General features: G+C 47.9%; 6 protein-coding genes, 3 long non-coding RNA genes and 1 pseudogene across 32 annotated transcripts in view; 2 read left to right on the plus strand and 8 right to left on the minus strand.

Annotated features, from left to right (window-relative positions):
* LOC133231118 (killer cell immunoglobulin-like receptor 2DL1) overlaps positions 1-6,026 on the minus strand; it is a 10,439-nt gene extending 4,413 nt beyond the window's left edge. Inside the window, 2 exon segments of the mRNA XM_061389369.1 lie at positions 398-448; positions 5,065-6,026. Of these exon segments, the coding sequence (XP_061245353.1) occupies positions 398-448; positions 5,065-5,815 (802 nt within the window). The 5' untranslated portion in view covers positions 5,816-6,026.
* Positions 6,027-21,697: 15,671 nt separating this feature from the next.
* Positions 21,698-34,433, minus strand: LOC133229491 (putative killer cell immunoglobulin-like receptor like protein KIR3DP1; annotated as a pseudogene).
* Positions 34,434-38,269: 3,836 nt separating this feature from the next.
* On the minus strand, positions 38,270-56,006 carry KIR2DL4 (killer cell immunoglobulin like receptor, two Ig domains and long cytoplasmic tail 4). Of its 16 annotated transcripts, none has more exons than XR_009731046.1 (8): positions 55,597-56,006; positions 53,836-54,130; positions 52,810-52,860; positions 47,809-52,075; positions 46,238-46,504; positions 45,046-45,343; positions 42,413-42,463; positions 38,270-41,680 (listed from the first exon to the last, which is right to left on the minus strand). XR_009731046.1 is itself a non-coding variant. In XM_061389381.1 (6 exons), the coding sequence occupies exons 3-6, from the start codon at positions 45,200-45,202 to the stop codon at positions 38,902-38,904; spliced, it is 330 nt and encodes a 109-aa protein (XP_061245365.1). In that variant the 5' UTR covers positions 45,203-45,343; positions 46,238-46,504; positions 47,809-48,729; the 3' UTR covers positions 38,270-38,901. The 16 variants fall into 16 exon arrangements, 3 of the variants coding, with proteins under 3 accessions (XP_061245365.1, XP_061245363.1, XP_061245364.1); XR_009731041.1 differs by having other exon boundaries at positions 54,805-56,006; XR_009731050.1 differs by having other exon boundaries at positions 47,809-51,726; positions 51,958-52,026; positions 53,836-56,006.
* A 190-nt stretch (positions 56,007-56,196) lies between these two features.
* LOC133231123 (uncharacterized) lies at positions 56,197-57,856 on the minus strand. Its single transcript, XR_009731052.1, has 3 exons — positions 57,750-57,856; positions 57,491-57,663; positions 56,197-56,259 (listed from the first exon to the last, which is right to left on the minus strand). It is a non-coding gene; the product is annotated as an uncharacterized LOC133231123 (long non-coding RNA).
* Positions 57,857-61,850: 3,994 nt separating this feature from the next.
* On the minus strand, positions 61,851-74,255 carry LOC133231121 (putative killer cell immunoglobulin-like receptor like protein KIR3DP1). 3 transcript variants are annotated; one of them, XM_061389376.1, is made up of 10 exons: positions 73,478-74,255; positions 73,204-73,297; positions 68,774-72,451; positions 67,363-67,629; positions 66,168-66,467; positions 64,843-65,142; positions 63,824-63,874; positions 63,212-63,334; positions 62,437-62,489; positions 61,851-62,325 (listed from the first exon to the last, which is right to left on the minus strand). In XM_061389376.1, the coding sequence occupies exons 3-10, from the start codon at positions 68,871-68,873 to the stop codon at positions 62,170-62,172; spliced, it is 1,350 nt and encodes a 449-aa protein (XP_061245360.1). In that variant the 5' UTR covers positions 68,874-72,451; positions 73,204-73,297; positions 73,478-74,255; the 3' UTR covers positions 61,851-62,169. The 3 variants fall into 3 exon arrangements, with proteins under 3 accessions (XP_061245360.1, XP_061245361.1, XP_061245362.1); XM_061389377.1 differs by having other exon boundaries at positions 68,774-72,200; positions 72,269-73,297; XM_061389378.1 differs by having other exon boundaries at positions 68,774-68,809; positions 68,952-73,297.
* A 926-nt stretch (positions 74,256-75,181) lies between these two features.
* On the plus strand, positions 75,182-82,530 carry LOC133231124 (uncharacterized). The gene is made up of 2 exons (XR_009731053.1): positions 75,182-75,500; positions 82,488-82,530. It is a non-coding gene; the product is annotated as an uncharacterized LOC133231124 (long non-coding RNA).
* Positions 82,531-100,634: 18,104 nt separating this feature from the next.
* LOC133231120 (leukocyte immunoglobulin-like receptor subfamily A member 2) lies at positions 100,635-104,658 on the minus strand. Of its 2 annotated transcripts, XM_061389374.1 has the most exons (8): positions 104,570-104,658; positions 104,317-104,352; positions 103,874-104,158; positions 103,415-103,720; positions 102,929-103,207; positions 102,349-102,648; positions 101,510-101,560; positions 100,635-101,380 (listed from the first exon to the last, which is right to left on the minus strand). In XM_061389374.1, the coding sequence occupies exons 1-8, from the start codon at positions 104,616-104,618 to the stop codon at positions 101,259-101,261; spliced, it is 1,428 nt and encodes a 475-aa protein (XP_061245358.1). In that variant the 5' UTR covers positions 104,619-104,658; the 3' UTR covers positions 100,635-101,258. The 2 variants fall into 2 exon arrangements, with proteins under 2 accessions (XP_061245358.1, XP_061245359.1); XM_061389375.1 differs by lacking the exon at positions 104,317-104,352 and having other exon boundaries at positions 104,570-104,650.
* Positions 104,659-109,639: 4,981 nt separating this feature from the next.
* Positions 109,640-116,235, minus strand: LOC133231119 (leukocyte immunoglobulin-like receptor subfamily A member 6). Of its 3 annotated transcripts, XR_009731038.1 has the most exons (8): positions 114,037-116,235; positions 113,493-113,627; positions 112,841-113,338; positions 112,393-112,695; positions 111,864-112,175; positions 111,350-111,652; positions 110,177-110,380; positions 109,640-109,757 (listed from the first exon to the last, which is right to left on the minus strand). XR_009731038.1 is itself a non-coding variant. In XM_061389373.1 (7 exons), the coding sequence occupies exons 1-7, from the start codon at positions 114,041-114,043 to the stop codon at positions 110,259-110,261; spliced, it is 1,665 nt and encodes a 554-aa protein (XP_061245357.1). In that variant the 5' UTR covers positions 114,044-116,235; the 3' UTR covers positions 109,640-110,258. The 3 variants fall into 3 exon arrangements, 2 of the variants coding, with proteins under 2 accessions (XP_061245357.1, XP_061245354.1); XM_061389373.1 differs by having other exon boundaries at positions 109,640-110,380; positions 111,879-112,175; XM_061389370.1 differs by having other exon boundaries at positions 109,640-110,380.
* An 8,978-nt stretch (positions 116,236-125,213) lies between these two features.
* On the minus strand, positions 125,214-135,174 carry LAIR1 (leukocyte associated immunoglobulin like receptor 1). Of its 4 annotated transcripts, XM_061389385.1 has the most exons (8): positions 134,895-135,174; positions 134,445-134,480; positions 130,352-130,669; positions 128,516-128,635; positions 128,378-128,420; positions 128,256-128,293; positions 127,996-128,048; positions 125,214-127,591 (listed from the first exon to the last, which is right to left on the minus strand). In XM_061389385.1, exons 1-8 carry the CDS (start codon positions 134,926-134,928, stop codon positions 127,445-127,447), a joined length of 789 nt encoding a protein of 262 aa, XP_061245369.1. In that variant the 5' UTR covers positions 134,929-135,174; the 3' UTR covers positions 125,214-127,444. The 4 variants fall into 4 exon arrangements, with proteins under 4 accessions (XP_061245369.1, XP_061245370.1, XP_061245368.1 ...); XM_061389386.1 differs by lacking the exon at positions 130,352-130,669 and having other exon boundaries at positions 134,895-135,173; XM_061389384.1 differs by lacking the exons at positions 134,445-134,480; positions 134,895-135,174 and having other exon boundaries at positions 128,008-128,048; positions 130,352-130,953.
* The window catches only part of LOC133231127 (uncharacterized), an 11,112-nt gene continuing 3,127 nt past the window's right edge, over positions 132,003-139,987 (plus strand). Inside the window, exons 1-2 of the long non-coding RNA XR_009731054.1 lie at positions 132,003-133,893; positions 135,939-139,987. The exon at positions 135,939-139,987 is cut by the window's right edge and continues 3,127 nt beyond it. This is a non-coding gene — a long non-coding RNA (uncharacterized LOC133231127). The remainder of the gene's footprint in view (positions 133,894-135,938) is intronic.

A 139,987-nucleotide genomic window follows, 5' to 3' on the forward strand; every position in this document is an offset into this window, starting at 1 on the left:
AAGAAGACATGACACTTACATATCTGAACTGTGGAATGTTTAGTTCATAAAACACTAATGGAGAAATAACACATATTTAAGGTCCTCCCTAAAATTCTCCCCTTGTCCTCCCACATCCATCCCCAAAGATCCTGGTGGAGGGAAGGTAAGCATCTCCCTTAAGCATAGGATCAGGTCACTCTGATCCACTTTGTCCAGTTTAGAAATTCTCAGTCCCTGAGCATGAGAAGCTCAATGCCCGCTGTGGGTCTCCTGCAGACCATGTTCTCAAGTGCTAACTTAACAGGGACGTTGAGGAGCCCAAAGTCACAGAGCTGGGAGGTGGCAGAGCCAACACTCACACAGGAACCCTCTGTCTTCTCAGAAATTTGCTGAGATAGGAGACCGTCTTGCTTACCTTCTGTGGTGTGTGGATACATGGTTGATGGGCAAGTACTTGTAGTGGATCCTAGGAGAAAAAAGACAGAGGTGAACAAGTAACCTTCCTCATACTGACTGAATGAGGACTATTCTTTCTGGAAGGTTGACCTCCTGCCTGTCCTTGACTCTGTCATCTCTCAGAGCACTGATGGGGGAGGGGAGAGCTTCTGGTTCCTCCCTGTAAATGCGTTGAGTAGACCCTCCATCCTGGAGATGTGACAGTGAAAGGATGTGGGAAGGATATGCCCGATGGTGAAAGACAGATGTAAACTAGAGACATTCTCTTTGCTCTGGGAATGAGTGTTTATGCTCCTTAACTGGGAAATCACCTGTATGTCAGAGGTGCTTCTGGGAAAAGACTAAGAGCAAGAAGCCAATGCAATCTCTGATTTTCCCAAATCAGCCCAGCCTCTCCTCCCTCTGGGTCTACCCTGACTTTTTTCTTTATTGCCTGGATAGACAGGATTCTGATGTGGAGCATCCATACTGGAGGTGGAAGAGGGTTGAGATGCCATCTACCATCTCTCTTCCTCTCTGGTTCTCATTGCCTCCATTTCTCCAGAAGCCCTAAGTTTCCCCTGACACCAGCACGGAGCCCTTGAGATAGAGCTCAGTGTTAGAGTAAGATATTATGGAAAAACCCAAATGGACTTCTTGGCCTACGCAATGTGATTTAGTGCATTGTGAAGCATGGGAATCTTCTTAGGGTTCTGGAAACAAGAATATTGGAGTGGGTTGCCATTTCCTCCTCTAGGGGACTATGTGTGTCCAAACTCTTCACTATGACCCATCAGTCTTGGTGGCCCTGCATGACATGGCTGATAGCTCCATTGAGTTACACAAGCCCCTTCACCAGGACAAGGCTGTGATACATGAAGCGGAGATAGTGATGGACAGAGGAGTCTCTCATGCTGCAGTCCAGGGGATCGCTAAGAATTGGACACAGCTTAGCGACAGCAAGCTGGAACAGCAACAAGAAAGCATGGGCCAGGAAGAGGTTCCTCACCTGTGACAGACAGGAACAGTGGGTCACTGGAATCTGACCACGAGTAGGGAGAGCAAGTGAAGGAGCCGTAGAACCTGTAGACAGTGCTGTGGGCTGGGGTCCCAGGACCCAGAGGGAACTCTGCCTGGAGTACTCCATGGGGGCCCCGCCCTCCAGCGAGTGGGCACCCAAGGTTGTCCCCCTCCCTGAGCAAATGGAACTGGTCAAAGGCGCTCTTGGAGCTGCAGACCAAGGTCACGTTCTCTCCTGACCTCACCACGGGCCCCCCCTGGGCTGAGAGAGAGGGGGTTTTTTGGACAGACCTGGAAGAGGGAGACCTTGATCTTAGAGCACAAAGTAACTCTAGTCTTAAGTATAGGACTAACCGGAAGTATGCAATAAGAGAAGCACTGCAATGCAAAGGCCTCCCACCACTAGGAGAGAAAGACCCACGGTAATGGACACCCAGCACAGGGAAAAATTCAAAAATAACTTTAAATATGGGGTGTCATTTAAAATCCTTTTTAAAAAAAATTAATACTTTTTAAAATGGAGTGTCATTTAGTGTCCTTTTTTTTTATATGTCTCCAGAACTGAGATTTTTGTTTTATTTTTTAAATATAAAGTCATTTATTTTAATTGGAGGCTAATTACTTTACAATACTATATTTGTTTTGCTATACATCAACATGAATCCGCCATGGGTGTACATGTGTTCCCCATCCTGAACCCCTCCTCCCACCTCCCTCCCCATACCATCCCTCTGGGTCATCCCAGTGCACCAGCCCTGAGCATCCTGTATCATGCATCAAACCTGGACTGGCGATTCGTTTCACATATGATATCATACATGTTTCAATGCCATTCTCCCAAATCATCCCACCCTCGCCCTGTCCCACAGAGTCCAAAAGACTGTTCTATACATCTGTGTTTCTTTTGCTGTCTCACATACAGGGTTATCATTACCATCTTTCTAAATTCCATACATATGCGTTAGTATACTGTATTGGTGTTTTTCTTTCTGGCTTACTTCACTCTGTATAATAGGCTCCAGTTTCATCCACCTCATTAGAACTCATTCAAATGTATTCTTTTTAATGGCTGAGTAATACTCCATTGTGCATATGTACCACAGCTTTCTTATCCATTCATCTGCTGATGGACATGTAGGTTGCTTCCATGTCCTGGCTATTATAAACAGTGCTGCAATGAACATTGGGGTACACGTGTCTCTTTCCCTTCTGGTTTACTCAGTGTGTATGCCCAGGAGTGGGATTCCTGGGTCGTATGGCAAGTTCTATTTCTAGTTTTTTTAAAGGAATCCCTACACTGTTCTCCCTAAAGTCAGGAACAAGACAAGGGTGCCCACTTTCAACAGTACTATTCAACATAGTTTTGGAAGTTTTGGCCATAGCAATCAGAGCAGAAAAAGAAATAAAAGAATCCAAATTGGAAAAGAAGAAATAAAACTCTCACTGTTTGCAGATGACATGATCCTCTACATAGAAAACCCTAAAGACTCCACCAGAAAATGACTAGAGCCAATCAAGGAATATAGTAAAGTTGCAGGATATAAAATTAACACACAGAAATCCCTTGCATTCCTATACACTAATAATGAGAAAATAGAAAGAGAAGTTAAGGAAACAGTTCCATTCACCATTGCAATGAAAAGAATAAAATACTTAGGAATATATCTACATAAAGAAACAAAAGGCCTATATATAGAAAACTATAAAACACTGGTGAAAGAAACCAAAGAGGACACAAATAGATGGAAAAATATACTGTGGTCATGGATTGGAAGAATCAATATAGTGAAAATGAGTATACTACCCAAAACAATCTATAGATTCAATGCAATTCCTATCAAGCTATCAAGGGCATTTTTCACAGAGCTAGAACAAATAATTTCACAATTTATATGGAAATACAAAAAACCTCAAATAGCCAAAGCAATCATGAGAAAGAAGAATGGAATTGGAAGAATCACCCTGCCTGACTTCAGGCTCTACTACAAAGCCACAGTCATCAAGACAGTATGGTACTGGCACAAAGACAGAAATATAGCTCAATGGAACAAAATAGAAAGCCCAGAGATAAATCCACACACTTATGCACACCTTATCTTTGACAAAGGAGGCAAGAATATACAACGCAGAAAAGACAATCTCTTTAACAAATGGTGCTGGGAAAACTGGTCAACCACTTGTAAAAGAATGAAACTAGAACACTTTCTAACACCATACACAAAAATAAACTCAAAATGGATTAAAGATCTAAACATAAGACCAGAAACTATAAAACTCTTAGAGGAGAACATGGGCAAAACACTCTCCGACATACATCACAGCAGGATCCTCTATGACCCACCTCCCAGAATATTGGAAATAAAAGCAAAAATAAACAAATGGGACCAAATTAAACTTAAAAGCTTCTGCACAACAAACAAAACTATAAGCAAGGTGAAAAGACAGCCTTCAGAATGGGAGAAAATAATAGCAAATGCAGCAACTGACAAAGAATTAATCTCAAAAATAGACAAGCAACTCCTGCAGCTCAATTCCAGAAAAATAAACGACCCAATCAAAAAATGGACCAAAGAACTAAGCAGACATTTCTCCAAAGAAGACATACAGATGGCTAACAAACACATGAAAAGATGCTCAACATCACTCATTATCAGAGAAATGCAAACCAAAACCACAATCAGGAACCATTTCATGCAGTCAGAATGGCTGCGATCTAAAAGTCTACAAGCAATAAATGCTGGAGAGAGTATGGAGAAAAGGGAACCCTCTTACACTTTTGGTGGGAATGGCAAATTAGTAATATCCTTAAAAAAAAAAAGAATATATGTATATGAAGAGCTGAATCATTCTGTTGTACAACAGAAATTAACAACATCTTAAATCAACTAAACTTCAACAAAAATAAATACGAAAAAATAGATTTAAAAGATCAACCAGATTGGGCTGCTCTTGAAAAACGTAACCTACTAACTACTGCTGGGACCATCAGAAAACATGGTATTGACCCAGAAGCAGACATTATGGAGTGGAAATTGCCAGAATCTCACAGGATCTTTGACCACCTCAATCTTGAGGTAGTGTTCAATGCTGCCCTGCACGACCCCAGGGCCTGGACGTGACTCCTTAGTGGGAGGGTTGGAGGGACCACTTCCCCCTCTTTGTGCAGAAGGATGCGTTAAACCACAAAGCTGAGCAACTTCAGGGTGTCAACCTCCATCTCGATCACCTAGGGGCCAGACTGCAAGGGCGTCTGGTATCAAGTGTGCTGCTGACAGAGCAAGGGAGCTCTGATATGAAAGTGGAAAACCAACCCCTTACCAACCATCGTTGGCTGCCTGAGCAGGGAATTGTCTGGGTCCCTGCTCTGGTACATTTTTCTCCATTAGTCGTTCTTTCACATTCTTGCTCCTTCACTCAATCACCAGCTGTGTCTTCTCCTTAGCACATGGCAGGGACTCTGTTCTCTTTTCCCTTCCGCTTTCACACCGCCTCTCTCTCTGGTTTGTTCCCTCTCCCGAGTGTGAGTGTCTCTGCATGCCTGTCATTCTCTCCCAGGACTGATGCTGGACTAGACACCAGACCGTCTGTGACACAGAGAGCAGAACAGACTGGTTTGGCCACACTCACCTTTGATGACAATGTCCACAGGATCGCTGGGAGCTGACCACACATAGGGGGAACGTCTGAGAGAGCCGTAGCATCTGTAGGTGCCCGCACTCGCCAAAGTCATGGGGCCAATGACGAAGTCAGCTGGGGCATGCCCACGAGTGAGCATCTCTCCATGTCTCTGGAAATGTCCTGTGCTGTTTTCTTGGTGAAGGATAAATTTGTCCAACAGCTGTGAATGACAGCATAGGGTCACATTCTCTCCCACATGCATGAGGGGGCCAGGGTGGGCTGAGATGGAGGGTTTTGTGAACACACCTAGGAGCAAAGAGGTTGTGAGCTTCAGTGAGTCACCCCACCTCAGTGCTTCCCCTGACATCTGAAAGTGTGAAAAATGTCCCCGTGAACCATCAAAGTCAATTACCCTTCCTGTGTGTTTTGTTGCATTTTCTTTAGCCTTGTTCTCAGGTTGTGGCTCATGCTTTTCTGTTTCTCTTTGCTCAAGACCTCCAGCCTCTTCTGTGTTTATTCTAAACTGTTTAGCTGTTGGATCTGCTCTCAGCTTCATGCATGCATACTCAGACTCTTCAGTCCTGTCAAACTCTCTACAACCCCATGAACCATAGCCTGCTAGGCTCCTCTGTCCATAGGATTCTCCAGGCGAGAATTCTGGAGTGGGTGGCCATGCTCTCAGCTTTGTCCTGTCCCTAATACGTGTGGTGGGGAGCTGGGTGATTCTGACGATGCATTCCCTGTCTCTGTTCACACTCATCTAGAATGTGGGTGATGACTGGCAGGAGATTGGAAAGGAGGTGGAGAAAAAAGGGAACATTTCCCCATCTGTGACTCCACCTCATGCCTCTGGAGACATTCCTGGGACTCCTCCCTGGGGCTCCAGCTCCTTCATATGGGATTACAGCTCCCTACTGGGTGGCAGGTGCTGGATCAGGGTCATGCCCCATCCTCCCTGGTGGCAGGCAGTGGCAGCATCCTGTCTAACTAATGCCTTAGGGAGGCTCCTCCTTCCTTTGCCGGAGCACCCCATCTATTCAACACCCTGGATTTAAACTCTTAGAGTGGGTCTCTTTCCTGGTTCGTTCCTGGCTGGAAATCCTGAGTAAATCTTGGACCACATAAGGAACTTGGACCTAGGAGGGGATGGCCTGCATAGATGGCTGTCCCGGGCTGGGCTGGACACCCCCTACCTGTGACCACAATCTGCAGGGGGTCACTGCTTCTGGAAAACACAGTGAGAGACCTGGAGAATCCAGAACATGTGTAGGACCCGGCATGTTCTCTGGTCACCGGGCCAAGCGTGAAGGTGTTGAAATGATTTCCGTGGAGCTCGGGCAAACTTGTCCCATCTGTTTTGAACAGTCTGAATCTCTTAAGTGGAGAACGGAAGTGACACTGAAGAGTCACAGTCTGTCCTAAGGGAACCATGGGGCTTGGCCAGGCTGACAAAGAGGGCTTGTCATATTCACCTAGGAGAGAAGGAGGCACAGGGTATGAAAGGAAAATAAGAATGGTCCCCTCTCCCCACTGGTCTTGTTGGAGTGCTTCCCCTTCAATTCTTCCAAGGCACCAACCCTAAAGTGCATCACCCTGATACTCAAGGGCACCTGGGGCTTGAGGACAGGCAGAGACACAGTCAACCCAGGACAGACATCACAGAGATTCTAAGAATATGATTCTCAGCAGTGATTCTTATCAGGACAAGAAGAACTCCTTGGGTTGACAAAATGTTGAAAACTCTCTCAGAACACAAAACACTGGGGATTCCTGGGTGGTCCGGTCATTAGGACTCAGCACTTTCTCTGCCAAGGGCCCGGGTTGAATCCCTAATCATGGAACTGAGATCCTGCACGCTGTGCGATGCAGGCAAAAGAAAACATCACACACACACAAAAAAAAACTGATGAATTGAAAAGAAGGGAGAGGGCTTCCCTGTTGGATTTGCTGTAGCTCAAATGGTAAAGAAACTTCTGGCAATGCAGGAAATCAGAGTTCAGTCCCCAGGTAGAGAAGATCCCCTGGAGAAGGAAATGGCAACCCCATCCAGTATTCTTGCCTGGAGAATCCCATGGACAGAGGAGCCTGCTGAGCTACAGTCTGTGGGGTCACAAAAAGTTGGACATGACTGAGCGACTAACAGTAACACAGGTAACAAGTGAAAGAACCACTTGACTGAAAAGAAGGAAATAAAGCTTGAACGTGGCTCCTTTGTTAGCTAACCTACATCTAATGTGTGACAAGGTCCAGGTAGCCCTGCCTGATAACCAGACCTTTCCCTGGGGTCAGGTCCAGCGGGCATCCTGCAGATCCTGTTGTTAAGGGCCGGTTGGAGATGCCATGAGCCACCTTGTAGGGGATGATCTGTGAGGTGCAGCTTCTTGCATCCCTCTCATGATAGAAATGGCATTCAGTGGGCCTAGCTCCCAGCTCCCAGACTTCACACTGTGCCTTCAGGTCCAGAGTTCAGAGCTGGGCTACCCTCTGGGGAGAGTGAAGATGACTATCAAGGCCAATAGGAGGACCTGGGATCCACAGGGCATGCGGCTCTCACTGTACTGACAGGGGACTCACTCCGACCCACAGTGTCACCTATATCAGCCCCAACTGCTCTGCTCAACAGAGAAATAAGGGATGGGGAGGACTCACCCACAGCTGCCCAGATCCTCAGACTCACACAGAATCCTAGAAGAAAAGCCATGTCAGAGATGGCTTGTCCCCATGGACCCCATGCTCCTTGCATCCTCATCCAGGGAACCTGGTCAGCGGTGTGAAGACCTCCCAATTTCTACCATAATCCTCTCCGACTGTGTCTTTCTGGACTCACCGAGACTCAGGAGGCTGAGGAGTGTGGGGCACATGGCTCTGCTTCTGTGAGACAGGAGGCAGAACTGAGCAAAGCTGACAGAGTCACAGGATGCGGAAGCGGGAGGTTTTATTGGTTCAGTCAGCTTGGGTCATGTCACATGGAAAGATGGCCAGTCTCTTCTCATGCCAGGCATGGAAGTCTGACCTGAGCCACATCACGGAGCACACCTCATGACCCGATTGTCATTTTTTGTTTCCCTAAACACTGTAAACCTAAGAGGATTCAGACAGATCTTGCTGCATTTAGGAAGTAGAAATGGTGATTCAGTGTATACCATGCAGGATACTTTTCCCAAGCTCATGATAAATCTCATTAACCCTAACTCTTCAAAGAAGAGAAATCACATGTTCCTACATCATATGTCAGGCTCAGTGCAGGTTGCCAATTAAAGACTCATTAATAGAGACTTCTATTCTACACTCTTATGAGAGGACCAGACATGCATATTATGGCTCTTTGAAAATATTAAAAATTTCTACATTGTAATATATGTGATTAAAAAACTAACTGTTTAGTTTCAGGTGTACAACAAAGTGATTCATTTATATATATACATGCATCTATTACTTTTCAAATTCTTTTCCCACTTAGGTAGTTACAGTATATTAAGTAGAATTCTCTGTTTTATAGAGTAGGTCCTGGTGGTCATGCATTTTTAATATAGCCGTGTGTATATGTAAGTCCCAAACTTCCAATCTAACCTCCCCCTGACACAATCCCCCCTGGTAACCATAAGTTCATTCTCTGTGAGTCTGTTTTGTAAATAAGTTCATTTTTTTAGATGTCACAAATAAATGATATCATGTGATATTTGTCTTTTTCTGACTGTTCTTCATCTGAAATTATTTCGTGACTGTGAGTGGAAACTTTCCACACACAACACTCTCTATCTCTCTGTCTTCCTCCCTTTCCAATTTAAGGACCACACATGTACACAAAGATAATGTGTGTAAAGATGACTGTGGTGTTTTTTTGGAGAGGGGGATTTGTTCTGCCTGAAATGGTGGACAACCTTACTTCCTAGATACTCAAATGTACACAAAATATGTCAAGCCGAGACTTCCAAGCTTCAGAATGCTTGAGTGAGGGATGTGTCCACAACAATCAACTCCGAACTGGGGCAAAATGGCCCAGCTGTTTCAGGACTCCAAGGGCAGACATAGACCCAGTTCAGCTGTTGTTCATAGGGGAAAGAACCTCAGTAAGGGCAGCAATTTCAACCATTTTGCTGGCGGTGGGGGTCATTAAGATTAGTGATGCTTCCTAAGTAATAAATCTGGTCTCCTCTTGATCATTATGTATGTAATGGTGTAATAGTACAGTCACCCTTCTTAAAATTTCCTTTTATTTACTTAATATCATGTTTCAGAATTGATCTGCATTATTTGTCTTTCAGTTTGTGCATTTTTACTGCCATGTGATGTTTCATTGCAGATATAGAAACCACAAATTTTTAAAAATTAAAAAAATTATTGAAGTATAGTTCATTTCTGCTGTACAGCAAATTGATTCAGCTCGACGTATATATTCTTTTCCATTATGATTTAAGCCAAGATACTGAATAAAATTTCCTGTGCCATACTGTAGGACCTCATTCTTTATCCATTCTATGTATAAATAGATTTCATCTGCTAATCCCGAGCTCCCAGTCCTTCCCTCCTTGGCAACCACAAGCCTGTTCTCTATGTCTGCGAGTCTGTTCTTATTTCATTGATATGTTCTTTTTAGATTCCACACATGGGTGATATCACAGAAAATTGTCTTTCTCTTTCTGTCAACTTCACTTAATATGTTAATCTCCAGGTTCATCCATGCTGCTGCAAATGGCATGATTTCATTTTTTTAATGTCTGAGTGGTATTCCATTCTCTGTCTGTATAAGCATATACATCTTCTTTATCCATTCATCTGTTGATAGTCAATTAGGCTGTTTCCATGTCTTGGCTATTGTAAGTTTTGCTGCTATGAACATAGAGGTGCATGAATCTTTTCAAGGTATAGTTTTTTCCAGATATATGCTCATGACTGGCATTGTTGGATCATATGGAAACTCTGCTTTTACTTTTTTTGAGGAACTTCCATACTGTTTTCTACAGTGGCTGCACCAGTTTCCACTCCCCCCAACAGTAGAAGAGGGTTTCCCTCTTCTCCACACCCTCCAGCATCTATTATTCATCAACTGTCTAATGATGTCCATTCTGATCGGTATGAGGTGGTACCTCCTTGTAGTATCGATTTGCCTTTCCCTACTAATGAGCAATGCTGAGCATCTTTTCATATGCCTGTTGGCCATCTGCGTATCTTCTTTTAAACTACAGATATCAATTGTGAGAGTAATGTCTATGGACTTTGTCTAAAATGAACGACACCTCTGCTAATGTCTCATGAATGTGTTCTGAGTCCAACCTCACGTTGTTTGTCAAGGGACAGAGTGATGAGGTCTTCAGGAAACGAATAGTGACTTTATTTGGAAAGCCAGCAGACCAATGAGATCGTGAACTTGTGCCCCAAAGAATCATCTTACCTGGGTTAGATGGGCTTTTTGGGGAGTGAGAGGGATGGTCAAACATTGTTTACTGAATGTAAAATAACCCTAGCCCATGGGGAAGAAAATTCCAAGGAGAAAAGAGAACAATACAGATGAAATACCTACGTGTGAACTCACACTTTCACACTTACACACACACACACTAAAAGAGGAGGAGGTGTGGCTGGTTGTTGCGGTGTTTTAATTAACTAATTAATGGCTGTGCTGGGTCATCAATCTGTGCACAGGCTTTCTCTATTTGCAGGAAGTGGGGGCTGCTCTTTGCAGTGTGCAGGGTCTCTCATCACCATGGCTTCTCTTGTTGTGGAGCACCCGCTCTAGGCACATGGGCTTGTGCCCCAGGGGCTGAACTGCCCCGAGGCATGTGGAATCTTCCCATTCTCGGGATCAGGCCCATGTCCCTCACATAGGTAGGCAGATTCCAAACCAGTGGACCACCAGGGAAATCCTGTTGCAAGCTCTGTTTTTTTGTTTGTTTGTTTGCAAGCCTTAATTAATTAATTTAAATTTATTTATTTTAATTAGAGGCTAATTACTTTACGATATTTTATTGGGTTTGCCATACATCAACATGAATCCGCCACGGGTGTACACATGTTCCCAATCCTGAACCCCCCTCCCACCTCCCTCCCCATACCATCCCTCTGGGTCATCCCAGTGCACCTGCCCCAATCATCCTGTATCTTGCATCAAACCTGGACTGGTGATTTGTTTCTTATATGATATTATACATGTTTCAATGCCATTCTCCCAAATCGTCCCACCCTTGCCCTCTCCCACAGAGTCCAAAAGACCGTTCTATACATCTTTATCTCTTTTGCTGTCTCACATACAGGGTTATTGTTACCATCTTTCTAAATTCCATACATATGCGTTAGTATACTGTATTGGTGTTTTTCTTTCTGGCTTACTTCACTCTGTATAATTGGCTCCAGGACAATTGCAATACTGTGATGGCTTCTGCCATACATCAACATGGATCAGCCATAGCTATACTTATGTCCCCTCCACTGTGGAAATTTTTTAATTCTGGATTCCTTTGTTCTTGAAGCTGTCCATGCAGGTCTGGTCATAAAGTCCCTTTAAGCCCCTGACAAGACAAAGTTCTGTCTGTTCTGCCACTTCTTATCTCTATACAAATGGGAAATTGTTATACCTTTCAAGTTCAGAGCCTTGAGAATAGTTTAGTCTCTCAGTCGTGTCTGACTCTTTGTGATCCCATGGGCTGCAACCTGCCAGGCTCCTCTGTCCATGGGGGTTCTCCAGGCAAGAATGCTGGGGTGGGTTGCCATTTGCTTCTCTGGGAGATCTTCCCAACTGAGGGATTGACTCAGGTCTCCTGCGTTGCAGGCAGATTCCTTATCCTCTGAGTCACCAGGAATGCCCAAAGTAACATAATGTGATTCAGTATTTCCTCCCTCAATTAACATTGCCATTGTTTTCCATTTACTTTAATGTGAACATGGTGGGATTTTGGCATCATGCTTTCACTATAAGTGTAGCGTAACACTGATGTGGAATACACCATGAATTTAAAAATAGAAGTATGAGTCTGCCACGGGTGTACATGTGTTCCCAATCCTGAACCCCTGGATTCATGTTGATGTATGGCAAAACCAATACATTATTGTAAAGTAATTAGTCTCTAGTTGAAATAAATAAATTTAATATAAAAAGTAGAAGTATGAATACAATGCTAGATTTCTAATTAAAAAAAAAAGATATGCAACAAGCAGCAAAGATTTACTGTATAGCATGGGGAAAATATCTTGTAATAACCTAAAATGGAAAATAATCTGAAAAATAATGTGTGTGTATTTGTATAATTGAAAATCACCTTGCTGTGAACCTGAAATATTGTAAGTCAACTACATTTCAATAAAATATGTATATGATGAGATTAAAAATAGAACCAGTAAAATAAATTTTAAAATAAAATGAAAGGAAATGAGGTCACTCAGTCGTGTCTGACTCTTTGTAACCTTATGGACTGTAGGCTGGCAGGCTCCAATGTTCATGGTATTTTCCATGAAAATACTGGAATGCATTGCCATTTCCTTTTCCAAATAGTGCAAGCCAACTGCAGCATACTCCCTGATGGTCTGTGTACTCACTCTCACATTCTAACTCTGCATACGGTGTATTCACATGGGCACCCTGAGCTGCCCAAAAGAGTCTCAGCCCAGATGGTGAGTTTGTGAAAGGTCCCTGGAAGGAAGTCAGAGGCTGAGTCCCAGGACTTCCCCACCCCTCACTCCCCAGCTCAGCTCAGGAGCCCTTCCAGGTTTCACCAGCATCATTCTAGAATCCCAGTGCCCCCACCTCCTCCCCCACCGATTTCCTGGGACTCAAGTGAGATATGGGTCTCAGGAGACCTGGGAGAACACACCTGCATGGTTCAGGGTCCCTTGGCCCAGACTCAGCCCTGGAAGTGAGAGATTTGCCACCAAAAGCTTGGGCTGATTCTCTTCCATAAGGATCCCTGGCCCCTCCAGCTGCCTGTGCCCTGTGGTTCCCATGAACTGGGGGCAGGGTGGACGTCTCGTGCCCTCCTGCAGTCCCCTCCCTGCCCTGCACATCTGGCCGAGGAGGAGAAGCTCAGAGAGGATGGAAGGCATGTCTGCTGCTCTGAGCGCCCAGCCGCCCCTGCCCCCGCCCTGTACAGATGAGGAGACCACGGGGCCCTAGAGGACAAACAGAATGTGGTCCCTGGGGGGCTGCCGCCACCCCTTGGGGTTCCCACAGCCGTGGACCCGCAGCAGGGGACAGCCCCTCCTTGGACCCAGGGCCAATGTCTCCAGGCTGGGCTCAGGAGACATCTCAGCCCAGACCTGAGGTCTCAGCTCTTTCTCTTTCTGCCCAGTCTGACTGCCTGCTCTAGAGGGTGGGACCCAGGTTCTCATCCTGAGTCAGTGTGGACAGTCTGGCTCCAACTAGGACTCATGAGTTTATTTTCCCAGTCCCTTCCAGAAATACAATTTACTTCTCTTCTGTCAGTTGTTAAATTATTAGTTGGTTTTTTTTTTTTTTTTGGAAATTTTGTTTTATTGTTTTTTTTCCATTTACTTAGATTTTATTTGATTTTTTCCCATACTGTTTCATTGTCTTCTGGACAAAGATATGTGCATATCATGTTAGATTTATAATTAGGTATTTCATTTTTTGTTGCTATTGTAAATGGTATTTTTTAAAATTTCAGTTCTAAATACATGGAACCAACATAATATTTTTTTTTCAACTTTACAATATTGTATTGGTTTTGCCATACATTAACATGAATCCATCATGGGTGTACACATGTTCCCCATCCTGAACCCCCCTCTCACACCTGCCTCCCCATACCATCCCTCTGGGTCATCCCAGTGCACCAGCCCTGAGCATCCTGTATCATGCATCAAACCTGGACTGGCAATTCATTTCTTATATGATATTATACATGTTTCAATGCCATTCTCCCAAATCGTCCCACCCTCGCCCTCTCCAACAGAGTCCAAAAGACCATTCTATACATTTGTGTCTCTTTTGCTGTCTCACATACAGGGTTATTGTTACCATCTTTCTAAATTCCATAGATATGCATTAGTATACTGTATTGGTGTTTTTCTTTCTGGCTTACTTCACTCTGTATAATAGGCTCCAGTTTCATCCACCTCATTAGAACTGATTCAAATGTATTCTTTTTAATAGCTGAGTAATACTGCATTGTGTATACATACCACAGCTTTCTTATCCATTCATCTGCTGATGGACATCTAGATTGCTTCCACGTCCTGGCTATTATAAACAGTGCTGCGATGAACATTGGGCTACACGTGTCTCTTTCAATTCTGGTTTCCTCAGTGTGTATGCCCAGCAGTGGGATTGCTGGGTCATAGGCAGTTCTATTTCCAGAGTTTTAAGGAATCTCCACACTGTTCTCCATAGTGGCTGTACTAGTTTGCATTCCCACCAACAGTGTAAGAGGGTTCCCTTTTCTCCCTGGGGCAATGCACCCTCTCCAGCATTTATTGCTTGTAGACTTTTGGATCGCAGCCATTCTGACTGGTGTGAAATGGTACCTCATAGTGGTTTTGATTTGCATTTCTCTGATAATGAGTGATGTTGAGCATCTTTTCATGTGTTTGTTAGCCATCTGTATGTCTTCTTCGGAGAAATGTCTATTTAGTTCTTTGGCCCATTTTTTGATTGGGTCCTTTATTTTTCTGGAATTGAGCTGTAGGAGTTGCTTGTGTATTTTTGAGATTAGTTGTTTCTCTGTTGCTTCATTTGCTATTATTTTCTCCCATTCTGAAGGCTGTCTTTTCACCTTGCTTATAGTTTCCTTTGTTATGCAGAAGATTTTAAGTTTAATTAGGTCCCATTTGTTTATTTTTGCTTTTATTTCCAATATTTTTGGAGGTGGGTCATAGAGGATCCTGCTGTGATGTATGTCGGAGAGTGTTTTGCCTATGTTCTCCTCTAGGAGTTTTATAGTTTCTGGTCTTATGATGAGATCTTTAATCCATTTTGAGTTTATTTTTGTGTATGGTGTAGAAAGTGCTCTAGTTTCATTCTTCTACAAGTGGTTGACCAGTTTTCACAGCACCACTTCTTAAAGAGATTGTCTTTAATCCATTGTATATTCTTGCCTCCTTTGTCAAAGATAAGGTGTCCATATGTGTGTGGATTTATCTCTGGGCTTTCTATTTTGTTCCATTGAGCTATATTTCTGTCTTTGTGCCAGTACCATACTGTCTTGATGACTGTGGCATAATAGTAGAGCCTGAAGTCAGGCAGGGTGATTCCTCCAGTTCCATTCTTTTTTCTCAAGATAGCTTTGACTATTCAAGGTTTTTTGTATTTCCATATAAATTATTTCTTCTAGCTCTGTGAAGAATACCATTGGTAGCTTGATAGGGATTGCATTGAATCTATAAATTGCTTTGGGTAGTATAGTCATTTTCACTATATTGATTCTTCCAATCCATGAACATGGTATATTTCTCCATCTATTAGTGTCCTCTTTGATTTCTTTCACCAGTGTTTTATAGTTTTCTATATATAGGTCTTTAGTTTCTTTAGGTAGATATATTCCTTAGTATTTTTTTCTTTTCGTTGCAATGATGAATGGAATTGTTTCCTTAATTTCTCTATTTTCTCATTATTAGTGTATAGGAATGCAAGGGATTTCTGTGTGTTGATTTTATATCCTGCAACTTTACTATATTCCTTGATTGGCTCTAGTCATTTTCTGGTGGAGTCTTTAGGGTTTTCTATGTAGAGGATCATGTCATCTGCAAACAGTGAGAGTTTTACTTCTTCTTTTCCAATTTGGATTCCTTTTATTTCTTTTTCTGCTCTGATTGTTGTGGCCAAAACTTCCAAAACTATGTTGAATAGTAATGGTGAAAGTGGGCACCCTTGTCTTGTTCTTGACTTTAGAGGAAATGCTTTCAATTTTTCACCATTGAGGATAAAGTTTGCTATGGGTTTGTCATATATAGCTTTTATTATTTTGAGGTATGTTCCTTCTATTCCTGCTTTCTGGAGAGTTTTTTTTTTTTTATCATAAATGGATGTTGAATTTTGTCAACGGCTTTCTCTGCATCTATTGAGATAATCATATGGTTTTTATTTTTCAATTTGTTAATGTGGTGTATTACATTGATTGATTTGTGGATATTGAAGAATCCTTGTATCCCTGGGATAAAGCCCACTTGGTCATGGTGTATGATCTTTTTAATGTGTTGTTGGATTCTGATTGCTAGAATTTTGTTAAGGATTTTTGCATCTATGTTCATCAGTGATATTGGCCTGTAGTTTTCTTTTTTTGTGTGGCATCTTTGTCAGGTTTTGGTATTAGGGTGATGGTGGCCTCATAGAATGAGTTTGGAAGTTTACCTTCCTCTGCAATTTTCTGGAAGAGTTTGAGTAGGATAGGTGTTAGCTCTTCTCTAAATTTTTGGTAGAATTCAGCTGTGAAGCTGTCCGGACCTGGGCTTTTGTTTGCTGGAAGATTTCTGATTACAGTTTAAATTTCCGTGCTTGTGATGGGTCTGTTAAGATTTTCTATTTCTTCCTGGTTCAGTTTTGGAAAGTTGTACTTTTCTAAGAATTTGTCCATTTCTTCCACGTTGTCCATTTTATTGCCATATAATTGCTGATAGTAGTCTCTTATGATCCTTTGTATTTCTGTGTTGTCTGTTGTGATCTCTCCATTTTCATTTCTAATTTTATTGATTTGATTTTTCTCCGTTTGTTTCTTGATGAGTCTGGCTAATGGTTTGTCAATGTTATTTATCCTTTCAAAGAACCAGCTTTTGGCTTTGTTGATTTTTGCTATGGTCTCTTTTGTTTCTTTTGCATTTATTTCTGCCCTAATTTTTAAGATTTCTTTCCTTCTACTAACCCTGGGGTTCTTCATTTCTTCCTTTTCTAGTTGCTTTAGGTGTAGATTTAGATTATTTATTTGACTTTTTTCTTGTTTCTTTAGATATGCCTGTATTGCTATGCACTTTCCCCTTAGGACTGCTTTTACCGTGTCCCACAGGTTTTGGGTTGTTGTGTTTTCATTTTCATTCGTTTCTATGCAAATTTTGGTTTCTATTTTGATCTCTTCTGTGATTTGTTGGTTATTCAGCAGCGTGTTGTTCAGGATCCATATGTTGGAATTTTTAATAGTTTGTCTCCTGTAATTGAGATCTAATCTTACTGCACTGTGGTCAGAAAACATGCTTGGAATGATTTCAATTTTTCTGAATTTACCAAGGCTAGATTTATGGCCCAGGATGTGATCTATCCTGGAGAAGGTTCCGTGTGCACTTGAGAAAAAGGTGAAATTCATTGTTTTGGGATGAAATGTCCTATAGATATCAATTAGGTCCAACTGGTCTATTGTTATCATTTAAAGTTTGTGTTTCCTTGTTAATTTTCTGTTTAGTTGATCTATCCATAGGTGTGAGTGGGGTATTAAAGTCTCCCACTATTATTGTGTTAGTGTTAATTTCTCCTTTCATACTTGTTAGTATTTGTCTTACATGTTGGGTGCATATATATTTATAATTGTTATAACTTCTTCTTGGATTGATCCTTTGATCATTATGTAGTGACCTTCTTTGTCTCTTTTCACAGCCTTTGTTTTAAAGTCTATTTTATCTGATATGAGTATTGCTACTTCTGCTTTCTTTTGGTCCCTATTTGCATGGAAAATCTTTTTCAAGCCCTTCACTTTCAGTCTGTATGTGTCCCCTGTTTTGAGGTGGGTCTTTTGTAGACAACATATGTAGGGGTCTTGTTTGTGTATCCATTCAGCCAGTCGTTGTCTTTTGGTTGGGGCATTCAACCCATTTTCGTTTAAGGTAATTATTGATAAGTATGATCCCATTGCCATTTACTTTATTGTTTTGGGTTCGAATTTATACACCCTTTTTGTGTTTCCTGTCTAGAGAATATCCTTTAGTATTTGTTGGAGAGCTGGTTTGGTGGTGCTGAATTCTTTCAGCTTTTGCTTGTCTGAAAAGCTTTTGATTTCTCCTTCATATTTGAATGAGATCCTTGCTGGGTACAATAATCTGGGCTGTAGGTTATTTTCTTTCATCACTTTAAGTATGTCTTGCCATTCCCTCCTGGCTTGAAGAGTTTCTATTGAAAGATCAGCTGTTATCCTTATGGGAATTCCCTTGCGTGTTATTTGTTGTTTTTCCCTTGCTGCTTTTAATATTTGTTCTTTGTGTTTGATCTTTGTTAATTTGATTGATATGTGTCTTGGGGTGTTTCGCCTTGGGTTTATCCTGTTTGGGACTCTCTGGATTTCTTGGACTTGAGTGATTATTTCCTTCCCCATTTTAGGGAAGTTTTCAACTATTATCTCCTCAAGTATTTTCTCATGGTCTTTCTTTTTGTCTTCTTCTTCTGGAACCCCTATGATTCGAATGTTGTAGCCTTTAATACTGTCCTGGAGGTCCCTGAGATTGTCCTCATTTCTTTTAATTCGTTTTTCTTTCTTCCTCTATGATTCATTTATTTCTACCATTCTATCTTCTAATTCACTAATCCTATCTTCTGCCTCTGTTATTCTACTATTTGTTGCCTCCAGAGTGTTTTTAATTTCATTTATTGCATTATTCATTATATATTGACTCTTTTTTATTTCTTCTAGGTCCTTGTTAAACCTTTCTTGCTTCTTCTCAATCCTTGTCTCCAGGCTATTTATCTGTGATTCCATTTTGATTTCAAGATTTTGGATCAATTTCACTATCATTATTCAGAATTCTTTATCAGGTAGATTCCCTATATCTCCCTCTTTTGTTTGGTTTGGTGGGCATTTATCCTGTTCCTTTACCTGCTTGGTATTCCTCTGTCTATTCATCTTGTTTAAATTGCTGAGTTTGGGGTGTCCTTTCTGTATTCTGGCAGCTTGTGGAGTTCTCTTTATTGTGGCATTTCCTCACTGTGTGTGGGTTTGTACACGTGGCTTGTCAAGGTTTCTTGCTTAGGGAAGCTTGTGTCGGTGTTCTGGTGGGTGAAGCTGTATTTCTTCTCTCTGGAGTGCAGTGAAGTGTCCAGTAATGAGTTATGAGATGTTTATGGTTTTGGGGTGACTTTGGGCAGCCTGTATATTGGATCTCAGGGCTGGGTTCCTGTGTTGCTAGAGAATTTGCTTGGTATGTCTTGCCCTGGAACTTGTTGGCTCTTGTGTGGTGCTTGGTTTCAGTGTAGGTATAGAGGCATTTGATGAGCTCCTGTCAATTAATGTTCCCTGGAGTCAGGGTTTGGACTTAAGCCTTCTGCTTCCAGTTATCGGTCTTGTTTTTACAGTAGTCTCAAAACTTCTTCTATACAGCACCATTGATAAAACATCTAGGTTAAAGATGAAAAGTTTCTCCACCATGAGGGTCACCCAGAGAGGTTCACAGCGTTACATGGAGAAGAGAAGAGGGAGGAGGGAGTTAGAGGTGACCCGAATGAGATGAGGTGGAATCAACAGAGGAGAGAGCAGGCTAACCAGTAATCACTTCCTTATATGCACTCCACAACTGGACCACTCAGAGATGTTCACAGAGTTATACAGAGAAGAGAAGAGGGAGGAAGGAGACAGAGGTGGCCAGGAGGATAAAAGGAGGGAATGAAAAGGAGACAGACAGATCCAGCCAGTAATCAGTTCCCTAAGTGTTCTCCACCATCTGGAACACACAGAAATTCACAGAGTTGGGTAGAGTAGAGAGGGGTTAGGGAGGAGACACAGGCTACCTGGTGGAAAAAAAGGAGAGTCTGAAGGCGGAGAGAGCAGTCAAGCCAGTAATCTCGTTCCCTAGTAAAAAATGGGTACTGAAGATTGGGTTCTTAAAGGTACAAAATTGGTAACAAATACCTAAAAGCAAAAATTAAAAATCTAGAGTAGAGTTTGGAATTTCAAAAATACAATGTTAAAGAAAAGAAGAAGGAAAAGAAAGAGAGAAAAAGAAAAAGAAAAGAAAAAAACCGAGTCACAAAAATTATAAAGAAAATATAGGTACAAAATTGATAGCAAATACCAAAAAGCAAAAGTTAAAAATCTAGAGCAGAGTTTGGAATTTCAAAAATACAATGTTAAAGAAAAGAAGAAGAAGAAAAAACTAAACAAAACAAGGTCACAAAACTTATTAAAAAATATATATGGAGTTTGCTTTTTTAAAAAAAAAGGGGGTCTTTTTCTTTTTTGCAAAGTAATAGTAGGTTATAAAAGTGAAAATTAAAGGAGTAATAGAGGACTTAAAATTTTTTTTTAATTAAAAAAAAAGAAAGAAAGAATGATTGTAAAAATAGTAAAAATATATATAGGAGTTTCTCTGCTGTTGTTGTGGGTATTGTGGGTTCAGTTCATTTTCAGCTAGTTCCTTGTTCCGGCTTTTATTTCTCAATATCTACAGGCCCCTTCCTATGTAGTCGGTACTAACCACGGGGTTTTAATCTATTGCCTGTCGCTTCCAAGGCGGTTCCCCCTGTTATAGCTTCTTCTGTTTGCTGGTCTCTTCAGTGTCTGATTTCTGCCCTAATACAAAGGGGGCGGTGGTGGACACCTTTTTTTTTTTTTTTTTTTTAAGGCTCACTTGTTCAGTCGTGCTGTGGGGAGGAAGGGATGCTGCAAATAAATAAGACTGGCGTGTGGTCGCAGTGCCTCAGCCACACTGGGCCTGCCCCCACTCACGGTGCGTGTAGCCTCCCTGCCCACACTGCTCAGGCTCTAGGTTGCTCCGCTGGGAACCATCCGTGACCAGCCCTGGGCTGCTTGCATCTCCCAGGTCTAAGCTGCTCAGGTTCAGGCACTCGGGTAGTCCTCAGAGGCACAGACTCGGTTGGGCCTGCGTTTTGTGCCCTTCCCAGGTCCGAGCAGCTCAGGTGATGAGGTGTTTGGTGAGCGTGGTTGCTGCAACTTATCACCTCCACACCGCTCGGTTATCTGGGTGTACAACCAGCGCACTGTCTCAGGCGGATGTTGACTGTCCAGAACCCCAAGAAGTTTTAGTTAGCAAAGAAGCCTGCTTACAGTTTTGTAGATAATGTCTCTCTGGGGTTGCGATTGCCCCCTTCCGGCTCTGGCTGCCTGTCACCAGAGAGGGACGGTCTGCAGCCGCCTATCTCTGTACAGTCCTTTGTTCCATGTACGGGCCTGGCAGAGTCCTAGGTTAGGGCTGGCTTTTCGCGTGGTAGATATCCCACAGTCTGGTTTGCTAGCCCAAATTATTTCGCTAAGGTAGAGCTCAGGGTATTCAGGGCAGATCTTACTCTAAGCGATGCAGCCTGCGCCGCGCCTCCCTTCCCAGCCCCTGCTTGCTAATGGCGAATGCAGGCATCTGCACTGCTTAGCCGCTCGGGGAGTTACCGTAGGGCTTGTAATCTGTGGGTTTTAATTGTTCATTTATTTTTCCTCCCTGTTATGTTGCCCTCTGTGCTTCCAAGGCTCGGCACAGACTCGGCAGTGAGAATGTTTCCTGGTGTTTGGTAACTTCTCTCTTTTTAAGACTCCCTTCCCGGGACAGAGCTCCATCCCTCCCTCTTTTATCTCTTTTTTTGTCTTTTATATTTTTTCCTACCTCCTTTCGAAGACAATGGGTTCCTTTTCTGGGTGCCTGATGTCCTCTGCTGGCATTCAGAAGTTGTTTTGTGGAATTTACTCAGCATTTAAATGTTCTTTTGATGAATTTGTGGGGGAGAAAGTATTCTCCCCGTCCTATTCCTCTGCCATCTTAGCTCCTCCTCCTGTTTTTTTTTTTTTAACTGAATAATTTGAAGAATCAACTGGCAAATTTTTTATGCTTTATTGGAATTTTAGAAAAAGTAGGATGATCATAGTAACCTACCCAGATATATGATTGATTATACCTTCTCCCCAAATGCTGAGATAGATAAAATGTAGTCCTAAAATAGCCAGATTACTAAGAGTTTGTGGGATTTTTGAAGATGATCCTATAATTCTTGTACTGCACTGTTACCTCAGAGTTGCTGGGCTGCTTTGGAGGAGGAGAAGAAGTGTCCATGGAGGAACCCCTTAAAAAAGAGATCTAAGTCCTCGATTTGTAACATTCCATGTGCTCACAGCCTGGGGCCAGGTCAGGGCTCAGCATGGTCTTGGTTTGCATTTAATTCTTCATAGATAATGGGCTCGGTGAAGGGGTGCATGGGGCTCAGGGGAGCAGGAGTGAACAGTCTCTCGGAGAGGGTCCCATGGTTCAAGTGGGTGTATATCACGTCTTCTGCTGCAGGATCCTGAGAGGAAGGAGGTGTGAATGATGGACTGAGATGTGATCTTCAGAGGCTGGGGCATTGGGCATTGGAAGGGCTCAGGCTATGGCAAGGGTTTGGCCTTGGAGGACTCACCTCGCTGTTCACTGTTTGGTCTTCATTGGGCTCTCCTTCCATGACGGCAACATCTGCGAATGGAAGAGAACCAAGGCTCTTTGAGGTGGAGGCAATTATTCCAGACCTCCATATCTTTGATGGGGATATCAAAGCCAGAAAAAGGCAGGGGTATACCCCAGGTGTAGAGACTGTCTACTACTACTACACACACACACACACACACACACACACACACACGCACACACACACACACAAACACACAAACAGTCATATACAAGCCTAGCCATTCACGGACTGTCTCATGAACCTGTGCAAACCCATGGACCCATCCTACATCTTCTGTTATGGACCATCCTTTTTTGTGTAACAGCAGATTCCCTAGATCTTGTAGGGAATAAGAACATATGGCTGTGGTTGAAGGGAAGAACAGGGCTCAGAATGTCCCTCATAGCCCAGGGATTAAGTCCCCCTCGTCCAGTGCAGGGGGCGCAGGCTCTATCCCTGGTGGAAGAACTATGATCCCACCTGCCTTGAAGCAACTAAGCCCCAAAAGCCCACGAGCTCTGGAGCCTTGAACTGCACCACAGCACCACAGTGAGGATCCCCCATGCTGCAGCCAAGACCTGATGCAGCCAAGAATAAGTCAACACACATTTTCATAAAAAGAACAGGGTTCCATGGGTCTCTGGAAGATGTTCCATCAGGGATCTCAACACCGGAAATCAGTTTTTAACCTACAGGAAATGAAAATGCCATTCTCTGCTGTGAACCCACCTCCCTTTGGGTCAGATGATGCTGAGCTCGCCACCTTCAGACTTACGATTTTGGGTAGAAAACCAGTGACAGACAAGAGCAGCGAGGATGATGCTGGTAGAGGTGAAGGCTATGACAAGCCCAAGGACAATGTACCACGTGCTGGAGTGTTCTAGAGGAAGTGTTGCTTCTACCAACAAGCAAATGGAAGAAAATCTGGTTATTTGTTGAGTAGGCTGTGCCCCTACACACTGGATTTATTGTATCCTTGTGTCAAACTGTCAGCATCTGTCAACCTGATCAGTTATGGTCTCCACTTCCCAGGAGGTACCAAAGCATCCAGGAGAGATGCTAGCAGTGGATAAAGTAAAGAGACTGTGCAAGACCAGCTGAGGTCTGAATCAAGGTCTCCTGGGCATCAAAGCAGTTATTGTCTGCTGCCCCGTATGACAAGGCATGGCATTTTTTCATGAATGGAGACCACGTTAATGCACAATACATTTCCCCTCCATCCACATAGACCTGGAATGGAATCCTCAAGAAGACACAACACTTATATATCTGAACTGTGGAATGTTTAGTTCATAAAACACTAATGGAGAAATAACACATATTTAAGGTGCTCCCTAAAATTCTCCCCTTGTCCCCCCACATCCATCTCCAAAATCCTGGTGGAGGGAAGGTAAGTATCTCCCTTAAGCATGGGATCAAGTCACTCTGACTCACTTTGTCCAGGTTAGAAATTCCCAGTCACAGAGCATGAGCTCAATGCCCCCTGTGGGTCTCCTGCAGACCATGGTCTCAAATGCTAACTTAACAGGGATGTTGAGGAGCCCAAAGTCACAGAGCTGGGAGGTGGCAGAGCCAACACTCACACAGGAACCCTCTGTCTTCTCAGAAATTTGCTGAGATAGGAGACCGTCTTGCTTACCTTCTGTGGTATGTGGATCCATGGCTGATGGGCAAGTACTTGTAGTGGATCCTAGGAGAAAAAAGACAGGGGTGAACAAGTAACCTTCCTCATACTGACTGGATGAAGACTATTCTTTCTGAAGGTTGACCTCCTGGCTGTCCTTGACTCTGTCATCCCTCAGAGCACTGATGGGATGAGGGGAGACCTCTGGCTCCTCCCTGTGAATGCGTTGAGTAGACCCCCCATCCTGGAGATGTGATGGCAGAAGGATGTGGGAAGGATATGCCCGATGGTGAAAGACAGCTGTAAGCTAGAGACATTCTCTCTGCTCCAGGAATGAATGTCTATGCTCCTTAATTGGGAAATCACCTGTATGTCAGAGCTGCTTCTGGGAAAAGATTAAGAGCAAGGAGCCAATGCAATCTCTGATCTTCCCAAATCAGCCCAGCCTCTCCTTCTCCTGGGTCTACCCTGACCTTTTTCTTTATTGCCTGGATAGACAGGATTCCGATGTGGAGCATCCATACTGGAGGTGGAAGAGGGTTGAGATCCCATCTACCATCTCCCTTCCTCTCTGGTTCTCATTGCCTCCATTTCTCCAAAAGCCCTAACGTTCCCCTGACACCAGCACAGAGCCCTAGAGATAGAGCTCAGTGATAGAGTAAGATGTTATGGAAAAACCCAAATGGACTTCTTGGCCAACGCAATGTGATTTAGTGCATTATGAAACATGGGAATCTTCTTGGGGTTCTGGAGACAAGAATATTGGAGTGGGTTGCCATTTCCTCCTCTAGGGGACTACATGTTGTCCAAATTCTTCACTATGACCCGTCAGTCTTGGTGGCCATGCAAGACATGGCTGATAGCTTCATTGAGTTATGCAAGCCCCTTCACCAGGACAAGGCTGTGATACATGAAGTGGAGATAGTGAAGGACAGAGGACTCTGTTGTGCTGCAGTCCAGGGGGTCACTAAGAATTGGACACAGCTTAGCGACAGCAAGCTGGAACAGCAACAAGAAAGCATGGGCCAGGAAGAAGTTCCTCACCTGTGACAGACAGGAACACTGGGTCGCTGGAGTCCGACCACGAGTAGGGAGAGTGAGTTAAGGAGCCGTAGCACCTGTAGACACCACTGTGGGCTGGGGTCCCAGGACCCAGAGGGAACTCTGCCTGGAGTGCTCCATGAGGGCTCTGCCCTCCAGCAAGTAGGCACCCAAAGTTCTCCCCCTTCCTGAGCAGATGAAACTGGTCAAAGGCGCTTTTGGAGCTGCAGACCAAGGTCACATTCTCTCCTGACCTCACCATGGGGCCCCCCTGGGCTGAGAGAGAGGGTTTCTTGGACAGACCTGGAAGGAGGAGACCTTGATCTTAGAGCACAAAGTAACTCTAGTCCTAAGTATAGGACTAAAGCCGGAAGTGTGCAACAAGAGGAGCACTGCAATGAGAAGGGCGCCCACTGGCAGGAGAGAAAGACCCACAGTAACAGATACTCAGCACAGGGAAAAATTCAAACATAACTTTAAATATGGGTGTCATTTAAAATCCTTTTTTAAAAAAATAAATAATTTTTAAAATGGAGTGTCATTTAATATCCTTTTTTTATGATGTTTCCAGAACTGAGATTTAAAAAAATTTTTTAATATAAATTCACTTATTTTAATTGGAGGCTAATTACTTTACAATATTGTATTGGTTTTGCCATACATCAACATGAATCCGCAGTGGGTGTACACGTGTTCCCCATCCTGAGCCCCCTTCCCACCTCCCTCCCCATACCATCCTTCTGGTCATCCCAGTGCACCAGCCCTGTATCCTATATCATGTATCATGAGCATCCTGTATCATGCATTGAACCTGGACTGGTGATTCGTTTCTTATATGATATTATACATGTTTCAATGCCATTCTCCAAATCATCCCACCCTCACCCTCTCCCATAGAGTCCAAAAGACTGTCTATACATCTGTGTCTCTTTTGCTGTCTCACATACAGAGTTATCGTTACCATCTTTCTAAATTCCATAGATGTGTGTTAGTATACTGTATTGGTGTGTTTCTTTCTGGCCTACTTCACTCTGTATAATAGGCTCCAGTTTCATCCACCTCATTAAAACTCATTCAAATATATTCTTTTTAATGGCTGAGTAATACTCCACTGTGTATATGTACCACAGCTTTCTTATCTATTCATCTGCTGATGGACATCTAGATTGCTTCCATGTCCTGGCTATTATAAATAGTGCTGTGATGAACACTGGGGCACATGTATCTCTTTCAATTCTGGTTTCCTCGGTGTGTATGCCCAGCAGTGGGATTGCTGGGTCATAAGGCAGTTCTATTTCCAGTTTTTAAAGGAATCTCCACACTCTTCTCACTAAAGTCAGGAACAAGACAAGGGTGCCCACTTTCACCACTACTATTCAACATAGTTTTGGAAGTTTTCGCCACAGCAATCAGAGCAGAAAGAGAAATAAAAGAATCCAAATTGGAAAAGAAGAAGTAAAACTCTCACTGTTTGCAGATGACATGATTCTCTACATGAAAACCCTAAAGACTCCACCAGAAAATGACTAGAGCCAATCAAGGAATATAGTAAAGTTGCAGGATATAAAATCAACACACAGAAATCCCTTGCATTCCTATACACTAATAATGAGAAAATAGAAAGAGAAGTTAAGAAAACAATTCCATTCACCATTGCAATGAAAAGAACAAAATACTTAGGAATATATCTAACTAAAGAAACAAAAGGCCTATATATAGAAAACTATAAAACACTGGTGAAAGAAATCAAAGAGGACACAAATAGATGGAGAAATATACCGTGGTCATGGATTGGAAGAATCAATATAGTGAAAATGTGTATACTACCCAAAGCAATCTATAGATTCAATGCAATTCCTATCGAGCTATCAAGGGTATTTTTCACAGAGCTAGAACAAATAATTTCACAATTTGTATGGAAATATAAAAAACCTCGAATAGCCAAGACAATCATGAGAAAGAAGAATAGAACTGGAGGAATCACCCTGCGTGACTTCAGGATCTACTACAAAGCCACAGTCATCAAGACAGTATGGTACTGACACAAAGACAGAAATATAGCTCAGTGGAACAAAATAGAAAGCCCAGAGATAAATCCACACACCTATGCACACCTTATCTTTGACAAGGGAGGCAAGAATACACAATGGAGAAAGACAATCTCTTTAACAAGTGGTGCTGGGAAAACTGGTCAACCACTTGTAAAAGAATGAAACTAGAACACTTTCTAACACCATACACAAAAATAAACTCAAAATGAATTAAAGATCTAAATGTAAGACCAGAAACTATAAAACTCCTAGAGGAGAATATAGGTAAAACACTCTTTGGCATAAATCACAGCAGGATCCTCTATGACCCACCTTCCAGAATATTGGAAATAAAAGCAAAAATAAACAAATGGGACCTAATTAAAATTAAAGCTTCTGCACAACGAAGGAAACCATAAGCAAGGTGAAAAGACAGCCTTCAGAATGGGAGAAAATAATAGCAAATGCAGCAACTGACAAAGAATTAATCTCAAAAACAGACAAGCAGCTCCTGCAGCTCAATTCCAGAAAAATAAACGACCCAATCAAAAAATGGGCCAAAGAACTAAACAGACATTTCTCCAAAGAAGACATACAGATGGCTAACAAACACATGAAAGATGTTCAACATCACTCATTATCAGAGAAATGCAAATCAAAACCACAATGAGGAACCATTTCATACAGTCAGAATGGCTGGTATCCAAAAGTCTTTGTAGCTTGTGCAATAAATGCTGGAGAGGGTATGGAGAAAAGGGAACCCTCTTACACTGTTGGTGGGAATGCAAACTAGTAATATCCTTTTTTTTAAAAAAAAAGAATATATGTATATGAATAACTGAATAATTCTGTTATGCAACAGGAATTAACAACATCTTAAATCAACTAAACTTCAACAAAAATAAATTAAAAAATGGATTTAAAAAATCAACCAGATTGGGCTGCTCTTGAAAAACGTTACCTATTAACTACTGCTGGGACCATCAGAAAACATGGTATTGACCCAGAAGCAGACATTATGGAGTGGAAATTGCCAGAATCTCACAGGATCTTTGACCACCTCATTCTTAAGGGAGTGTTCAGTGCTCTCTTGCACGACCCCAGGGGCTAGACATGACTCCTTAGTGGGAGGGTTGGAGGGACCACTCCCCTCTCTTTGTGCAGAAGGATGCGTTAAACCACAAGGCTGAGCAACTTCAGGTTGTCAACCTCCATCTCGATCACCCAGGGGCCAGACTGCAAGGGCATCTGGTATCACAGTGTGCCGCTGACAGAGCAAGGGAGCTCTGATATGAAAGCGGGAAACCAACCCCTTACCAAACATCGTTGGCTGCCTGAGTGGGGAATTGCCCGGGTCCCTGCTCTGGTACATTTTCCTCCGTTGGTCGTTCTTTCACATTCTTGCTCCTTCACTCTCTCTCCAGCTGTGTCTTCTCCTTAGCACATGGCAGGGACTCTGTTCTCTTTCCCCTTCCATGTTCACACCTACTCTCTCTCTGGTTTGTTCCCTCTCCCGAGTTTGTGAGTGTCTTTGCATGCCTGTCATTCTCTCCCGATACTGATTCTGGACTAGATACCAGACCATCTGTGACACAGAGAGCAGAAGGGACTGGTCTGGCCACACTCACCTGTGATGACGATGTCCACAGGATCACTGGGAGCTCACCACTTATAGGGGGAGTGTCTGAGAGAGCCATAGCATCTGTAGGTGCCCGCACTCGCCAAAGTCATGGGGCCAATGACGAAGTCAGCTGGGGCATGCCCACGAGTGAACATCTCTCCACGTCTCTGGAAATGTCCTGTGCTGTTTTCTTGGTGCAGGATAAATTTGTCCAATAGTGGTGAATGACAGCGTAGAGTCACATTCTCTCCTGCACCCATGAGGGGGCTGATGTGGGCTGAGATGGAGGGTTTTGTGAACACACCTAGGAGCAAAGAGCTTGTGAGCTTCAGTGAGTCACCCCACCTCAGCGCTTCTCCTGACATCTGAAGTTGTGAAAAATGTCCCCATGAACCATCAAAGTCAATTACCCTTCCTGTGTGTTTTGTTGCATTTCTTTAGCCTTATTCTCGGGCTCGGGCTCATGCTTTTCTGTTTCTCTTTGCTCAAGACCTCCAGCCTCTTTTATATTTATTGTAAACTGTTTAGCTGTTGGATCTGCTCTCAGCTTCATGCATGCATACTCAGACACTTCAGTCCTGTCCAACTCTCTGCAACCCCATGAACTATAGCCTGCCAGGCTCCTCTGTCCATAGGATTCTCCAGGCGAGAATTCTGGAGTGGGTTGCCATGCTCTCAGCTTCATCCTGTCCCTAATATGTGTGGTGGGGAGCTGGGTGGTTCTGACGATGCATTCTCTGTCTCTGTTCACACTCATCTAGAATGTGGGTGATGACTGGCAGGAGACTGGAAAGGAGGTGGAGAAAAAAGGGAACATTTCCCCATCTGTGACCCCACTTCATGCATCTGGAGACATTCCTGGGACTCCTCCCTGAGGCTCCAGCTCCTTCATATGGGATTACAGCTCCCTACTGGGTGGCAGGTGCTGGATCAGGGTCATGCCCCCATCCTCCCTGGTGGCAGGCAGTGGCAGCATCCTGTCTAACTAATGCCGAGGGAGGCTCCTCCTTCCTTTGCCGGAGCACTCCATCTATTCAACACCCTGGTTTTAAACTCTCAGAGTGGGTTCTCTTTCCTGGTTCATTCCTGGCTGGAAATCCTGAGTAAATCTTGGACCATGTAAGGAACCTGGACCTAGGAGGGGATTGCCTGCATGGACGGCTGTCCTGGGCTGGGCTGGACCCCTCCTACCTGTGACCACAATCTGCAGGGGGTCACTGCGTCTGGAAAACACAGCGAGAGACCTGGAGAATCCAGAACACGTGTAGGACCAGGCATGTTCTCTTGTCACCGGGCCAAGCGTGAAGGTGTTGAAATGATTTCCATGGAGCTCAGGCAAACTGGCCCCATCTGTTTTGAACAGTCTGAATCTCTTAAGTGGAGAATGGAAGTGACACTGAAGAGTCACAGTCTGTCCTAAGGGAACCATGGGGCTTGGCCAGGCTGACAAAGAGGGCTTGTCATATTCACCTAGGAGAGAAGGAGGCACAGGTTTTGAGAGGAAAATAGGAATGGTCCCCTCTCCCCACTGATCTTGTTGGAGTGCTTCCCCTTCAATTCTTCCAAGGCACCAACCCTAAAGTGCATCACCCTGATACTCAAGGACACCTGGGGCTTGGGGGCAGACAGAGACACAGTCATCCCAGGACAGACATCACGGAGATTCTAAGAATATGATTCTCAGCAGTGATTCTTATCAGGACAAGAAGAACTCCTTGGGTTGACAAAATGTTGAAAACTCTCTCAGAACACAAAACACTGGGGATTCCTGGGTGGTCCGGTCATTAGGACTCAGCACTTTCTCTGCCAAGGGCCCAGGTTGAATCCCTAATCATGGAACTGAGATCCTGCACGCTGTGCAATGCAGGCAAAAGAAAACACCACAATAAAACTGATGCATGGAAAAGAAGGGAGAGGGCTTCCCTGTTGGATTTGTTGTAACTCAAATGGTAAAGAAACTTCCTGCAAGGCAGGAGAGCAGGGTTCAGTCTCCAGGTAGGGGAGATTGCCTGGAGAAGCAAATGGCAACCCCATCCAGTATTCTGGCCTGGAGAATCCCATGGACAGAGGAGCCTGGTTAGCTACAGTCCGTGGGGTCGCAAAGAGTCAGACACGACTGAGCGACTAACAGTAACACAGGTAACAAGTGAAAAAGCCACGTAACTGAAAAGAAGGAAATAAAGCTTGAACGTGGCTCCTTTGTTAGCTAACCTACATCTAATGTGTGACAAGGTCCAGGTAGCCCTGCCTGATAACCAGACCTTTCCCTGAGGTCAGGTCCAGCGGGCATCCTGCAGATCCTGTTGTTAAGGGCCGGTTGGAGATGCCATGAGCCACCTTGTAGGGGAGGGTCTGTGAGGTGCAGCCTCTTGCTCCCCTCTCATGATAGAAATGGCACTCAGTGGGCCTAGCTCCCAGCTCCCAAACTTTACACTGTGCCTTCAGGTCCAGAATCCAGAGTTGGGCTCACCTCTGGGGAGAGTGAAGATGACTATCAAGGCCAATAGGAGGACCTGGGATCCACAGGGCACACGGCTCTCACTGTACTCACAGGGGTCTCACCCCTGTCCCCCAGTGTCATCTGCCTCAGCCCCAACTGCTCTGCTCAACAGAGAAATAAGGGATGGGGAGGACTCACCCACAGCTGCCCAGATCCTGAGACTGACACAACCCTAGAAGAAAAACCACATCAGAGACGGCTTGTCCTGATGGACTCCACGGTCATTGCACCCTCATGCAGGGAACATGGTCAGTGATGCGACGACCCCCCGATTTCCACCATAACCCTCTCCGACCATGTCTTTCTGGACTCACCGAGACTCAGGAGGCTGAGGAGTGTGGGGCACATGGCTCTGCTTCTGTGAGACAGGAGGCAGAACTGAGCAAAGCTGACAGAGTCACAGGATGCGGAAGGTGGGGCGGTGTTGGTACATTCAGCCTGGTTCATGTCACGTGGGACAATGGCCAGCCTCTTCTCACACCAGGGATGGAAGTCTGACTTGAGCCGCATCACAGAGCACACCTCATGACCCGAGCATCACTTTTTGTTTCTCTGAACACTGTAAACATAAAAGGATTCAGACAGATCTTGCTGCCTTTAGGAAGTAGAAATGGCGATTCAGTGTATACCATGCAGGATGCTTTTCCCAAGCTCTTGATAAATCTCATTAACCTTAACTCTTTGCAGAAAAGAAATCACATGTTCCCACCTCGTGTGTCAGGCTCAGTGCAGGTTGCCAATTAAAGGCTCATTAATAGAGACTTTTATTCTGCATTCTTATGGGAGGACCAGACTTGCTAATTATGGTTCTTTGAAAATACTTAAAAATGCTACATTGTAATATGTGTGATTAAGAAACTAACTGTGTTAGTTTCAGGTGTACAACAAAGTGACTCAGTTATACATGTACATATATCTATTGCTTTTCAAGTTCTTTTCCCACTTAGGTAGTTACAGAATATTAAGTAGAATCCTCTGTTTTATACAGTAGGTCCTTGTGGTCATGCATTTTTTATATAACTGTGTGTATATGTCAGTCCCAAACTTCCAATCTAAGCTCCCCCTGACACTATCCCACCCAGTAACAGTAAGTTCATTCTCTGTGAGTCTGTTTTGTAAATAAGTTCATTTTTTTAGATGTCACAAATAAACGATATCATGTGATATTTGTCTTTCTCTGACTCTTCCTCATCTGAAATTACTTCGTGACTGTGAGTGTAAACTTTGCACACACAACACTCTCTCTGTCTCTCTCTCTTCCTCCCTTTACAATCCAAGGACCACACACAAAGATAACGTGTGTAAAGATGACTGTGGTGTTTTTTTGGGAGGGGGATGTGTTCTGCCTGAAAAGGTGGACCACATTGCTTACTAGATACTCAGATGAACACAAAATATGTCAAGTAGAGATTTCCAAGCTCCAGAATGCTTGAGTGAGGGGTGTGTCCACAGCAATCAACTCCTAACTGGGACAAAATGGCCCAGCTGTTTCAGGACTCCAAGGGCAGACATACACCCAGTACAGCTGTTGTTCATAGACAGGAAAGAGCCTCAGTAAGGGCAGCGATTCCACACCATTTTGCTGGTGGTGGGGGTCATTAAGATTAGTGATGCTTCGTAAGTAATAAATCTGGTCTCCTCTTGATCATTGTGTATGTAATGGAGTAACAGTACAGTCACCCTTCTTAAAATTTCCTCTTACTTACTTAATATCATGTTACAGAATTGATCTGTGTTCTTTGTCATTTCAGTTTGTGCATTTTTACTGCCATGTAATGTTTCATTGCAGATATAGAAACCACATATTTTAAAAAAATTTTTTAAACTCCACAAGCCAGAAGGGAATGGCATGACATATTTAAAGTGATGAAGGGAAAAACCTACAATGAAGAATATTCTACCCAGCAAGACTCTCCTTCAGATTTGATGAAGAAATCAAAAGCTTACAGACAAGCAAAAGTTAGAATTCAGCACCACCAAACCAGCTTTATAACAAATGCTAAAGGAAGTTCTCTAGGCAGAAAACAAGAGAAGGAACCCAAAAACAATTAAGGAAACAGTAATAGGATCACACATGTTGAGGTACCTTAAGTGTAAATGGATTAAATGCACCAACCAAAAGACAGACTGGCTGAGCTGATGAAAACATGTGCGTGTATGCACTTCCACTGACCACATCACTTTGCTTGACCCCCCAAATTGAATGTAATTATTTTATATTGTTAGGTTAATCATGTTCCCATTATGGCTTGCAATTGGAATCACCTTTTATTTTTTGTCTGGCTATTGATTGTGAAAACTGACAAACATCTTTTACTACTGTGATTATGTAACTATTACTTAATATCATTGTATCATGATTGGTCAACAGAAAAATTATAGAATTCTATATCACTGAATCTAGCATTTAATAGAAAAGCCTATAATCACTTTTAATTAAATCCATATGCACATCAGAATTATCTTGGAATTTTCTGAAAAATACAAATGCCCAGGTATTATTATTATTATTATTTTTTTGCCAGAGCTCCAGATATGTAAAAAAATAAATAAATAAATTATTGAAGTATAGTTCATTTCTGCTGTACAGCAAATTGATTCAGCTTGACATATATATTCTTTTCCATTATGATTTATGCCAAGATACTGAATAGAATTCCCTGTGCCATACTGTAGGACCACATTCTTTATCCATTCTATGTATAAATAGATTTCATCTGCTAATTCCAAGCTCCAGTCCTTCCCTCCTTGGAAACCACAAGCCTGTTCTCTGTGTCTGTGAGTCTGTTCCTGTTGCATTGATATATTCCTTTTCGATTCCACATATAGGTGATATCACAGAAAATTGTCTTTCTCTTTCTGTCTACTTCACTTAATATGTTAAACTCCAGGTTCATCCATGCTTCTGCAAATGGCATGATTTCATTTTTTTAATGTCTGAGTGGTATTCCATTCTCTGTGTGTATAAGCATATACATCTTCTTTATCCATTCATCTGTCAATGGACAGTTAGGCTGTTCCCATGTCTTGGCTATTGTAAGTTTTGCTGTTATGAACATAGGGGTGCATGAATCTTTTCAAGGTATAGGTTTTTTTCGAGATATATGCTCAGGACTTTAATTGTTGGATCATATGGAAACTCTGCTTTACTTATTTTGAGGAACTTTCATACTGTTTTCTACAGTGGCTGCACCAGTTTCCACTCCCCCAACAGTGGAAGAGGGTTTCCCTCTCCTCCATACCCTCTCCAGCATGTTATTCATCAACCGTCTAATGATGGCCATTCTGATCGCTATGAGGTGGTACCTCCTTGCAGTGTCGATTTGCCTTTCTCTACTAATGAGCAATGCTGAGCATCTTTTCATATGTCTGTTGGCCATCTGCGTATCTTCTTTTAAAAAACAGATATCAATTGTGAGAGCGACGTCTACGGATTTTGTCTAAAATGAACGACACCTCTGCTAATGTCTCATGAATGTGCTCTGAGTCCAACCTCACGATGTTTGTCAAGGGACAGAGTAATGAGGTGTTCAGGAAAGGAATAGTGACTTTATTTGGAAAGCCAGCAGACCAATGAGATCATGAACTTGTGCCCCAAAGAATCATCTTACCTGAGTTAGGTGGGCTTTTTGAGGAGTGAGAGGGATGGTCAAACAGTGTTTACTGAATGTAAAATAACCCTAGCCCGTGGGGAAGAAAATTCCAAGGAGAAGAGAGAACAATACAGATTAAATATCCACACGTGAACTCACACTTACACACACACCCTAAAAGAGGAGGAGGTGTGGCTGGTTGTTGCAGTGTTTTAACTAATTAATGGCTGTGCTGGGTCATCAATCTGCGCACAGGCTTTCTCTATTTGCAGGAAGTGGGGCTGCTCTTTGCTGTGTGCAGGGTCTCTCATCACCGTGGCTTCTCTTGTTGTGGAGCACTCGCTCTAGGCATGTGGGCTTGTGGCCCACGGGCTGAACTGCTCCAAGGCATGTGGAATCTTCCCATTCCCAGGATCGGGCCCGTGTCCCCCACATAGGCAGGCAGATTCTCAACCAGTGGACCACCAGGGAAGTCCTGTTGCAAGCTTTGTTTCCCCTTAATTAATTAATTAAATTTAAATTTATTTAATTAGAGGCTAATTAGTTTACAATATTGTATTGGTTTTGCCATACATCAAAATGAATTCGCCACAGCTGTACACATGTTCCCAATACTGAGCCACCCTCCCATCTCCCTCCCCATACCATCCCTCTGGGTCATCCCAGTGCACCAGCCCCAAGCATCCTGTATCCTGCATCAAACCTGGACTGGTGATTCATTTCTTATATGATATTATACATGTTTCAATGCCATTCTCCCAAATCGTCCCACCCTCACCCTCTCACACAGAGTCCAAAAGACCGTTCTATACATCTGTGTCTCTTTTGCTGTCTCGCATACAGGGTTATCGTTACCATCTTTCTAAATTCCATATATATGCGTTAGTATACTGTATTGGTGTTTTTCCTTCTGGCTTACTTCACTCTGTATAATCGGCTCCAGGACAATTACAAAACTGTGATGGCTTCTGCCATACATCAACATGGATCAGCCATAGCTATACTTATGTCCCTTCCACTGCGGAAATCTTTTAGTTCTGGAATCCTTTGTTCTTGAAGCTGTCCTGCATGGACAAGCCCCTGACAAGACAAAAGGTTCTGTCTGTTCTGCCACTTTTATCTCTATATGAATGGGAAAGTGTCATACGTTTTAAGTTCAGAGCCTTGAGAATAGTTTAGGCCCTCAGTTGTGTTTGACTCTTTGTGATCCCATGGGCTGCAACCCGCCAGGCTCCTCTGTCCATAGGGGTTCTCCAGGCAAGAATGCTGGGGTGGGTTGCCATTTCCTTCTCTGGGAGATCTTCCCAACTGAGGGGTTGACTCAGGTCTCCTGCGTTGCAGGCAGATTCTTTATCCTCTGAGTCACCAGGAATGCCCACCAGTAACATAATGCGATTCAGTATTTCCTCCCTCAATTAATATTGCCATTGTTTTCTATTTACTTTAACTTAGACATGGTGGGATTTGGGCATCATGCTTTCACTATAAGTGTAGCATAACACTGATGTGGAATATACCATAAATTTAAAAATAGAAGTATGAATACAATGCTAGATTTTTAATTTTTAGAAAAGATATGCAACAAGCAACAAAGATTTACTGTATAGCATGGGGAACTATAGTCAATATCTTGTAATAACATAAAATGGAAAATAATCTGAAAAATAATGTATGCATATTTCTATAACTGAAATTCACCTTGCTGTGCGCCTGAAACATTGTAAGTCAACTACTTCAATAAAATATGTATACGATGAGATTAAAAATAGAATCAGTGAAATAAATAAATTTTAAAATAAAATGAAAGATAATAAAGTCACTCAGTTGTGTCTGACTCTTTGTAACCCTATGGACTGTAGGCTGGCAGGCTCCAATGTTCATTGTATTTTCCAGGCAAGAATACTGGAATGCATTGCCATTTCCTTTTCCAAATAGTGCAGGCCAACTGCAGCATACTCCCTGATGGTCTGTGTACTCACTCACACATTCCAACTCTGCATACGGTGTATTCACATGGAAACCCTGAGCTGCCGAAAAGAGTCTCAGCCCAGATGGTGAGTTTGTGAAAGGTCCCTGGAAGGAAGTCAGAGGCTGAGTCCAAGGACTTCCTCACCCGTCACTCCCCAGCTCAGCTCAGGAGCCCTTCCAGGTTTCACCAGCATCACTCTAGAATCCCAGTGCCCTGACCTTGCCCTCCACCAAGTTCCTGGGACTCAAGTGAGATATGGGTCCCAGGAGACACGGGAGAACACACCTGCATGGTTCAGGGTCCCTTGGCCCAGATTCAGCCCTGGAAGTGAGAGATTTGCCACCAAAAGCTTGGGCTGATTCTCTTAAATAAGGATCCCTGGCCCCTCCAGCTGCCCGAGCCCTGTGGTTCCCATGAACTGGGGGCAGGGTGGGTGTCCCGTGCCCTCCTGTGGTCCCCTCCCTGCCCTGCACATCTGGCCAAGGAGGAGAAGCTCAGAGAGGATGGAAGGCATGTCTGCAGCTCTGAGCACCCAGCTGCTCCTGTCCCTGCCCTGTACAGATGAGGAGACCATGGGGCCCTAGAGGACAAACAGGATGTGGTTCCTGGGGGCCTGCTGCCACCCCTTGGGGTTCCCACAGCCGTGGACTCACAGCAGGGGGTGGCCCCTCCGTGGAACCAGCGCCAATGTCTCCAGGCAGGGCTCAGGAGACATCTCAGCCCAGACCTGAGGTCTCAGGTCTTTCTCTTTCTGCCCAGTCTGACCGCCTGCTCTAGAGGGTGGGACCCAGCGTCTCGTCCTGAGTCAGCGTGGACAGTCTGGCTCCAACTAGGACTCATAAGTTTATTTTCCTAGTCCCCTCCAGAAGTGGAATTTACTTCTCGTCTTCGGTCAGTTCATAAATTATTTTTTTTTTTTTTGGAAATTTTATTTTATTTCATTCTTTTTTTCCCACTTACTTAGATTTTATTTGATTTTTTTCCACACTGTTTCATCGTCTTCTGGACATAGATATGTGAATATCGTGTTAGATTTATAATTAGGTATTTCATTTTTTGTTGCTATTGTAAATGGTGTTTTTTAAAATTTCAGTTGTAAATACCTGGAACAAACACAATATTTTTTTTTCAACTTTACAATATTGTATTGGTTTTGCCATACATCAGCATGAATCCGCCACGGGTATACACATGTTCCCCATCCTGAACCCCCCTCTCATACCTCCCTCCCCATACCATCCCTCTGGGTCATCCCAGTGCACCAGCCCCAAGCATCCTGTATCATGCATCAAATCTGGACTGGCAATTTGTTTCTTATATGATATTATACATGTTTCAATGCCATTCTCCCAAATCATCCCACCCTCGCCCTCTGCCACAGAGTCCAAAAGACCGTTCTATACATCTGTGTCTCTTTTGCTGTCTCACATAGAGGGTTATTGTTACCATCTTTCTAAATTCCATATATATGCGTTAGTATACTGTATTGGTGTTTTTCTTTTTGACTTACTTCACTCTGTATAAGAGGTTCCAGTGTCATCCATCTCATTAGAACTGATTCAAATGTATTCTTTTTAATGTCTGAATAATACTACATTGTGTATATGTACCACAGTTTTCTTATCCATTCGTCTGCTGATGGACATCTAGGTTGCTTCAATGTCCTGGCTTTTATAAACAGTGCTGTGATGAACATTTGGGTACACGTGTCTCTTTCAATTTTGGTTTCCTCAGTGTGTATTCCCAGCAGTGGGATTGCTGGGTCGTATGGCATTTCTATTTCCAGTTTTTTAAGGAATCTCCACACTGTTCTGCATAGTGGCTGTACTAGCTTGCATTCCCACCAACAGTGTAAGAGGGTTCCCTTTTCTCCACACACTCTCCAGCAGTTATTGCTTGTAGACTTTTGGATAGCAGCCATTCTGATATGGAATTTACTTCTCATCTTCGGTCAGTTCATAAATTACTGCACCTACTGTGTACCAGGCATTGGTGCCACACAGCAGAAATACACCCATGACCCAGGTAAACCCATCTTCTATAGTTGGTTGAAGAATTCAGATTCTGCAGAATGGGGCATCAAATACTACCATTGAAAGATTTTTTTAAAAGAAGATATATGAGAATAACAGGGGTTCAGGTCTACACTGTGAACATTCAGAAAAATGAAGATCATGACATTTGGTCCCCTCACCTAAAGGCAAGAAAGAAAACAATGGATAATTAGGGGAAAATGGAAACAGTGACAGTAGCAACACAGGAGCCCCAGACTATCTTCACTTTAAGTGATCCTGACATTTCTTGGTAAAAGAGTTCTTGGGCAGTTTAGTTCTAAGCCAGGAGAGACATCACACACAGAGAGCTCAATGAGCAGCTAAGCCTCCTTGGAGCTTGATTTTCACCCCATTTGCCACTTAGTTCACACTGGGGTCCTCATGGTGTTATCCTGTTCAGCCCTCCACTTGGTTAAACCAACCCACATTCTGTCAACAGGTGATAACTTAAAAGGCCCAAGATTCTCAAATCCTTGGCTTTGGTGAAAAGAAGCAAAAAAGACAAAACATGCAAATATCGATGGATTAACACAACATGTGCAAAGCCTCGCTGGGGCAAGTGTTCTCTCTGTGACCCTCAGTGATCTGGAGTGGAATATCCAGTAGAATACTCTGTGATGACAGGACTTTTTAAACATCTGCTCTGTCTAGCACCATGGCACCTGGCCACATGATGCTCCTGAGCACTTGAAATGTGGTGGGTGTGACTGAAGAACTGAATGCTTTACTTCCTATACGTGTACAGTCATTGTCTGTATCACACGGCTGGGTAAGTACTTTATTGGCCAGTGCAGATCCAGACTGAGGGGGATGTTGTTGTCCTGTTTGTATCCTTGAAACCCCAGCATCCTCAGTGCACATGGCTGTGAAAAGGTTGAGGGACCTTCCCCGATGGCTCTGGGGTAAAGAATCTGCCTGTCAGTGCAAGAGACATGAGAGACATGGGTTCAATCCCTGGGTCAAGAAGATTCCCTCGAGAAGGGAATGGCAACCCACTCCAGGATTCTTGCCTGGAGAATCCCAGGCACAGAGGAGCCTAGCGAGCTACACAACCTCATGGGTTCGAAAAGAGTTGGACATGACTAAATCGACTTAGCATGCAGACACACAGCCTCATGTGGCAAGTGGCCCCACACTGGATGTCTTAAACAATATATACTTCATCTTTTTATTTGGCCAACTTGCATTGCTTTTGTTATTGTTTCATGGAAAGCATTTTGTTTAAAATATAGCAGTGTGCACATGTCAATCTTAGACTTCCAATCTATCTCTCTCCTCATCCATCCCCTCTATAACTCTAAGTTTGTTCTCTAAGTCTACAAGTCTGTTTCTGTCTTGTAAACAAGTTCATTTTTTAAAATTTTGGCTTTCTTTTATTTTAAACTGAATAATTTGAAGACTTAACTTGCAAATTTTTATGCTTTACTGGAATTTTCGAAAAAGTAGGATGATCATGGTTACCTACCCAGTATGTGCAATTGATTAGAATAACTTCTCCCAAAAGGTTACATAGTTAAAACAGAGTATTAGAACAGCCTGGGGATTACTAAGAGGTGTGGGATTTTTGGAGATGATCCTATAATTGTTTTACTCCACTGTTCTCCTCAGAGCTGTGGGGCTGCTTTGGAGGAGGAGTGCCCACGGAGGAACCCCTTTAAAAAGAGATCTAGCTCTTTATAACACTCTCAAAGGATGTGCTCAAAGGATGGGGCCAAGTCAGGGTCAGCATGGTCTTGGTTTATATCGAATTCCTCATAGATACTGGTCTCAGCGAAGAGCTGCACGAGGCTCAGGAGTGAACACTGTCTCAAAGAGAGTCCTGTGGTTCAAGTGGGTGAATATCACATCCTCTGCTGATGGGTACTGGGAGGATGAAGATGTGAATGATGGAATGAAATGTGACCTTCGAAGGCTGGGGCATTGAGCATTGGAGGGGCTCGGGCTATGGCAAGGGTTTGGGCAGGAGGACTCAGCTTGCCATTCACTGTTCTGTCTTCTTTGGGCTCTCCTTCCATGATGGCAAAATCTGTGAATGGAAGAGAGTCAAGGCTCTTGGGGTGGGGGCTATTCTTCTAGACCTCCATATCTTTGGTGGGTCATCAAAGCCAAAATAAGCAGGGGTGTGCCCCAGGTTGCTGAGTCTGTCTACTCCACTAAATTAAAAAGGAAAAATCCCATATATGAGCCCAGCCACTGACAGATTCTCTCAGGAAACTGTTGAAACCCAAGAAGTCCATCCTACATCTTCTGTTATGGACCATTCTCTAAAGCATATCAGCAGATTCCCAAGATCATCAAGGGGAGAAGAACAGATTGCTGTGGTTGAAGGGAAGAACAGGCCTTGGAATGTTCCTGGTGGCCAAGGGATTAAGAGTCAACCTTCTAGTGCAGAGAGTGTGGGTTCTATCCTGGGTGGGAGAACTGAGATCCCACATGCCTTGAAGCAACTATCCTCAATGCTGCAACAGCTGAGCCCGCGAGCTCTGGAGCCTTGAACTGCACCCCAGCACCGCAGTGAGAATCCCCCATGCTGCAGCTGAGAGCTGATGCAGCTAAGAATAAATTAACACATATTTTCATTAAAAAAAAAAAAAAAACAGGGTTCCATAGTTGTCTGGAAGATATTCATTCAGGGAGTAAAACAATGGAAATCAGTTTTTAACCTACAGAAAATGAAAATGCCATTCTCTGCTATGAACCCACCTCGCATAACTGGGTCAGATGACGCTGTGCTTCCTTCCTTCAAACTTACGTTTTTGCGTAGAACACCAGTGAGAGTTTGGCTCTTCATACTTACTTTATGGGTAACCAGTGACAGACAAGAACAGCGAGGAAGATGTTGGTATAGATGAAGGCTACAGAGAGCCTAAGGAGAAGGTGCAGCTGGCTGGAGTGGCCTTGAGGAAGCCGTGTTTCTGCCAACAATCAAACAGAAGAAGATCTGGTTATTCATTGAATACACCCTGCCCCTGCACACAGGAGTTATTGTATCCTTGTGTCAAAGTGTGTCAGCAGTTTTCAACCTGATTAGTATAGTCTCCACTTCCCAGGAGGTACCAAAGCATCCAGGAGAGATGTTAGCAGTGGATGAACAAAGAGGCCATGGAAGACCAGCAGAGGTCAGAAACCAGGTCCCCCAGGCATTGATGCAGTTTTTCTCTGCTGCCCCATATGACAAGGCATGGTGACTTTGCATGAATCGGGACCACTTTAATCCTCCATATATTTCCCCCTCCATCCACATATACCTGGAATGGAATCCTCAAGAAGACACGACACTTTTATTTCTGTCTGTGGAATGTTTCATTCATAAAACACTAACAGAGGAATAGCACATAATTAAGGTGCTCCCTAAAAATTTCAGCTTGTCCGCTTGCTTCATTCCTTAAGATCTTGGTGGAGGGAGGGGAAGAATCTCCCTTAAGTATGGGGTCAAGTCACTCAGTCTCGCTTTGTTCAATTTAGAAATTCCCAGTTCCAGAGAATGAGGAACTCAATGCCCACTCTGGTTCTAATATAGACCATGGTCTCAAATGCTGGCATGACAGGGATGTTGAGTCCAAAGTCACAGAACTGGGAGGTAGTAGAACCAACAGAACCCCCTATCTTCTAAGAAATTTGCTGAGATAGGAGACCGTTTTGCTTACCTTCTGTGATGTGTGGATCCACGGTTGATGGGCAAGTACTTGTAGTGAATCCTAGAGAAAAAAGCCAGAAGGAGTGAACAGTAACCTTCCTTGCCCCACCAAAGGAGGACTCTTGTTTCTGGAAGGTTGACCTCCTGCATTTCTCTGACTCTGTCATCTCTCAGAGCACTGATGGGGGAGGGGAGAGCTTCTGGTCCCTCACTGCGAATGCATTGAGTAGACCCTCCATCCCGTAGAAGAGATGGTGGAAGGAGGTGGGAAGGATATTCCTGGCGATGAAAGGCAGCTGTAAGCAAGAGACATCCTCTCTGCTCCAGAGGATCAATGCTCCTTAATTGGAAAATCACCTGTATGTCAGAGGTGCTACTGGGAAAACACTAAGAACAAGGGGCCAATGCAATCCTGATCCTCCCGAATGAGCCCAGCCTCTCCTCCTCCTGGGTCTAACCTAACCCTTTTCTTTATTTGCCTGGATAGACAGGACTCTGATGTGGAGCATCCATACAGAAAGTGGAGGAGGGTTGAGATGCTATCTACCATCTCTCTTCCTCTCTGGTTCTCATTGCCTCCGTTTCTCCAGAAGCCCTAAGGTCCCCTGATGCCAGCATGGAGACCTTGACATAGAGCTCAGTGATACAGTAAGATATAGAAAAAGCAAACTGCATTTTGGGCCACCGCACTGTGATTTAGTGTATTGTAAAGCATGGGAGTCTTCATGGGTTCTCCAGGCAAGAATACTGGAATGGGTTGACATTTCCTCCTCCAGGGGACCATGTATTGTCAGGACTCTTCACTATGACCCGTCAGGCTTGGGTGGCCCTGCATGACTGGCTCATAGCTTCACTGAGATATGAAGGCCCTTTCACCACTTCAAGGCTGTGATCCATGTGGAGGAGAGAGTGAAGGACAGAGGAGTCTGTCATGCTGCAGTCCACAGGGTAGCAACATAGCGACTGAACAGGAACAACAAAGCAGGGGTCAGGAAGAGGTTCCTCACCTGTGACAGACAGGAACAGTGGGTCACTGGAGTCTGACCATGAGTAGGGAGAGCAAGTGAAGGAGCCGTAGCACCTGTAGACCCCGCTGTGGGCTGGGGTCCCAGGACCCAGAGGGAACTCTGCCTGGAGGGCTCCTCGGGGGCCCCGCCCCACAGTGAGCAGGCGCCCAAGGTTCTGCCCCTCCCTGAGCAGATGGAACTGGTCAAAGGCGCTCTTGGAGCTGCAGACCAAGGTCATGTTCTCTCCTGACCTCACCACGGGGTCCCCCTGGGCTGAGAGAGAGGGTTTCTTGGACAGACCTGGAAGGAGGATACCTTCATCATAGAGCACAAAGTAATTCTAGTCCTAATATAGGACTAAAGCCCAAAGTGCCATAAGAGAAGCTCTGTAATGAGAAGGCCACCAACCGCCAGGAGAGAAAGCCCCACAGTAAGGGATAGCCAGCACAGTGAAAACTTCAGAAATAACTTTAAAAATGGAGTGTCATTGAAAATCCTTTTAAAAAAAAATAAATAATTTTTTAAATGGATTGTTATTTAATATCCTTTTTTAAAGAAAGAATATATGTATATGAATAACTGAATCACTCTGTTATACAACAGGAATTAACATCTGAATTAAGCTAGACTTCAACAAACGTAATAAGATAAAATAAACTTTAAAAATCAACCAGATATGCCATTCTCTTGAGATAAACAGACTACTAACTAAATAAATAGACTGCTGCTGCTGCTAAGTCACTTCAGTCCTGTCCAACTCTGTGCGACCCCATAGACGGCAGCCCACCAGGCTCCCCTGTCCCTGGGATTCTCCAGGCAAGAACACTGGAGTGGGTTGCCATTTCCTCCTCCAATGCATGAAAGTGAAAAGTGAAATAAACAGACTAAATAAACAGATAAACAGATAAACTAAACAAACAGACTAAATAAACAGATAAACTAAATAAACTAAATAAACAGATTAAATAAACAGACTACTAACCACTGCTGGGGACCATCAAAAACATGGCATTGACCCAGAAGAGATTATGGAGTGAAAATTGCCAGAATCTCATTCGATCTTTGACCACCTCTTTCTTGAGGGCGTGTTCAGCGCTGCCCTGTGCATCCCCAGGGGCTGGAAGGGACTCTTTAGCAGGAATAGTTAGAGGGACCACTCCCCGCCTCTTTGTGCAGAAGGACGCATTAAACCCTGAGGCTGAGCAACGTCAGGGTGTCAACCTTCATCTCGATCACCCAGGGGCTGGACAGCAAGGGCGTGTGATACCACAGTGTGCTGCTGACAGAGGAAGAGAATTATGACATGAAAGCAGGAAACCAACCCCTTAACCAACCATCGTTGGCTGCCTGAGCAGGGAATTGCCCAGGTTCCTGCTCTGGTACATTTTTCTCCATTGGTCGTTCTTTCATGTTCTTGCTCCTTCACTCTGTCACCGGCTGTGTCTTCTCCTTAGTACACAGCAGGGACTCTGTTCTCTTTTCCCTTCTGTGTTCACACCTCCTCTCTCTGGTTTGTTCCCTCTCCCGAGTTGTGTGCATCTCTGCATGCCTGTCATTCTCTCCCAGTACTGATGCTGGACTGAACACCAGACCTTCTGTGACACAGAGAGCAGAAGGGACGTATGGCCACACTCACCTGTTATGACGATGTCCACAGGTTCGCTGGGGGCTGACCACTCATAGGGGGAGAGTCTGAGAGAGCTGTAGCATCTGTAGGTGCCCGCACTTGCCAAAGTCATGGGGCCAATGACGGAGTCAGCTGGGACATCCCACCAGTGAGCATCTCTCCACATCTCTGGAATAGCCTTGTGCTGTTTTCTTGGTGCAGGATAAACTTGTCAAACAACACAAGTGAGTGACAGCGGAGGGTCACATTCTCTCCCCCTGCACAAGGGGCCCTGGGTGGGCTGAGATGGAGGGTTTTGTGAACACACCTAGGAGCAAAGAGGTTGTGAGCTTCAGTGAGTCAACCCAACTTAGCCCTTCCCCTGACATCTGAAGATGTAAAACTCCTCCCTATTTTCCAGCGGAGACAATTACCCTTCCTGTGTGTTTTGTTGTATTCTCTTTAGCCTTGTTCTCAGGCTCTGGCTCACACTTTTCTTTCTGACTCATGTTTCACTTTGCTCAAGACCTCCAGCCTCCTCTGTGCTCATTCTAAGCTCTTTAGCTGTTGGATCCACTCTCGGGTTCATGTGTGCATACTCAGTCACTTCAGTTGGGTCCGACTCTGTGCATCCATGGACTGTAGCCAGCCAGGCTCCTCTGACCATGGGATTCTCCAGTTGAGAATACTGAGTGGGTTGCCATGCTCTCAGCTTAATCCCACCCCTAATATGTGTAGTGTGGGCTGGGGTGGGTCTGAGGATGCATACTCTGGCTCCCTTCACACTCATCTAGAATGTGGATGATGACTGCAGGACGTTGAGGTGGAGGTGGAGAAAAGGGAACATTTCCCCACCTGTGATCCCACCTCATGCCTCTGAAACATTCCTGGGACTCCTCCCTGGGGCTCCAGATCCTTCAAATGGGATTACAGCTCCCTACTGGGTAGCAAGTGCTGTTCAGGGTCATGCCCCATCCTCCCTGCTGGCAGGCAGTGGCAGCATCCTGTCTAACTCATACCTAGGGAGTCTCCTCCTTTCTGCGCTGGGGCACCCCATCCCTCTATTCAACACCCTGAGTTTAAACTCTCAGAGTGGGTTCTCTTTCCCTGGTTCCGTGGTGGCTGGGAATCCTGAGGAAGTCTTGGGCTGCACTGGCAAGTGGACCTAGGGTAGGATTGTCTGCAGGCACGTATGTACCGGGCTGGGCTGGACCTCTCCTACCTGTGACCACAATTTGCAGGGGTTCACTGGGTGCAGACCATAGGCTCCAGAACACATGCCAGGACCTGGCATGTTCTCTGGTCACCAGCTCAAGGGTGAAGTTGTTGAAATAATGTCCCTGGAGCTCAGGCAAACACCTTTCCCCATCTATTTTGAACAGTGTGAATCTCTGAAGTGGAGAATGGGAGTGACACCAAAGAGTCACAGTCTGTCCTAAGGGAACCACGGGGCTTGGTCAGGCAGACAAAGACAGCTTCTCATATCTACCTAGAAGAGAAAGAGACACAGGCTTTGAGAAGAAAATAGGAATGGTCAGCTCTCCCCACTGCCCTCATGGGAGGGCTCTGCCTTTAATTCTTCGAATTCTCCTCCCCTAAAGTGCATCACCCTGATGCTCAAGGACACCTGGGGCTTGGGGACAGACAGAGACACAGTAAATTCAGGACAGACATCATGGAAATTCTGAGGACATGGGTTGACAAAATGTTGAAACCTTTCTCTCAACACAAAAAAACGGGATTCCTGGGCGGTCCAGTGGTTAGGACTTGGCACTTTCTCTGCCAAGGGCCCCAGTTGAAACCCTGATCAGGGAACTAAGATCCTGGAAGTTGCACAATGAAGACAAAATAAAACGCCACAGAAAAATTGATGCATGGACAAGAAGCGAAACGACTTCCCTGTTGCATTTGTTGTAGCTCAAAATGGTAAAGAATCTTCCTGCAAGGCAGGAGACCAGGGTTCAGTCCCTCAGTTGGCAAGATCCCCTGGACAAGGAAATGGCAACTACCTCCATATTCTTGGCTGGAGAATCCCATGGACAGAGGAGCCTGGTGAGCTATAGTCTGTGGGGTCAAAAGGAGTCAGACACGACCGACTAACACTAACACAACTAAGCAGTGAAAAAGCCACTTGACTGAAAAGAAGGAAGTAAACCTTGAACCTCGCTCCTTTGTTAGCTAACCTACAATCACACATCAAATATGTGAAAAGGTCCAGGTGGCCCTGCCTGATGACCAGACCCTTCGCTGGGGTCAGGTCTAGCGGGTGGTCCTGCAGATCCTGTTGTTAAGGGCCAGTTGGAGATGCCAGGAGCCAGCTTGTAGGGGAGGGTCTGTGGGCTGCAGTCTCTTGCTCCCCTCTCATGAGAGAAATGGCACTCAGTAGGCCTACCTCCAGCTCCCAGACTTCACACTGTCCCTTCAGGTCCAAGTCCAAACCTGGGCTAACCTCTGGGGAGAGTGAAGATGAGTATCGAGGCCAATAGGAGGACCTGGGATCCACAGGGCACACGGCTCTCACTGTACTGACAGGGGTCTCACGCCAGCCCCCAGGGTCATCTGCATCAGCTCCAACTGCTCTGCTCAACAGAGAAATAAGGGATGGGAGGGCTCACCCACAGCTGCCCAGATCCTCAGACTCACACAGAATCCTAGAAGGATAAGCATGTCAGAGATGGCTTGTCCTGATGGACCCCATGCTCTTTGCACCCTCACGCAGGGAACCTGGTCAGTGATGCAAGGACTCCCCGATTTCCACCATAACCCTCTCCAACCATGTCTTTCTGGACTCACTGAGACTCAGGAGGCTGAGGAGTGTGGGGCACATGGCTCTGCTTCTGTGAGACAGGAGGCAGAACTGAGCAAAGCTGACAGAGTCACAGGATGCGGAAGGCGGGCGGTGCTATTGGTACAGTCAGCCTGGGTCATGTCACGTGGGATGATGGCCAGCCTCTTCTCATGCCAGGCATGGAAATCTGACCTGAACCACATCGCTGAGCACGCCTCATGACCCAAGCATGACATTTATTTCCCTAAACACTGTAAACCTTAGAGATTCGAACAGGTCTTGCTGCCTTTAGGAAGTAGAAACGGTGCTTCAGTGTATACCATGCAGGATGCTTTTCCCAAGCTCATGATAAATCTCATTAACCTTAATTCTTTAAAGAAGAGAAATCACATGTTCCCACCTCATACGTTAGGCTCAGTGCAGATTGCCAATTAAAGACTCATTAATAGATACTTTTATTCTGCATTCTTATGGAGGACTAGACATGCATATTATGGCTCTTGGAAAATATTAAAAAATTCTACATTGATTAAAAAATTAACTCTGTTAGTTTCAGATGTACAACAAAGTGATTCAGTTATACATATACATGCATCTATTGCTTTTCAAATTCTTTTGCCACTTAGGTAGTTACAGAATATGAAGTATTCTCTGTTTTATACAGCTTGTCATCCGTTTTTAGTATAGGCGTGTATATATGTGAGTCCCAAACTTCCAATCTAACCTGCTCCTGATACTATCCCTCCTGGTAGCCATAAATTCATTGTCTGTGAGTCTGTTTTGTAAATAAGTTCATTTTTTCAGACGTCACAAGTAAGCAATATCATGTGATATTTTTCTTTCTCTGACTCTTCTTCATCTGAAATTATTTCGTGACTGTGAGTGGAAACTTTGCACACAGACACTCTCTTTGTCTCTCTCTCTTCATCCCTTTCCAATCCAAGGACCACACATGTACACAAAGATAATGTGTGTAAAGATGACTGTCGTGTTTTTTAGGGAGGGGGATTTGTTCTGCCTGAAAAGGTGGACCACATTGCTTACTAGATACTCAAATGAACAGAAAAATGTCAAGTAGAGACTTCCAAGCTCCAGAATGCTTGAGTGAGGGGCGTGTCCACATCAATCAACTCCAAACTGGGGCAAAATGGCCCAGCTGTTTCAGGACTCCAAGGGCAGACATACACCCAGTTCAGTGGTTGTTCATAGACAGGAAATAACCTCAGTAAGGGCAGAGATTCCACACGGTTTTCCTGGGGGTGGGGGTCGTTAACATTAGTGATGCTCCCTAAGTAATAAATCTGGTCGCCTTCTGATCATATTGTGTCTAGTGGGAGTAACAGTACAGTCTCCCTTCTTAAAATTTCCTCTTGTTTACTTAATATCATGTTTCAGAATTGATCTGTATTCTTTGTCATTTCAGTTTGTGCATTTTTACTGCCATGTAATGTTTCATTGCAGACATATAAACCACAATTTTTTAAAAATTAAAAAAATTTATTGAAGTATAATTCATTTGTGCTGTACAGCAAATTGATTCAGGTTGACATGTATATTCTTTTTCATTATGGTTTATGGCAAGATACTGAATAGAATTCCCTGTGCCATACTGTAGGACCTCATTCTTTATCCATTCTATGTATAAATAGATTTCATCTGCTAAACCCAAGCACCAAGTCCTTCCCTCCTTGGCAACCACAAGCCTGTTCTCTATGTCTGTGAGTTTGTTCTTTTTTCATTGATATGTTCCTTTTAGATTCCACATATGGGTGATATTACAGAAAATTGTCTTTCTCTTTCTGTCAACTTCACTTAATATGTTAATCTGCAGGTTCATCCCTGCTGCTGCAAATGGCATGATTTCATTTTTTAGATGTCTGAGTGGTATTACATTCTCTGTGTGTATAAGCATATACCACTTCTTTCTCCATTCATCTCTCGATGGACAATTAGGCTGTTCCCATGTTTGGCTACTGTAAGTTAGGCTGCTATGAACATAGGGGTGCATGAATCTTCTCAAGGTATAGTTTTTTTTGAGATATATGCTCGGGACTGGAATTGTTGGATCATATGGAAACTCTGTTTTTACTTTTTTTGAGGAACTTCCACACTGTTTTCTACAGTGGCTGCACCAGTTTCCACTCCCCCAACAGTGTAAGAGTGTTTCCCTCTTCTCCACACCCTCTCCAGCATGTTATTCATCAACTGTCTAATGATGGCCATTCTGATCGCTATGAGGTGGTGCCTCCTTGCAGTATCGATTTGCCTTTCTCTACTAATGAGCAATGCTGAGCATCTTTTCATATGCTTGTTGGTCATCTGCGTATCCCATGCACAGAGGAGCCTAGCGAGCTACACAATGTCATGGGTTCGCAAAGAGTTGGACATGACTGAGTTGACTTAGCACACAGACACGCAGCCTCATGTGGCAAGTGGCACCACACTGGATATCTCAAACAGAATATACTTCCTCTTTCTATTTGGCCAATTTGCATTGCTTTTGTTATTGTTTCATGGGAAGCATTTTGTTTTAAATATAGCAGTGTGCACATGTCACCTTTAATCTTCCAATCTATCTCTCCCCTCATCCTTTCTCTCTGTAACTCGAAGTTTGTTCTCCAAGTCTACAAGTCTGTTTCTGTCTTGTAAACAAGTTCATCCTTGTAAACTATTACTGAACACAGGATTTTTTTTTGAATGGCTTCTTTTATTTTGAACTGAATAATTTGAAGACTCAACTTGCAAATTTTTATGCTTTACTGGAATTTTCAAAAAAGTAGGACGATCATGGTAACCTACCCTGTATATGGGATTGATTCGAATATCTTCCCCCAGAAGGTTAGATAGTTAAAATAGAGTGTTAGAATAGCCAGGGGATTACTAAGAGGTGGTAGGATTTTTGAAGATGATCCTATAATTCCTGGACTCCACTCTTAACTTCAGAGCTGCTGGGCTGCCTTGGAGGAGGAGAAGGAGTGCCCACGGAGCAACCCCTTTAAAAAGTGTTGTAGCTCTTCAATTTATAACACTCTGTGTGCTCAAAGATGGGGCCAGGTCAGGGTCAGCATGATCTTGGTTTACATCGAATTCCTCATAGATACTGGTCTCCGCAAAGAGGTGCATGAGGCTCAATGGAGTGGGATTGAACACTCTCTCAGAGAGAGTCCTGTAGTTAAACTGGACGAATATCACATCCTCTGCTGATGGGTCCTGAGAGGAAGGAGATGTGAATGATGGAATGAAACGTGATCTTCAAAGGCTGGAGCATTGGGCACATTGGAGGGGCTCGGGCTATTGCAAGGGTTTGGGCTGGGAAGATCCACCTCGCCGTTCACTATTCTGTCTTCCTTGGACTCTCCTCCCCTGATGGCAACATCTCTGAATGAAAAAGAGTCAAGGGTTTTGGCGGGGGGAGACGGGGGCGGCGATTCTTCTAGACCTTGATATCTTTGGTGGGGACATCAAAGCCAAAAAAAGCAGGGGCGTACCCCAGGTTGCTGAGTTTGTCTACTCCACTAAATTAAAAAACAAAACAAAAACACAAACATTCCATATATAAGCCCAGCCACTGACGGACTCTCTCAGGAATCTGTGCAAACCCATGGAGCCCATCCTACATCTTCTATTATGGACCATCCTCTAATGCGTATCAGTAGATTCCCAAGATCATAAAGGGGAGAACAGATGGCTGTGGTTGAAAGGAAGAACAGGGCTTGGAATGTCTCTGGTGGCCTAGGGATTAAGGGTCAACTTACGACTTCAGGGAGCATGGGTTCTATCCCTGGTGGGAGAACTGAGGTCTCACATGCCTTGAAGAAACTATCCTCAATCCTGCAACTGCTGATCCCATGATCTCTGGAGACTTGAACTGCACCCAGCACTGCAATGAGGATCCCCCATGCTGCAGCTGAGACCTAATGCAGCTAAGAATAAATTAACACATTTTCATAAAAAGAACAGGGTTCCATAGGTCTCTGGAAGAGATTCATTTAGGGATTACAACAAAGGAAATCATCTTTTAACCTACCAGAAGTGAAAATGCCATTCTCTGCTATAAGCCCACCTCCCCCTGGGTCAGATAGTGCTGTGCTTCCCTCCTTCAGACTTATGATTTTGTGTAGAACATGTGTAACAGTTTGGCTCTTCATACTTACTTTTTGGGTAACCAGTGACAGACAAGAACAGCGAGGAAGATGCTGGTATAGACGAAGGCTATGGAGAGCCTAAGGAGAAGGTGCAACTGGCTGGAGTGGCCTTGAGGAAGCCATGCTTCTGCCAGCAAGCCAAGGGAAGAAGGTCTGGTTATTCATTGCATACACCCTGCCCCTACACACAGGAGTTATTGTATCCTTGTGTCAAAGTGTGTCAGCATCCCTCAATCTGATCAGTATGGTCTCCACTTCCCAGGAGGTACCAAAGCATCCAGGAGAGATACTAGCAGTGGATGAAGTAAAGAGGACATGCAAGACCAGCAGCAGTCTGAAACCAGGTCCCCCAGGCACCGATGCAGTTTTTCCTCTGCTGCCCCGTATAATAAGGCATGGTGTTTTTGGGTGAATGGAGACCTCTTTAGTCCACAATACATTTCCCCCTCCATCCACATAGACCTGGAATGGAATCCTCAAAAAGACACAACACTTCTATTTCTGAACTGTGGAATGTTTAGTTCATAAAACACTAACAGAGGAATAGCACATATTAAAGGTGCTCCCTAAAATTATCCCCTTGTCCCCCCAATCCTTCCCCAAAGATACTGGTGGAGGGAGGGTAAGCATGGGGTCAGGTCACTCTGTCTCACTGTGTTCAATTTAGAAATTCCCAGTCCCAGAGAATCAGAAACTCAGTGCCCCCTCTGGTTCTAATACAGGCCATGATCTCAAATGCTGACATGACAGGGATGTTGAGGAGCCCAAAGTCACAGAACTGGGAGGTGGTAGAACCAACACTCATACAGGAACCCTCTGTCTTCTAAGAAATTTGCTGAGATAGGAGACCATCTTGCTTACCTTCTGTGGTGTGTGGATCCATGGTTGATGGACAAGTACTTGTAGTGGATCCTAGGGGAAAAAAGCCAGAAGGGGTGAACAAGTAACCTTCCTCATACTTGACTGAAAGTGGACTGCTCTTTCTGGAAGGTTGACCTCCAGTCTGTCCTTGAGTCTGTCATCCGTCAGAGCACTGATGGGGCAGGGGAGGGCATCTGGTACCTCCTGGGGAATGCATTGAGTAGACCCTCCACCCTGGAGAAGAGATGGTGGAAGGAGGCAGGAAAGATATGCCTGGCAATGAAAGACAGCTGTAATCAAGAGACATTCTGTCTGCTCCAGGAATGAGTATCTATGCTCCTTAATTGGAAAATCATTTGTATGTCAGGGGTCCTTCTGGGAAAACATTAAGAGCAAAGGGCTGATGCAATCTCTGATCCTCCCAAATGAGCCCAGCCTCTCCTCCTCCTGGGTCTACCCTGACCCTTTTCTTTATTTGCTTGGATAGAAAGGACTCTGATGTGGAGCATCCATACACGGGGTGGAAGAGGGTTTTGATGCCATCTACCATTTCTCTTCCTCTCTGGTTCTCATCTCCTCTATTTCTCCAGAAGCCCTAAGGTCCCCTGATGCCAGCACGGAGACCTTGAGATAGAGCTCAGTGATACAGTAAGATATTATGGAAAAAGCCAAACAGCCTTTTTGGCCACCACAATGTGATTTAGTGTACTGTAAAAGATGGGACTCTTCATGGGGTTCTGGAGGCAAGAATACTGCAGTGATTTGCCATTTCCTCCTCCAGGGGACCACGTTTTGTCAGAACTCTTGACTATGACCCATCAGGCTCGGGTGGCCCTGCTCAAATGGCTCATGGTTTCATTGAGTTACACAAGCCCCCTCACCACAACAAAGTTGCGATCCTTGAAGGGGAGAATGTGAAGGACAGAGGAGTCTGTCGTGCTGCAGTCCACAGGGTCGTGAAGAGTTAGACACAGCTTAGCCACTGAACAGGAACAACAAAGCATGGGCCAGGAAGAGGTTGCTCACCTGTGACAGGAACAGTGGGTCGCTGGAGTTTGACCATGAGTAGGGAGAGCGAGTGAAGGAGCCGTAGAACCTGTAGACCCCGCTGTGGGCTGGAGTCCCAGGACCCAGGGGGAACTCTGCCTGGAGTGCTCCATGGGGGATCCGCCCTCCAGCCAGCGGGCGCCCAAGGTTCTACCCCTCCCTGAGGAGATGGAACTGGTCAAAGGCGCTCTCGAAGCTGCAGACCAAGGTCACGTTCTCCCATGACCTCACCACGGTCCCCCCTGTGCTGAGAGAGAGGGTTTCTTGGACAGACCTGGAAGGAGGAGAGGCAGTTTCATGAGACAGGCTCTTCCCAAATCCCATGTCCTTCACCCCTGAACTGAGAATTCACACTCGCGGTTCTTCTCAACCCTCTCTCTCTTGCGCTCACTCTCTAATTCTCCCCTATCTCTCTCCTACTTTCTCTCTCTAGGTCTCTGAAATTGCCTCCCTCCTAAATTTTTTCCTTCTTGTATTTTTTTTTTAAAACACTCTGTACTTCTTGGATTGGTTGATTTGATCTGTCTTCTTTCATTCTGAGGTGATCATTCTCTATCTCATCTTTATCTTTCAGCATTATTCATCTGTCTATTCTACTATCTGTCTATATCTCCATTCACAATTCTATCTACCCATCTTATCATCTATCTATATATCCATCCATCGTTCCACCATCTATCTACCTTCCTATGTATCTATCTACCTATTTTATCATACATGTATATATTCATCCATCATTTTATCTACCTATCTATCATCTATTTCCACTTCCATGACTTCCTCTGCTTCTCTATCTCTCTGGGTCTCTTTTGTAATCCCTATCACCCACCCCACATCACCATCTTTCTCGATCTTTGTGCCCACCCCCCTTCCCAGGTCTCTGATTTTTAGGGCTTCTCTGTCCCCTCCCTTCTTTCTCATTAATTCTCTATCCCTTTTTCTACTTACCATTATTTTTTTCATGTTTCTCCCACCGGCCCCAGTCCCTCTGGCTTATTTTCTGTGTGTGTGCACAGCAACTGTGTTTCTGCCTCTGCTTTTCGTTGACTCTGTTTTCTCTCTGATTCCATCTCTGTGGGCTTTGACTGCCATAATCTTACAACGTTTGGTGTGAAGTTGCACGGGAGCCTGAGCATACAGCATGAGAACCCATGAAACACACAACATACAGGATCTGGCGTTTGGCTCCGTCACCAGGGACCTTGGTGTCCTGGGGCACAGTGTGGCTCAACCACCCGGAACGAAGCCACATCTGAGTGAACACAGTATCTGTGCATCACCCGGGGCATGAGGACCAGGGCTCCTGGGGAAACAGCCTGAGACAGATCAACCTGGTCATGAAGTCCTGGGTAGATACATGTGTATCCTTGGGTTCTTTGAGTAGAGAAGAGAGTGTAGAGTTAAAATGGAAACCAGGCTCCTAAACTGTTTCTGGTCTCTGAGCAAAGTCAGGGTGGAAGGGCACCCTCTCTGCTACCTGCCTTTCTGTCTGCGTCTCTCACTTCACTCTTTATCTCCATCTCTATCTCTGAGTTCCTCTGTCTCTGCCCCTGCATCTGTCTTTTCTGTCATAACACGTGGTCTGTACTTGTTTCTCCTCTTTCTTTGTCTCTTGGATGCAACTCTCACCAAGTCGGTTTCTCTCCTTAAAAAGCACCCTTCTCTCATCTCCCATACCACCACCTGGGGCTTCCACATCCTGGTACATCCAGTCTGTATGCCAGCTCTTGACATTCTCACCTGTGATCATCGTGTCCAGAGTGTCACTGAGGGGCTGACCACTCAGAGTGGGAGAGATCGAAAGCACAGAAACATCTGCAGGAAAACCTCCTCATCTCAAGGTCACCTGCTTACCAACCTTAGTTCCACATGCGGTTTCATTTCCCTTGGAATGGGATGTAGCAATCATAGATTTTGGGTTTTAGGATGCGGGCAAGATGGGGCACCATCATTCTGCCCACTGCGGGACCCAATTTCCTCTATTAAATAGCTTTTTATCTAGAATGCCTGGAGCACTTCCTGTCGTTTTGACTGGACCCTGACTCACACTCCCACCGAAAATCTCTGGGGTCCGGGAGACTGGGACAATGGGTGGCCTCTCTGGACAAGAGCTCTCTGACCAGTACCACAATCTCCAGACTACACTGGGTTTTGATCACGCAGAGGGGAGGTGACTGTAGTGACCATGACATCTGTAGGTCCCCACGTGTGCTTCAGTCATGGGGTCCATGAGGAAGTCCTTCCAGAATATGATGCCCTGGAGCTCAAGGACAACAGTTCTGTCACCTTTGTGCAGCCTGAAGCTGTCAAATCCATGAAGGGAGTGACACCAGAGAGACATGTGCTGTCCTTGAGAAATCACAGGACTTGGACAGGCTGAGAGGGAGGGCTTGTAGTGATCACCTGGGGAAAAGAATGCATGGTTTACAGTAGAAAATGGGGAACCCCTTCCTCTCACTGGGCTCAGATGACCCACCCCTTTCCCACATCTCTAAGGCTCCTTTTCAAACCAGGGGAACTCATGCTCCATGGAGACTCCCACACCACAGAGGCATAGCACACCCTACACAAAAAACATCTGCTGAGAATTTTGAGTGTGTGTGTGTGCTCAGCCATATCTGACTCTTGTGACCCAATGGACTATAGCCCGCCAGACTCCTCTGTCCATGGGGATTCTCCAGGCAAGAATACTGAAGTGGGTTGCCATTTCCTTCTCCAGGGGATCTTCCAACCCCAGGATTGAACCCACATCTTCTGCAGCCCCTGCATTGCAGGCAGGTTCTTCACCACCGAGCTACCCACAAAGCCCGAGAATTTTGAGTGTCAACTAACAGATTCTTCCTGGATGTTGATAATGTAAAATTTGTTTTCTAAAACAAGACAGAGTAGACACCCAATGGAAGAACAACCTGTGTGAGTGAAATGATGTCAGCTCACATGAGAAACACAGGACATGATGGAGCCTGTGGTAGAACCTTCTGGAATCTCAGGGGGCAGGGCATAGGTTTTCCTCTTCTTCTGAATGGGGGGCAGCAGCAGTTCTCTGCAATACCTATCCATGGAACTGCTGGAGAGCTTGAGTCATCAACTTGTCCTCCAAGGGTCTGTGGTCCCTGGCCCTGCTGCCTTCCCTCAGTCTACAGATAACACCAGTCCCTCGCAGTCACCCCATCTCTGAGCATCACAGTCTCCTGTAGGTGCCCATAGGGCCTGGCTCAGCAGAGGGAAGAGTATCTGGGGGAGGGTCTCTGGGCCAGAACTGGGGGCTAGATTTCCCTGAAAGTGTTAGTCAACCAGTCGTGTCTGACTCTTTGTGACCCCATGGGCTATAGCCCACCAGACTCCTGTATCCATGGAATTGTCCAGGCAAGAATACTGGAGTGGCTTGCCATTTCCTTCTCTAGGGGATCTTCCGAAACCCAGGGATCAAACCCAGGTCTCCCTCACTGCAAGCAGACTCTCTACCATCAAAGCCACCCTGGGCTCCCATTTTCTACTTCCAAAAGACCACCCTCATATGGTTATGACTTCCCATGGTTGACACATCACCCTACCTTCTGTGCCATCTTCCCTCTAATTACAGGAGAGACTTACTTGAGGAGGATGGCAACCACGGTTTGGGGGAAAGACTTACTCTCTTGTGCCCAGATGCTCTGGATCAAGAAGAATCCTGGAAGAAAGACTCATGATGGATGATCCATCTCATGTCAGACCTGGCCTTCTACTCCCCCAGCGTGTTCTATGGGCCTCGTTGGCAAGGATGTTGCTCGGCCTTGATGAACCCAACCATCAAGGTCCACTTTGCCCCTGTGGAGGACAGGGCTCTCTGTTAAGGTGGACACAGCCCTCCTGGTCAATATTTGCACCAGGCTTTATTCCTTTCCAGGACTCACCAAGACATATCAGGCTGACGATGGCAGACAGCATGACGCTGCTCTTACTGAGCAGGAGGCAGCAGCTCTGCAGACCTAAAGAGTACACAGGATGTTATGATGACACCCAAACTAACATCGTGTGCAAGCTGACCACAGGATGGAAAGATGACTCACACAGGCTCTTCTTACCTTAAAAAAGGCAGAGTGTGGGGGCCCTGGCTGAGGGAGGAATTGGGCTTCCTGGAAAATGTTAAGGCCAGTGCTGTCTCCTCAGATTGTTTAACAAACTTGAACCACAACCTCTGACCCAACCCACCTTTGGCTACGTTTTCAAGTTTACCAAAAATGTATGCCGCAATATCTAATCTGTGATGACTTTGAGGCACTGAATTATTTTCTATTTTCATTCTTGATATGATTTTCATAGAATTTCTTATTTCATTCCTATATTAAAAAATTTCCAAGCATTATATTTTATCTTTATTTTTTTTTATTTTTAAACTTTACAATATTGTATTAGTTTTGCCAAATATCGAAATGAATCCGCCACAGGTATACCCACGTTCCCCATCCTGAACTCTCCTCCCTCCCCCCCCCACCCTCCCTCTGGGTCGTCCCAGTGCACCAGCCCCAAGCATCTAGTATCGTGCATCAAACCTGGACAATTCCATTCACCATTGCAACGGAAAGAATAAAATACTTAGGAATATATCTACCTAAAGAAACTAAAGACCTATACATAGAAAACTATAAAACACTGGTGAAAGAAATCAAAGAGGACACTAATAGATGGAGAAATATACCATGGTCATGCATTGGAAGAATCAATATAGTGAAAATGAGTATACTACCCAAAGCAATTTATAGATTCAATGCAATCCCTATCAAGCTACCAACGGTATTCTTCACAGAGCTAGAACAAATAATTTCACAATTTGTATGGAAATACAAAAAACTTTGAATAGCCAAAGCTATCTTGAGAAAGAAGAATGGAACTGGAGGAATCAACCTACCTGACTTCAGACTCTATTACAAAGCCACAGTTATCAAGACAGTATGGTACTGGCACAAAGACAGAAATATTGATCAATGGAACAAAATAGAAAGCCCAGAGATAAATCCATGCACATATGGACACCTTATCTTTGACAAAGGAGGCAAGAATATACAATGGATTAAAGACAATCTCTTTAACAAGTGGTGCTGGGAAATCTGGTCAACCACTTGTAAAAGAATGAAACTAGAACACTTTCTAACACCATAAGCATTATATTTTATCTTTAATGTTCAACCATCTCTATGACATCCACAGTAAAAATGGCTTTATTGAAAATGCTAATTTCATGATTTTTTAAAATTTATGCATTTTCTTATATTGTATTTTCTTTTCCCTGTATGTATGCACTGCCAAGTTCCTTGAACATGTAACAATTTTTAAAAATTTATGAATAGTTGGCTTACAATATTATATTAGCTACAGGTGTATACATAGTGATTCAGCATTTTCATAGATTACACAGAGTACAAAATATTATAAAATATTGACTATATTCCCTGTTCCAGACATTATAGCCCTGTGACTTAATTATTTTATAAATGGTTGTTGGTATTTCTTTTTTTTTTTTTTTTTTTAAATAATGTTTAATAAGCAAATACCTAAATCCCCAATATTCAGGGTACATTTCTTTGACTAGGAAAGTGTCATTTTTAAGAATTGGAAGTTTCCATTCAAATCTTCCTTTATCCTGTTGACTTTTCTCTCCCTAGTGATTCTCCAGGCTTGTGGTGTCTTATTTTTTAAGTATGGGGCAAGTGTGGCTGGTTTTTCTGTTCCCCTCTTATTCCCTTCTGCACTTCTCTTTTCACTGCCTCCTCTCATTTCCAAAAGAACGAAAGTGTGCATTTTTTTCCTCCAGTGGTTTCCAGTTGCAAATGAAAGTATCTAAATTAAATCGCATCCACCTTTTTAGGAGTGCAGAGAGGAACTACCCCGCCAAGCATTTGAAGCACGCTATCTATGCTTGATCCAAAAAAAAGTTTTACAGGAAATTACAAAGAATGTAGGGGATAATTGCCCATGTTTCCACTACCCAATGACAAATACTATTTGGAGTATTTCTGCAGAGGCCCTTTCTTCCTTTTCCTTTCTGTTTTCTGGGGTCTGAGTTTATGAGTATAGGGATAATTGCCCATGTTTCCACTACCCAATGACAAATACTATTTGGAGTATTTTTGCAGAGGCCCTTTCTTCCTTTTCCTTTCTGTTTTCTGGGGTCTGAGTTTATGAGTATAGGGATAATTGCCCATGTTTCCACTACCCAATGACAAATACTATTTGGAGTATTTCTGCAGAGGCCCTTTCTTCCTCTTCCTTTCTGGTTTCTGGGCTCTGAGTTTTTTTTTTTTTTTTTAATTAATTTTATTTTATTTTTAAACTTTATATAATTGTATTAGTTTTGCCAAATATCAAAATGAATCCACCACAGGTATACATGTGTTCCCCATCCTGAACCCTCCTCCCTCCTCCCTCCCCATACCATCCCTCTGGGTCGTCCCAGTGCACTAGCCCCAAGCATCCAGTATCGTGCATTGAACCTGGACTGGCATCTCGTTTCATACATGATATTTTACATGTTTCAATGCCATTCTCCCAAATCTTCCCACCCTCTCCCTCTCCCACAAAGTCCATAAGACTGTTCTATACGTCAGTGTCTCTTTTGCTGTCTCGTATACAGGGTTATCGTTACCATCTTTCTAAATTCCATATATATGCGTTAGTATACTGTATTGGTGTTTTTCCTTCTGGCTTACTTCACTCTGTATAATAGGCTCCAGTTTCATCCACCTCATTAGAACTGATTCAAATGTATTCTTTTTAATGGCTGAGTAATACTCCATTGTGTATATGTACCACAGCTTTCTTATCCATTCATCTGCTGATGGACATCTAGGTTGCTTCCATGTCCTGGCTATTATAAACAGTGCTGCGATGAACATTGGGGTACACGTGTCTCTTTCCCTTCTGGTTTCCTCAGTGTGTATGCCCAGCAGTGGGATTGCTGGATCATAAGGCAGTTCTATTTCCAGTTTTTTAAGGAATCTCCACACTGTTCTCCATAGTGGCTGTACTAGTTTGCATTCCCAATGGTTGTTGGTATTTCTTAATCCAGTCTACATACTTTGCTGCCCCTCACACCCAGCCCTCTCCCCTCTGGTAACCACTAGTTTCTTCTTTGAGTCTGTGAGCCTGATTCTCCTTTGTTATATTTGTTCATCTATTTTTATTTTCTTAATACTTATTTTTGTTTATCTGGCTGCGTCAGATCTGAGATGTGGAACGTGGTATCCTTTTAGTTGTAGCTTGTGGGATCGAGTTCTCTGACCAGAGATTGAACCTGGACCCCCTGCATTGTGAACCCAGAGTCTTAGTCACTGGACCATTACAGAAATCACTATTTTGATTTTTAGATTCCACATAGAAGTGAAAATATATAGCATTTCTCTTTCCCTGTCTGACTTATTTCACTAAGCATAATGACCTCCAAGTCAATTCATGTTCTCAAAAGTCAGGAGTTTATTCTTTTTAGAAAGCTGAGGGGGCTTCTCTGGTGGCACAGTGGTAAAGAATCTGCCTGTCATTGCAAGAGACCTGAGAGACCTGAGTTTGATGACTCGAGAAGATCCCCTGAAGAAAAGAATGGAAACCGATTCCAGTATTCTTGCCTGGAGAATCCCATGCACACAGGAGCCTGGGCGGCTACAGACCATGGGTCGCAAAAACGACTGAGTTGACTTAGCATGCGTGTGTTCAGCCTAATATGGTTAGTGGCACCATACTGGCTATCTCAGAGTATACTTCATCTTTTTATTTGGCCAACTAACATTATTATTTTTTCATGGAAAGCATTTTATTTTCAATATAACGGTGTGCACATGTCAATCCCAAACTCCCAAACTATCTGTCCCGCCACTCCTCCCCTCTGGTAACTCTAAGTTTGTTCTCTAAGTCTACAAGTCTGTTTCAGTCTTGTAAATAAGTTTACCCTTGTAAAATGTTACTGAACAGAGGGGTTTACTTTTATTCATTTTGTTTTAAACTGAATAATTTGAAGAATCAACTGGCAAATTTTTTATGCTTTATTGGAATTGTATAAAAAGTAGGGTGATCATGATAAGCTACCTAGTATGAGCGATTGATTATAGTATCTCCCCAAAAGGTGAGATAGTTACAATAGAGTCCTAGAATAGCCAGGCGATCATTAAGAGGTGGTGGGATTTTTGAAGACGATACTGTAATTCTTGGACTCCACTCCTCACCTCAGAGTTGCTGGGCTGCTTTGGAGGGGAAGGAGTGTCCATGAAGAACCCCTTTAACAAGAGATCTAGGTCCTCGATTGGTGACACTCTGTGTGCTCAGAGGATGGGGCCAATTCAGGGCTCAGCACAGTCTTGGTTTACATCGAATTTCGAATTTCTCATAAATAATGGGTTCAGCAGAGGGGTGCATGGGCCTCAGGGGAGTGGGATTGAACCGTCTCTCAGAGAGGGTCCCGAGGTCCAAGTGAGCGTATATCACGTCTTCTGCTGCAGAGTCCTGAGAGGAGAGAGGTGAGAATGATGGACTGAGGTGTGATCTTCAAAGGCTGGGGCATTGGGCATTGGAGGGGCTCAGACTATGGCAAGGATTTGGGCTGGGAGGACTCACTTCACCATTCACTGTTCTGTCTTCCATGGGCTCTCCTTCCATGATGGCAACATCTGCAAATGGAAGAGAGTCAAGGCTCTTCAGGGTGGAGGCAGTTATTCCAGACCTCCGTAACTTTGATAGTTACGTCAAAGCCAGAAAAAGGCAGGGGTGTGCCCCAGGTTGCTGAGCCTGTCTACTCCACTAAATGAAAACAAAACAAAACAAAATATTCCATAAACAAGCCCAACCATTCACAGACTGTCTCATGAATCTGTGCAAACTCATGGACCCATCCTACATCTTCTGTTATGGACCATCCTCTTCCAAAAATCAGCAGATTCCCAAGATCATGTAGGGGAAAAAATGCATGGTTGTAGTGTAAGGGAAGAACAGGGCTTGAAATGTCCCTGGTGACCCGAGGATTAAGGGTCAACCTTCCAGTTCAGGGAGTGGGGTTCTATCCCTGGTGGGAGAATTGAGATCCCACATGCCTTGAAGCAACTATCCTTAGTGCTGCAACTGCTGAGCCCGTGAGCTCTGTAGCCTTGAACTGCACCCCAGCACCACAATGAGGATCCCCCATGCTGCAGCCAAGACCTGATGCAGCCAAGAATAAATCAACACATATTTTCATAAAAATTACAGGGTTCCCTGGGTCTCTGGAAGATGTTTCATCAGGGATTACAACAACGGAAATCAGTTTTTAACCTACAAGAAATGAAAACGCCATTCTCTGCTATGAGCCCACTCCCCCTGGGTCAGATGATGCTCAGCTCACCACCTTCAGACTTACGATTTTGGGTAGAACACCAGTGATAGACAAGAGCAGCGAGGATGATGGTGTTAGATGTGAAGGCTATGATGAGCCCAAGGACAATGTACCATGTGCTGGAGTGTGCTTGAGGAAGCTGTGCTTCTGCCAACAAGCCAAGGGAAGAAGGTCTGGTTATTCGTTGCATACACCCTGCCCCTACACACAGGAGTTATTGTTTCCTTGTGTCAAGTGTGTCAGCACCTGTCAACCTGATCAGTTATGGCCTCCACTTCCCATGCTTAGTTCACAAAACTCTAAGAGGAATAATACATATAAAGGTGCTCCCTAAAATTCTCCACTTGCACTGCCATCCATACCCAAAGATCCTGGTGGAGGGAGGGTAAGCATCTCCCTTAAACATGGGGTTAGGTCACTCTGATCCACTTTCTTCAATTTAGAAATTCCCAGTCACAGAGCATGAGAAGCTCAATGTCCCCTCTGGTTCTAGGCAGACCATGGTCTCAAATGCTCACGTGACAGGGACATTGAGGAGCCCAAAGTCACAGAGCTGGGAGTTGGCAGAGCCAACACACACACAGGAACCCTCTGTCTTCTCAGAAATTTTCTGAGATAGGACACCATCTTGCTTACCTTCTGTGGTGTGTGGATTCATGGTTGATGGGCAAGTACTTGTAGTGGATCCTTGGGGAAAAAAAGAGAGAAGGGGTGAACAGTAACCTTCCTCATACTAACTGAAGGTGGAATGTTGTTTCTGGAAGGTTGACCTCCTGCCTGCCCTTGACTCTGTCATCCCTCAGAGCACTGATGGTGGAGGGGAGAGCTTCTGGTCCCTCCCCGTGAATGCGTTGAGTGGACCCTCCATCCTGGAGAAGGGATGGTGGAAGGAGGCAGGAAAGATATGCCGGGTGGTGAAAGACAGCTGTAAGCAAGACATTCTCTCTGCTCCTGGAATGAGTATCTGTGCTCCTTAATTGGGAAATCACCTGTATGTCAGAGGTGCTTCTGGGAAAACATTAAGAGCAAGTGGCCAATGCAATCTCTGATCTTTCCAAATGAGCCTAGCCTCTCCTCCTCCAGGGTCTACCCTGGCTCTTTTCCTTTTTTGCATGGATAGACAGGACTCTGATGTGGAGCATCCATACAGGAAGTGGAAGAGGGTTGAGATGGATCTACTATCTCTCTTTCTCTCTGGTTCTCATTGCCTCCATTCCTCCAGAAGCCATAAGGTTCCCCTAACACCAACAAGGAGCCTTTGATATATGGCTCATCATACAGTAACATGTTATGCAAAAACCCAAATGGGCTTTTTGCCCAGTGCAATCTCATTTTCTAGATTGTAAAGCATGGGACTCTTCATGGGTTCTCCAGGCAAGAATACTGGAATGGGTTGCCACTTTTAACTCCAGGGGACCACGTTTTGTCAGGACTCTTCACTATGACCCTTCAGGCTTGGGTGGCCCTGCATGACTGGCTCATAGCTTCACTGAGGTACGAAGGCCTCTTCACCATTACAAGGCTGTGATCCATGTGGAGGAGATAGTGAAGGACAGAGGAGTCTGTTGTGCTGCAGTCCACAAGGTGGCAAAGGGTTGGACAACATAGCGACTGAACAGGAACAACAAAGCCTGGGCCAGAAAGAGGTTCCTCACCTGTGACAGACAGGAACAGTGGGTCGCTGGAGTCTGACCAGAAGTAGGGAGAGTGAGTGAAGGAGCCATAGCACCTGTAGATCCCACTGTGGGCTGGGGTCCCAGGACCCAGAGGGAACTCTGCCTGGAGTGCTCCATGGGGGCTCTGCCCTCCAGCAAGTGGGCACCCAAGGTTCTCCCCATCCCTGAGCAGATGGAACTGGTCAAAGGCACTCTCGGAGCTGCAGACCAAGGTCACATTCTCTCCTGACCTCACCACAGGGCACCCCTGGGCTGAGAGAGAGGGTTTCTTGGACAGACCTGGAAGGAAGAGACCTTGAACTTAGAGCACAAAATAACTCTAGTCCTAAGTATAGGACTAACCAGAAGTGTGCCACAAGAGAAGCACTGCAATGAGAAGGCCACCCACTGCCAGGAGAGAAAGCCCCACAGTAAGGGAGACCCAGCACAGGGAAAACTTCAGAAATAACTTTAAAAATGGAGTGTCATTTAATATCCTTTTTAAAAGAAAGAATATATGTATATGAATAACTAAATCACTCTGTTGTACAACAGGAGTTAACAACATCTGAAATCCACTAGACTTCAACAAACATAAATAAGATAAAATAAATTTAAAAAATCAACCAGATGTGCTGTTCTCTTGAAATAAACGGAACCTACTAACTACTGCTGGGGACCATCAGAAAGCATGGCATTGACCCAGAAGAAGAGATTATAGAGTGAAAATTGCCAGAATCTCACAGGATCTTTGACCACCTCTTTCTTGAGGGCGTGTTCAGTGCTGCCCTGCCCACCCCCAGGGGCTGGAAGGGACTCCTTATCGGGGAGGGTTGGAGGGACAGCTCTCCCTCTCTTTGTGCAGAAGGAGAGTTAAACTGCGAGGCTGAGCAACTTCAGGGTGTTGACATTCAACTCGATCACACAGGGGCCAGACTGCAAGGGCGTCTGGTACCACAGTGTGCTCCTGATAGAGGAAGGGAGCTCTGACATCAAAGCAGGAAACCAACCCCTTAACCAACCGTCATTGGCTGCCTGAGCAGGGGAATTGCCCGTGTCCCTTCTCTGGTACATTTTTCTCCGTTGGTCATTCTTTCACGTTCTTGCTCCTTCACTCTGTCACCGGCTGAGTCTTCTTAGCACATGGCACGGACTCTGTTCTCTTTTCCTTTCCACTTTCACACCTCCTCTCTCTGGTTTGTTCCCTCTCCTGAGCTTGTGAGTGTCTCTGCATGCCTGTCATTCTCTCCCAGTACTGATGCTGGACTGGACACCAGACCTTCTGTGACACAGAGAGCAGAAGGGACTGGTCTGGCCACACTCACCTGTGATGACAATGTCCACAGGATCGCTGGGGGCTGACCACTCATAGGGGGAGCTGCTGAGAGAGCTGTAGCATCTGTAGGTGCCCACACTCGCCAAACTCATGGGGCCAATGACAAAGTCAGCTGTGCAATGTCCACCAGTGAGCATCCTTCCACGTCTCTGGAAATGCCCTGTGCTGCTTTCTTGGTGCAGGATAAACTTGTCAAACACCACCGGTGAGTGACAGCGGAGGGTCACATTCTTTCCCCGCTGCACGATGGGCCCTGGGTGGGCTGAGATGGAGGGTTTTGTGAACACACCTAGGAGCAAAGAGGTTGTGAGCTTCAGTGAGTCACCCCACCTCAGTGCTTCCCTTGAGAGCTGAAGGTGTAAAACTCCTCCCCATTTGCCAGCGGAGCCAATTACCCTTCCTGTGTGTTTTGTTGCATTCTCTTTAGCCTTGTTCTCGGGCTTTGGCTCATGCTTTTACGTCTGGCTCATGTTTCTCTTTGCTCAAGACCTCCAGCCTCCTCTGTGCTCATTCTAAGCTCTTTAGCTTTTGGATCTGCTCTCGGGTCCATGCATGCATACTCAGTCACTTCAGTTGAGTCCAACTCTGTGCAACTCCATGGACTGTAGCCAGCCAGGCTCCTCTGCCCATGGGATTCTCCAGTTGAGAATACTGAGTGGGTTGCCATGCTCTCAGCTTCATCCCATCCCTAATATGCATGGTGGGAGCTGGGGTGGGTCTCAGATGCATACCCTGGCTCCCTTCACACTCATCTAGAATGTGGGCAATGACTGCAGAACGTTGGGGTGGAGGTGGAGAAAAGGGAACATTTCCAATCTGTGACCCCTTCTCATGCCTCTGAGACATTCCTGAGACTCCTCCCTGGGGCTCCAGCTCCTTCATATGGGATTACAGCTCCCTACTGGGTGGCAGGTGCTGGATCAGGGTCGTGCCCTATCCTCCCTGCTGGCAGGCAGTGGCAGCGTCCTGTCTAACTAATGCCTAGGGAGGCTCCTCCTTTCTGCACTGGGGCACCCCATCCCTATATTCAATACCCTGAGTTTAAACTCTCAGAGTGGGTCCTCTTTCCCTCCTTCGGTCCTGGCTGGTAGTCCTGAGGAAGTCTTGGGCTGCACTGGGACGTGGACCTAGGGAAGGGTTGCCTGCAGGCACGGCTGTCCTGGGCTGGGCTGGACCCCTCCTACCTGAGACCACAATCTGCAGGGGGTCACTGGGTGCAGACCAAGAGGCTCGAGAACACATATAGAACCCAGCATGTTCTCTGGTCACAGGGCCAAGGGTGAAGTTGTTGACATAATGTCCCTGGAGCTCAGGCAAACGCCTTCTCTCATCTGTTTTGAACAGTGTGAATCTCTTAAGTGGAGAACGTGAGTGACACCAAAGAGTCACGGTCTGTCCTAAGGGAACCACGGGGCTTGGCCAGGCGGACAAAGACAGCTTCTCATATTCACCTAGGAGAGAAGGAGACACAGGCTTTGAAAAGAAAATGGGAACAGTCAGCTCTCCCCACTGCTCTCGTGGGTGGGCTTCCCCTTTAATTCTTAGAACTCTCCTCCCCTAACGTGCATCACCCTGATGCTCAAGGACACCTGGGGCTTGGGGACAGACAGAGACACAGTCAATCCAGGACGGACATCATGGAAATTCTCAGGACATGAATCACTCTTTGGGTTGACAAAATGTTGAAAACCTTTCTCTCAAAACACAAAACACCTGGGGATTCCTGGGCAGTCCAGTGGTTAGGACTTGGCACTTTCTCTGCCAAGGGCTCGAGTTCATCCCTGATCAGGGAACTAAGATCCCGCAAGCTGCATGATGAAGGCAAATAAAACACCACAGAAAAACTGATGCATGGGCAAGAAGCGAAAGGACTTCCCTGTTGCATTTGTTGTAGCTCAAAATGGTAAAGAATCTTCCTGCAAGGCAGGAGACCAGGGTTCAATCCCTCAGTTGGCAAGATCCCCTGGACAAGGCAATGGCAACCCCCTCCAGTATTCTTGCCTGGAGAATCCCATGGACAGAGGAGCCTGTTGAGCTGCAGTCCGTGGGGTCGAAAGGAGTCAGACACGATACTCTAACACTTACACAACTCAGCAGTGAAAAAGGCACTTGACTAAAAAGAAGGAAGTAAACCTTGAACCTCGCTCCTTTGTTAGCTAACTACAATCACACATCAAATGTGAGACAAGGTCCAGGTGGCCCTGCCTGATGACCAGACCCTTCCCTGGGGTCAGGTCTAGCAGGCGGACCCGCAGATCCTGTTGTTAAGTGTTGGTTGGAGATGGCATGGGCCTACTTGTAGGGGAGGGTCTGTGGGCTGCAGCCTCTTGCTCCCCTCTCATGATAGAAATGGCACTCAGTGGGCCTAGCTCCTAACTCCCAGACTTCACACTGTGCCTTCAGGTCCAGAGTCCAGAGCTGGACTAACCTCTGGGGAGAGTGAATATGACTATCAAGGCCAATAGGAGGACCTGGGATCCACAGGGCATGCCGCTCTCACTGTACTGACAGGGGCCTCACCCCAGCCCCCAGTGTCATCTGCATCAGCCCCAACTGCTCTGCTCAACAGAGAAATAAGGGATGGGGAGGACTCACCCGCAAGTGCCCAGATCTTCAGACTCACACAGAATCCTAGAAGGAAAAGCATGTCAGAGATGGCTTGTCCTGATGGACCCCAGGCTCCTTGCACACTCATCCAGGGAACCTGGTCAGTGGTGTGAAGACCCCCAGATTTCCACCATAACCCTCTCCTACCGTGTCTTTCCGGACTCACCGAGACTCAGGAGGCTGAGGAGTGTGGGGCACATGGCTCTGCTTCTGTGAGACAGGAGGCAGAACTGAGCAAAGCTGACAGAGTCACAGGATGCGGAAGGCGGGCGGTGCTATTGGTACAGTCAGCCTGGCTCATGTCACATGGGAAGATGGCCAGCCTCTTCTCACGCCAGGGATGGAAGTCTGACCTGAGCCTCATCTGGAGCACGCCTCATGACCCAATCCTCACTTTTTGTTTCCCTAACTATAAACCTAAGAGGATTCAGACAGATCTTGCTGCCTTTACGAAGTAGAAATGGCGATTCAGTGTATACCATGCAGGATGCTTTTCTCAAGCTCTTGATAAATCTCATTAACCTTAACTCTTCAAAGAAGAGAAATCACATGTTCCCACCTCGTATGTCAGGCTCAGTGCAGGTTGCCAATTAAAGACTCATTAATAGAGACTTTTATTTTGCATTCTTATGAGAAGACCAGACATGCATATTATGGTTCTTTGAAAATATTTAAAAATTCTACATTGTAATATATGTGATTAAGAAACTAACTGTGTTAGTTTCAGGTGTACAACAAAGTGATTCAGTTATATATATACATGCATCTATTGCTTTTCAAATTCTTTTCCCACTTAGGTAGTTACAGAATATTAAGTAGAATCCTCTGTTTTATACAGTAGGTCCTTGTGGTCATGCATTTTTTATATAGCCGTGTGTATATGTAAGTCCCAAACTTCCAATCTAACCTCCCCCTGACAATATTCCCCCTGGTAACCGTAAGTTCATTCTCTGTGAATCTGTTTTGTAAATAAGTTCATTTTTTTAGATTTCACAAATAAATTATATCTTTGTGATATTTGTCTTTCTCTGACTGTTCTTCATCTGAAATTATTTCGTGACTGTGAGTGGAAACTTTGCACACAGACACTCTCTCTGTCTCTCTTCCTCCCTTTCTAAGCCAAGGACCACACATGTACACAAAGATAATGTGTGTAAAGATGACTGTGGTGTTCTGGGGGGAAGGGGATTTGTTCTGCCTGAAAAGGTGGACCACCTTGCTTCCTAGATACTCAGATGAACACAAAATATGTCAAGTAGGGACTTCCAAGCTACAGATTGCTTGAGTGAGGGGCGTGTCCACAACAATCAACTCCAAACTGGGGCAAAATGGCCCAGCTTTGGCATCCAGTTTCAGGATGCCAAGGGCAGACATACAGCCAATTCAGCTGTTGTTCATAGACAGGAAACAAACCTCAGTAAGGGCAGTGATTCCACACCATTTTGCTGGCGGTGGGGGTCATTAACATTAGTGATGCTCCCTAAGTAATAAATCTGGTTCTCCTCTTGATCTTTATGTATGCAATGGAGTAACAGTACAGTCACTCTTCTTAAAATTTCCTCTTATTTACTTAATATCATGTTTCAGAATTGATCTGTATTCTTTGTCATTTCAGTTTGTGCATTTTTACTGTCATGTAAGGTTCATTGCAGATATAGAAACCACAAATTTTTAAAAATTAAAAAAATATTGAAGTATAGTTCATTTCTGCTGTACAGCAAGTTGATTCAGCTTGACATGTATATTCTTTTCCATTATGATTTATGCCAAGATACTGAATAAAATTCCCTGTGCCATACTGTAGACCTCATTCTTTATCCATTCTACGTATAAATAGATTTCATCTGCTAATTCCAAGATCCAGTCCTTCCCTCCTTGGAAACCACAAGCCTGTTCTCTGTGTCTGTGAGTCTGTTCCTCTTTCATTGATATGTTCCTTTTAGATTCCACACATGGGTGATATCACAGAAAATTGTCTTTCTCTTTCTGTCTACTTCACTTAATATGTTAATCCCAGGTTCACCCATGCTGCTGCAAATGGTATGATTTCATTTTTTAAATGTCTGAGTGGTATTCCATTCTCTGTGCGTATAAGCATATACATCTTCTTTATCCATTCATCTGTTGATGGACAATTAGGCTGTTCCCATGTCTTGGCTATTGTAAGTTTTGCTGCTATGGACATAGGGGTGTATGAATCTTTTAAAGGTATAGTTTTTTTCCAGACATATGCTCAGGACTGGAATTGTTGGATGATATGGAAACTCTGCTTTTACTTTTTTTGAGGAACTTCCATACTGTTTTCTACAGTGGCTGCACCAGTTTCCACTCCCCCAACAGTGGAAGAGGGTTTCCCTCTTCTCCACACCCTCTCCAGCATCTATTATTCGGCAACTGTCTAATGATGGCCATTCTGATCGCTATGAGGTGGTACCTCCTTGCAGTGTCGATTTGCCTTTCTCTACTAATGTGCAATGCTGAGCATCTTTTCATATGCCTGTTGGCCATCTGCGTATCTTCTTTTAAACCACAGATACCAATTGTGAGAGTGATGTCTATGGATTTTGTCTGAAATGAACGACACCTCTGCTAACGTCTCATGAATGTGCTCTGAGTCCAACCTCATGTTGTTTGTCAAGGGGCAGAGTGATGAGGTCTTCAGGAAAGGAATAGTGACTTTATTTGGAAAGCCAGCAGACCAATGAGATCATGAACTTGTGCCCCAAAGCATCATCTTACCTGAGTTAGATGGGCTTTTTGGGGAGTGAGAGGAATGGCCCAACAGTGTTTACTGAATGTAAAATAACCCTAGCCCGTGGGGAAGAAAATTCCAAGAAAAGAGAACAATACACATTAAACACTCATGTGTGAACTCACACTTTCACACTTTTACACACACACACATACACACACTAAAAGAGGAGGAGGTGTGGCTGGTTGTTGCAGTGTTTTAATTAACTAGTTAATGGCTGTGCTGGGTCTTCTTCACTGTGCACAGGCTTTCTCTAGTTGTGGGCAGGGGGGCAGCTCTTTGCTGTGTGCAGGGTCTCATCGCTGTGGCTTCTCTTGTGGAGCACCCGCTCTAGGCACATGGGCTTGAGGCCCACAGGCTTAACAGCCCCGAGGCATGTGGAATCTTCTCGGTCTTGGGATCGGGCCTGTGTCCCCCACATGGGCAGGCAGATTCCCAACTACTAGACCACCAGGGAAGCCCTGTTGCAAGCTTTTTTCCCCCTTAATTTATTTATGTTTAATTAAAGGGCAATTACAATACTGTCATGGTTTCTGCCATACATCAACATGGATCAGCCATAGCTATACTTACGTCCCCTCCACTGTGGAAATCTTGTAATTCTGGATTCCTTTGTTCTTGAAGCTGTCCATGCAGGTCTGGTCATAAAGTCCCTTTAAGCCCCTGACAAGACAAAAGGTTCTGTCTGTTCTGCCACTTTTTATCTCTATACGAATGGGAAAGTGTTATACCTTTCAAGTTCAGAGCCTTGAGAAGAGGTTAGTCCCTCAGTCGTGTCTGACTTTTTGTGATCCCATGGGCTGTGACCCACCAGGCTCCTCTGTCCATGGGGGTTCTCCAGGCAAGAATGCTGGGGTGGGTTGCTATTTCCATCTCCGGGAGATCTTCCCAACCGAGGGATTGACTCAGGTCTCCTGTGTTGCAGGCAGATTCTTTATCATCTGAGTCACCAGGAAAGCCCACCAGTAACATAATATGATTCAATATTTTGTCCCACAATTAACATTGCCATTTTTTTCCATTTACTTTTATCATGGACATGGTAGGATTTTGGCATAATGCTTTCACTCTCAGTGTAGCATAACACCGACATGGAATATACCATAAATTTAAAAATAGAAGGATGAATACAATGCTAGATTTCTTTTTTTTTTTAAGTTTTATTAAAGTATAAAGGAGATAGAGAAAACTTCTGACATAGGCATCAGAAGGGGGCAGAAAGAGTACCCCAATGCTAGATTTCTAATTTTTAAAAAAGGTATGCAACAAGCAAAAAAGATTTACTGTATAGCATGGAGAACTATAGTCAATATCTTGTAATAACCTAAAATGGAAAATAATCTGAAAAATAATGTATGTGTGCTTGTATAACTGAAAATCACCTTGCTGTGCACCTGAAACATTGTAAGTCAACTACACTTCAATAAAATATGTATATGATGAGATTAAAAAATGGAACCAGTAAAATAAATAAATTTTAAAACAAGATGAAAGAAAATGAAGTCACTCAGCCATGTCTGACTCTTTGCAACCCTATGGACTGTAGGCAAGCAGGCTCCAATGTTCATGGGATTTTCCAGGCAAGAATACTGGAATGCATTGCCATTTCCTTCTCCAAATAATGCAGGCCAACCGCAGCATACTCCCTTATGGTCTGTGTACTCACTCTCACATTCCAACTCTGCATAGGGTGTATTCACATGGGCACCCTGAGCTGCCCAAAAGAGTCTCAGCCCAGATAGTTGGTTTGTGGAAGGTCACTGGAAGAAAATTAGAGACTGAGTCCCAGGCCTTCCCCACCCCTCACTCCCCAGCCCAGCTCATGAGCCCTTCCAGGTTTCATCAGCATCACTCTAGAATCCCAGTGCCTGACCTTGCCCCTTACCAACTTCCTGGGACTCAAGTGAGATATGGGTCCCAGGAGACCCAGGAGGACTCACCTGCAGGGTTCAGGGTCTTCTGGCCCAGACTCAGCCTTGGAAGTGAAAGATTTGCTGCCAAATGCTTGGGCTAATTCTCTCCCCATCAGGATCCCTGGCCCCTCACGCTGTCTGAACCATGAGGTTCCTGTGAACTGGGGGCAGGGTGGGCGTCCTGTACCCTCCTGCGGTGCCCTCCCTACTCTGCACAACTGGCCGAGGAGGAGAAGCTCAGAGAAGATGGAAGGCATGTCTGCAGCTCTGAGTGCCCAGCTGCCCCTGCCCCCGCCCTGTACAGATGAGGAGACCAAGGGGCCCTAGAGGACAAACAGGATGTGGTCCCTGGGGGGCTGCCGCCACCCCTCAGGGTTCCCACAGCCATAGACTCACAACAGGGTGCGGCCCCTCCGTGTACCTGGTGCTGATGTTTCCAGGCAGGGCTCAGGAGGCATCTCAGCCCAGACATGAGGTCTCAGCTCTTTCTCTTTCTGCCTTGTCTAACCCCCTGCTCCAGAGGGTGGGACCCAGGTTTTCATTCTGAATCAGCCCTGGACAGTTTGGCTCCAAATAGGACTCAGAACTTTATTTTCCCAGTCCCCTCCAGAAATGGAATTTACTTCTCATCTTGGGTCATTTCATAAATTATTGCAGAGCACCTACTATGTACCAGGCATTGATGCCACACACAGAAATACACCCATGACCCAGGTTAACCCATCTTCTGTAGTTGGTTGAAGAACTGAGATTCTGCAGAATGCAGGCATCAAATGCCAACATTCAATTATTTTTTTAAAAAGAAGATATATAAGAATAACTGGAGTTCATGTCTACACTGTGAACATTAAGAAAAAGGAAGATTATGACAGCTGGTCCCCGCACCTAAAGGCCAAAAACAAATAAAGATAATTAGGGGGAAAACGGAGAAGGCAGTGGCACCCCACTCCAGTACTCTTACCTGGAAAATCCCATGGATGGAGGAGCCTGGTGGGCTGCAGTCCATGGGGTCGTGACTGAGCAACTTCACTTTCACTTTTCACTGTCATGCATTGGAGGAGGAAATGGCAACCCATTCCAGTGTTCTTGCCTGGAGAATCCCAGAGACAGGAGAGCCTGGTGGGCTGCCGTCTATGGGGTTGCAGAGAGTCGGACTCGACTGAAGCGACTTAGCAGCAGCAGCAGGGGGAAAAATGGAAACAGTGACAGTAGCAACACAGGAGACCCAGAATGTCTTCACTTTAAGTGATCCTGAAATTTCTTGGTAAATGAGTTCTTGGGTGGTTTAGTTCTAAGCCAGGAGAGACATCACACACAGAGAGCTCAATGAGCAACTAAGGCTCTGTGGAGCTTGATTTTCATCCCATTTGCCACTCAGTTCACACCAGGGTCCTCATGGTGTTATCCTCTTCAGCCCTCCTCTTGGTTGAGCCAAGCCACATTGTGCCACCAATTGTTAATTTAAAAGGCGCAAGATTCTCAAATCCTTTTTTTCAGTGAAAACAAGCAAAAATAAACAACAAGCCCAAATATCTATGGATTAATGCAACACATGCAAAGCCTCCCTGGGGCAAGTGTTCTCTCTGCAGCCCTTCAGTGATCTGGAGTGGAATGTCCAGTAGAATTCTCTGTGATGACGGGACTTTTTAAACATCTGCTCTGTCCAGCACCATGGCGCCTGGCCACATGACGCTACTGAGCACTTGAAATGTGGTGGGTGTGACTGAAGAACTGAATGCTCTGCTTCATATACGTGTAGAGTCATTGTCTGTACCTCGTGGCTGGGTAACTACTTTATCAGCCAGTGCAGATCTAGACTGAGGGGGATCTTATTGTCTCGTTTCTACCCTTGGAACCCCAGCACCCTCAGTGCACATGGCTGTGAAAGAGCATAAAGAAGCACGCACTGGCTCTTTAAGACGCCAGCCAGGAAGTGACGCATATCACCGCTACTGGAAGCCTATTGGCTAGAACAGATATGCAGCCCCGCCCACCTGTAGATCCTGCCTGGGGACTGTGGTCAGGAAGAGGAAGAGAGGTGGAAAAAATGGTAAGCGCTAGAAATATGTACCATAATCCTTTTATTTTAATTTTACGTCTAAATGGGGGAGAAAGAAAGTTCCGTGATCCTAATTTGGCTTAGCTAAGAGAAGGCAATGGCAACCCACTCCAGTTTCCTTGCCTGGAGAATCCCATGGACAGAGGAGCCTGGCGGGCTACAGTCCATGGGGTCGCAAAGAATCGGACAAGACTGAGCAACTAAACAAGACAAGTCATGCTTTCAAGAAAAGTAGAATTCAGCAAAAAAGTAGAATCCCGGGGACGGCGGAGCCTGGTGGGCTGCCGTCTGTGGGGTCGCACAGAGTCGGACACGACTGAAGCGACTTAGCAGCAGCAGAATTCAGCAAGAGGCGCACTGACAGTGAATTATTTCTAACAGCGACACCCTATGGCCGACTTTGAGAACTGCATCTTCCCTGATCCCCTGGGATCACGAGGAATCAATGTGGGACCCCAGTGTACTCATAGAATCTCTTCCCATCTCTAAGATTTACCATAGTCAAGTGAATCACCATCTTGGGCTTGGTGTTACTGATACTTGTCAAGGAAAATAGTTCCCTGTGCTATACAGTGGGACCTTGTTGTTTATCCATCCTGTATATATAATAGCTTGCATCCACTAACCCCAAACTCCTAGTCCGTCCCTCCCCCAACTCCCACCTTGGCAACCATAAAGCTGTACAGACCTGCTTTTTATTGTTGTCTGACTTTCCTCATTTCTTTCCATTCAGGGAAAAGCTGAGTCCTCCTCTCCTTTCAGCCAGTCCCTTAGCGACTCCACTTTGTGGTACATCATGACAGGCAGCTCCTCCCATCTTTTTTTTTTTTTTTAGCTTCAAGGACATTTATTGTTAAGGAGTCTTGTGGTTGGCAGTCAGCTCAACAGTGTAATCAAGGTCTTAGAATTTTTCTGTTTTTTCATTCTCTGCTTTCGTTAGCTTGTTTAATCTGCTTGTTCTTTTTTTCTTTTTTTTTTTTTTTGCCTTATGGTGGCAAGATGGCTATTGCAGTTCCAGACATCACATCTTTGTTCAAAACAAGAAATAGGAGAAAGCCACCCTGTCAGCACACCCACCTTTAGTGTCTGTTCTCATGCCGTTTTTCAAAATCAAGGTCAGATCAGATCAGTCGCTCAGTCATGTCCGACTCTTTTCGACCCCATGAATCACAGCACACCAGGCCTTCCTGTCCATCACTGACTCCCAGAGTTCACTCAGACTCATGTCCATCGAGTCAGTGATGCCATCCAGCCATCTCATCCTCTGTCGTCCCCTTCTCCTCTTGCCCCCAATGCCTCCCAGCATCAGAGTCTTTTCCAATGAGTCAACTCTTCGCATGAGGTGGCCAAAGTACTGGAGTTTCAGCTTTAGCATCATTCCTTCCAAAGAAATCCCAGAGCTGATCTCCTTTAGAATGGACTGGTTGGATCTCCTTGCAGTCCAAGGGACTATCAAGAGTCTTCTCCAACACCACAGTTCAAAAGCATCAATTCTTCTGTGCTCAGCTTTCTTCGCAGTCCAACTCTCACATCCATACATGACCACGGGAAAAACCATAGCCTTGACTAGACGAACCTTTGTTGGCAAAGTAATGTCTCTGCTTTTGAATATGCTATCTAGGTTGGTCATAACTTTCCTTCCAAGGAGTAAGCGTCTTTTAATTTCATGGCTGCAATCACCATCTGCAGTGATTTTGGAGCCCAGAAAAATAAAGTCAGCCACTGTTTCCACTGTTTCCCCATCTATTTCCCATGAAGTGATGGGACTGGATGCCATGATCTTCATTTTCTGAATGTTGAGCTTTAAGCCCACTTTTTCACTCTCCACTTTAAACCTTCATCAAGAGTCTTTTTAGTTCCTCTTCACTTTCTGCCATAAGGGTGGTGTCATCTGCATATCTGAGGTTATTGATATTTCTCCCAGCAATCTTGATTCCAGCTTGTGTTTCTTCCAGTCCAGCGTTTCTCATGATGTACTCTGCATATAAGTTAAATAAACAGGGTGACAATATACAGCCTTGACATACTCCTTTTCCTATTTGGAACCAGTCTGTTGTTCCATGTCCAGTTCTAACTGTTGCTTCCTGACCTGCATACAAATTTCTCAAGAGGCAGATCAGGTGGTCTGGTATTCCCATCTCTTTCAGAATTTTCCACAGTTTATTGTGATCCACACAGTCAAAGGCTTTGGCATAGTCAATAAAACAGAAATAGATGTTTTTCTGGAACTCTCTTGCTTTTTCCATGATCCAGCAGATGTTGGCAATTTGATCTCTGGTTCCTCTGCATTTTCTAAAACCAGCTTGAACATCAGGAAGTTCACGGTTCACATATTGCTGAAGCCTGGCTTAGAGAATTTTGAGCATTACTTTACTAGCGTGTAAGATGAGTGCAATTGTGCGGTAGTTTGAGCATTCTTTGGCATTGTCTTTCTTTGGGATTGGAATGAAAACTCACCTTTTCCAGTCCTGTGGTCACTGCTGAGTTTTCCAAATTTGCTGGCATATTGAGTGCAGTACTTTCACAGCATCATCTTTCAGGATTTGAAAGAGCTGAACTGGAATTCCATACCTCCACTAGCTTTGTTGGTAGTGATGCTTTCTAAGGCCCACTTGACTTCACATTCCAGGATGTCTGGCTCTAGATGAGTGATCACACCATCGTGATTATCTGGGTCGTGAAGATCTTTTTTGTACAGTTCTGTGTATTCTTGCCATCTCTTCTTAATATCTTCTGCTTCTGTTAGGTCCATACCATTTCTGTCCTTTATCGAGCCCATCTTTGCATGAAATGTTCCTTTGGTATCTCTGATTTTCTTGAAGAGATCCCTAGTCTTTCCCATTCCGTTGTTTTCCTCTATTTCTTTGCATTAATCACTGAGGCAGGCTTTCTTATCTCTTCTTGCTATTCTTTGGAACTCTGCATTCAGATGTTTATATTTTTCCTTTTCTCCTTTGCTTTTCACATCTCTTCTTTTCACAGCTATTTGTAAGGTCTCCCCAGACAGCCATTTTGCTTTTTTGCATTTCTTTTCCATGGGGATGGTCTTGATCCCTGTCTCCTGTACAATGTCACAAACCTCATTCCATAGCTCATCAGGCACTCTATCTATCAGATCTAGGCCCTTAAATCGATTTCTCACTTCCACTGTATAATCATAAGGGATTTGATTTAGGTCATATCTGAATCGTCTAGTGGTTTTCCCTACTTTCTTCAATTTAAGTCTGAATTTGGCAATAAGGAGTTCATGGTCTGAGCCACAGTCATCTCCTGGTCTTGTTTTTGCTGACTGTATACAGCTTCTCCATCTTTGGCTGCAAAGAATATAATCAATCTGATTTCAGTGTTGACCATCTGGTGATGTCCATGTGTAGAGTCTTCTCTTGTGTTGTTGGAAGAGGGTGTTTGTTATGACCAGTGCATTTTCTTGGCAAAACTCTATTAGTCTTTGCTCTGCTTCATTCCGTATTCCAAAGCCAAATTTGCCTGTTACTCCAGGTGTTTCTTGACTTCCTACTTTTGCATTCCAGTCCCCTATAATGAAAAGGACATCTTTTTTGGGTGTTAGTTCTAAAAGGTCTTGTAGGTCTTCATAGAACCGTTCAACTTCAGCTTCTTCAGCGTTACTGGTTGGGGCATAGACTTGGATTACTGTGCTATTGAATGGTTTGCCTTGGAAATGAACAGAGATCATTCTGTCGTTTTTGAGATTGCATCCAAGTAGTGCATTTTGGACTCTTTTGTTGACCATGATGGCTACTCCATTTCTTCTGAGGGATTCCTGCCTGCAGTAGTAGATATAATGGTCATCTGAGTTAAATTCACCCATTCCAGTTCATTTCAGTTTGCTGATTCCTAGAATGTCGACATTCACTCCTGCCATCTCTTGTTTGACCACTTCCAGTTTACCTTGATTCATGGACCTGACATTCCAGGTTCCTATGCAATATTGCTCTTTACAGCATAGGACCTTGCTTCTATCACCAGTCACATCCACAGCTGGGTATTCTTTTTGCTTTGACTCCATCCCTTCATTCTTTCTGGAGTTATTTCTCCATTGATCTCCAGTAGCATATTGGGCACCTACTGACCTGGGGAGTTTCTCTTTCAGTAACCTATCATTTTGCCTTTTCATACTGTTCATGGGGTTCTCAAGGCACGAATACTGAAGTGGTTTGCCATTCCCTTCTCCAGTGGACCACATTCTGTCAGATCTCTCCACCATGACCCGCCCATCTTGGGTTGCCCCACGGGCATGGCTTAGTTTCATTGAGTTAGACAAGGCTGTGGTCCTAGTGTGATTAGATTGACTAGTTTTCTGTGAGTATGGTTTCAGTGTGTCTGCCCTCTGATGCCCTCTTGCAACACCTACCGTCTTACTTGGGTTTCTCTTACCTTGGGCGTGGGGTATCTCTTCACGGCTGCTCCAGCAAAGCACAAGATACACAAAACATAAAATTTACCATTTGAACTGTCTTAAACTGTACACTTTATATAGAGTTATATAGAGTTTCCCAGGTGATGCTAGTGGTAAAGAACCTGCCTGCTGATGCTGGAGACATAAAAGGTGCAGGTTCAATTCCTGGGTCAGGAAGATCCCCTGGAGGAGGGCATGGCAACCCACTCCAGTATTCTTGCCTGGAGAATTCCATGGACAGAGGAACCTGGTGGGCTACAGTCCATGGGGTTGCAAAGAGTTGAACACGACTGAAGTGTCTTAGCACAGCAACCCAGTGTTATACAACTATCACCACTTAGTTCTAGAACATTTCATCACTTCCTAAAGAAATTGGGAACCTGTTAAATAGTCAGTCCTAATTGTCCACCGCCCCCCCCCCCGCCCCCCGCCAGCCACGGGCAGCCATAAATCCACTTTGTGTCTCTACAGACTTGCCTATTCTGCATATTTCATAGAAATGGAGTCATATACTGTGTGCTCTCTTGTGTCTGGTTTCTTTCACTTGGCATGTTTGTTTTCAAGGTTCATCGTGTTGTAGCATGAGTCAGTGCTTCATTCCTTTTTATGGTGGAATAATATTCTGTTGTAGAAATGTACCACATTTTGTTTATTCTTTCTTCAATTGGTGGACACCTGAGATGTTTCCATCTTTTGGCTATTATGACTAATGCTGCTATAAACGTTCATGTACTTAAAAAAAATTATTTATTTATTTTAATTGGAGGATAATTACTTCACAATATTGTGATTGTTTTTGCCATACATCAATATGAATTGGCCATAGGCATACCTGTGTCCCCTCCCTCCTGAACCCTCCTCCCACCTCCCTCCCCACCCCATCCCTCCAGGTTGTCACAGAGCACCAGCTTTGGGTGCCCTGTGTCATATAATAAACTCACACTGACTGTCTATTTTACATAGTGAAATGAAAGTCACTCACTCATGTCTGACTCTTTGTGACCCCGTGGACTATACAGGTCATGAAATTCTCCAGGCCAGAATACTGGAGTGGTTAGCCTGTCCCTTTTCCAGGGGATCTTCCCAACCCAAGGATCGAACCCAGGTATCCCACATTGCCAGCAGATTCTTTAACAGCTGAGCCACAAGGGAAGCCCAAGAATACAAGAGTGGTGTAGCCTGTCCCTTCTTCAGGGGATCTTCTCGACCCAGGAACCAAACCAGCATCACCTGTGTTGTGGGTGGATTATTTACCAACTGAGCTATCAGGGAAACCCATCTATTTTACATATGGTAATGTATTTTTTTATCTTATTTATTTTGGCTGCATTGGGTCTTCCTTGCCATATACAGGCTGTCTCTGGCTGATGCGTGCACAGGCTTCGTGCTATGCAGCATGTGAGATCTTTGTTCCCTGATCAGGGATTGAACCTGAGGCCTGTGCATTGGAAAGCAGATTCTTAGCCACTGGATCACCAGGGAAGTCCCAGGGCTTCTCCTTCTTGGTTTCCTTCCTCTGCTTCTGTCTCCTAGGTGTGCTTCTATATTTTTCCCAACAGGGTCTGTTAGACAAGCAGGAGCAGCTGCTGTTGTATCCTGGTAGCCCCAGGACTGTCCACACTCTCATGTCTGTCCACCCTTGCCAGGTCTGTGACCTGTCATGTGTCTCCCTTCCCTCCCTCCAATCTGATCTAAGTCTCTCTCTGCTCAGCTGAGGCTTCCCTGGCTTAAGAGGATTGGAGCATTTGCTAAATGGACCAGGGCAGGGTCAGAGAACCAGCTGTGGGGAGACCCTGGAGCCAAGACTGTCACAGAAGACAGCAGAGAAACTGGAGACAAAGGAGCATATAATTGGTGCAAGGATACCAGACCGTCAATCCCAAATGCAGACTTTGTAGATACTGAGTCCATGCATGAACGGATCTTTGATTTATGACAAGTTAACCAGTCTCTCCATACACTGACAGCAGTAAATTCATGAGGATAAATGAGAGAGGAATCCCTGCCTCACACCACACACACACAATCAATTGTAGGAGTCTTAAGACCCAAAGTGGCTCAGATGATAACCTGCCTACAGTGCATGAGACCCAGGTTCGATCCCTGGGTCAGGAAGATCCCCTGGAGAAGGGAAGGGCTACCCATTCAAGTATTCTTGCCTAGGAAATCCCATTTCCAGAGACATTTCCTCTCTCTTGGCTCCCAAAACAGAGCCTGGCAAGGTACAGTCCATGGGGTCGCAAAGCACTGGGCCTGACTGAGCAACTAACATTTTCACTAAGACCTAAACATGGAAGATGATACTGGTAAGATTTTAGAGAATACATTTATGACCAATATCTTTCTTATGATAATGAAAGATTTCTTTAAACAATCTTTGAGGTGGATTGAAAGTAGTAGACCAAGGACCCAGAACTGATACCCCCAACAAACTATTTTCAGTCTGTGATAAGGCAAGTTGACATTGAGTGTCAGGTTTTCTGAATTTTTATGTCAACTTGAGAATGAGGCTTCTGAAGGTTATTTTAAGTCTTTATTAATAAATTCATTTTGTTTTACAGCATATCAGTGTGCCACTGATGGAGACCAAAAAAAAAAGGAAAACACTGGTTGACCACAACAGATAAGGAGAGGCACTGAAATAGACAGGAAAATCAGGAAATTCTACTTCCAAAGAACATGAGTGGGAAAAGAAATGTTTGCAACACTTTAATGGTAATTAAAGTTTTATCCCCAAAAGGGATAAAATGATAAATTCAAACAAATTAAGAAAAATTAACCAAAAAATTCAAAAAATAAAAAAGGGCACTCTGCAAGTATTCCTAATGCCTAATAAACATGAGTAGGGCTCAGTTTCTCTCTCATCAAGGAATCAGTATGAAAAATCACAGAGAAGTCGCCGGACAGCAGATGGGCAAACATCACAAAGGCTCACATCCTAAATGTCCCTGGGGATCAGCAGGAGCTCTGGGCGATCGAGGCCGGTCAAGTGTCCCCTGGGAAGTTCCTGCGGGTGGCACCCACCAAAGCCAAGCGCACACCGGGAGCAGCAATTCCATGGCTGGCTTAGGAACCAGCTGAACTGCCCGCGTGTGCCCTAAATAAGTGGCGGGGACACTCAGAGCAGCGCGACCCCCAAGGGCCGCTTCTCGGCGAACACAAATGACCCCCTCCGCAGGCTGGATACACTTAGGTGCGTCTCTCCCGACAGTGACTAGCCGTTACTTGGTGATTGGCCAAGCCGCCAGGGTTTCTGCACCCCAGTGCAGGCCAAGGTCTGCAGGACTTTGCTGGGACAGATGACTCTATAGATTCAGAAACTGCTGGGGGCCGGAGTCGTTCTCATCCGCAGAGACATCTCCCTTTTGGTACTCCGAGAACAAGACGGAGGGAGGTTCGTGGGATGGTTCTTGGAGCGGGAAGAGGTCTGTGAAATCAAAGATGACAACAGAGTCTGGCAAGGAGTCCGAAGCGGCGCAGGGGTCCTGAACCCAGTCTGGAGTCGGGGCTGAAGTCAGACCTGGGGTCGAGGCTGGAGCTGCCATAGGGAAGCCGTCCTGGGCGCCCTGCGCCAGGGCGCAGCTGGCCTGGCCTTGGCTAGGGACGCCGCCGGGTGCTGGTGCGCTGAGCATGCTGGCGGGGCTGGGCAGAGAGGGGCTGCGGAACCCCGGGCCTTCTGGGGGCGCAGAGACTGCAGCCGCGGCGGCAGGGATAGAGGCAGTCCTGGGAGCGGGGTCGTCGGGAACTCCGCCGTCGGTGGAAGCGCTGCGGGAATCCTGGCCAGGCCCCTGGGTCAATCGCTTCAGCCGAGCGTTTTTGGCCCGGCGGTTCTTGAACCACACCTGGGAAGACAGAGGGGCCGGGGAGGAGGCGTCAAAGGAGGGGCCGTGCGCATTTGTGGCCTCCGGGGGTGGGTGTGAGGCTGCCCGCCGTTGGAGCAGAAGCCGGCCTCGGTTCCCCCAGGCCCAATTAGAGGCTCCTGGAGTTTTCAAGAGGCCGCAGAGGAGACCTGAAGAGGGCAGGAGTGGCCAGCCTTGGTCACTCAGGAGCTCGAGCGCCAGGAAGACGGTCTGCCAGAGGGGCTCCCTGGGTTCCCAGAGGCCCTGAGATCCGGACCCCAGGAGAGCCCTTGCTTCCTGAGTGACCCAGGGCCCGGCTCGGGCCCCTTGGACCTTGGAGGGGCGGAAAGCTGGCCCCCGGATGCGGCACGTGGTAAGTGCCAAGGTGGGAGCTGGCCCTGGTATAGCTGTGGGCACGGTGGGTGGGGGTGGGATCTGACCTGCACTTTGTACTCCTCCAGGTTGAGCCTGGCCGCCAAGTCCTCACGAGCCCAGTAGCTCGGGTACTGGTTGTTTACGAAGTGTTCCTCAAGCTCGCGTAACTGTTCTTTGTTGAACACCGTGCGCTGCCGCCGCTGCCTCCCTGCAGGTCCTGAGAGCCATTGGGGGAGAAGGAGGGTCAGACGAAGCCCACCTCCAGATGGTCCCCAGCCCCCCTCCCCCGGCCTGGCTCAGGCCCTGGTGAGCGGACGAGGGGCTCACGCTTGCCGGTAGAGGCTGGTGCAAGGTTAAGCGTGTGGCATCCGGCCCGGCTGCCCCTGGTGCCAGCCTGGTTCTCCTCCCACCCCAGCCCTCACACATCTCTGGGCCTCAGTGTCCACATCCTTGTGATGGGCCTGATCTCAGCCCCAGGGCCTCCAGCCTGCGAAGGCAGGCAGGACGGGCTCTCCTGGGCGCCAGGTCCCCTCACTATCCAAGGGCTGAAGTGACCCTGATGTTTGCAGGGGGCCGCGGTGGGCTGGCTCTCTGTTCATCTTGTCCAGATAACGTAATTCCATGCCCCAGACTCTGCAGCGTCCTCCCCACCACAGGAAGCCCTCTCGGACAGCTGGGCCTTCCTCTGGGTACCCAGGAGACCTCCAGCCTCGGCCATGACCCCCAGCCTCTAGCCCAGGCCTTTCGCCCTGGCCTGTACTCACCCATGGTAGACTGAGGTTCTTGGTTCCTCACTGCTGCTCTGCTCTCCACCTTTGGGGCTCTGCAGGAAGGTCTGAGGCCAGGGCCCTACAACCCAGCTTTATATACTGTGCCCACCTTGACACACCCTACAGGATCCACCCTCTTTTGCCCCACCCCCTCGCAGGAGATGCAATTATCAATTAATCCTTTCATTGCTGAGCAATCACTGCTCACTGAGTCCTGTCCTGGGGGCTGCTAGGAAACCTCTGGGGTCCCGCCCCCTTTCCCATGTAAGTGAATGAGCTGGGTTTCCACGTCTGACTCAGGAGCTTAGGTCCCTGGAGTCCAGCCCCTCCTGTTTAGACCTGGGTCTAAACATCAGGTTGAACTCATGGCTTGTGCCACGGTCTCCTGGGAATTCCTGCACACTCTCGCTCCTGGTCAGAGGAAAGCACAACTTAGGATGCCCATCCCCAGGGACTTTGATTATCAGCAGTGGAATGAAATTAAATAGGTGATCAATACAACATGAAACACAGCAAAGAGATCTTGTTATTTATGTCACTGTGAACTGTCACTCGGGGTTGCATTTCACTATAAGTGGACATTTACCTGGCTTCCTTTTTGCCAACATTCTACCATAACTGGACATCTTTTCTGCTTCTTGGGCACCTAGAAACACACTGGTCACCAGGATGGTTGATGGCGGTACTGTCAACAGGGGAGAATCCAATGATTTCCTTAGTGTATAAGATGTGACCAGAGGCCATCTTCTGATGATTCCTTAAAGGAAATTAAGTGTACTTTGTTGATTAGATTGGTAAAGATTGAGAAGAGGGTCCTTGCCTGGGATTGGTAGGGGAAGGTGTGGGTATCTGGCTTTCTCATGCTTTGCTAGTGTGGGTTGGTGTTTGGGATGGACTTGATGATATCTTGATGATATGTTGTTTAGTCTCTAAGTTGTGTCCGACTCTTTGTGACCCCATGCACTGTAGCCCACCAAGGCTCCTCTGTTCATGGAATTTCCCAGGCAAGAATACTGGAGTGGCCTGCCATTTCCTTCTCCAGGGAATCTTTCCAACCCAAGGATTGAACCCAGGTCTCCTGCACTGGCATGAAGATTCTTTACCATTGAGCCAGCAGGAAAGCCCAATATCTGCCAATACCCTCAGCTAGAGGTTAGCAGGAAGATGCTGGGGGTGCCTCTGTTCTGTCCAGACAGCTGAGTGGGTGCTCCCATTCTCTTGTGGCCAGACTCTCATGGGGTCAGGGGTCAGAGGAGAGCATGGCTACAAAGCTTACAGTCCAGAGTGCTGGAAATACATGGGGGATCAAATTCAAAATTAAATAAAACATATAGATATCTTCAGGCTTCCCAGATGGTGCAGCAGTAAGAACCTGCCTGCCAGTGCAGGAGATGCAAGAGACGTGGGTTCGATCCCTGGGTCGGGGAGATCCCCTGGAGGAGAGCATAGCAACCCACTCCAGGATTCTTGCCTGGAAAATTCTATGGACAGAGGAACCTGACAAGATACAGTCCCATGGGGTCACAAAGAGTCAGACACGACTGAGCCACTGAATGTAGATGTCGTTATTATAGGTCTTGCTCATTATTTTGGTGGCTACTTTGGGTTGAATGTAGGGAAGTTTAATAGTCCACCAGCTAGCTCTTTCTTATCTAACATATTTTAATCCTCATAAATATGCCAGTGGAGAGCAGGAAAGTGAGGTCCTTGCCCTCAAAGGTTCTGCAATGCAACATTTATCCAGCCAAGAAAAGCATGAATAGATGGAGAAACTCACTGATAGTCCCTTATGAAATGATATAATTTATTTATAATATTTATTTACTTGGCTAAGCTGGGTCTTAGTTGCAGCATGCAAGATGGTCTTTGCTCATGCGGGATCTTTGGTCACAATGCTCAGAGTCTCTCTAGTTGTGTTGCACAGGCTTCAGTAGTTGTGGCACTCAGACTTAGTCACCCTGAGGCATGTGGGCTCTTACTTCCCTGACCAGGGATCAAACCCATGTCCCCTGCATTGCAAGGCAGATTCTTGACCACTGGATCATCAGGAAAATACCAGAAGTATATAATTTAAAGTTGGAAACGTTGATGGCTGCATTACTCACAAGAGCCAAAAGTAGAAGCTAAATGGAAATGACCACCCATTGATGAAGGGATAAGCAAAACATCATACACTCACACAATGGAATACTGTTTAATCATAAGAAGGAATGAAGTACTGACAGAGACTACAACATGGAAGATCCGTGAAAGCATCACACTAAGTGAAAGAAGCCAGACCCCACAGGTCACAAATTGTATGATTCCAATCATAGGTGGTGGTTTAGTCATTAAGTCGTGTCCAACTCTTGTGACTCCATGGACTTGCGAGCCTGCCTGGCTTCTCTGTCCATGGGATTCTCCAGGCAAGAATGCTGCAGTGGGTTGCCGTTTCCTTCTCCAGGCAATCTTCCCAACCCAGGGATAGAACCCTTGTCTCCTGCATTCCAGAGCAGAAAAACCCAGGGAGAAGACAGACTGGCCATTTTCAGGAATTGGGGATGCTGGGGGGCAATTGGGATTCCCCAGTGGTGGGTATGGGGTTTCTATTTAAGGTGATGAAAAGTTCTAAAATGAATCATGGTGAGGGATACACAACTCTGTGAGTAAAGTGAAAACCATAAAATTGTATACTTTAAAAAGTTTTATTTATTTAGTTTTGACTGTGCTGGGTCATCAATGTTATGCACAGGCTTTCTCTAGTTACTGCCAGCGGGGGCTGCTCTTCCTTGCAATGTCCTTTCTCACTGTGGTGACTTCTCTTGTTGCAGAGCACAGGCTCTTGAGCATTGGGCTTCAGTAGTTTCGGCTCCCGGGCTCTGAAGTGTGGGCTCAGTAGTTGTGGTGCACGAGCCTAGTTGTCCTGAGCGAGGCGTTTGAAATCTTCCTGGACCAGGGATTGAACCTGTGTCCCCTGCATGGCAGGCAAATTTTTAACCACTGGGCCACCAAAGAAGTCCCTGAATTATATACTTTAAAGCAGTGGCACCCAACGTTTTTGGCACCAGGGACAGGATGTGTGGAAGACAGTTCTTCCCCAGACTAGGGATGGAGGGCTGGTTTGCAGATGATTCAAGTGCTTTACATTTATTGTGCACTTTATTTCTGTTATTATTACATCAGCTCCACATCAGGCATTAGATCCTGGAGGTTGGGGATACCCTTTTTAAAGGGGTGAATTTTGTGTTATGTGAATACATACTGATAAAAATATACAAATGAATGTGATGCTAATTTCATTGCCCACTGGATTGATCAAGACAGCTGGGACACAGGAGGAGGAATTTGGCTTTCTCTCCCTGCTGATGGGACATATGCTGGTAAACAATTTTTGGAGGTGTTGAAGACAGAATTGGTAACATTTGATAAGGATCAAATGAGTGCAATACCCACTGACTCAGTAGTTTTTATCCTAAGAGATTTCTTCTGGGAGAATTCTTGACTACTGTGACCAAGCATGAATGTATTTGCTTGAACTATCAATCAGCTGAGTTGATTGGATTAATTCATGTCCGGAATAAGAAAATGATTAAACAATTCATAACAACTTCAGAAATGCTAATTAACAGTTAAAGGGAAGGAGGGGTAGAACTTTGAATAGCAATTGATGATTTTCAGTGTAGTTTTTACTCTGTTTACCTGATGTGTCTTCTTTCTGCTGAAATAGATGTGTCTGGAACACATCTTGTTAGACTTTTTATTTTTTGCTCCCAAATCCAGTCTAGAAAACTTGAGGTTTATGACTAATGGTGTGTTGCATGATTGAATGAAGGTACAGTTTCTGACATGGTTCAGTTCAGTCGCTCAGTAGTGTCCAACTCTTTGCAACCCCATGGACTGCAGCACACCAGCCCTCCCTGTCGATCACCAATTCCTGGAGATTACTCAAACTCTTGTCCATCAAGTCGATGATGCCATTCAATCATCTCATCCTCTATTATCCCCTTCTCCTCCTTCCTTCAATCTTTCCCAGCATCAGGGTCTTTTCCAATGATTTAATTCTTCGCATCAGGTGGCCAAAGTATTGAGTTTCTGCTTCAACATCAGTCCTTCCAATGAATATTCAGGGCTGTTCTCCTTTAGGATGGGCTGGTTGGATCTCCTTGCAATCCAAGGGATTCTCAAGAGTCTTCTCCAACACCACAGTTCAAAAGCATCAATTCTTCTGTGCTCAGCTTTCTTTATAGTCCAACTCTCACATCCATACATGACTACTGGAAAAACCATAGCCTTGACTAGATGGACGTTTGTTGACAAAGTAATGTCTCTGCTTTTGAATATGCTATCTAGGTTGGTCATAACTTTCCTTCCAAGGAGTAAACGTCTTTTAATTTCATGGCTGCAGTCACCATCTGCAGTGATTTGGGAACCCAGAAAAATAAAGTCAGCCACTGTTTCCACTGTCTCCCCATCTATTTGCCATGAAGTGATGGGACCAGATGCCATGATCTTCATTTTCTAAATGTTGAGCTTTAAGCCAACTTTTTCACTCTCCTCTTTCATTCATCAAGAGGCTTTTTAGTTCCTCTTCACTTTCTGCCATAAGGGTAGTGTTATCTGCATATCTGAAGTTATTGATATTTCTCCCAGCAATCTTGATTCCAGCTTTTGCTTCCTCCAGCCCAGCGTTTCCCATGATGTACACAGCATAAAAGTTAAATAAGCAGGGTGACAATATACAGCCTTGATGTACTCCTTTTCCTATTTGGAACCAGTCTGTTGTTCCATGTCCAGTTCTAATTGTTGCTTCCTGACCTGCATATAGGTTTCTCAAGAGGCAGGTCAGGTGGTCTGGTATGCCCATCTCTTTCAGAATTTTCCACAGTTTATTGTGATCCACACAAAGACTTTGGCATAGTCAATAAAGCAGAAATAGATGTTTTTCTGGAACTCTCTTGCTTTTTCAATGATCCAGCAGATATTGGCAATTTGATCTCTGGTCCCTCTGCCTTTTCTAAAACCAGCTTGAACTTCTAGAAGTTCATGGTTCACGTTTTGCTGAAGCCTGGCTTGGAGAATTTTGAGCATTACTTTACTAGCGTGTGAGATGAGTGCAATTGTGCAGTAGTTTGAGCATTCTTTGACATTGCTTTTGTTTGAGATTGGAATGAAAACTGACCTTTTCCAGTCCTGTGGCCACTGCTGAGTTTTCCAAATTTGCTGGCATATTGAGTGCAGTACTTTCACAGCATCATCTTTCAGGATTTGAAATAGCTCAACTGGAATTCCATCACCTCCACTAGCTTTGTTCTTAGTGATGCTTCCTAAGGCCCATTTGACTTCACATTCCATGATGTCTGGCTCTAGGTAGTGATCACACCATTGTGGTTATCTGGATCGTGAAGATCTTTTTTTGTACCGTTCTTCTGTGTATTCTTGCCATCTCTTCTTAATATCTTCTGCTTCTGTTAGGTCCATACCATTTCTGTCCTTTATTGAACCCATCTTTGCATGAAATGTTCCCTTGGTATCTCTAATTTTCTTGAAGAGATCTCTAGTCTTTCCCATTCTATTGTTTTCCTCTATTTCTTTGCATTGATTGCTGAGGAAGGCTTTCTTATCTCTCCTTGCTATTCTTTGGAACTCTGCATTCATATGCTTATATCTTTCCTTTTCTCCTTTGCTTCTTGCTTCTTTTCTTTTCACAGCTATTTGTAAGGCCTCCTCCAACAGCCATTTTGATTTTTTCAATTTCTTTTTCTTGGGGATGGTCTTGATTCCTGTCTCCTGTACAATGACACGAACCTCCGTCCATGACATTACATGGAAGTAATGTCAAAAAATGAACAAAGTCAGACACATTGTTCATTTCTGAGGATGTATACATTCAACAAGCAAAAGATCTATAGCATACATCTATAATATATTTAAATTAACAGCAAAACATGGGGCAAAAATGAATTACCCAGGGGCTATGGCAGATTTTGGGCTTCCCAGTGGTTCAGTGGTAAAGAATCCACCTGCCAGTGTGGAGATGCAGGAGATGTGGGTTCCATCCCTGGGTTGGGGAAGATCCGCTGGAGGAGGAAGTCGCAGCCCACTCCAGTATTCTTGCCTGGGAAATCCCATGGACAGAGGAGCCTGGTGTGCTGCAGTCCACAGGGCTGCAAAGCATTAGACATGACAGAGAGACTGAGCACACAGGCATGGGGAATGTTAAATGTTCATCTTCTCTCTTTCTTATTGCTTAGTTATTATTATTTTTAATTTGAAAGCAGGAAAACAAGAAAAATGCCTGGTTCTGGATCCTGTTGGATCATGTGGGTGCCCTGTCCTCTGTTCTTCTGACCTGATTCATCCCAGGGCCGAATGGAAATCCAGAGGGCAGAGCCCACCCAGGGACAACTGGGGAGGGATATAGGGAGAGAGCAAGAGTTCCTGAGAGCATCTCCTTGGGCTTCCCAGGCTGCTGTCCAATTCCTAGATTCAGATGGATAGAGAGGTTGCCTGTGGCCCGGAGTCTGCTTGGGCAAAAGAGAAGGAGCTGGGAAGAGAGTTGGTAGAACTATGTGCTAAGAGGAAAAAATTAATTTATTCATTTTGATTCAATCAGAATGAGAAGCAATGGCTGTCTCTCCATCCATCCATTCCTTGACTCCTTCTGCAGCCCTCTCCCTGGCAAGCCCAGACTGGTTGTTCCATCTCTGCCTCCAGCCTCAAGGATGTTCATGGACAGGGAGACTCCCTGCTCTCTCCTCAATGAGAGGCATCACTCCACATAAGGGATGAAAAAGAGAAAGCTAGATTTTGAAGACAACACTGGGGAGAAGGAGATAAGATGGGAACAGAGAATTGGATCTCTACTTTCTGGAACCTCTGGCCTGTCTTTCCATCATTGGGCTTCCACTTTGTGTCTCCAGACACTGTTCTCTACCTCCATCTTCATTCTTGAAATACAGTCCATCCCCCATTTTGTGTGTGTGTGTGTGTGTGTTGCAGATTCCATATTTGCCAATTCGCCAAACTCATGTCCGTTGAGTCAGTGATACCACCCAACTCTCTCATCCTCAGTCACACCCTTCTCCTCTTACCCTCAATCTTTTCCAGCATCAGAGTGTTTTTCAATGAGTCAGCTCTTCATATCACATGGTCAAAGTATTGGAGCTTCAGCATCAGTCTTTCCAATCAATATTCAGGGTTGATTTCCTTTAAGATTGACTGGTTTGATCTTGTTGTCCAAGGGACTCTCAAGAGTCGTCTCCAGCGCCACAGTTCAAAAGCATCAATTCTTTAGTGCTCAGCCTTCTTTATGTCCAACTCTCACACCAACACACGACTACTGGAAAAACCATAGCTGTGACTACAAGGACCTTTGTCACCAAAGTGATGTCTCTGCCTTCTAATACACTCTATGTTTGTCATAGTTTTTCTTCCAAGGAGCAGACATCTTTTAATTTCATGGCTCCAGTCACCACCCACAGTGATTTTGGAGCCCAAGAAAATAAAATTTGTCACCGAGGCTCTTTAGTTCCTCTTTGCTTTCTGCCATTAGGGTGGTGCCATCTGCATATCTGAGGTTATTGATATTTCCCCCAGAAGTCTTGATTCCAGCTTATGCTTCATCCAGCCCAGCATTTCACATAACATACTCTGCATAGAAGTTAAATAAGCAGGGTGACAATATACAGCCTTGATGTACTCCTTTCCAAATCAGGAACCAATCCATTGTTCCATGTCTGGTTGTAACTGTTGCTTCTTGAGCTGCATACAGGTTTCTCAGGAGGCAGATAAGGTAGTCAGATATTGCCCTCTCTTTAAGAATTTTCCACAGTTTGTTGTGAGCCACACAGTCAAAGGCTTTAGCTTAGCCAGTGAAGGAGATTCCCTTGGTGCCATTGACTCTCAGGCTCCTGGAAATCAGCACCATGGACAGAGGCGAAGAGGCCACCTTCACTCTGCCCTGCACACTGTGGGGCTGATTCCCTTGGTGCCCTTGACTCTCAGACTCCAGGAATCAGCACCATGGACAGAGGCAAGGAGGCCACCTCCTCTTTTCTCCCTGCCCAGCTGGGTGGCTTCCCCTTAACACAGTTCTCACTCTGAGCAGCCAGTAGGGACCAGTGAGCTCAGTTACACTTGGGACCTGAAGCCCCCTCCCTTCATCCCCACCCCACCCTAGACCCTGTGGGAAGCAACCTGTAAAGGTTTAGTGGGGAAGGGGGAGCAGGAGGTCACCCAGGGCCAGGAAAACTCCATCTCCTCTAGGCTAGGAGGACTCGGTTACTCAGCAGATGTGGAGCTCACGCATGTGGGTGGGGTTTGCAGGCCCCAGCTGCTCCCTGGAACAAGGACAGAAGGAGGGTGTGGGGGTGTGTCTGGGTCTTCATGCTGCTTTTAGCTCCATGTCTTCCCTCAAAGCCCAGAACGTTCCACTCTTCAGTCCCCTCTGCACACCTAGCACTGCCTGGACCCTGGGGAGGGAGTATGTGAAGTAGACGGAGAGGGACCCCCTTGTATTATCCATCCCTCTGTGAGGTGGGGTCACCTGTGGCTGATATCCCCATGTCTCCCTTCTTTGCAAGCATCCCAGAGCTCCCCAGGTGTAGGGCTGAGCTGTGGGTCTGACTCCTCAGTGGGTATGGGCAGGGGTCTCCTCACCTGAGACCTGGAGCTCCAGGGGGTCGCTGGGGAGCAACAGCAGGTGTGGGGCAGTGTTGCATGAGTTGTAGCACCTGTAGGTCCCACTGTGGGCTGAGGTCACAGCACTCAGGGTGAAGTTGGCCTGAACGGGTGGAGCCAGGTTCTGCAGATGAAGGTGCTAGGGAGGAGCGAGCGGCCCCTCTTTGGACAGATGGAAGGTGTCTGACCAGACCTCAGAGCGACTGCAGGGTCACATCCTCTCCTGGGGGCACTGAGGCCCCTGGGCGGGTGGAAAGGGAGGGTTTCCTGTGCATTCTTGGGGGAGGACAGAGGTGATGAGCAGAGAGCCCCTCCCCATACCCCAGACCCTGAGCTGAGGGCCCTCCCAGCTCCTCTCGGTCTGTCTGTGTGGGTCTCCTTAATCTTTGTGCCTCTCACTCCTGTTTCCACGTTCCCTCCCTAGACCCCTGCCCCACCTGGGCCTCTGCTCCAGGACGCTCTCCCTGGACCCGTCACCACCAGGGCTGACCCTGGTCCAGTGCCCTGAGCACACGGTCGGGACCTGGGCCAGGACAGGGGCGCCTCACCTGTAATCAGGATGCCCAGGGGGGCGCTGGGGGCCGACCACACACAGGAGAGGTTGTGTCCACTGTAGCATCTGTACCGGCCCCCGTGGGTGCTGGAGAAGGAAATGGCAACCCACTCCAGTATTCTTGCCTGGACAATTCCATGGACAGCAGAGCCTGGTCAACTACAGTCCATGGGGTCGCAAAGAGTCCAATATGGCTGTGTGACTAACACTTTCATTTAACACTTTCCATGGGTGCTGTTCACATGGCTCAGGGGGAAGTTGGGCTCTTCTGACCTTCTAGACGGAGGGGAGGGTTGAGCCCCTCGTCCTTGGTCAGAGCGAATCTGCCAAAGCCGGCCTCTGAGCGACACCAGAGGGTCAGATTGTCTCCAGGGAGCATGAGCAAGCCGGGCTTGGGGGAGAGAGAGGGCACCCTGTACACTCCTGGGGGGAGGGGCTGTTTCAAAGGGGGACCTCCAGCCCACTGACCCTGGGTGTGGGTTGGGAGAAGAGGGGTCCACCTGAGCCCACACTCTGCTCCTCTGCCCGTGAGGAGGCTCCCACAGTGGGAGGGACCCCGCCCTCCACATTACCTGTCAGCACTAGGGGCAGGGGGTTGCTCCGCTCTGACCAGCCGTTCCTACTCTGACATGCACACTGACACTGCCCGGTAGTGCTCGAGCTCCTGGCCTGATGGAGAAGCTGGCCTTGTTACTGGAGTCCTGTGGGGGCCGAGTAACCAGAGGGCTGGCTGGGTGGGAGCAGGAGGTCTGGTGGGGACTCACCTGGTCGTACCTGGTCCCACTGCTCCCAACACAGCCCTGGAAGAGAGCTTCCTGCCAGCACCCATCCTCCAGCACACACTGTAGGTGTTGCAGGTCTGGTGTGGGCCCCTGCACACTGCGGTCAGATCTGCGGCTGAGTGCATCCCCCTCCCCTGGAACGTCTTTCCCCTTTAAGACTTCCGTGTCCTGGGGTCTCTCAGGACCCAGGCTTGAGGACAGTGAGGGTCTGTGTTGTGGCACTGCCTCTCATGGTCCCCACTCTTTCAGTACAGTTCAGTTTCAGTCGCTCAGTCACGTCCAACTCTTTGCAACCCCATGAACTGAAGCACCCCAGGCCTCCCTGTCCATCACCAACTCTCAGACTTTACCCAAACTCATGCCCATTGAGTCGGTGATGCCATCCAACCACCTCATCCTCTGTTTACCCCTTCTCCTCCTGCCCTCAAGCTTTCACAACATCAGGGTCTTTTCCAATAAGTCAGCTCTTCACATCAGGTGGCCAAAGTATTGGAGTTTCAGCCTCAGCATCAGTCCTTCTAATGAACACCCAGGACTGATCTCCTTTAGGATGGGCTGGTTGGATCTCCTTGCAGTCCAAGGGACTCTCAAGAGTCTTCTCCAACATCACAGTTCAAAAGCATCATTCTTGTGTGCTCAGCTTTCTTTATAGTCCAACTCTCACATCCGTACATGACTACTGGAAAAACCATAGCCTTGACCATACAGACCTTTGTTGGCAAAGTAATGTCTCTGCTTTTGAATATGCTATCTAGGTTGGTCATAACTTTCCTTCCAAAGAGTAAGCATCTTTTAATTTCATGGCTGAAGTCACCATCTGCAGTTATTTTGGAGCCCAGAAAAACAAAGTCAGCCACTGTTTCCACTGTCTCCCCATCTATTTGCCATGAAGTGATGGGACCAGATGCCATGATCTTAGTTTTCTGAATGTTGAGCTTTAAGCCAACTTTTTCACTCTCTTCCACTTCCATCAAGAGGCTCTTTAGTTTTTCTTCAATTTCTGCCATAAGAGTGGTGTTATCTGCATATCTGAGGTTACTGATATTTCTCCCAGCAATCTTGTTCTAGCTTTTGCTTCCTCCACCCCAGCATAGAAGTTAAATAAGCAGGGTGACAATATACAGCCTTGACATACTCCTTTTCCTATTTGGAACCAGTCTGTTGTTCCATGTCCAGTTCTAACTGTTGCTTCCTGACTTGCATACAGGTTTCTCAAGAGGCAGGTCAGGTGGTCTGGTATGCCCATCTCTTTCAGAATTTTCCACAGTTTATTGTGATCCACACAGTCAAAGGCTTTGGCATAGTCAATAAAGCAAAAATAGATGTTTTTCTGGAACTCTCTTGCTTTTTCAGTGATCCAGCGGATCTTGCCAATTTGATCTCTGTTCCCTCTGCCTTTTCTAAAACCAGCTTGAACTTCTGGAAGTTCATGGTTCATGTATTGCTGATGCCTGGCTTGGAGAATTTTGAGCATTACTTTACTAGTGTGTGAGATGAGTGCAATTGTGTGGTAGTTTGAGCATTCTTTGGCATTGCCTTTCTTTGGGATTGGAATGAAAACTGACCTTTTCCAGTCCTGTGGCCACTGCTGAGTTTTCCAAATTTGCTGGCATATTGAGTGCAGTACTTTCACAACATCATCTTTCAGGATTAGAAATAGCTCAACTGGAATTCCATCACTTCCACTAGCTTTGTTCATAGTGATGCTTTCTAAGGCCCACTTGACTTCACATTCCATGATGTCTGGCTCTAGGTGAGTGATCACACCATTGTGGTTATCTGGGTCGTGAAGATCTTTTTTGTACAGTTCTTCTGTGTATTCTTGCCACCTCATCTTAAGATCTTCTGCTTCTGTTAGGTCCATACCATTTCTGTCCTTTATTGAGCCCATCTTTGCATGAAATATTTCCTTGGTAGCTCTAATTTTCTTGAAGAGATCTCTAGTCTTTCCCATTCTATTATTTTCCTCTATTTCTTTTCACTGATCACTGAGGAAGGCTTTCTTATCTCTCCTTGCTGTTCTTTGGAACTCTGTATTCAAATGGGTATATCTTTCCTTTTCTCCTTTGATTTTCACTTCTCTTCTTTTCACAGCTACTTGTAAGGCCTCCTCAGACAGCCATTTTGATTTTTTGTATTTCTTTTTCTTGGGGATGGTCTTGATCCCTGTCTCCTGTACAATGTCACGAACCTCTGTCCATAGTTTTTCAGGCACTCTATCAGATCTAATCCCTTGAATCTATTTGTCACTTCCACTGTATAATTGTAAGGGATTTGATTTATGTCATGCCTGAATGGTCTGGTGGTTTTCCCTACTTTCTTCTATTTAAGTCTGAATTTGGCAATAAGGAATTCATGATCTGAGCCACAGTCAGTTCTTGGTCTTGTTTTTGCTGACTGTATAGAGCTTCTCCATCTTTGGCTGCAAAGAATATATAATCAATCTGATTTCGGTGTTGGCCATTTGGTGATGTCCATGTGTAGAGTCTTCTCTTGTGTTGTTGGAAGAGGGTGTTTGCTAAGACCAGTGCATTCTCTTGGCACAACTCTATTAGCCTTTGCCCTGCTTAATTCTGTACTCCAGGGCAAAATTTGCCTGTTACTCCAGGTGTTTCTTGACTTCCTACTTTTGCATTCCAGTCCCCTATAATGAAAGGGACATCTTTTGGGGGGTGTTAGTTTTAAAAATTCTTATAGGTCTTCATAGAACCGTTCAACTTCAGCTTCTTCAGCATTCCTGGTCAGGGCATATACTTGAATTACTGTGATATTGAATGATTTGCCTCAGTCTTTAGATGACTTAAAAAGCCCACAGACCTAGAAGGACAGACAGACACATGGGGTGTGTGACAAGGTTCAGCCCCTGTGTTACAAGTTCCTCATCGGTGGCCTCACAGGAAGAAAAACAGCCCCAGCCCCACCCAGGGCCGGTCTCCACCCTCCCTGCAGGATGGTGCCCAGCAGACAGCAGGCTCTGGAACTTTCCAGACCATATGTGAGTCTCACCAGATCCCACACACTCTGCCTACACCTCATGCCAAATCCAAACCAAAAGAGTGACAGAGGGCTGAGATGCAGGGCAGGGCCCAGGAGCAGCCCTAATTTGATTCTAATTGTTTAATTTTCTTTCTTTCTTTCTTTTTTTTTTTTTTTTTTTTTTTTGCTGTAAAAAGCTTTATTGTTTCCATTTGGTCTAAAGCTTGGGAAAGGGCTCCAAGGTGGTCTACAAGCTGCCTCATGGCTGCAAAGAGGCTTCAGGAAGAAGCTGTGACACCACAGGGTCTCCTCAAAGACCACTGGGATGAGATGGGAAATGTCCATTTTTCCCAGCACCACTTACTGAAAATATTGTTTTGTCTCTATTGTATATCCTTGCCTCCTTTGTTGAAGATTTTTTTGACCACAGGTGTGTGGCTTTATTTCTAGACTCACTGTTTTGTCCCAGCGACATATCTGTTTTTGTGCCAATACCATGCTGTTTTGATTACTGTAGCCTTGTAGTATTGTCTCAAGTCCGGGAGGGTTATGCCTCCTGCTTTTTCCTCAGCATTGCTTTGGCAATTTTGAGTCTTTTGTTGTTCCATATAAGTTTTAGCATTATTTGTTCTACTTCTGTTTTTTAAAATGCCATGGGTAACTGGATAGAGATTGCATTATATCTCTAGATTACTTGGGGTTATATGGCTGTTTTAACTACATTAATTCTTCCAATTCAAGAGTAAGGGATATCTTTCCATTTCTTTGAATAATCTTCAATTTCCTTTATTAATGTTTTATAGTTCTCAATGTAGTCTTTCACCTCTTTTGTCAGATTTATTCTTACATATTTTATTATTTTTATGCAGTTTTTAAAGGGGTTGATTTTTTACTTTCTCTTTCTGATATTTCATTGTTAATGTAAAGAAATGCAACAGATTTCTGTATGTTAGTCTTGTATGCTAATACCTCTTTGAATTCATTTATCAGTTCTAGTATTTTTGTTTGGAGTCTTCAGGGTTTTCATGGTATATGAAGTATCATGTCATCTGCATGTAATGATATATAAATCCCAGCCATAGCAATTAGATGAGAAAAAGAAATAAAAGATATCCAAATTGGGAAGAGACTTCCAATGCTATGTTGAATAAAAGTGGTGGTCATCCTTGACTTGTTCCAGGGTTTAGTGGGAATATTTTTGGGTTTTCAGCATTGAGTATTACATTGGTTGTGGTTTGTCATAAATAATTTTCCCCTCTATACCCCTTTGGAAAGAGTTTTTATCATGAATGGATGTTGAATTTTATAAACTGCTTTTTCTGGATCTGTTGAGACGATCATGTGGTTTTTGTCTTTTGTTGTTGTAGTATAGCATTTTGATTTGTGTATATTAAACCATTCTTCTGACCCTGAAATGAATCCAACTTGATCACGGTGTATGATCCTTTTAATGTGTTGTTGGATTCAGTTTGCTAATATTTTGTTGAGGGTTTTTGCATCTGTATTCATCAATGATAGAAGTGAGGTGAAAATCACTCAGTCGTGTCTGACTCTTTGCAATCCCGTGGACTGTATAGTCTATATAATTCTCCAGGCCAGAATACTGCAGTGGGTAGCTTTGGCCTGTAATTTTTCTTTTTTGGTCCTAGCTTTTTCTAGTTTTGGTTTCAAGGTGACAGTGGCTTCATAGAATGACTTTAGGGGTGTGTCCTCCTCTTCAACTTCTGAAAGAGTTTAAGAAGTATCAGTATTATAAATTCTTCTTTGCTTGGTAGAATTCCTGTATGAAGCTATCCAGTTCTGGACTTTTGTTTGCAAGGAGTTTTTATTTTTAATATGATAGATTCTATTTCACTTCTAGTGACCAGCCTTTTCATATTACCCATGTCTTCTTGATTGAGTTTTGGCAGGCTGTATGTCTCTAGAGACTTGTCCACTTCTTCCAGGTTGTCCAATTTGTTTTTCTTAATATTCTCTTATGAATTTTTGTATTTCTTTGGTATCAATTGTTATTTCTCTTCTCTCGTTTCTTACTTTGTTTATTTGGGCCCCTTGTTGTCACCTTTTGGATTTGATGTGATGGAATATGCTCCTATAGTTTTATTTCACTTATTCACCATCATACTTGAAAATTGAACTGTGTTACTGTAGAAGTTTAACTTTGTGAATTTTTCTGTCATATAAAATTTTGTCATATAATCATTCATTTTTGGTGGGACTGATTTCTGTAATTTTTTTCTAATGTGAGCAATCCATCTATCTGTCCATATGCTCCTGCTCGTACACTCATGGTTATGCAGATGTTTTCCTCTAGGTTATATAACTGTGGACCAGAGCTGGGTCTCTTCCTTTCAACTGGTAATTGTTATTGACTCTCCAAACTGACTGGAGTAATTAGTACACCTCCCAGTGATGTGCCAGGATTCAGCATACTCAGCATTTTCTCCTACAGTTGTTTTCTCTTCCCTCATTTTATCTTTCCCTCTCTTATAGATGAACTAGGATATTTTGGCATCTGGTTTAATGGAAACTGGGGCAAAAAGTGGAAATTATCTAACCATGATGTTTAATATAAAGGACACATCTATACACGTGGGGGTCATCAGTGAGGGGCCGGCTGGATCAGACTCGCTTCTTGGGGAAAGTCAGTCTGCTCCTTACTTCCCAGCCTGCCTTTAGCACATTCACCCCAGCACCTTGAGGTTGGCCACGAAGAGAGTGTTTACACTGAAGAAACAGACAAAAACCACAAATCTGGGCTTTTTACAAAGTGGATATATTGCTAACACCATTTACCAGCACAACACCTGACTCACTTCAAACGACAACGTGTTTGTTCACACTGACAGTGTCTGCAGAAACGACACCAGGTGCCATCTGACGAGGAGAGAGGGGCTTGAGGGGTCCAGAGGGGGGTTCAGGGAAGAGTTTAGGATCTATCTGTTCCAAACGGGGCCCCACTTCCACCCATTTATTCAGTTACTTAAACGACGTTCTGTTTCTGAGAAGGGATGGAGGTCATTGCGCACACCAGAGACGGCGGGCATTAACAATGAGGCTCACGTCCTCCATGAGAGTGGACAGAGCCTGCAGGCGTGCAGCATGAAGACCCGCCTCTGCCATGTGGGATGCACCTCGGGCTGGGGGTGAGAGGAGCCGAGAGTTGGGGCGTCCTCCCCAGGAGGGAGTGGGCCCTGGTGAACAGAGGCCGAGCCCCCCGGGGACACCCGGGCCTCCTCCCGCCCCGCGGCGCGTCCCTCCCCCAGGGTCTCTGCAGACAGCGCACCCAGCACGCGCCGCAGAGGCTCTTCCAGAAGCTCCCAGGCCGGAAGCTTGCGTCCTGGGCTCCAGCGCTCCAGGCGGTGCGGGGCCCTCGTGTTCAGCTCTGGGTCACGTCTCGGGCTCCTCCGCGGTCGTGCCGAGCCTGGCAGAGCAGGACCCCGAGGAGCAGCAGGACCGAGGCCGCGAGGCCCATTCGGATGAGATTCTGCACCGTGTAGTCTGGGGTGAGGGCGCACAGGTCAGCGCAGGCCCATCACTCCCGAACCCGGGTGTGGGCCCAGGGCACCTGCCTCCCGGGAGATGATGTGGCCCCCAGCCCAGCCCTGTAACAGACTTTGTCTTACTCACCACTCTTGGAGTCTGATTTGTTTTGTGGTGGGCTGATACTGTCAGGGGCTCCTGAGAAGCATAAAGTGAGTGGTGTGGGTGAGGAGTTGGGGAGACACCTCTCTTGGTTCTGTGTCTTTCCCTGTGGCGCCCCATCCCCATGTGAACTCATTTTGACTGTCTCAGGCATTTTTGAGGACAGGACTCTGAGCTCAGACAGGCCAGCATCTGGCCCCTCACCTGAGACCACAAACTCGAGGGGATCACTAGGGTGTGACAGCTCTGGCCACCATGGACCCACCACCCCTTCCCTCACTGACTGCTCTGGGGGCCTCCCCCCTGGGAGAAAGGAGCTGATCCTCAGAGCTCCTGGGGGTCAGGACAGGGGCTGCCCTCCCCCAGGCTGGGCCCTAGCATCCCCCCTTGCATGAACCCCACCCTTCATCCATGTCTCATTCCCAGGAGCCCCACGGTCCCCCGGGACACCAGCTGAGCCAGGGCCTGTCCGCTTGCTCCCTTGGGGGCCACGGGCTCTGTTAGCCCCTCTCTTGTGCTGCTCTCTGGGCGAGGGGCCATGAAGACTGGAGACCAGAGGAGGGTGGGAACCGAGGGCTCTGGCCTTGAGTCCTGCTGGTTGACCCTGAGGCCTGTGTAGCTCAGCTCCATCATCAGGAGCGGGTCTGGACGCCCGGGATGAGGGCAAGGACGGGCAGGGAAGGGAGGCCTCTGGCTCTTTCCGGCCCCCTCAGAGTTGATCCCCACCTTCTGTGACCCCCCACTCCCACTCAGCCCAGAGCTCCCCTGGGAACAGGGCCCTGGCCTGACCCAGAGGACACAGTGGACCAGGGCTGGGCCCTCACCTGAGACCTGGAGCTCCAGGGGGTCGCTGGGGAGCGACAGCAGGTGAGGGGCGGTGCTGTGTGAGCTGTAGCACCTGTAGGTCCCACTGTGGGCTGAGGTCACAGCACGCAGGGTGAAGTTGGCCTGAACGGGTGGAGCCGGGTCCTGCAGACGAAGGTGCTGGGGAGCAGCGAGCGACCCCTCCTTGGACAGATGGAAGGTGTCTGACCGGACCTCAGAGCGACACTGCAGGGTCACATTCTCTCCCTGGGGCACTGAGGCCCCCGGGCGGGCGGAGAGGGAGGGTTTCCTGTGCATTCCTGGTGGGGACGGGGGTGATGAGCAGACAGCCCCTCCCCACACCCCGGACTCTGAGCAGGGGGCCTCCCTGTGACCCTCCCAGCTCCTCTCAGCCCGTCTGTGTGCGTCTCCTTAATCTCCGTGCCTCTCACTCCTGTTTTCACGTTCCCCCCCAGACCCCTGCCCCACCTGGGCCTGTGCTCCAGCACCCTCTCCCCGGACCCGTCACCACCAGGGCCGACCCTCGTCCAGCGCCCTGAGCAGACAGTCGGGACCTGGACCAGGACAGGGGCGCCTCACCTGCGATCAGGATGTCCAGGGGGCCGCTGGGAGCCGACCACGTGTAGGAGTTGTGTCCGCTGTAGCATCTGTACCGGCCCCCGTGGGCACGGCTCACGCGGCCCAGAGGGAAGTCGGGGCTCCGCTGCCCTTCTAGACGGAGGGGCGGGCTGAGCCCCTCGTCCTTGGTCAGAGCGAAGCTGCCAAAGCCGGCCTCTGAGCGACACTGGAGGGTCAGGTTGTCTCCGGCGAGCACGAGCAAGCTGGGCTGGGAGGACAGGGAAGGTGCCCGGGACAGGCCTGCAGACAGGGCATGGAGGCACAGGGCTGCACACCAGCCCTGCTCCTGGGGCTGCAGAGAGAGCTGTCCCCACTCCCTCCCGAGGCTCCTGCCCACGTCCTGCCCCAGGATCCCAGTGTCCCTGCCCCCGTCTCCCCCAGGGCTCATGAGGCATAAGGCTTAGGTCAGGGGTCTGTCTCGGAAATAGAGGGGCCTGGGGGCCTCACCTGTGACCTGGAGATGCAGAGGGTCACTGGGGCGTGACCACAGATAGGGCTGAATGCTGGGAGCATCATAGCACCTGTAGGTCCCCCCGTGGGAGGTGGTCACGGGGCCTACAGGGAACACAGCCTGTTCCCGCCCCTGGTTCCCATAGCTCCTTGACGTCTTGTGTCGGAGCGGGTCAGCGCCTCCCTCCTTCAGCAGGTGCAGAGTGCCCACTGCATACTGTGAACTGCACGTGAGGGACACGCTGCCTCCTGCGGCCACCACAGGGCTGGGCTGGGCGGACAGGGAGGGCGCCCTGTACACTCCTGGGGGCGAGGGGCTGTGTTAAAGGGGGACCTCCACCCAGTGACCCCAGGTGTGGGCTGGGAGGGGAGGGGCCTCCTGAGCCCACACTCTGCTCCTCTGCCCATGAGGAGGCTCCCATGGGAGGGACCCAGGGACCCACCCCTCCGTCTTACCTGTCACCACCAGGGGCAGGGGGTCACTGAGCTCTGACGAGCGGTTCCTGCTCTGATATGCACACTGATATTGCCCGGCATCACTTGAGCTCGAGGATGCAAAGTGGAACCAGGCCTTGTTCCTGGAGCCCTGAGGGGCCTTAGCCTCCCAGTATACAGAGTCCCTCTCTTTATGCAGACGGTAGACATCAGCCAGCAGAGACCCTTGACACCAGATGGTCACCGGGCTCCCCTGGGCGACCATGGTGCCTGGGTCAGCCCGGATGGAGGGTTTGGGGAGAACCTCTGGAAAGGAATCAGACCCAAAGAGTCAGGGCGCCTTCTCCCCCAGGTTCCCCAGCTGTCACCCAGGCCCCTCCCAGACGGGCCACCCGCGGCCTTGACCCACTGTGCTCCCCAGTGACCAGTGGTGGTGGGTGGAAGCAGGAGGTCTGGGGGCTCACCTGGTTGTCCCTGGTCCCACGGGCCCCAGCACATCCCTGGAAGAGAGTTCCCTGTGAGCGCCCGGCCCCACCACACGTCCTGGACACTCCAGGTCTGCTCTGTGCCCTGAGGGCTGGGGTCAGATCCAGCCTGAGGACATTCCCCTCTCCCCCAAGAAAGTCTGTCCCCACGGAACCTCCTGCGTCCTGGGGCCTCTCAGGGACCAGATGTGGGAGGAGAGGGGTTTCCACCCCTCCCTTCTCTGAAGCTCACCAAGGCAGAGAAGGGCGGTGAAGGTCAGGGTCGTGGCACTGCCTCTCATGGTCCCCAGCAGAGCAGGTGACCTACAGAGACCTCAGAGCCCGCAGGACAGACAGACGCACTGGGCGTGAAGGTCCAGGCTTGGTGGCGTGTCTTGGGTTCCTTCCAGAAAGAGGAAGAGCCCCACCCTGCTCACTCTGCTCGCCCTTCCCGGTGGAGCCCAGCAGACAGCAGGCTCAGGAGCCTTCCAGAGCACATGGGAGTCTCACCAGATCCCACCCCAAAACCCAGAGAGTAACATGGTCCCTAGACAGGAGGCTGAGGTGCATGGTGGGGCCTAGCTCAACATTGGTTACATTTTTTTTTTTTGTTTGGAAAAGGCTTTATTATTTCCATTTGGTCCAAGGCTTGGAAGATGGCTCCATAGTGGTTAACAAGCTGCCTCTTGGTTGCAAAGAGAAGCTTCCTGGAGGACGCTCTGACCCCAAAGGGGCTCCTTATAAGCCGCTGGGCTCCAGAGGCTCCTAGCGGTGCTTTGGAGGCTGAAACTTTGCAGGAGAAAGCCATCCAGCCCCACTGGGGACCAGCTGGCCTGCAGCGCTGGTCAGGTAGGCACCCACCGTCGTGATGAATTTCACCCACTTGTCCAGGACATGGCTGCAGGAAGTCACGGAGCTGGCGTCGGGTGGGGAGGACCCAGGGCCTGCGGGTCCATGAAGGCCTGGCTCGGGTTCTTTGCGAGCAGGGCAGCCCCACAGCGTTTGGGGTCTGACCCCCTCGTCCTGCCCCGGACGGACATCCTAGAAGAGTGCGTGGCTGCAGTGCTGGCTCTGCAGTTTCCATGGAGCTTGGTGCTCCCCAGCCCTGGCTCCTCGTTTCTCCCCCAGTCCACCGGGAGATGGCCCGCCCTCCAGAGCCGCCTGGTCCTAGTGGTTGGAGAAGCCCAGAGAGAGGTTGGGGTGGGAGGCAGAGGCTGCATGTGGACCAGGCGGCCAGGAGTTAGTCTCAGGATAGTGGGAGCTCACGGGTGGCCGGCGACAAGGAGCCGATCTCTGCAAATGGCGTTGGCTGGTCCTGGGGGCCGAGGACATCTGCAAGGTTCCAAGGTTGCCACTGGAAAAATGGTTGGAGGGTGGTCGGAGGCTGGAGACAGGGGCGTCCCTGGGCCTGTTCTGTCTGAGCACGGTGGAAGGAGAGACACGTTCTAGGTGCTGCCCAGTGCACTGCTTTGGTTCCAATTCTGCTTCTGCTTTTCATGGAAACGGTGTGACCTTGAGTCGCTTCCCTTTTCTGAGACTCTGAAAATGCAAAGTTCCTCCCTCCCTCCCTTCCTGTCTTCCTTCCTTCCACCATCCAGGCCATCAGCCAGTGTTTACTGAGCAGTTACTATATCCAGACATGAGATTCTTTGGTGAAAGTGACCAGTTCCTTCCCTGGACTCAGCGGGGTTCTGATGATGATAACCGACAGTGTGCACATTTAGACAGTGAATACGGTGGCTCTGGTTTCAGTCAGTTGTAGAGAAGGGGAACCACAGAGGGCAGCAAGACCCAGTAACTGGTGGAGGTCCAGGAAGCTAGTGATGGCAAGTGGGGGCTTCCTGGAGAAGGAGAGACCCAGACTGCTAGTGGGAGCACAGGAGTGGCGAGGGGCCGGGAAGGGGGAGTGGGTTTTCCTAAGAAAAGGAGTCATCCAGATGCTGTGCCCTGGTCACACAGGGTCTCATGCTCCCTGCGAGTGTGCCAGGATTGTATCCCTGAGGCAGTAGGCTCATTTTCAGGGAAGGAAGGTGTGAACACACAGCTGTTACTGAGACGGTCACCATCCTATAGGGACTGGACTCTCGGAGGATGGTGATGGTGATAAACGGTGATACAGCGCCAGTGTCAAGTCGACCAGTAGGTGATGAGTGGATCAGTATCTAGGAGGTTTATCGGGTTTTCTCATGTAAGCCATCCACAAATCCTACAACAAAATATATGCACAGTTAAATGGGATGAGTCAGGAAGACTTGCTTGTCATTATCATGGCTTAGAAGAAGTCTTGTCAGAAATCAACTGATCATGTGTATAGGTTTATATGTTGGCCTTCCAAGCATCAGTGTGTCTCTTCTCAAGCCAGCACCACTCTGTTTTGATTACTGGAACTTTGTAGTAAGTGTTGAAATCAGAAAGGGTGTGGTTTCCAACTTTGTTCTTACTTTTCAAGGTTGCTTGGCTACCGTGGGTCTTTCTCAATGACCTTGACTTCAGAGAAATGACTTTCTTTTTTCTGCAGAGATACCCTTTGGGATTCAGATAGGGATTGAGTTAATTCTGCAGGACACCTTGAGAGTATTGTCCTCTTTACAACATTAATCTTCCACCCTACCATCCTGGAGTGTCTTCCCATTAATCCAGCTCTTTTCAGATGTTCCTCATGAGATGAAAAAACTACAGTGTGTAATTATTGCACCTCCTTTGATAAAGTCATTCCTGTGTATATTTCTCTTTTGGAGGCTGTTAATTTTCACCTAAATGAGTATGTTGAAATTGGCAGCCTCACTTCCTGGGGATGTGACTTTTGGGAAATGGGGTCTTTGCAGTGTCATCATGTTGAGATCGTACTGCAGGGGGAGGGTCCTCCTGTGATATTTTAGGTGCTCCAGTTGGATGAATTGAAGAGGAACATGGAGAGGCATGCCGGAGACAACACAGAGGCACCAGGAGCTGCAGCCGCGTGGAGTGGAGGAGAATGATGAGAGATTCTGCCCCAAACCAGGGGGTGCCTTGGCCAACAGACCCTGGAAAGAGGCAGTCAGGATTGTCCCTAGAACCTCCAAGGGACACCCTAATGCTGGGCTTCTCCCAAACTGTGATCAAATACACGCCTGTTGTCTTAATCCTCCCAGATTGTGGCAATGTCCTCCCGGCCCTCGGACACTAGTACAAGGTGGAAGAGTATTGTGCTGGCAAGACAGGGCTCTGAGGTCAGTAGACTGGGCTCATTCCTGGACCTGCCCCGCTCTGTAGCTCTGAGCCCGCTGCCTGTTCTCCGAACCTCAGCTTCCTCAAGTGAACACATGGGTGACGGTAGTCACGTCTTCCTGAAGCTTATGAGGGGGACCAGATTGTCCCCTGCCTTGAAGACGTCACACAACTACAGGTCACTTTGGCGTCTGGAGGAGATCACACATTGCCGTGGGATATTTCCCCGGGGATCCTGGGAAACTCAGCAATACGACCTGGTCCTGGTCCCTACAGTACTTCTAGGCGACACAGTTTGATGGGATCTGTGGTGGTGGGGGACACGGGCCCCTGTCCAGCCCGAGGACAGAAGCAGAGAGCGGGGGAGTGGGCTCGGGGGCCCTGCCCTGTCTGCGCCCCCTCCAGTGACACTTTCTGTTGGGGCACTGGCAGTGCCCGTGCTTCAAGGACTGGGGCGGCTGTCCTATTCGGGAGGCTCAGGGTGCCTGGTGCTGCTGGAGCTCGGGGCGCCCCTCTTTCCCAGGCCTGAGTCGTCACCTGCTCTGCTGTACCGCATGTCATCTGAGGCCCCGTTTTCCCCGGGGCAGCGCCTCATCATCTGGCTGGACTCAGTGATGCCAATTGGGCAGCTGAGGTCATGGTGTGTGGAAACACGCTGAGAGTGTGTGGAGTGTTTGCCATGACTGCTGGACGGCCACTTTGCTATGAATTGGTCCCTATGCAGGGGTTGGCTTTCCCCAGCCTGCTTCAGCCCCACCTCACTCAGGGGTGAGAAGCTAGGGAGGGTGATGGAGCAAAGGGACAGCTCATCAGTAAGGAGCCGCAGACAGGAGTCAGTACCCACGCGTCAGAAGGGACAGGACTGCATTCCAGCAGCCCCTGAGCTTCCCTCTGACAGCTCCCCCGCCCCCTCCCCAGTGTGTAAGGACCAGGAGGTCACGTGGGAGCTTTCCGTCCTCTAGTCCTAAAATTCGGCAAAGTTCTGCCTCCCCAAGTAACGCGTTTTGTCCCTTTATGCCCGTGTGAAGTCACCTCAGTCGTGTCTGACTCTTTGCGACCCTATGGACCATAACCTGCCAGGCCCTGCTGTCCATGGGATTTGCCAGACAAGAGTACTGGAGCGGCTGCCAGGCCGTCATCTGTCTCCTTTTGACTTTTATGCAATGGAGATCCTCGTGCACACACTTACAGCTTTTCTTCACTCATTAAGTAACATGCCTGAAAGTTGGTCTGTATTACTGTGGCAGTTCAACTTTTCTCTCATATAGAAGTCCGTTGCAGGGCTTCCCTGGCAGTCCAGTGGTTAAGAATCCACCTTCCAATGCAGGCAACGTGGATTCCATCCCTGGTCAGGGGACTAAGACCCCAAGTGCCGAGGGGCAATTTAAACCCGTGTGCTGTGACTACTGAAGCTCGAGCTCCCTGGAGCCTGCCCACCACAACTAGGGTCTGCAGTGAAAGATCCCACACGAGGCAACGAGATCTCACATGCTGCGACTGGAACCTGACACAGCCAAATAGATCAATAAAATATTTTTTTTAATGAAATTTTAAAGCTCCATCGCATGTATACACCAAAGCATTCATGTTTGTGAGGTTGTTTTCTGTGATCTGTCTGATACGAGCGACCCTCTGTCCTTACTCTCCTGCATGTGTACTGGTGGTTAGGCACAATTTCCCCCTCGGTTACATAACTCTGGGTGGGGGCTGTGTGTCTCTCCCTTTTAACTGATGGTTGTTATTTCCTCCCCAAATTACTGAGGCGATTTGCACTCCAAGCTGTAAGGTATTGGAGCCAAAGTGCTCCGTGTTTTCTCCCGCAACTGGTACTTGCATAGTTTTCTCTTTCCCTCTCCTCTGATGGACTAAGGTTTTGGCATCTGATTTCATGGAAAGTGGGGCTTGAAACTGACATGGAAATGATCTAACTAACACAAAGGACACATGTGTGCGCGTGGGGCCATCGGTGGGGGCTGGCTGGATCAGACTCGCTCCTGTGGGAAAGTCAGCCTGCTCCTTCCTTCCCACCGGGCCTTCAGCGTGTTCACCCAGGCTCCTTGAGGTTGGCCACGGAGAGCGTTTGCACCAAAGCAGACACACAGCTCACACACCTGGGCTCTTTATAAACTGTTGTATTCCTTAGCCGTTTACCAGCAGAGCACCTGGCTGTCACTTCAAACGCCAGGGTGTCCCCTCGCAGCGATGGTGTCTGCAGAAACGACACCGGGTGTCACCTGATGAGGAGAGCAGGGCGTGAGGGGTCTGGGGGGTTCAGGGAAGAGTTCTGGATCCATCTGCTCCCAGTGGGGCCCCGCTATCACCCATTTATTCAGTTACTTAAATGAAGTTCTGTTTCAGAGCAAAGGGATGGAGGTCATTGCACACACCAGAGACGGCGGGCATTAAAAATGAAGTTCACATCCTTCATGAGAGTGGACAGAGCCTGCCGGCGTGCAGGGTGAGGACCCGCTCCTGCCACTGGGATGAGCCTCAGGCCCGGGGGTGGTAGGAGCCGGGAGTCGGGGCGTCCTCCCCAGGAGGGAGGGGGACCCCCGTGAGCAGAGGCCGAGACCCCAGGGGCCTCCTCCCGCCCCCGCGGAGCATCTCGCGTCTCTCCCCCAGGGTCTCTGCAGACAGCGCACCCAGCACGCACCACAGAGGCTCTTCCAGAAGCTCCCAGGCGTGAAGCTGGCGTCCCGGGATGCTGAGCTTCGGGCAGTGCGAGGCCTCGGTGCTCAGCTCCGGGCCGCATCTAGGGCTCCTCCGTGGTCGTGCCGAGCCTGGCAGAGCAGGACCCCGAGGAGCAGCAGGACCGAGGCCGTGAGGCCCATCCGGATGAGATTCTGCACCGTGTAGTCTGGGATGAGGGCGCACAGGTCAGCGCAGGCCCCGTTACCCAGAACCGGGGTGTGCACCCAGGGCACCTGCCTCCCGTGAGAGGACGTGGCCCCAAGCCCAGCCCCTGACGGGGACAGTGTCCTCATCCCCACTCGCAAGTCTGACTGCGGTGCTGGGGAAGGGTGTCAGTGGGGCCCGAGTGTCCTGAAGAGAGGCTGTGGGTGGGCCGTGTCCTCCTCAGGAGCCTCCCGGGGCCTCTCTATCTTACTGTCTCAGACGTTCCTGCTCAGGACCCTGAGCTGCCGGAGCTCAGACACCACAGGGTGGGGCCCGCCCCTTAGCTGTGGTCTGTGGGGTCCCGGGGTGGGGGCCGCCCCTGAGCAGTGGTATGCGGGGTCCCATGGACCCACCACCACCCACCACAGGCGCTAGCTCAGCCCTCTGTGTCTGCCGGCTGGACTCTGCCCGGGGAGGGGGCAGGATGGGGTGGGGCGGGCCTGCTCCTCCCCAGACTGACCCCCCATCCAGCAGCCTCAGGCCCCTGCAGCCTGTGGCTCCCAGGCCATCTCTGCCCGACTCCCCACTGGCCCTTGACGATTGAGGGGCCTTGTCCCCCCACAGAATCTCAAAGCGCCCTGGGGTGGGCTGTCTCCCCTGAGCACAGAGCCTCGAGATTCCCCAGGTTCGGATCTGGGTCTGTGGCTGGGAGACTGGGTCCTGGGAATAAGCCCAGGAAGGCGTACGCCGGGCTGACCCAGGGTCCCCACCTCACTCCCCTCTGCCATGCACGGCCCTGTGGCCTCCCTGAGACCCTCACACTGCCCACCTGGCCCTCCGAGACCCCAGTGCGGGAAGAAGGGGCAGGGCGCGCGCTCCGAGGCCCCTCAAGCAAGGGGCCCCTCCCTTAGCGCCCCCTCCTCCACCACCGCCTGGCGCTCCCAGGGCAGAGCCCCGAGCTGCTGAGTGAGATGGACAGACCTTGCCTCACCTGAGACCACGAGCGCCAGGGGCTCACTGGGCTGTGACAGCAGGTAGGGGTCTGTGCTGAGTGAGCCGTAGCATCTGTAGGTGCCCCCGTGGGCTGAGGTCACAGGGCACAAGGAGAACTCGGCCTGGTACTGCCCGGCTTGGTCCTGGGAGCGCAGACGCAGGGGGCGATGGGCTGCCCCCTCCTTGGACAGAAGGAAGGTGTCCGTCCTGTTTCCTGACTGACACAGCAGGGTCACATTCTCCCCGGGGGCCACCGTGGGGCCCGGCTGCACCAAGAGGGAGGGTCTGTCTCTGAGCCGTCCTGCAGAGAGGAAGGGGATGCGGGCGCCGGCCCGGGTTCTGAGCGAGACTCCGCGGGCCTCTCTGGCCCCTCAGTGCTGTCTCTGTTTCTCAGAGTCTCTCCCCTCCCCAACCCCGTCTCTCTGTCCCTCCCTGGGACCCCTCCCCCTGGTCCCAGCCTCACCCCTGGGGCTCCCCGGGGGGGCCTGTGCAGAGTCTGGTCCCCGACTGACCTGCTGGCTCCTCACCTGCCACCAGCAGCTCCAGGGGCTCACTGGGGGCCGACCACTCGGAGGAGAGGCCGTGTCCACCGTAGCATCTGTACTGGCCACTGTGGAAGGTGCCCACCGGGCCCAGGGGGAAGTCGGCCTGAGAGAGCCCCTCCTGGGGCCTCTGGGCAGGGCGCTGGGGGAGGTCCTGTCCCCCCTCCTTGGACAGAGCGAATCTGGTGTAGCCGACGTCAGAGTGACACTGGAGGGTCAGGTTCTGTCCAGAGGTGATGACAGGGCCCTGCGGGGTCAGGAGGGAGGGCTTCCCAGACAGCCCTGGGGAGAGACACGCACTGGGTTGTTGGGAGTGCTTCCCCTGTGGACCCCCCTCTCCCGGCCTGGCCCCAGGCCTCACCGTGTCTCAGTCTCTGTGTCTGTCCTGTGAGCCCCACGCTCCTCTCCCCACCCTCTCACAGGGGTTCCCCTGGGAGCACAGACCCCAGTACATTGTCTTGTCTGCACAAATGTATGGGCTCAGGACGGGATTCCTCACCTGAGACCAGGAGCTCCAGGGGGTCGCTGGGGGCTGACCACACCCGGGGGGTGTGCCTGTAAAAGCCGTAGCATCTGAACATCCACTCGAGCCTGGGGTTCACGGGGCCCACGGGGAACAGGGCCTGGGTCTGCCCGTCGGGGCTTTGCTGTCCATCCAGTGTCCAAGAGACCTCGTCTTCTCCTTTCTTGGTCAGAAGGAATCTATTAAATCCCCAACGGGAGCCACACTTGAGGGTCACGTTCCTTCCTGAGGTCACCACAGGGCTTGGCAAGGCTGAGAGGCTGGGTTTGCCGTAGGGTCCTAGGAAAGAAGGAGGCAGCTGGTTCCGTGGGGCCCCCACCCTCCCCTCCCCTCCCCTCCCCAGGGCTGGGCTGTGAGAGGGACAGCCCCTGAGAGCAGACCCCCTTCTCAAGGGCAGAGCCTGAGGCCCCTGAGTGTCCCTTACCTGTCACCACCAGCTCCAGGGGGTCACTGCGCTCTGACCAGCCAGTGGGGGTGCTGTAGTAGCACTGATAGCTCCCTGCGTGGTCCTGTCCCATGTGTTGGATGGAGAACCTGGCCTTGTCCCGGGGCTCCAGGGGTTTCTGTCTGTCCCAGAGAACTGGGCTTCCCTCTTTATCCAGATGGAACTCCTGGGCCCCCATGGTCCCCCGGCACCAGATGGCCACAGGACTCCCCCAGGGGACCACAGAGCCAGGCTCAGCCCAGATGGTGGGTTTGGGGGGCGGGGATCCGTGGAAGGAAATCAGAGGCAGGCTCACCAGGCGTCCACCCCAGGCCCCGGCTCTCAGCCCAGACCTCCCAGACTCCCCCTCCATGAGCCCCGAGCTGCCCTCCCCCTGCCCACAGCCTGGGGGTGACCCTTGTCCCCACGAGAGGAGGGAGCCAGGCCCTGAGACAGACTCACCGGCCTGCACTTGGGTCCTCAGGCCCACACTCAGCCCTGGAAGAGAGCACCCTGTGAAAGGTCTGCCCTCAGATCTGAGCAGTGCCTCTCCTCCCCGGGAGCCTCCTGGGCCCTGGGGTCCCCTGACGGAGCAGGCTTGCTGGGGGGGGTCTTTCCAGACCAGGGCTCCCCCTGCCCCTCCTCATCTCACCGAGACAGAGCAGGGCGGGGAGCGCGGGGCCCATGACGTCTCCTCCCTGCGGTCCAGGCTGTGAGGATGGAGGAGACCTAGGTGTCCTCTGGACAGACAGACCACAGGGTGTGTCCTCTCTGGGGCTGGTGCTTCCTGTCATGCGATTGTCACATCAGCATCCCCGCAGGAAGGGACCGACCCTCCCCAGAGCCGGGCCCTAGTTTCTGCAGACTGAGGCTGGAGTGGGCAGTTGGTTCGACAGACATTTTAGACCACTTCTGGGGCCTCCCGTAACTCTAAGCTGCCCTAAGCCTTCCTGGTCTGATGGCTTTTCTCCCCCCAAGCATCTGCACCTATTTCTTGGTGTTGGCCATGTGCCTGGCTTAGAGGTACGTCTGTGGGCACGACAGATTCAGACCCTGAGCTTGCAGAGTTCAGACTGGCAAACAAAGAAGCAAACAGCGACGGCCACCAAAACCCCCTCAGATACTCTGTGTGTTTGCTTCCTGTGGCTACAGAGCAGCTGCTGGAAGTCACCGCGTTAAACCGACACAGTAATTACCTTCCATTCTGGAGGTCAGAAGTCCACACTGGAAACCCCGGCATTAAAACCGCAGTGTTGTCAGGCTGTGTTCCTCCCAATCACTCGGGGGAAACGTCTCCCCTCACCTTCTCAAGCTTCTACAAACGACCCTCTCCCTGGCATCACCCCTCCCATCTTCAAAGCCGGCAGTCACAGCTCTCCAGCTTCTGCTTTCAAGTCACATGTGTTCTGGCTGTGTCTTCCTTGCCTCCTTGTTTCACCCATAAGGACCTTGGTGGTGACAAGGGACCCCCTGTTCCCCGGATAATCCAGGACTGTCTCCCTATCTCCACCACTGAGAAGGCGTGTTAGGGGATCTGAAAGGGAAATTCAAGGCTCATCCTCAAATAACCAAATGATGATAATAAACACATGACTCACTCTCCTTCCCCATGGAGTGGGGCTGAGCAGGGTGATGAGTGCTGAAATCACAGCGACTCTCCTGCCCACCCTGGACTGATCAGAGGGACAGGATGACAGAGCCTGGGAGGCCACGCTAACCATGAGGATGCCATGGGCAGGTGCCCGTCACCCCCAGCGTGCGTTTCAACGCTGAAATTTTCACCAGAAGTCGAGCAGCTCTTCCCCTACATGTCAGTCTCCAAGGCCGTCCCACAGAAGATGTAAGAATCCTTTTTGTTCAGCAAACAATTTCCGCCCATCATAAACCCAGACATGTGCTCCAGGCTTGGTCCAAATGTGCCATGAGGTGATGAGAGCCCAGTGCTGGGCTTAGGGCTGGGCGGTCAGAAGATCAGCGGCTCCTGCCCAAGGTCTGAGCCCCTCCTGGTCTTGAATGGCTTGTGTTCATCTGGAGTCTCTGGCTCAGGGCCACCTGTGTGGACACAGTGAAGTTTCCATCAGTCTCCCAACCAGAGACCCGGGCTCCTCCCCTCACAAGGGTGATGAGACCGGTGCCGGTGCTGGTGCTGGGCGCTGGGAGAGGGGGAGCCGCCGAGAAAGGAGGCATGAGGCACACAGCACAGGAGCCAGGCCACTCTGGTCAGATGCGGGCTGTGCGCTGGGGGCGGAGTACCAGCCAAGCTGTGCTGTCCTTCTTTCTCCTTATCAGGGATTGCGGGTGCACTCGGCGTGCCCTGGGTTTCCCCAGAGTGAAGCTGTGGTTTGCCCTTTGTGGTCAGTCACTGGGGTGCGGGGAGATATTGATACTCTGAGAGTTTGAACATACCACGTTCCTCATTAAACATTCACTTAATAATTTTAGCAGCTACTGACCTTGTGCTGTAGCCACATGTCTTCTCCCAGAGCATCCGTTTGCATGTAAACCACACTGTGTATAATACCGCACTGCTTTGAAATACCTGAGGAATACGGCTGATTCTTTTTTGTTTCTTTTCCCAGACTAAGGAGATGCACCTAGGCTTTCTTACTGCCTCATGACTCAGAAGCTCTATTGTGTATGTGCTATTTAAAAAAATGTTTTAAAATTTTTTTAATGTGAACCATTTTTAAAGCCTTTGTTGAATTTGTTGCAATATTGTCTCTCTTTCTGTTTTGGCTTTTTGGCTGTTGGGCATATGGGATCTTAACTGCTCTACAAAGGATAGAACCCGGGGCATTGGAAGGCGAAGTCTAACCACTCGGCCAGCAGAGAAGTCCCTGTGTGGTGTGTTTTAACTTCTGGTTGAGCTCATCTCTTCTGCCTGCATACTGCTTCTCTAGTTGTTATACTGTCATACTGCTTCAACTAGTGTTTCCTAGTTGTTATTTTTCCATATAAAGTTTAGTATCAATTTGTCTAGTTTTTGAAAAAATGCTTGTTAGTGCATTTTGAAGACTGGGGCTCATTTATAAATTAGCTGAAGAAGAACTGGCATATTTGTCATGTCCAAGGATGCTGTCCAAGGATCGGATGTAGCTCTTCATTTCTTCAACTCTGATTTTTGTGCCACTCAGGAATGTTTGAAAGATAGACACTTACATGGGCTCAGTTTTGCACACTTTGTATTACATTCATCCCTTGGAATTTTCCTCTGCTGTTGTTTTGGTTGTTCCTACTCAGGGGAAGCTGGGATTTCTTTGTGGATCTGAAAGTGGTTGGTTCATAGAAATTAATTCTATAGTGACTACAAGTCTGACTTTTTGATGGCTGAGTGACTCTCACGGCGGTGTCTCGAGGACTCTCCAGTCCGCTTCCCTCTGCTCCCTGCACCACTCAGCCCCCCTCCCCCTTCCCTTCCCCTCCCCTCCCCCTCCCCCTTCCCTCCCCCTCCCCTTCCCCTCCCCTCCCCCTCCCCCTCCCCTCTCCCTCTCCCCCCTCCCCTCCCCCTCCCCCTCCCCTCCCCTCCCCTCCCCTCCCCTCCCCTCCCCTCCCCTCCCCTCCCCTCCCCCTCCCCTCCCCTCCCCTCCCCTCCCCTCCCCTCCCCTCCCCTCCCCTCCCCTCCCCTCCCCTCCCCCTCCCCTCCCCTCCCCTCCCCTCCCCTCCCCGCCCCCCATCCCGTGGTGGCCCAGCTCCCCGGGGTCTACACATACAAGTTCTCCCTGGTGTCCGGGGTCTTGCAAGAACTGTCTCATCCCGCCTCTCCCGCTCTGTTTGCCCCTCAATGTCCCCACCAGAGAAGAACACATCAAATTCCTGTGAGGACAGGGCTTGCACTGCCAAAAATTCAGTGAAAACAAGCAAGCAAAAACAAGTGGTGATGGGCCTGAGTCTTCTAATATTTCCCTTTTTTTGTTTGTTTGTTTGTTTTGGCAGGGAGGGGACAACTGGCCTGGTTTCCTGGCATCTAGAGAACAGTGAAAATTCTGTGTAAATGCAAGAATTGTAAAGATATGTCTAATTTGGGGAGCCTGTAACAGTACAAAATAAGAATCTAAAAGTGTAAAACCATCATGAAAACAACAGGAATGAGCTCTTTCTCTGTGGCCAGGATTCGGGACGTTTCCTTAAGGGCTGATGGAACCAGATGACGCCCTGACAGGCAGCCCTTTGGTTACTGCCCGTCTTCCCATTTGCCTTCCAGAATGTTCTCGCATGTTGCTCCCTCCATCTAGCAGGCCAGCTCCCCTCGAGGCCCCCCTCATCTGGGCTCTGTGCCCCTAGTCGAGGCAGGGGCCCAGGCCACTCCCAGTGCATTAACTGCTGCTGACCTCTGAGGCTAGACTTTCAGCAGTTTCTACTGGTACGGCCTGAAGTGACCTAGAGTTGTGGTCTGATCTAGGAGGTTAGTAACCATCGCTCCGCTCTGTTCTCCTCAAAGGGTGAGAAGACCATCTGACTTCCGAACTGAAACGCTGGCTGGGAGGGAAAAGAGGAAGTAGGGACTGAAAGAGGCATTGTCTTCCGGTCCAGAAGGCAAAGATGCAGAGGGTTTTGGAAGGGGTGAAGTCAAGTTCACAGACTGGATTCAATCCGTTGAACAGAGGTTTTCAAGCATGTGTTTTTAGCCTCTGGTTCAGATCCCTGTGGTGACCTGCCCTTTCGTTTTTGATGTGGTTGATGGCTCTGTAGGTGTCAGAACCACTTTCAGCCCGACCTTGAAGAACGTAGCCATCCCTGGGACGATTCCAAGCAGTGGGGAACAGAAGCCCATGAATACATTCCCAAGTGTCACTGCCTTTGGAGGGAAGACCCTGCAGGGCGTTCTCTACACTCTCCGAGGTCCTGGTGGAGTCCCCTGCCATCACCTCCTGCACGGACCTCAGGCTTCTCTACCAGGAATTCCTTTCCTTCACACTCTCCCTGCCCCACTCCGCCTTCTTGCTTCTCAGATAAACTACCTACACTTCCATCCTTGTCTTGGGTCGTGCTTCCAGGGTAACTCACAGCAATTCGGGGACTGGAAAATGCCATGAGGTGTTTTGGGTTTGTTTTTTCCAATGACATCGTCTCTTCTCTGACTGCTCAAGATCACTCACCTTAACCGCTCCATGACTTGCCCTTTTGTTCATCCTTCACCATTCAGCAATCTTATCCCTGTTCACTAAAGAAATATTTAAGCATGTCAACCCATGGCCATCCCAGGAAATGAGGAGATAAAATTGAGAAAAAAAACCCATGTATTCCCTGCCCTCAAGCAAGGTCTGGTGTCATAGAAAAACTAAATGAACAAAACAATTACACAGATAAGTGTTTCTAGCAAGATCTGTCATAACCAGACTCAACCTGAGTCTGGATGAAGCAGGCATAGTATTAACTCATCATAGATAGAAACATGATAGGTAGATAAATAGGTGAATTGATTGGTAAGTAGCTAGATGATGCATAGACACTTAAATATACAGATAGTTACATAGACACATAGGTAAACAGCTACACAGAAACATACATAGCTATATAGGTAAATACACAGATACGTGGTTACATAGATACATGGATAATTACATAAATAACCAGACCACAAGGTCGGGTATTGGTGGAGAAACTTCCCTGCACCGCTTCTGGTCCTAACAGGCTGACAGTACTCAAAGCGCTCATTTCCTCGCTCAAACACTTAGATTTCCCGGCGCAAAAGGAGAAAGAAAACTCTCCTGTCAACGTCACTTTGTTCCATCAGGAGGCGCCCAGACAGGCTCTCAGTCCCGCCTCCCTCACGCCCTCCGGGGTAGGTGCACACCTCAACTGTGAAGCTTGGTCTCTGCCAGCCCCCACCCACCCCACTCCCCGTATCCTGTGACCCTGGGCTGCACTCTCCACACTCACCCTGCCTCCCAGCTGGCTCAGATCACTTCTAAACCGAAAGCCTTCAGTCTACAGGTGTGGGTGAACTAAGGAAACAATTACGTTTGTCCAACGTGGGTGGGAGGGGCTTATTGGACCGGCGAGTGTGCAGAGAACCCGACGGGTCTGGGACGGTGGCTGGATTCTTGCCTGCACCCCACGGGGCTCACAGGACACGAGCCCTATGACGAGGCAGGTGTGGCCAGGTGCCCCCGCCCCCTGAGTCCTACCATCACGACACCCAGGGGAGGGGCCGGCCTTGTGAGGAGGAGGCTGGGGAGGGGGGTCCGACGCAGAGGGAGGGAGAGACCTGGGGTTTCTCAGAGTCACAGCCCCAGAGAGGGGCTTGTTGAGCCTAGGGCACCAAAGCCAGGCTCACAGGCAGAGCTGGGTGTTCAGGAAGGGACCTCCTCGGGATGCTGGGGTCAGCAAGGCAAGGTCTGATAGAGATGGAGGGCAGTGATGTCCTGTCCGAGGGGTCAGTCTGTCCAAGCGCTCAGGCCTGTGGCCGGTCCCAGGCCTTGCTGCATTCAAGCCCGCGGGGCCCTCAGCCCCAGTGGTTGCTTCTGTTCAAGGAGAAGACAGCCAGGCTGTCTGAAATCCTTCCCAGGATCAAGGTCCTCGTGCCTTAGGAGTCTTGACCCAAGCCCCACATCTGCCCAGACCACCCCCCTTGCGCCCCCAGCGCAGCTGACCAGCTCCTCCAAGAAAAAGGGAACCCAGGAAAGGGGCGGCGTGGCTGCCCCAGAGGGCCCCCGGCAGGCTGCAGGAAGCCAGGCTCTGCGGTCAGTCACTGTCCTCTGAAAAGCACTTCCCTTTCTGCATGAAAACAGCCATCCGCCTCATTTCCTCCCTCAAATCAAGATGAGATGGGCCACACACCCTGTGTCGAAACTCACCCACGTGCAGACACTCAGACAAGGCAACCCTGCCCACCGTTGACTGCCGACCAGACCTGTCACTCATTTTTAAACCATGTCACCTCAGGTAGGAAAGTCAGTGGGGGGGCGGGGGGGCATTATTGGCAGAGGGCAGGGCCCCGTGGAACCTGCCACAAACCTATGCATGTTGTCATGGAAGGAGCATGCATGCAAGGTGCTGTGGGTGGATTTTTAAGTGAAAAAGCAGTAAACGTGACCTCTCAATTATTTTTCTTGTTGGGAAAGAAAACAATGATACGTATGTTCAAAACAACAGGATGCATGCATGCTAAGTCGCTTCAGTCCGACTCTTTGCGGCCCCATGGACTGTAGCCCGCCAGGCTCCTCTGGTGAGATTCTCCAGGGATTCTCTTCCATGGGATTCTCCAGGCAAGAACACTGGAGTGGGTGGCCATTTCCTTCTCCAGGGCATCTTCCCGACCCAGGAACTGAACCTGCATCTCTTACATCTCCTGCATTGGGAGGCAAGTTCTTACCACTAGCGCCACCTGGGAAGCCCCCCCCAAAAAAAGGGGGGATAAATAATAACAAGAGTTTGCATTTGTCTAGCTCTTTCTCCACCCCTCCCCTTTTTTGGCTGAATGTTGTTACCTTTACTCTGTGGTCTGGTTCGGATTCAGATTCAAGAAGCGACCCAACCTCAGTGTCACCCACATTCTGCCCCCAGACCTCCTCAGTAGGTTCTGTTCTCACCAGCTCTGAGGGTTCAGACAACGTGGTTGCTTATTCAACAAGCCCTGTTAGAACGTGTGTTTCTGTTGTTGTTGTTCAATCGCTAAGTCATGTGCGACTCTTTTCAACCCCATGGACTGTAGCCTGCCAGGTTCCTCTGTCCATGGGATTCTCTAGGCAAGAATACTGGGGTGGGTTGCCATTTCCTTCTCCGGGGGATCATCCAAACCCAGGGATCGAACCCGTGTCTCCTGCCTTAGCAGGCTGACTGTTTACTATCTGAGCCACCAGGGAAGCCCTTATGATATCCCATCTATTATTCAAACTGGGTGTCTCTTCATTAAGTCATTCAGGTTTTGAATAATTTGATTCTAAACTCGCCATTAATCACTAACTCTAAAATTATTTTTTAATTGACATATAGTTGACTTGCAATGTCACGTTAGTTTCAGGTGTTACAAAGTGAAGTGAACACCTGAAAAGTGACTCGGACATGTATCTTTTTCAGGTTCTCCTCCGTTATACATTATCACCAGATATTGAATATAGTTCCCTGTCTCTACAGTAGGTCCTTGTTGTCTCTCTCTTTTTTTATAATCTTGTCTATTGATCCGTGGCTGCGCTGGGTCTTCACTGCGGTGCGGGCTTTCTCTAGTCGTGGTAAGCAGGGGGCCCTCTAGTGGTGCGCGGGCTTAGTTGCCTCGCCGCACGTGGAATCTTCCCAGACCAGGGATGGAACCCGTGTCCCCTGCACTGGCAGGCGGATTCTTAACCCCTGGACCGCCAGGGAAGCCCCGGATATCTATTTTATAGAGCAGTGTGTGTCTGCTAATCCAACTCTCCCATTTTACCCCCTCCCCTAATCACTAGTTCTTTATCAGGAGGCTCCAGGTTTTGATAAGAGATTCTGTCAGTGAGCGCTCGGAACCATTAGAACAAAACACAAACCCCTCCGGAAAAGGAATTTTTATACAATTTTCTATGATTCTTGACTTTTTTATAATTCAGAGAATCATTCATTTTGACTATTTTAACTTTTTATCATATTATGAATCAACATACCACCTTTCTATTCATGGGGTCGCAAAGTAGGACACGACTGAGTGACTGATCTGATCTGATCTTTCTGGAATCAATGGTTTCCCACTGATGGGACTCTGCTATGTAAAACCAAAGTGCCGTTAGAGGCCTTAGTGGGGATGGCATTCCTTAGGAAATTAAAATGTGGAGATGTTAGATAGTACTGCAAATAAATGAATGTATCATCATTGGCATGTATTAATTTTGGGTGAGTGTGCATATGTGTGCAAGCCCATGTGTGTGCATGTATTTGTGTGCATGGGTGTGTACACATGTGTGCATGTGTATGTAGATTATTAGCACTGCAGTTCAGTAGAAGAAATGAAATGGAATTATTTTTAATTGATTAAAAGAAATTAATTATTTTATTTTAATTAATTAAAAGAAAATTAAAATTTTTAAGTTAAATTTATTTATTTTCAGTTGAAGGGTAATTGCTTTACAGTACTGCATTGGTTTCTGCCAAACATCAACAAGAATCAGAGAAATGGCTTTTTTGATATTTATTTATCTGGTTGCGCCAGGTCTTACCTGCAACACGAGGGATCTTCAGTCTTCTTTGGGACACGGGATTTTCGGTCTTCTTGCAGCTTGCAGGACCTTTGACTGTCCCACGTGAACTCCTAATCGCACCATGCGGGGTCTAGCTCCCTGACCAGGGGTGGAACGCGGGCCCCCTGCATCGAGAGTGCTGAGTCCTACCCGCCAGACCAGCAGGGAAGTCCCCGAAACGTCTTTACTTGTCTAGCACTGATCTGGTCCCCGGAGCGGCCCCCGCTTAATGGCAGCACACACACACACACACACACACACACACACACACACACCCTGCCAGAGTTTGATACTTAGCCCCTGCCAAGCAGTATAAACACACCCCGTGGCATTTATTCCACCTCGGTGTTTCCCTGTCAACGCTCCACCAGGATGGTACCCAGGGGAGAGGGAGCAGTCATTGGCACCACAGGGAAGACTCCGGGCCCCCGCTGGCACTGCGTCCAGCTGACCGGCCATGCGGGCCTCGCTCACAGGCTGCTGGAGGCTGACGTCTGCGGGCGCCGGTCAAGGGGGATCCATCCTCGCTCGGCTCCCTGGGGGCCTGGGGACCCTTCAGGTCATCGAGGTGAGCTCTTCGTCCCCGGGAGCTCAGTGTCTGAGCATCTGTCCCTGCCCTCTCGCACCCAGGCGACGTCTCTCCTCCCACCACGAGGGGGCCCACTGTGACCCCCGTCACTCACCCCAGTGAACACACCGGAGCGGGCAGGGTCGGAGCGCGAGGTGGAGCCTCGCTGCCTGACCACGCAGCACTGCCCGGCTCGTCCTCCAGGTGGCGCCCGAGGGCCTCAGAGCAGTAGGGGCCGCCCTCCCCGCGGGAGTGTCCTTGCACCGCAGGGCCCTGAGTCCATCCCCGGCTCGGGAGGCCACAGGATCAGGAAGAAGAGACTATCCCTGACTTCGTGTTTCCTGTCCTCTCTCCGGGCCAGTCTTCTCTTCCCACCTGCTTCCCAGGTGGGAAAGGTTTTTCTTTTACCTTTGTCTTTATTTCTCCTAAACCCTGTGTGCTCCCCACTGTGGGCTGGACTCATAAAAATCCTTTTCAGTGGGGCAGACAGCACCATGTCAACCATCCATGAACCGGGCGGGGGCATAGAATATTCAGGAACGTCTCCAGGAACGCCAGCCCTCCACACTTCTCTCTGCTAAGCACCCACCTGTCGGCGAGTCTGCCTGAGGTCAGGGTCATGCCATGTTTTAGGGGAAATGCACCATTCTAATTGTGATCATTAACATATGTGTCAACCTGCCTGGGCTAAGGAGCCTCGAGAGCTGGTAAAACAGTATTTCTGGGCGTGACTGCGAAGGAGACTCTGGAAGAGATGAGCTGAGTTTAGTGGCTGAGAGAAGGGGTCCACCCTCACAATGTGGGCATCTCCAGCCCTCAGACTCAGAGCCCCTGGTTCCCGCCTCCCCAGCCCCAGGCTGGGCCTGACACCTCCGCCCTCCCGGTCTAGGCCTTTACACCCACACTGACGCTGTCACACACCCACACTGATGCTGTCACACACGCACACTGACGCTATCACACACCTACACTGACGCTATCACACACCTACACTGATGATGTCACCCGCTTTTCTGGGTCTGCAGCAGGTCCTGGGGCGGACTCTCCACCTCCTGAACCCTGAGAGTCTGTTCCCATGATGGCCTCCTCTCAGAAATCCCCATACAACTGTGTGATGACCTGTCTGTCCTGGAGAGTCCTGAATAATATGGTAATGGTGGGAAAATAACAGACAGAGACAGAGAGGAACACAGAGAGAGGCAGAGAGAGAGTGAAATGGGGAAACAGCACAAGAATGGAACCGGAGGAAACAAAGAGTTAGGACGCAGGTCTCTGCAGGAACTAACCACGAGTGTGAATAAGAAATGAAAGATCAGTACTAATAATGAGCTGGGGGCTGGGCACCCTCCTCTGAGCCAGGACAGAAACCTCCTGGCTGTCGAGATACAGCCGGCCCTGAGGTCAGGGCAGGGTGTCAGGTGTTCACGTAGGTCTGTGGCCCCGTCACTCAGAGCTGGCTGACCTTGGGCAAGTTATCTAATGTTTCAGTCCCTGGTTCTTGCAAAAAAGGGGAGGAGAGAGTAGGACATTCTGTGGAGGATTCTTACCAGGGTTAAATGTGCCAATGTTTGTGCAGAACTAAAATAGCCATTGTAGGAGCTGGCTGAGGAGAAGGAAATGGCAACCCACTCCAGTATTCTTGCCTGGAGAATCCCGTGGACAGGGGAGCCTGGTGGGCTGCTGTCCATAGGGTCACAGAGTCAGACACGACTGAAGCGACTTAGCAGCATCAGCAGGAGCTGGCTAAATCTAGGATGAATTATTAAAATATGCTTAAAATGTATAAGGACATTTAAAAATACCAGGCCTGTAAGAGGCATGCAGGTTTCTTGTGCTTCTGCTGCTGCTGCTGCTGTTTTGGGGTAAAGTTTCTGTTTTAATCCAAGTGGGCACCACAGTCTGACCCCATTAAGCAGGGCGGTGCCCACGCACACCGCCCAGTGGTATCGCTCTCCTGGCTGGTTCTGGGGTGGAGGGGGTGTCCGTAGTTAGCCTATACCTGGACCTGGGGTGACAAGGGCAAGTGGATAGTGGCCCAGATTGTGGACCCCCATAAAGGAGGTGGTTAGGGGTGTGGACCCTGGATTCACTGGTTTGTGTTTGATATGTGTGCCAGAGGAAGAGGATTCTTGCTCAAATATTGGGGGAGGGGCACAATGAGAGAAGCAGGAGACCTGTACAGTTGACTCAGGCATATTATCAGCTCATCCAGGAAAAGAGATGTCCCGTGTCAACCTTAAAATTCAATGTGCAGTTTTCGGTTGTTTTTTTTAACCATTAGTATGAGTTTATTTAGGAATGGCAGAGGAATTGCAATTCAGGACATTCTAACTATGGCAAACCACAGTCAAATTCAGAGAACAAATGAGAGGAATATTACTTAACACAGAAATAAGAGGAAGCTGAAAGAGGCTGCTTTGAATCAAAGCCCCTTGAAGAAAAGCAAGCGTTCAAGGCAGTAATGGTTTCTCATTGGCTGCGATGTGGCTGTTTCTCATTGGCTGAGCTGTGGCTGCTTCTCATTGGCTGGGCTGTTGGTGGGCAAGGAGAAAATCATCCTCCCGCTTGCTGTCTAGTAAGGTAACTGCCTTCCTGCCCAGAAATGTAAAGTAAGCTGCAACAGAGGGGAGAGGCAAGAGAGCGCCCCTTTAGGCCTCCCAACTCCGTTTTAAAGGTTTCCCTTTATTAATGTTCACACCAGAATATGCCTGTATCACACATGTTAAAGCATCAACTTTACAGAAACCTGAAGCAGGACTAATACAAGAGGTACAGAGAGCTCTACTCCACTGTCATCCTGGGAGCCAGGCACCACTCTCAGTGTGCTGCCAAGGTTTCCCAGGGCATCCATATCCACCAGCAGAATGACCAACAGTGAGGATCTTGTGAGGGAGTGTTTGGAGCCAGGCCTGGAAGCAGCTCCGTGCATCCTGCTCACTGTGAACGTCATCCCATCCCTTGCAGGACACATAACTGCAAGGAGGCTGGGAGACCATCTTGCTGGGCACCCAGGAAGGGAGGACATGGTGCTGCGGGCAGCCACAGTCCTGTCACACAGGGGCCACCTGTCCTTATGGGCACGTGGGGGTCACACGGTGGGGGTGTTTCTAGTCTCCACTGCTTCCTACCCGACCTCCTCTTACACAGAGGTTCTAGGACACAGGAAATAGACTCTCAAGAATTCATTATTTCACAAGCTAGTGGAAACAGAAGGACACATCCCTGCAAGGAGATGCGTAGAATTTAGAGTGAGGCATTCAAGCCCAGAGGAGCCCACGAATGGAGGTGGTGATGCGGACGGACACCCACTCAGGAAGACAGGAACCAGCTGCTGTGTTACCTTAGGTGCAAAAGGGGTCTTTGCAGGTGTGACTGAGTTAAGGCTCTTGAGAGGGGGAGATGACCTTGGATATTCTAGGTGGACCCAGTGTAATCACCAGAGCCCTTATAAGAGAAGCAGGCGGGTCAGAGAGTGAGGAGATGAGACATGACCACAGAAGCAGGAGTCCTAGTCAGAGGGAGGATCTGAAGATGGAGGAAGGGGCCATGAGCCAAGGAGTGCAGATGGCCCCCAGACGCTGCAAAAGGTAAAGGAATGGAGCCTCCCGTGGAGCCTCCAGAAGGAACACAGCCCTGCCCACCCCGGATTTCAGCCTCGTGTAACTGATCTCAGACTTCTGCCTTCCTGAACTGTAGGGAAATACGCTGCGTTGTTTGGTGCTGCTGTGTGAGTGGTAATTTGTTACAGCAGTTGTATGCTTGTAGGGATGAATGGCCTCCAATCCCAAATCTGACAGGCATTAGCCCGGTGAGGGGTGAAGGTCAGGTCAAGGACAGTGTCCTACAGCTGCTGGGCCCTCTCGTGTTTGGGGAATGCATGGCGTCCAGTGGGAATGAACTGGGGTGGGGTGGGAGATGGGGGCCTGCCGGTTCCTCCGGGTGGACCTAAAGCCTGAGGGGCCCTCCCTGTGCGGTCATGGCCTCACCAACTCCCTCAGCCAGTCCACCGTGCCCACGCATGTGGGTGTCTGCATGAGTGTATGTGTGTGTACAGTGTGTGCATGTGTGTATCTGTGTGTGCGTGCCTCCATGGACCTGTGCATGCAGGGGATGGGAGCTGTATGCAGGTGGGGCAGCTCTGCGCCTTCACCCAGACACAAGTCCCCTCAGACACACTCTTGGGTCAGAAAACACTGATTGTCTTGTTTTTGTCTTGTTTCCCTCACTGAGTTTTGGGGGACGGTGGAGCAGAGACTGGGACCTAGAACCTGTGTACCCAGCGCCACATGTGGGGCTGACGCTCTTGGACCTGTGAGAACATTGACTGACGAACAAGGTGAAGTGTGATCCAGAAAACTGGGTATCAGCTATCAGCTGCATGAGTGCAGCCCAGATTCAAGATCACCACCCGCACTCTAGGAAGGTTTGCAGAGTCAGCTCAGAAGACAAAATGGTTCTCCAGGGGCAGTGGAAGATTCACAGGACACATCAGGAATTCACTGGGCAACTGTAGGAACATAGCTGGGTCTCTGGAAACAGCCAAGCACCATAGCTGGGTCTCTTGAAACAGCCAAGTGCCAAATCTGGGTCTCTAGAAACAGCCAAGAACTAGAGCTGGGTCTCTGGAAACAGGCAATAAACACCATAGCTGGGTCTCTTGAAACAAGTGCTACACCTCTCTGAGGAGCTAGTTGGTTGTGGGAGGGATCACATGGTTAATCAATCTCCTAGAAGGTAATGTGGGATCTCAGGACTTGAGCTCTTGCCTGCAGGAGGATCGACTAGATGTCTTTCCAGAAAGGAATGATTCCACAGGGAAACCCAACGTCCATTTTGGGCTTTTGCAAGTGTGGCTTCCTGCATCTTTAGTGCAGAGGCCAGGTGGGCATGCGGTCAATGTCTGGCAATGGTTGCATACGTGCTGGACTTGGCCAGGGGCTCTGTGGACGGCGGGGACACAGCTCTGGCCACTCTCTGGGTGAGGAGCTTGTGGTTCAGCTGGGCGTAGGTCACCTCCTGGGAGCCTCCTGCAGCAGGGGTCTGAGGATAAAGATGCAGGGTGAGTTTGGGTGGCAGAGTGAGGGCATGTCACCTCCACAGTGAGGACACAGAAAGACATTGTGGCTTCTGTTCCTCTCTCTTAGGGTCCCTCCCTCTGGGGGAGTCTGACCACCATGAAAAGCCCATGTGGTGAGGATGTGAGATCCTGCCTGCTGCCAGGGGACTGAGCATCGTGGAAGTAGATCTTCCAGCCCTGGTCGAGCCTCTGATGAGTGTAGCCCTGCTCAGCATCTTGACGGTAACCTCAGAACAGACCGTGAGCCAGAACTACCCAGCCGATCCGATTCCAAGTTCCTGGCCCAAGAAACTGAGATGATTCTATTAAGCTGCTAAATTGTAGGGGCTTTGGTTCATAGCATTAGCTGATGAATGCAAACACTTACGAAGGCGCCCACCTCTCCATCCACATCAGGAAATCTGTCAACGCTGGCCACACCTGAATGGGAGGAGGACCAGGGCTCAGTTCTCTGAGGTGGAGCTTAGGAGACAAATATGCCTGACCTCACAGCTTCATATTTCATCTCCACCCCACCTGGAACATCCTGGAATGCTTCATCCCCCACCCCCACCCCCACCACTGCTTCCTGCATGGCACTGAACCCCTGCTTCCCCTCCCAGACCTGTCCCCCATCCTTGTCTTTACCTGGGGTCCCATCTAGGACATCCACAGCTGGGCTGAGCCTGAGGAGAAAGAACATGTGAGCCCTGAGGGCTGCCTGGGGGCAGAGGACGGGCAGTATGAGAGGTCATCCCCAGGGCCCTCACCTCCCCTGGCGTCTCTGCTTCTCGTCTTTGCTTCTGGGAGGCCCTGAGGAGAGTCAGGTGTGAATTAAGAAGAGAAGGCTTCTTTCCAGCACCCCCATACGGCCTGCCCAGTCACCCTCCCCTGTCCCTGAGACCTACCTCGTTTTCTCCGGAGCTGACGATGGAAGAGGAGAAGGACCAGGAGGGAGAGACAAAGGAGAAAGGCCACAGAGACCCCGATGAGAATATAAACCTGCTCTGTCGACAGGCCTGTGGGAGCTGGGAGGGTGGAATCAGATTATCAGCAGTATGCCCTTATGGAGCACCTGCTGCATACCACCCACACACACACATGCTGGGTGTTTATGGTGTTCACACTCAGATATAAAGAAAGCTCTCACACGCACACCAGTCCTGTGGCTTGGGACTTGCTCTCCCCTGCTTTACAAAGCCGGGTCTGAGCGCTGAAGCCTTGGGTCCACAGTATATTGGCAGAGCTGGAATAATACCAACACCAAAGCCCATTCTCTCCCTCTTTCCCCAAAGAGCACACTCCACGAGGAGGGAAGAAAATATTTCCTCGTATGAATAAGATTAACGCTTCTCCAGGCTCAGGCAGTGCTGCGGGGTCGGTGCATTTATTCCTGGTTTTGCACACGAGCAACGAGGAACGTGGAAGGATTGGGTGATTGGATTTAATCCGGGGCACAGAGCTGGGGAGGGCGGGACTGGATCCAGGCAGTCTCGGTGATGGGTTCTTCTCTGGACATGAGTCTCCACAACATGAAATGGGAGTTGGGGAGCGAGATGAAAGGGGGCTGAGCTGGACTGCTACCCCCGGCGGGTTCAGGGCCTTCCGAGAGGGCAGGTCTGCCTTCTAGGCTGCTCAGGCATAACCATCAGTGGTCCCTTCCCTTTGGCTCCTAGCCCCGCTGTCCCTCTCTCAGCGGGAGCCGGGCCCTCCTTTACACCCTGACCGCAAGGGGGCGCTGCGGAGCTGCAGCCAAACCCCCGAGTCTGGGGTCCAGTCGGGCTGCCCTGAGCTGGTTCCTCCCTTCCAATCCCTGTCCCTTTGGACAAGAACCTGTAAGCTGCTTTCTGCATAGGAAAAGGGGCGGAGGCTCTGAGAAGGTCCGGGAAGTGCCGCCCACGATGGGCTGTCCTGGCATTACTGCCGTCAGGCGCCTGGTGCAGGGTCATCTAGGCAGGTGGGTGCTGTTCCCAGGGTCCTTATGAGTGTCTGAGACACCCTGGTGCCCTGCGCCTGCCAGCCCCGTGCTGCGCTCTCACAGTCTCTGAGCCAAGTCCAGGAGAGGGCTGCGCCCTGATCCCAGCACAGAGCCCTCCCCAAGACACCCCTCCAGGCAGGGGTCAGCTACTCAGCAGCCGAGGAGCAGCACAGAGTTGTGGGGGAGCTGATGCCTCCAGGGAGTCCTGTGATGGTGGGGGGAGAGGAGAAGGACTGGTGCTGTGTGGGGGCTGCCCAGGGTCTGTCCCACTCAGCCTGGCGCCTCTCCATCCTGAGCATCCAACCATGGGCCACGCACGGCCTTCACTCAACCCCAGACAACACCCCGAGATTCCTGAGAAAAGAGGCCTGGGGCCAGACAAGGCAGAGCCCCCTGCTCCATCATGCTGTGGTCACACCCTCTGCACCTCCGGGAGCTGTGCCCTGCATCACTGCCCAGACTCTTCATGGTGATCTTCTCTGGGGGTGGGGGGTCAGAGTGTGCTGGACGGACCCCGACTCCAGGACACCCTGGAGGCTGACCACACACAGGACAGGCATGGCCTCACCCCAAGAGTCCCCTGAGGCACCATCCAGCCCTGGTCAGGGGTCCCCTGGACCTTGTGACTTGCCTGGTGAGACCAAGCTCAGGGAGCTGAGCCAGGCGTGGAGGCAGGGGAGGCGTGGGCAGAGGGGACAGAAGCAGAGGGCTCGGGGGGCGGGGGTGCGGGCCAGTGGGCAGAGGGCACAGCGGGGCCCAGGCACACCTGCAGGCAGGGCAGAGACGGCCTCCTCAGTCCCCTCCAGGCTCAGGGCCTCGCTGAGCGCTGACCAGGTGGACTCTTTTTGATAGAGGCAGTGATAACGCCCGACGGCATCTTCACGCAGAGCGGTGATGTGGAATCTGGCCTCGGTTTCCTGTTCACCTCGGGACGTGACACGCACATCCTTATAGTCCTTTCTATTACCCTTCTCCAGGCGGAAGCTCATAACCCCGGCAGGGCCCCGGCACACAATGCTCACCGGCCGCCCCCAGGGCACCACGGAGCCCGGCTCAGCTGAGATGGAGGGTCTGGGCAGGGTCCCTAGGAGGGGAGAGCAGGGCCACAGGGTCTGTCCTGAGGAGACCAGCACACAACGCAGTTCTCTCATCTTAGTGGAGACCACCACACCACACAACCCACGCATCTTAGTGGAGAATCACCACACAACACAATTCTCTCATCTTAGTGGAGAATCACCACACAGCACAATCCTCTCATCTTAGTGGTGAATCACCACACAGCACAATTCTCTCATCTTAGTGGAGAATCACCACATGACACAATTCTCTCATCTTAGTCGAGAATCACCACACAGCACAATCCTCTCATCTTAGTGGAGAATTACCACATGACACAATTCTCTCATCTTAGTGGAGAATCACCACACAGCACAATTCTCTCATCTTAGTGGAGAATTACCACATGACACAATTCTCTCATCTTAGTCGAGAATCACCACACAGCACAATTCTCTCATCTTAGTGGAGAATCACCACATGACACAATTCTCTCATCTTAGTCGAGAATCACCACACAGCACAATCCTCTCATCTTAGTGGAGAATTACCACATGACACAATTCTCTCATCTTAGTGGAGAATCACCACACAGCACAATTCTCTCATCTTAGTGGAGAATCACCACATGACACAATTCTCTCATCTTAGTGGTGAATCACCACACAGCACAATTCTCTCATCTTAGTGGAGAATCACCACATGACACAATTCTCTCATCTTAGTCGAGAATCACCACACGACCCAATTCTCTCATCTTAGTCGAGAATCACCACACGACACAATTCTCTCATCTTAGTCGAGAATCACCACACGACCCAATTCTCTCATCTTAGTCGAGAATCACCACACGACCCAATTCTCTCATCTTAGTGGAGAATCACCACACAGCACAATCCTCTCATCTTAGTGGAGACCAGCACACAACGCAATTCACTCTCTCGCTTCTTTTTCTTGTTGGAAGCTTGCACAGGTGTACAGCCCTCACCAGCATCCAGTTTGGGAACACTCCCATCACCCCCGCAGTGGACAGCCCCACCCCCCGCCCGTCGCAGGAGCAGGTGACTTCCCGCCACTGCGGTTAGTCTCCCCACTGACGTAAGGACCCTGAGACTCGGTCACATCTTGCTCAGGATGACATGGGAGGTGACAGAGCAGCTGGGGGCGGCTCCCTCCCTGCCCACGGCCACTCCAGAGAGAGGGGCAGGAGGATACAGGGCGGGATGCCCGGCTCATTCCTGGGACGAGCATAGCAGGGCTCTGAGTGGGTGGGAGTGACCTGCGCTGGGTCTGAAGGGACGGGTCACTGCCTGTGCTGGGAAAGATGGTGTGGGGGGTAGGTGTATGTGCAGGTGTGTGGGGGGTGTATATATGTGTGTGCGCATGCGGGTGTGTGTGGGGTGTGTGTGTGCGTGTGCAGGTATATATGTGTGTGGGTGTGTGTGTGGGGTGTGTATGGTGTGGGTGTGTGTACGGGTATGTATGTGTGTGTATGTGTGTGTGCAGGTATATGTGTGTGTGGGTGTGTACGTGTGTGGGGGTGTGTACGGTATGTGTGTGTGTGCAGGTATATATGTGTGTGCGTGTGTGGGGGGAGGGTGTATGTGTGCATGTGCATGGGGGGATGTGGGTGGGTGTATGTGTATGAGGGTGTGTATGTATGTGGGGGGGTTGGGGTGTGGGTATGAATGTGTGGGGGCTGTGGGTGTGTGTGTGTATGTGAGGGGTGGTGTGTGTGTGTGTGTTCAGGTATGTGTGTATGCATGTGTGCAGGTGTGTGTGTGGGTGTATGTGTGCGGGTGTGTGCAGGTGTGTGTGTGCATGTGTGTGGGTGTGTATGGGTGTGGGTGTGTGCAGGTGTGGGGGGTGTGCAGGGGTGTGTGTGTGTGGAGGACCTGGAGCACAGATCTGGCCCCACAGACCCCAGGGGCTGAGGGTCCCTGTGTCCACTTTGCAGCACCCAGGCAAGCCCAGAATCTGATGGGTGGGCGCCGACTGGACACCAGGAGAGCTGGTGCTGCAGTTCAGGTTCAGAGGCCGTCTGCTGGCACAGCCCCCTCGCTCAGGGGAGGTCAGCCTTTTGTTCAGTTCAGGCCATCAGCGGATGGATGAGGCCCACCGACATTGTGGAGGACAATCTGCTTTGCTCAAAACACAATGATTTAAACGTTAATACCATCCCAAAACATCCTTACAGACACACCCAGAATGTTTGACCATGTAAATGACCATGGGCCAGCCGAGGAGACACAAAATTAAATACCACAAATTCCACCACACCTACAGCATCAACTTGACACCGGTGTGCACGTCCTGAAACCACAGCTGATCTCCAGATAAAGACAACAATGAGAGTGAGTGAGGAGCGCACTCTGCCAGCCCCTGCCTCTGTGGGGACTTCGCTGACTCTGAAGCCAACTTCCTGCTTCAGGGCTGCAAGTCCTCCTCAACCCCCCGACCCCCCACCACGACCCCCACCACGCCCCTGCCTAGTTGAGACATGTGGGGTTTCCAGAAGCCTCAGTGACAAGGACACGGAAATACACTGGGATGGAGGAAGAGAATACTGAGAAAACACAGGGACGGTCCCTGCAGACTCACCCTGGACACAGCGACCCTCACCCGCCAGGGAACGTGAGACCAGACCTGTGCTCCAACTCCTCCACAAACACACACACACTCATGCACATACATGCACACACACACACATGCACACACCCACCCACATATACACATGCACACACACACACATACCCACACACTCCTGCACACACATACACATGTGCATGCACATATACAGACACACGTGCACATACACACACTCACATACACCTGCACACACACACACCTGCCCACACACACACACCTGCCCACATACACACACACTCATATACAAACACACATACACACCACACACACACACACCCTTCACTTCCCCGTTCTGCAGACTGCTCCCCTCACCTCACATTTTCACACCCAGGACAGGCAGCTGCCCTTGAGACTCAGCAACACAGACTGGGAGAGCTACCCCTCCCTCACCCCCTCACCCCCTCCCTCTTTCTTTCCCCCACATCCAGTTCCCGTCCATCCGTCCATCCATTTACTGAGGCCTCCATGTGTCTCTGGCTCCACAAATACGGGAAACACCCCGGCGCCTGCTCCCTTGGGGCTGACAGTCCAGAGGGACGACAGACGGTCACCGACAGTTGTGCGGATCCATGGGTACCAACGGTGACGCGTGCCCTCGGGGTGAGCGTGGGAATCTCGGGGAGGCGGGCAGCGGGAGGCCGAGCTGACCCCCGGGGGTGGAGGGAGGGGGTTCCTGAGCTAAGAGCACACGTGGAGGACGGTCCCCGGGCTGAGGGGCAGGGCGGAGGAGTCACCGTGGGGAGGGCTGGGCTGGGCGGCGAGACTCAGAAAGTGAAAGAAAACCCAGTGAGCGAGTAGCCTCACGGTAGGGGCGCGGGGTGGGGGCGGGGGTGGGGGCGGTGTGCAGGGGAGAGGCCGGGCTGGTCCTCAGCGAGCGCTGTTTGCACGGGGCTGCGGGGTGGGGGCGGGGGCGGTCTGGGCTCGTGGCGAGGGGGCGAGGGGGCGAGCTGGCGGGCTCAGCACGGTCCTGAGGGTCGGGTCGTCCCTGCGGGGCCATCGAGGGCAGAAGGGGGACAAGGGAGACCCGGGCCAGGGTCCCACCCTGGGGCTGTTAGCAGCTCGGGGTATAAGCCAGGGCCCCCAGACCCCCCGATCCTCTCCGCTCTCATCGAGGTCCGTCTTGGGGAGGCGGGGGTTTGGGGGAGACTCACCCTGTTGGGTGCGGGCCGTCTGGGCCAGACAGAGCGCTGGAAGAGAAGCTCTAGTGAGAAGATGCCCGCCTCGCGGTTTCCTCACTGGCCGCAGTCCCGAGGCCCTCGAGGAGCCGTGGGGTGGCCGGGTGTCTTTCCATCATTTCCCAACACCGCCCCCCACAACATTACGTCTGAGTGCAAGCCCTCTCCTCGCTCTGAAGTAATCTCAGACAACCCGACCCTCTCCTCCAGGCCAGCCCGGCTCAGTCTGCACTCACCCCACACCCAGCCCGTGTCCAGGACCGAACCTTCCCCGTCACTTGGGTCTGGGCCAAAGCTGAGGGCGCAGCCCCAGGGATGGAGGGGGAACCACGTTGCCCCCCAGGATTCTGGCGTCTCCTGGGCTGGAGTCAGGGCTGAGCAGAGCCCCTTTGCCCCTGGAATCTGTCCCAGCACCCCCAGACTCACCCAGGCCGAGGAGGGTGGAGGGCCCAGGCGCCATGGCCCAGCCCTGTCCCGACGCGCCCTGGATTCGGTGCTGAAGGATGGAGCCTGCAGTCTGCACAGAAGGGGATGTGCCCCCGGGCCTTTATGGGGCGGTTTCCAACCAACAGCCTCACACAAAGGGGAAGAGCGCCCTCCCCGCTCATCACACTTCCCCCCAAGGGGACCCAGGGGCGGCTCCCAGCTGTTCCTCCCTCTGAGCTCCCATGAGGCTCAACTCCTCTCCGGGTGCACCCTGAGGGGGGAGCCCCATTCTCCACCCGTGAGCAGAACACACTTTGTGCAGCACACCGACTTGACCATCAGTCCCGACTCTGTTCTTGGGCAAAAATTGCATCACTTTATGCCAACGGTTCCTCGTATTGAAAATGGAAAACTCCGAAACCCTCCTCTGAGTGTTTAATATTGCGATATATGTTACATTCCCAGGAGGTGTCAAGTGCATTAAAACTATCTTATCACATGTGTTCTCTGCCCCTTTCCCCAGGTGGTGCTGGAACCGGGGGAGGCGGGGCTGGCCGGTGAGCACACACAAAATCCCAGAGCTGAGTGATGGGGAGACAGACCTTGGGACCTGGCGCTGGGCTTGGGACCCAGTGGGGCCCTCAGCTGGGAGCTGAAATGAGAACAGGGCTTAGGGGTGGGAGGCGTGTGTGCACATGGAGCCTGCAGGACAGGAGCCCCGTTGTGGAATCCCTTGTCCTCTGTCCCTGAGGCCAGGGAACAGCCGCTTCTCCCGGGAGGAGCTCTGCCAGGTGGTGATGGTGGTCTACACAGCACCGGCGCTCAGTCTTCCTATTAACAGAAACCTAGTTCTATCTGAGGGGCTGTGTTCCAACCCTGGACTAGGGAAGAGGGAGTGGAGAAGATGCAGTATAGGGCTAAGGCAATCCAACAATCCCATTTGCAGTGACTGTCCAGAGGGGGCCACAAGACCATGGATGGTCCATGACACTTAATGTGGAATATATCAGGGTTTCTGGAATCACATTTCTCTCTTATTAACAGAGGGTCTCATAAGATGTCTGGCTCCTTTAATCCTGTCCATGGGCAGCTATATGATGATGATGTGATATCTGGAGCTGCAGCAGCCATATTGCAACCCTGAGGCAACAAGCTTGACTACATTAGCAGAGATACTGAACATACTGAGGTGAAAGAATACAAGGTCTAAGGTTTGTAGAAACTCCTGGAATTGCTGAAAAAGCCCTGTGACTGCCTACCCCTGGAATTCTTAAGAAGTAAAGAATAACTGTGCTAGATTTTCTGTCAAATATCAGACTAAATCTGTGGACCACACTGCATAAAATAATAACTGTCTTAAAATAATAACTGTTTTATCGATAGCTCAGTGGTAAAGAATCCACCTGCCAATGCAAGAGACGGGTTCAGTCCCTGGTCCGGGATGATCCCACACACTGCAGAGCAGCTAAGCCCGTGTGCCATTACTATTGAGCCTGTGCCCTGGAGTCTGTATTCCGGAGCAAGAGAAGCCACCACAAAGAGGGCATCGCAACTAGAGAGTAGCCCCCTGTTGCCAGAACTAGAGAAAAACCAGCACAGCCTCAAAGACCTAGCACAGCCAAAAATAAATAAATGATTTAAAAAATAATAATTACCTAAAAAAATAAAACTGCTTTATAGCATATTCTAAAGGTTGTCTTAAATGCCTCAAAGAAATGAAAACTCAGCAAAGGTCATATGGTCAAAAATGAAAAGACGAGATTCCCTGGAGCCAAATTGAATGCTGAACATAGCTGTCACCTTGACAGTGATAAATTAAGTTTTAGTATCATGGCCTGACCGAGGGTAGCAGCTAAAGGCTCAAGTGTGAGGCTAGTGAAGTCAAGGCTAGAGTAAAGTCAACCAGGGTCACCCTGGCTGACTAGGACGAACACTAACGCAGCCCCGTGTAACCACCTTTCTGACCTCTCTCTGTGTGTGTCTCCCTCGCTCATGGTCATTAGTGGCTTTTATGAGCTTTACTAACAGATAACTTGCAGACAGTTAACCACAACCATTAAATATGGGCGTGTCCACTGTGGATCTGTGGGCCTACAGTACAGAATCTGAGTCAACAGTGCCGAGGTGTCCGGGGGCATGCTCCCTGCTTCCAGGAGACTCTGCTGCAAAGCTCACCTCAAGTTTTCCAGACTAGCCCACACCTCTGTTTTCCCCTCAGGGTTTCCCTGGTGGCTCAAACGGTAAAGATTCTGTCTGCAATGCAGGAGACCTAGGTTCAGTCCCTAGGTCATGAAGTTCCCCTGGAGGAGGGCATGGCAACCCACTCCAGTATTCTGGCCTAGAGAATCCCATGGACAGAGGAGCCTGGCAGGCGACAGTCCATGGGGTCGCAAAGAGTCGGACACGACTGAGCAACTCAACAGCAACACATCAGAGGCAGAAACACAGGTGTGTGGGACCAGAACACAGGCCGACAGTTCTGTATCTCAGCGAGTACGTAGGACCAAGCAGTTTTCTTTCTGCTCTGTGTGGGTCTCTCTGTTCTGCCCCGGGCTGGGCTGAGAAAAGAACAGGGCTTCCTGAAACTGTTCTACAGGAAATCCGATGCTATATTAGGCAGCCCTCATCCCCTAACTACTCCCTGACGTGAACTATAGGCCCCAAGCCTCCTATCCAAACTGGCCAGGATTTGGTTTTACAAGTGCTAAACTCATATCAAAGCTTTTAAAGACTTTTTTACTTTTCTTCTTTCCTCAACTACCAGGTCTTATGACGATGGTGATATATAATACTCCTTTACCTACTAAATACACAAGTACATTATTCTTGTTAAAAAAAACATTATGGAGCTTCCCTGGTGGTCCAGTGGTTAAGGATCTGCTTGCCAATGCCGGGGACATTTGGTCCCTAGTTTGGTCCCAATATCTCCCATAATTGAGAGCTTCTGGTGCTGTCCATTTAATGGGAATCTGCTTTAAATCAGAAGATGAATACACACCATCCTCTTGACGAGACAGTCCAAAGTCACTGGTTTTCAGAACATTATTTTCGCCTCCAGGCAGTTTCTTGCAGCAAGGTCCCTGCATATACAATTTTTACCTGAGATTTGCCATCCAGAAGCAACATCTAATAAAAATGTCACTGTTTTAGGTCATCCTTCTTTCTCAGAAAGGAGAGGGAATCACGTCCTGGAACAAGTCCCTTAATTTTGTAGATAGGCTGTATTTGTGTGCTAACTTTTATGAATTTTACAATATTGGTATGATTATATTGCTTGAGGATTTTGGCTTCTTGTAAAAATTTTAATTTCAGTTCCTGGGAAAGATCATCTTGACATGTTCTAACAGTGATACCAATTTTATGTTTTAATGTACTCCTAAATGTGTCATCAAAATTTCCCTTGCCCAGTAATTATGACAGCTTCATGATTGAGATGGAGAAGGCAGTGGCACCCCACTCCAGTCCTCTTGTCTGGAAAATCCATGGATGGAGGAGCCTGGTGGGCTGCAGTCCGTGGGGTCGCTGAGGGTCGGGCACGACTGAGCGACTTCAGTTTCACTTTTGGCCCCTAGTCTGGGAAGATCCCACGTGCCACGAAGCAGCTAAGCCCGTGCAACACAGCTTCAGCCTGCCTGCCGCAACTGCTGAAACCCGAGCACGCCTGGAGCCCGGGTTCCGCAACAGGAGCAGCCAGTGCACGGAGAACCCCGCACAATTGGAGAGAGCCTGCACCGCAGCCACGACCCAGGCCACCAAAACAAGCTACACACACAGACTCACACGATTATTCCAGCCAGAATTTTGACTCAGTATCACTTACAGAGATCATAATTTCCTTGGTGAAAGTCAGTGAGTTGCTGAATGTATCTTGCAATTCTGTATAATAAGCAATGTAAGATACATATGAAAACTATTTCTTGAGGGCTTTATCTAAAATCCTCTTATTTGTTGACTGAATAAAATTTCTCCCTTTCCCTCTGTCTCTCTCTCTCTCTCTGTATTTCTGTCTCTGTCAGCGTCGGTTTCTCCCTGTCTTTCTATCTCTCCCTCTGTCTCTCTGTCTCTGCCTCCCTCCCTCCTGCCCTCTGGCTTGCTCTCTCTTCCTCCTAACCCATCCTGAACTTTACTTCCTTAAAGGCAGCCCTGCAGCCCTAGGCCCCTGGAGTCATACAATTTCACTTGACAACTACACTCAGTGGTGTGTGGAGCAACCAGCTCAAGCTGGTTCCCGACACCTGACTGTGAACATCCCTCACCCACTGCAGGCTTAGTGATCTCACTTTTTTTTAAATTATTGGAATATATTTATTTATTGTTTTAGTGTTTTTTTTATTTTAATTGGAAGCTAATTACTTTACAATATTGTATTGGTTTTGCCATACATCAACATGAATCTGCCACGGGTATACACGTGTTCCCCATCCTGAACCCCCTCCCACATCCCTCCCTGTACCATCCCTCTGGGTCATCCCAGTGCACCATCCCCAACCATCCTATATCATGCATCAAACCTGGACTGGTGATTCATTTCATATATGATATTCTACATGTTTCAATGCCATTCTCCCAAATCATCCCACCCTCTCCCTCTCCAACAGAGTCCAAAAGACTGTTATACATATCTGTGTCTCTTTTGCTGTCTCACATACAGGGTTCTCATTACCATCTTTCTAAATTCCATAGATATGAGTTAGTATACTGTATTGGTGTTTTTCTTTCTGGCTTACTTCACTCTGTATAATAGGCTCCAGTTTCATCCATTTCATTAGAACTGATTCAAATGTATTCTTTTTAATGGCTGAGTAATATTCCATTGTGTATATGTACCACAGCTTTCTTATCCATTCATCTGCTGATGGACATCTAGGTTGCTTCCATGTCCTGGCTATTATAAACAGTGCGGCGATGAACACTGGGGTACATATGTCTCTTTCAATTCTGGTTTCCTTGGTGTGTATGCCCAGCAGTGGGATTGCTGGGTCATAAGGCAGTTCTATTTCCAGTTTTTAAAGGAATCTCCACACTGTTCTCCATAGTGGCTGTACTAGTTTGCATTCCCACCAACAGTGTAAGAGGGTTCCTTTGACTCCACA

Source organism: Bos javanicus, chromosome 18, assembly GCF_032452875.1.
Source record: "Bos javanicus breed banteng chromosome 18, ARS-OSU_banteng_1.0, whole genome shotgun sequence".
Taxonomy (NCBI): domain Eukaryota; kingdom Metazoa; phylum Chordata; class Mammalia; order Artiodactyla; family Bovidae; genus Bos; species Bos javanicus.

Bases quoted from the DNA above. Each gene is read 5' to 3' on its own strand.
- KIR2DL4 (XM_061389379.1), bottom strand. From the start codon at position 45,202: ATGTGGAGAGATGCTCACTGGTGGGATGTCCCAGCTGACTCCGTCATT. The intron at 41,681-42,412 runs GTAAGCAAAACG...GATTGTTGGCAG, and splicing joins GGATCCACACATCACAGAAG to AAACACGGCTTCCTCAAGGC. The intron at 40,792-41,562 runs GTAAGTATGAAG...TTCCATTCACAG, and splicing joins TGTCACTGGTTACCCATAAA to ATTTTGCCATCATGGAAGGA.
- LOC133231121 (XM_061389376.1), bottom strand. From the start codon at position 68,873: ATGAGTGTGCAAGGAGCCTGGGGTCCATCAGGACAAGCCATCTCTGAC. The intron at 63,335-63,823 runs GTAAGCAAGATG...GCTTGTTGGCAG, and splicing joins GAATCCACACACCACAGAAG to AAGCACAGCTTCCTCAAGCA. The intron at 62,326-62,436 runs GTGAGTCCTCCC...CTCTCCTCTCAG, and splicing joins ACAGAACAGTGAATGGTGAA to GACTCTGCAGCAGAAGACGT.
- LOC133231120 (XM_061389374.1), bottom strand. From the start codon at position 104,618: ATGAGAGGCAGTGCCACGACCCTGACCTTCACCGCCCTTCTCTGCCTT. The intron at 103,208-103,414 runs GTGAGGCCCCCA...CCCTGTCTGCAG, and splicing joins TCTGCATCTCCAGGTCACAG to GCCTGTCCCGGGCACCTTCC. The intron at 101,561-102,348 runs GTGAGGGCCCAG...TATGCTTCTCAG, and splicing joins CCTGGAGCTCCAGGTCTCAG to GAGCCCCTGACAGTATCAGC.
- LOC133231119 (XM_061389370.1), bottom strand. The intron at 113,339-113,492 runs GTGAGATGAGGA...GCTCTCTTCCAG, and splicing joins CCCCGCCCTGCTCTGTCTCG to GGCTGAGTGTGGGCCTGAGG. The intron at 111,653-111,863 runs GTCAGTCGGGGA...TCCTCTCTGCAG, and splicing joins GGCAGGTGAGGAGCCAGCAG to GACGGCTCAGAGACAGACCC.
- LAIR1 (XM_061389383.1), bottom strand. From the start codon at position 130,772: ATGCGTGGGTTGTGTGGTGTGGTGGTCTCCACTAAGATGAGAGAACTG. The intron at 128,636-130,351 runs GTGTGCCTGGGC...CCACCCTCCCAG, and splicing joins CGTCTCTGCCCTGCCTGCAG to CTCCCACAGGCCTGTCGACA. The intron at 128,421-128,515 runs GTAGGTCTCAGG...GACTCTCCTCAG, and splicing joins TCAGCTCCGGAGAAAACGAG to GGCCTCCCAGAAGCAAAGAC.